Raw genomic sequence first — 143,517 nt, 5'->3', positions numbered from 1 at the left:
ATAATGCATTTTTGGGTAAATAAAATATGAGCAGAGATTGCTAAAGCATGCGGCAATAAATGCTGTTTTTCGCTGTGCTCTAACTGTAACCCTGTCAATGCATGCATCCACTGAACTTTCCATGCCTTCTTTATTTTCCTAAGCACTTGCAGGTCTATGAATTATTAAATTTTCTTTTCTACCAATTGGCCACGAAGGAATGCTATTTCTCACATAAAATTATTGAAGTCAACAACCATAAATAAGAGTAACCTTCCAAAAGCTGCTTCAACACCTCTCAGAGGTTTCATCAAATTATCAAAATATACTTCTTGCTTCACAACCATTCAAATCATGCACTTTTCTTGTTCTGGATTGATATCTCCTCTTTCTAGGCAACCTCTTGCTCCTTCTACCGTATGTAGCTGAACTACGTACGCAAATTAGTTCTTATAGAGACTTTAGCTTCTTTCTCATAGGATATCCTAGCTGTCATCATGTTGTTGGAATAACTTGCCCTGTCACCAAGAGGCTCGTGAGTTAGTATGTTTGACACCTAAAGTTTATAAATGATCTTTCAATTTACCGAACAGTCTCTTTGGTGATTTTCATTACCTTGTATCTGTTTAAACAGCACTATGCCACTAACTGTTAATGCAAGGTTATGACAATTTATTTTTTTTATTTTTTTCTTTTTTTGAGAGAGAAGTTTGTTTCCTTGATATAGAAAGGCACACTATGATACCTAGAAAATATTAGTTACCCTAATTTTGATTGCACACTCAGACTCAAAGCAACTAATAAAGTCATAGAGAGTCATAGATTGACCTTGAAGAGAATAGTAGCAAGTAGCAAACCAATTTCACATATGCTGCAAGTAAAGCCAATATATAAGTGTTAAAGACATCAAGCCATGCTCCCGAGGCCGGCTAGTGACCTTTAATTGGACATTTGGGTGGTTGTAGATTAAAATTTTAAGAAATCGAACCAAGTTGTTGATGAAACAGGTTTTCTTAATACATTTGTGCATATAGGAATTTTTTGACCTCTGTCCTATGTTTCATCTGCAAGATAAGGCAAAGTTGAGGATGATGTAAGCAACAAATACATTAATTTCCAGCCTGGTCATTGCTCTGCTTCAGTTTAATGGTAGGATTCAAAGCTGATATGAGAAGGTCCTAACATTGGACTCTGTTTCAATTAGCATTCAGCGGCTCTTTGCTTCGATGCTACTTCAGAGCATACCTGAAGGGGGGGCTCCATGCAGTTTTTTATCTTCTCAGAGTGAGGGTAAGAAGAAGGAATGGGATCTTGGATGAAATAGACAAGGAACATGGACTTCTTTTTCCCTGGAGAACAAAGCTTGGCAAAAGTTTGAACAGGATCAAATTAGAATGCAATCTCTGTCTTTCTCTCTCTCATGTTATTGACTAATTTTCATATAAAATATGGTTTCAGACCATTTGTAACTTTGCCAACAAATATAGATGGAAACACGATGGAGTTTCAGGAGAACCTAATGGGAGATTGAATTCTGCTGCAGACATGCTAGAGATGGAAGATTTCAATCTTGAAGCAACATTTGAGGTTGACATAAACATAGAGGATTTTCTGGTGCCAATGGAAACTGAAGGGAACGATGCATCTGGGCAGCAGGACCCTGGACACTCGTCATTTGGGCCAAGCGCACTGCATGGTGAGCTTCAGCACTCGACACCCAGTTCATCTCCACTAGCCTCCTTGTCCGGAGAGCAGCAGCATGCAGAGTGCTCGATGCCTGGGTCAATCTCAAAATCTGGTGAATGTCCACACTCAGCATCCAAGACCGATGAACCGTCGTCTGGTTCGCAGCAGCACTCAGTGCACTCGGAACCCGGGCCAAGATCCCAGTCTGGTCGGCAGCAGCCCTTGCCTCCGCCGTCCTCAGTTGGTGAGCAGCAGCACTTGGACCCAGCAGCTGCGGGAGGTTCATTGCCCACCGAGCATCAAAACTCCGGCAATTCCAGGAAATCGTCTTTTAGGCCTACTGGAGAGCCTGGCAAGTGGATATTGGATGCCTGTTTGGGATGGGTGCCAATGCCTTTCCCAGAGGACTTGTTGCCTGCGGAGGTCTCACGGCCTCAAATGCAGCGGCAGAGATCGAGCTCACAGCCTGTTGATCGGCGGCATCCGGTGGCGCATAGCTCACAGCCTGCTGATCGGCGGCACCCGGTGGCGTGTAGCTCACAGTCTGGTGATCGGCGGCGGCAACCAGTGACGGATAGCTCACAACCTGGTGATCGGCGGCGGCAACCAGTGACGGATAGCTCACAACCTGGTGATCGGCGGCGGCACCCAGTGGCGTTTAGCTCACAGCACCCTGGACACTCGAAATTTGGGCCAAGCGACTGCATGGTGAGCTTTAGCACTCGACACCCGGTAGATTTCTACAGAATAAAAATAGTGCAAAAATTTTCTACAGAATAAAAATATGTGTAGAAAATTACTGCAGCTTTAAAGCCGTGCAGATTTTCTACACAGTAAATTTTGTGCAATCTTTTTTTTTTGCGATCTTTAATTTCTGTACAGAATTTTTTGTACCTTTAAAATCTATACAAAAGACTCTTGTATTTTTAAAACATGTGCAAAAATTATTGTTGCTTTAAAAAATGTACATATTATTAGTGGTTTCAAAACATATATTGCTACGTTGAAAACATGCAGAAATTATAAAGTTACATTACTTGTTATATTTCTTGGTATGATTATTTAATTTTATTAATATTATTTTACTTTATTATATTAATTTAAAACCTAAAATCTAACTCAAAACTTTATGAATCAAAAGAGTACTAATAAAAAGATAAATTGGCATATCCGAATTCGTCATAGATTTGTAAGGCAACTCAAAAAGAATAATGTCATTTTTTTGAAATTTGTCAAGTTTGAGAAAAACTTTATAGATTATTTAACCAAAGAGTTGTCTAGGAGTGGAGTCCTAGATTCATCTAAGAGGATGGGGCTTAAGCTCACTATTTAGTCACCGACAGTTGATACCCGACCTCTATGATTGAAGATCCATTAAGGAGGTTCAATATGATAGAAATGAAGCTGATTGAGTGATCGTATCAGAGCATATTTTTCGGAGTATATCTCCTTCCATCCCTATGATGAGTATTTTTATCAGTGACATAAATATATATTAGAAATGTTGAGTTATACTCTTAATAAGTTCAAGATAGAAAATCTGCAGGGTATTATGTCATAAATACCCTTGGAGGACTTACCTATGTGAGAAGTGTCGTATAGGCTGCGACTAGGGGTTTGGGTTAACCCTAATAAACTTTTCATGAAAAATCAAGATACTAAGCGCAAGGCCTTTGAATGACATTGACTATATAATGATCCAATTAATCCGTACTGTATGTGTGATAAGTAGAAGTCTTACTCAAAAGGACCTAGTTCAAGTCCTAATCCACTATAGTTTCTTTAGATAGATACTATCGATATTAAGCAAGTTTCAAGTCCGTGAGACACCTCACCCATTGCATAGTATAAGTTGCCCAAATATTCTACTATATGATTTTAAAAAAAAAATTAAATCTTTTGTGGGAGATTGTTAGAGTTTTAATTAAAAAAATAATTTTTTTTAATCCCATAACCTTTAGTTGTTTTAAATGTTTTAAATTATCCTTTTTTGAGACGCCTCTTTCAGAAGTGTTGTGACTCTTCGAAAAAGAACGTTGATTTCCAAAAATATATGGTGTTTCCGAAATATTACGTATCTTCAGAACCATCGCGTCTCTTCGGTATTCTGATAGAGTCTATAAATAGACTCCTCTGGGATTAATCCTTATCGAATCCAAGCTCACTAATGCTCTGTCTTCCGAAAATTTCTTCCACAAACAGAGTTCTTCCACTCTTCAACCTTTTGCTTTCTATCTTTTCTTTTTTTCTGGACATCTGAAGGAGTCGGTCAGGTCAAGCCTTTCCAGCCATCGTGCTCGTTAGAGGAGAATCGGGCTGAGACGGATTGTTGTATCTTAGAGACGAGATCGCTGCAAAGCTGCACGTAATGGGTGAATCGCAGTTTTAGGGCAGTGCATATCACATGCCTTGATTCAGGCAAAATTTTTTCAATCTTAATTTATTTTAGTAAATTATTCTTTTATAATATTATTATAAAGTAACAATATAGCAATTTTTAGATAATAATTTTTCCAACAATTTTTTTCCCACGGTGCTCTGATCCTGGATCGTCTCTTCTAAACCACTCCCACTACCCTCGGCGTGGGCTCCTTTGCTAAGGTGAAACTGGCTGAGCATGTTCTCACGGGGCATAAGGTCGATCGCCATCAAGATCCTCAATCGCCCTGTGAGTGCGACATGAAAGAAAGAACAAGGCTCTCTCTCTCTCCTCTTCTAAAAAGAAATAGAATGAATATGTGTTTATCTGCTTCATGAGTCAATAAAAGGATCTTTTCCACGTCAATAAAAGGGAGACTCCTGAAATTAGCATGGGTGAACCAACGGTAGTTGTTGCCTTGTTGGTATCCGAGAGCTCGCTTTTTTTTCGGTTTATTTTTCTTCCTGATTAGTCCCATATCGACTGTGAATATGAAATTGGCTATATTAACCTTAGATGCCTTACCAAGCCTCATCGCCGAGCTCGGTAGCGTGGGCTTGTTACCCAAGCGGGGGTATTAAGGTGGTTGAACTGTGTATGTGGTTATTAGTAGGTCAGGTGCTGCATGGCGCACCACAAAAATGTTCTTGTGTAATTATTCCCCCGTCTCCTTCTTATTCTCCCGAACCTTTCTTCTCTTGCTCCTTGTCCTTAACCCTGTTGTTGCTGACTTGCTGTAGAATTTCCCCTTCTCCTCAACCCTGCACAGAACCGCCACCTTTTTTTTAATGCGTTGTTGGGTTTTACAGTCTTACCTTTTTTTTTAATGCCTTGTTGGGGTTTACGGACTTGCCTAGAAATCTTATTTGTTATGGTAAAGACGTTTGCATTCCTCGGCTCCCTATTAAATACGCCATTCTTTTAGCCCCCCCCCCCTTTTTTTTTTCAGTTGAGCGTTAATGTAGTAAACAAAGATAGCGTGGTAGATCGTGCATTCCCTTCCATGCCGCATGCAAAAGGAGCGATAAATAAAAAGACCATATTATTATGGTCGATTTTTTTATTTGATTTTGGATTTGGATACGGACCTAATATATATTTTTCATTTGGGTTTACAATTAAGGTAAAACAGGATACTGGTTCTACATATTAGGTAATAGATATAATTATCCTTGAGATCCTGTAATTTGGGTTTACAATTAAGGTAAAAATCCTACTTGCTATTAAAGTTTTCTTATTCCTGGCTTATGGTGTGGTATAAAAGAATTGGGTTCAGAATTAAGATAAAAAAGATACTAATTCCATATATATTACATAATAGAAACTCAAAATAGAGAGAAAAAAATCCTAGCTTTTAGCTACTGCAGTTTTCTTATTGTTGGCTTAGTGGTATAAGAGATTTGGTATTTTGGAGTGCCGCCAACACCATCAAAAGTTCCAACAATCCTCTTTTACCCTATGTTCACCCAACAATACATAGGAATATTTTGATAAAATAACTGATCCATAACCATCGAATAAAAGAACTGTTCCGTAACCACTAAATATAGATTTAGATAGTACCACCTCTTACCATTTTATATGAGGGAACTGTTCCATTACCACTAAATAATTTTTTTATTTCAGCCCCTATTATATCACATACCGAGGATTTATGATTTTAGAAATTTTAAATTTTAAATTTTTGATGTATGATTTGATATGGAGTTGGGATAAAGATACTGCTAATAATATCAATATTAAAGATGTACTTTTGTCTTCACCATCAAGATTCTTTTTGAATAAAAAACTAAAATAAACAATTCAACTATCATGGAACTCCACGTAAATAACCTTGACCAAATAATTAAATGATAGGTACCAAACGTAGGCCCGGACATTATTTAAAAATTCCAAACATGCACACTATTTTTTAATCCTAGCAGGTTGATTTCTAATGATGTAGATAGGATTCCGGGCCCGATGCTTTTACACTAATTTATGTCATCCAGGGAATCCCTCGCTACTTGGACCCAGTTCGCATATTAATTTGAATCTTTTAGTGGATCAGCCATGTCCTTTTATCCAATATCACTAACCTATTGGTTATTGACATGACTTAGCACCCACTTATTACGAATAAGAAAGGAATATAAATAATTCTTTTAATACAAATAGAATTACACATTCAAATATATTATAACTACATAATTGTTGGCCGACTGAAGATGGTGTCATTCTTGTCCAGATCCCATTTGATTGAAATGGGGTAATTGGGTAAACAAGTTCTGAAATTTTGAAGATGTCTTCCCAGTGGAAATGTTGGACTTTCCTTAGACTCCTATGATTCTTGTACTCTCCGAAGAATAAAGAGAGGAAGACGAGGACCCACAATGGAGCCTCTATCACTTGCATGATGGAGGGAGACATTAAATTAAATAATTTGACAACCAAATAAATAATATTGGACATTGGACATACTCTATTAATTAGATGATATTGTAGCAATTCATCGAAAATTGTACCTCTACATGGTTTACCAAGCATGCAACTACTATCAATAGCTAAAAATTTCATTTCATTTTTTTTTTTGGCAGTTGAATCGACACTTGGGACATGGGTGGCATGGGATGAGCTTTAACATGGTATGAAGTTTTTTTAGGCTTACCTTGACATTGCTCTTTCTTGAAAGCAAGCAATTAAGAGTGAAATTAAGTTTTCCAACTATCTCTACTATAAAAGGTGTACAAGCACATGCGAGTCCCGTATTACGCTAAACTGCTATAAGTGGAAATGCGGGATATAGTAAGCCACATGGCCGCTTTCTACGTATAAATGAATGAAGGAGAACCAAGTTGGGAATGGGGATGGGGTGAAAAGGTCAGCGGCTTTCAAGGACTCTTCCTCTCTCTTCTCCGGACTTGGATGGGCCCCGTGTTGATGGCTGCCCTGAAGATTCTGATTCCGAGATTTTCTCACTTTCCGAGAGAATCCACGCCGCAAGTTTCTCATGCCAGTTGGACCCATCGCAACCCTCGCCCGTCGACAACGATTTGCGCGTTGCAGTTGAAGCGGGTCATGCCCCGGGCTTTAAGTCGTTGATTTTTTTTTTGTTATGGCAAGCGATCGTGCAATCTTTCCGGCTAAGTATATATTTAAAAAGATTAATAGAATCATGAATTGGATGGCTTCATATGTGGATAGTTATTTTGGGTCATCATATGAATTGGAGAAGAAGAGTTGTCTAAGTTTATTGTTTTTCAATTTTATTGAATATATTTGTACTAAAAATATATAAAAAAATATAATGCATTTATTGTCCGAAAATCCCAAAGCGATCGTTGAAATAATCGAATGGTTAATTCATGAGAGGGAAGTCAAATCCTTCTTTTGTGCAAAAGATGCACCCTTGGCCCTGTAGTATTAACACGGTTCTCTAAGAATAACCAATAATTTATGTACTGTTTGTTTTTTAATTGCACCAATTTCCAAATGCTGTGCATGGCTAGGAAATCATATGGGGATATATATAGTTTTCAGAACTATCACACGCTTTTTCTTTTTACTTTTGTTCGACTCCATTACATAGATTCAGTCCTCGAGATAAGTTTATTAATTCGAAGAAAAAAAAATCCTACCAACCAAGCTAGGGTCGCACCTACATGGAAAAGTTTCGATGCATACTACAAAGTTTAGCGCAGCCTAGCATGTAGCACTTAAATTGTGTTAATCAGCACCGAGCATGCATCTAATAAGATTACATTTACTTCATTAGATATATTGAGGAAATTATGTTTTTAAATTGACAGCTAAGTGTTGAGATGTGCAATTACTATTAATGTGTACATCACATTCTTGCATTTTGAGAACTAAACTCCAGTTTCCCATGACTCAAACAATGTTTATATTAATCAGAATTTAAAACATTTTTGAGACACAAACTTCTTGTCTGGTGCAACAACTTCATCTTATTTGATAGGTTTTTGGTTATCGATACACGTATCATGCAAATCAAATGCCAGACTAACGAGTCTTGGACAAGAGTGTCATTCTATAATCATGGGTGCACGTAATTCTTTCTGTGTCTTCCAACCCCAGGGTCCCTATGAATGTTCTTTCCCAAGAGGACATGGATTGCGCCATTAAAATGTCCTTCTCGTTAGGGTTGGAACGACCTATAAAACCTGTTGTGGTTCAAATTTGGCCCGAAGGTGATCACGCTGGGAGAGTCGAAGGAGCTGCCAGCTAGTGCTGAGAAAGGAGAGCCACATCCCGTGCGCCGACGTACCTGCACAAAGCCTCACTGGTAGTTCCGATGAGGGCACTCCGACACTCAAATTAGAATGGATCTTAGTTGGTCTTCCAAAAGTTTTCTAGGCATTACCTGAGAGGGTTATTTATAGTTTCCATAGAGGTGTCTAAATGGCGGAGGTATGACCCGTTCTCATCATGAAAGGAAATGTCTTTTAGCCAAATGGCGCGCAGTTAGAGCTTGCTTGAAGTACAAGATCCTTTGTCCTAAACAGGACGATCCATTTTACCCTCCATCAGAACCTGAAAATATTTAAAAAGATGTATGCCACGAAACATCCAAGGGCATCTTATATTATTATTGAGGAGGACATCTTGATGGTGGCTATCTACCATCAAGTAAAACCTGCTACAAAAACTAGATTCCATTGTCTGATACAAGATTGCTGGAAAATAGGTGCTCTACTTTAGTATAAGATGATATATACAAAACGTCAGCACCAATGCATTAACAACAATAATTCTACCAAAATAGGTAAACATCATCAAGTACCCCATATCCAATACCATAACTACTGTACTCTTATCGCACAAAACAAGTCTAGGCAATTTTACTAGTAAACCTAAAACAAGAGGCCATGTTAGTCTCATAAATGCGTACGTAGGGGGTGTCCTAGGAATAAAAAAAATAGGGCCAATTTATTGAATGATGGGAAACCAATTTATTTATCTCCGAGTTGGGTAAGTATGTCAGCCTATTTCATATGTAAATGTTGCACATAAGAAATTAATATAACAATGTTTCTTTTTTAAGAAGAGCATAAGAACATGAGTAAGTTAGTTAACTAAAAAAGTTGACCAACTTTTTCACATTTGATTCACGCCAGTTTATAATTAGTTTGTGATTTAAAAAAAAAATAGGTAACTTCTATTTATGCACATCTGAAAATATATATAAGGCGCACTTGGTTCACAACCATAATTGGAATAGAAATAGAGTCAAAGTAACCCTATTGCTCGATGTGTTTGGATCATGACCCAAAACCAATTACAAAGAAAGATATTTTTGGAAACTCAATTAAAACGAGAAGTATTTTTTAAAAAAATTAATTTTTTAGGATAAAGATAGTGGACTGATTTGGAAAACCAGAAGTGTAACAAGATATCACACAACCGTAGTATATTTTTAGGGATTCAAATTTTCGTTGGTCAAGTATATCTCAAGTTGCTATATATATGCCGAGTAAAAATAACTACAGATTCATTGGATGTTCAAATCCTAAAATCCGGTCTACATTCAGAATACAGAAACTGAATGGTATCTATCCTCGCTTTTGATTTTTGTAACAGCTCGGAAAAAGAAAACAACCAATATTTCCCTTCCAATAATAGCGGGAGTTCCAGGTAATATACAACTAAGCTGTCCTTCCAAACGAACGGCCGCAGAGCTTTCCACCAAAAAAAAAAAACGCGGAAAGAGAGGGGCACGATCGTAAAATCCAGTCCACGCGAGATTCTCTACGAGATTCTCAACTCCCCTGCGTCCATAATTCTATTCCTCCACGCTCCTGGCTCCTCCTATAACTATAACGACCGGCCCCGAGTCCGAGTACGCCACCAATACCTCCACAAATTCCTCCCCCAATCCGGCGGAGACGATCTAAAGAGAAGAAGAGGGATGGATAAACGAGAAGGAGAGCGAGAGGCGGCGACGAAGGCGTCGATGGACGTGGAAGCTATCCCCGGGGCCGGCGTGGAGGATGAGGAGAACTCGCCGATCGAGCAGGTGCGGTTGACGGTGTTGACGACGGACGACCCGACGCTCCCGGTGTGGACGTTCCGGATGTGGTTCATCGGGATCCTGTCGTGCTCGCTGATGGCGTTCTTGAACCAGTTCTTCTCCTACCGGACGGAGCCCCTCATCATCGGCCAGATCACGATCCAGGTGGCGTCGCTGCCGGTGGGGCGTTTCCTGGCGAGGGTTCTGCCGGCGACGAAGTTCCGGCTGCCGGGATTCGGGGATCGGAAGTTCAGCCTGAACCCGGGGCCCTTCAACATGAAGGAGCACGTGCTGATCTCGATCTTCGCGAACGCCGGGTGCGCGTTCGGGAGCGGGTCGGCGTACGCCGTCGGGATCGTCGACATCATCAGGGCCTTCTACAAGAGGAGCATCTCCTTCATCGCCAGCTGGCTTCTCATCGTCACCACTCAGGTTACCTTCCCCCCATCGTCTTCCTTCGTTTCAAATTTGTTTCATTGGGTTGGGGATCATGCTAGCATGCGCCGGGGAACGAAGAAGAAAGAGAGAAAAAAAAATAGACGGGATTTGGGACGGGGGCTGGTGCTAACGTGAGCGTGGGTGGGATGGATGCAGGTTTTGGGTTACGGGTGGGCGGGCCTGTTGAGGAAGTACGTGGTGGAGCCGGCGCACATGTGGTGGCCGGGCACGCTCGTGCAGGTCTCTCTCTTCCGGTACGTTTTCTTGCTATGTATCTCTTTGATTGCTTTAAGCTTGCGCTCCTCCGGTCTCAATACAGCCCCTTTTACCGCATATCATGCGTTAATATAGCGAATTCTCCCTTTTCAATATCATCGTAGCTATTTAGAAGGCTACGATGTGGATTCTCCCGTGTAATATTTATGCAGACCTCAGAGATTTCAATCTCTTTTCTTTTTCTTATTAAACAGTCAATTGTATGATGGGGAAGCATGACTATTACATGAAGGTTTCAATTTTTATAGTGTAGCTTTATTTATCTAATTATTAAAATTTTGTATGTTTATATAATATATCTTAGAAACAATAATTAGTTGTACAAGCCTAAGTATCCAATTAATACATCCAATAAATTTGTATTGCAATGTTTTCTAGTTTATATAATTCATAAATTAGATCCACCTTGATACAATTTTTAAGAAGAGCCTGACTCAAAAAGGCTAATAAGAATGAGACTAAATATACAAGGCCCTCATAATACATTCTAGTGTAGTTGTAGAATACTAATAATAGGAAGGTTTGCAAGGTTTCGCATCACAATAAATATGGATTTCATTAATTTTTTCAGAAAACTTCCGTCGGATGGTTGTCACATAGATGAGTCAGTACAATGTCGATTTATAGCAAAGGTCCGCATTGGCGGGTAGCCCACAATTTGGTGAATCCACCTCGCACATCACATCATCGACCCCTCGATGTATCCACCTCCTAAACGCCGTTATCCTACTTTATAAGTTGGCCTGTGCTCACACGTTGTTTTGGTGCGCTTGGGAGACTGCTAATTGGAATTGGACGATGCTGGGTCACGGCTAATGGACCCATGCTGCCACAAGGCCATTACTTTATGCAATCCTTTTTGATGCAATAAATCCTTACGGCCCAAAATAATAATTTCAAGTATGTTTTTATGTTTAAGGTTTTGTTTATCTATCTTGCTAATAATGTTAATAATGTTAAATTAATGTAAACCACAGTCAGATGATTTTTTTTAAAAAAAAATCAGGCAATGCTGCACATAAATACCACAGTTTTAAAATAAATCATTAAATGATATGCTGTAGGCCGATTTACTTGACATATATGACCAAAAAACAAATTAAATACAGTACAGAGTGAAAATTAATAATTTTCTTACTTCCCCTAATTGCAAATATACTTTTTAAGATTATGGCACTTCATACCACACTATAAGATTTTCCATATCAATAATTTGCTTGTCAATAAACTTATCATTATATAGTAAGAAGGTAATCTTATGGTCCTGTTAGCGGACAGGCGGAAAATAGCACCTGTGTTCCTCGTATTTATGAACTGTTGTAAGCCATTTCACACTAATGTTCATTTCTGGCAGCAGAGAAATCTAGTTGTTTGAACTCATTTAATAATAAAACATATTGTTCAATATTCATAAACACCACCGAGTAACCTAAAAAACACAATTTTGAATCCGCAGGGCACTGCATGAAAAGGAAGATAGCCGCATGTCAAGAGCCAAGTTTTTTGTCATCGCACTCGCCTGCAGCTTCTTATGGTATGCGGTTCCAGGGTTCTTGTTCCCGACCCTCACCAGCATTTCATGGCTGTGCTGGGTCTTCTCCAAGTCTGTCACAGCCCAGCAGCTTGGGTCTGGCATGAGGGGCCTGGGCATTGGGGCATTCACCCTAGACTGGTCGGCGGTTTCCTCTTTTCTCTTCAGCCCACTGGTTTCCCCCTTCTTTGCCATCGTCAACGTATTTTTCGGCTATGTCCTCATCGTCTACATTGTCACCCCGGTGGCTTATTGGGGTCTAGACTTGTACCACGCCAAGACATTCCCCATCTTCTCCTCACATTTATTCACCTCCGCCGGCCAAAATTATGATGTCCATGCCATTGTCAATAACAAGTTTGAAATTGACGTGCAAGCGTATGAGAAGCAGGGAAAGATCAGTCTGAGTATTTTCTTTGCTCTGAGTTATGGTCTTGGATTTGCTACTATTGCTGCTACAGTTACACATGTGGCATTTTTCTATGGAAGGTACGTACGTCTCCATATGTACGAGATTACAATACGACTTGCTCTGCTGTTTCTTTATGTGTTTGAATGGTTCTTGCATCGCTCACCATTTAACTGCTCCATGGAGGCAAACATCCTATGCATGCTTGTGAGTTCTAAAGCATCATATAATTATACGACTGCTATTGATCATGCATTCATCTGTAGGAAGGCATGAAATGTTAGATGCACATAATTGTTAAGTCATTTGCCATTCTCTAATCTTCGAATCACAATTTTATGGTGTGGTGGCTCTATTTAAGTGAAAGTATTTTACTTCACTACCGAATTGGATAAATTTGCAGGGAGATTTATGACCGGTTTCGCGCTTCATATAAAAAGAAGGCTGATATTCACACCAAGTTGATGAGGAATTACGAGGAGATACCCGGCTGGTGGTTTTACTCCCTGCTAATAGTGACATTTGTGATTTCTCTAATCCTATGCACTGTGTTGAAGGACCAGGTTCAGCTGCCATGGTGGGGGCTTCTCTTTGCCTGCGCTATGGCCTTCCTCTTCACTCTCCCCACCAGCATCATAACTGCAACTACAAACCAGGTACAAACTAATGCCTCACAAACTTTTCTAATGCTGCACGCGCGATAAATGCATGGCTGAAAGAATCATCCAAATGATACCTCTTTTTATGAGCAAAACTCCAAATGATACCTCCACGACTCCAGTGCTCACTGTTTCTTGTTTTGCTCTGTTTTAAAAAGACCCCGGGTCTCAACATTATTACAGAATACGTCATGGGTCTGATTCAACCGGGGAAGCCAATTTCCAACGTGTGCTTCAAAGTTTATGGCTACATGAGCATGGCTCAAGCTATCTCCTTCCTCGCTGACTTTAAGCTCGGCCATTACATGAAGATTCCACCCAAATCAATGTTCATAGTTCAGGTACACTCATTAGAACCCAATACGTATCTGACCGTTTTATCATCTTTATTGGCTCAGCAGCAGCTACCTCCAAAACAATTCTATATCCTCCCGACTCACTCTTCTCGACAGTTTGTTGGAACCATCATCGCAGGAACGATCAATCTTGCTGTCGCATGGTGGCTGCTAGGTTCTGTCGAGAATATTTGCAACGATCAACTCCTTCCGGCAAACAGCCCTTGGACATGCCCAGGCGATCGGGTCTTCTTCGACGCTTCGGTCATTTGGGGTTTGGTCGGACCCAGGCGTATCTTTGGGCCGCTGGGCAACTATGGAGCGCTCAATTGGTTCTTCGTCGGTGGAGCTCTAGGTCCCATTATCGTGTGGATCTTTCACAAGATATTCCCAGGCCAAACTTGGATCCCCTTGATTAACCTTCCAGTCTTGCTTGGAGCCACAGCTGCTATGCCTCCAGCCACATCAGTGAACTACAATTCTTGGATTGTAGTTGGAACTGTGTTCAACTTCTTCGTCTATCGGTACCGAAAGAAGTGGTGGGAGAGGTATAATTACATTCTCTCCGCTGCACTGGATGCTGGCGTTGCATTCATGGGGGTGGTCTTGTACTTCGCATTGAGCCTAGAGAACGTAAGTATTGACTGGTGGGGAACTGCCGGGGAGCATTGTCCTCTTGCAACTTGTCCCACGGCCAGAGGGGTGCAAGTAGATGGCTGTCCCGTCTTCTAATCCGCTCTGCTACATTTCATCTTTCTTTTATCCTTCTCTGTGATCAAAGTATGAGGTCCTCTGCTGAAACTCTGTTTATTTTACTCGGTTCATATTGTACCCATTCATACAAATGATTCCTTAGAATGCTTAAAAGTACTTTGGTCGTTGATTCTTCTCAATCAAAACCAACAATTCCGAAATCAAACAAATTTTTTGGTTTGTTAGTTCTTGCCAACCAAAACCAACACTTCCAATATCAAATAAATTTCCTGGATTTATTCAAGGAAGTTGCAAAATCTGAGTTTTCTGAAGACAATTCAGCAAAGCGATTGACCACTAGAACTGCAATTACTGCATCCACTACATTTCATGTAAGTTAAATGCATCATATTCAACTATTAGAAGGTATCTGTAGGTTTCTGCTCCTTCCACATGGCAGCACACTAACAAAAACAGCAGAGAAGTCAATCTTGAAAAGAACAGGAGCCGAAGCAAACTCCAGGATGGAGGCCAGAGATTCTAGAACTCCAGTCAGCCACCCTGCGATACTGGAAAAAGAGAAAATGGTCAGCATCTGTAATCTCTCCTCGATCCTGGAAAAATCACACAATGTTCCATTTGCTGGATGATTGCATGCACGCACACAAAAATTAAGTTCCCATAGCAACTACCTTTGTATACCTGATCAGAGAATCACGCTGCACCGCCTTTATTAAAGGCTATGGAGACATACGAAAAAGGAACATTTGCACCTAGCAGCCTCATCCATCTCACTTAAGTGTACATATGCAAATATGTTGAGCAGCAAAAATGAAGCCAGGTGACCATGTCCTCCAGCCATTTGCAGCAGACTAACCAATTAGTTGCATATAGGAGAACAACAGACTACTTGAAATATTTTTGGATAGATTCTCTTCACCGAATAGTTTATTTGGCATTAGATTCTTCATAGAACGGTCATTGAAACACCATATAATCATTACATAAACACGATCGAAATTCATTAGCAATTACAGCTCTTCTCAAACAAGCACCAGGATTCCATCACACCTTGCTGCGCACATCCAGGTCGTCACATTGAATATTGAATGAGACAATATTAGATGACATTAAACATTCTTTCTAGTTAAAGAATCAGATACCGCTACCATCCATGAAATTAAGGATCTGAAAAAGAGTTCCATGCCCCTACATTTCCTCCCTCAGGTACCCTTCTCCGAGCAGCCTGCGGCAATCTGCAATCATCACACCCCTATACACTGCCATCTGAAGCATCAGCTACCGATCTTTTACACGACTCGACACGTCCTAAATCATGTAGTCTAGCTCCTTCGAGCAGCTTTAAGACAATCTGCAATTGTTTTGCCCCTGCACATAGCCATCTTAAGTGACAACCAAATTTATAATCTTTTCTACGCATGACTCTCATCTGTCGAGCACATTTAAATAGTTTTTTTTTGAAAAAAAGAAAACATACATATTTATCACAGGACAAACTGAGCTAAGTTCTTAGTGATGCTTATTCATACTATTTCTCATTAATAAAGAAGAAAATGGTGTAACAATTTCCTTAAGGTGTCAAAAAGGTCGACAATTCTATGTTTGTATGTGCATATACATAAACAAAATTGGATTAAGTTTAACTCAAACGATTCTGTGCTTATCTATTCTCTCACCATTTTTGAAAGTATGTTTAATGTACTTCCACTACAACAAATATGAGCTTTGCCGACTCTTTTATCCCGACGCTAGGGGAAAGCGTCGGGAAAGTTTGGCTTAGATCCAGCCTTTGCCGACGCTTTCTCTAGCGTCGGGAAAGGTTTACATACAACGACGCTTAAAAGCGTCGGGAAAAGATAAAAAAAACGACGACGCATAAAAGCGTCGTTATAAAACCGTTCGCCCAACCCCCTCTCCTCCATCGAGAGCCGACTTCCCACCCACCTCCATCGAGAGCCGACTTCCCACCTCCGTCGAGAGCCGGTGCTTCCCCGATGCCCGCTGCCGTCTTCCTCCTTCCGTTCGCCCAGCCCCCTCTAAAATTTGGTCGATGCCCTACTTGTGCGCGCGCCGACTTCCCACCTCCATCGCGAGCCGGTGCTTCCCCGCTGCCGTCTTCCTCCTTCTCCTCTGAGGTAAGCCTCCTCCTCCTCCTCCTCCTCCTCCTGCTGCTGCTGCTCGTCCTCCTCCTCCTCCTCCTCCTCCTGCTGCTGAGCAGATCAAATGATTGCGACCAAGAGATCGTTGCAATGGATGCTGGGAAGGGCGATTGGGGCGAGGAGCATGTGCGCCCTTCCCCACAAATCCGCCCCCTCCTCTTCCGAGGAACTGATGAGAATGGAACACCAGTATAGCGCTCATAAGTAAGCTATGTTGTTGTACCCCACACCACTCCCCTTCTTAGATCTCAAATTCTTGCGGCCTTGATCTAATGCTTTCCTCACTTAGATCCTCTGTTATTTATGTAGATTTATTATATTTGGTTTTGTTGGATGTCGATGCTACCAGGTCTCTGACTCGGTCGATCTTGGTTTTGTTGGGAAGGAAGAAATGTTTGTCAATGTTTCTGTGTTTTGTTTATGGGTTTATCTATGGTTTTGACAAGTCTGGTTGGTGCATGATGATATGCTGATTGAAATTGGAGGGTTGCCATGGCTTTTAAGAGTTAGTGATGCTGATTTTCAGCTGATGCTAATTTTTGATACGATGAGAGTTGGTGCTATTCTTTCTTTGTTGTTTGGCTTTTTGCTCAGTAAACTTGGAATTTTTGGGCTTGGTTTGATCTGCTGCTGTAGTTTGTGGTAGTCGTATAAACCGGTGATGAATCAAGGCTTTGCTCTTGTATACAGCAGTACTAATGTTGGAGCTTCTAATACACTTGATACCTGTTTAGAAGCAACAAAATACTTAGTTGGCTTTTTTCTGATCAACTTCATGCTCTGATATGTTGGCTGTCTCTATAGTGGTCGTCTTCTGCTTGTGCGCTTTTAATAGTCCACGCTGCATTGCAAGTTCTAACTTTGTCTCATGAAAAACCATGAAATTAGGTTTACATATAAGGACATTGAAACATGTGTAACTATATATTGAAGAGATTGTAGGAGTCTGTTGATGATAGTGCTGATTCTGCTGAAGAACATTTCCACATTTGATACGCTTGTGAGGAGACAGAGACTTGGATGGATGTTGAAGGGTTAGGGTAGTGGATTCATGGACTTTATATAACGTACATGGAAGTTGTGGAAAGGAATAGAGATGGACTTTATATAACGTACATGGATGTTGTGCACGCTAGATGACTTCTTTCCTTGTTTCTTTCACTCTTTAAACATTAAGGGTTCTGCTTCACTACAACTGCACTTGCTCTCAGTTCAGGCTAGTTAGCTTTCAAGGCATTTTGTATTTTGAGCTACAAGTTTATCATGGTTCCAATTGAAGGCTTAATTTTAAAGGGTAGCCATTGGTTGGTCCTTAAATCATGTGTCTTCTTTAAAGTGCGCAACACAAGTTTGTTTCATGTTTGACTGTTTATATATATGAGCTCAGGGGAGATCATGCACCTGGATATCTGATATCTGGTCATTACGCTATTGATTAACTTCAAATCAATTTTTCCTGCAGGTACTAGGGCCTAACATCTTTTGTTGGTTATGCCCTGTATCAAAGTTCAAAGGCTCTGGTCTCCGATTTCCCACTGCATTTGACCTTCCAATATCTACAACACTAACTTGACGTATCAGGTGGCAAAGATAAGAGTAATTTGTCTATAGAAGATGGAAACCATGTAAATTTTTGTGGTTGAGCCTCGCTTGGGAGTGGCACTTACAATCGTGAAGTGCTTGCCCTACGTTTTTGGTCTGACACGAGGGCTTCAAGTTACTTCTGTGGGCTGCTTATAAACTACAGGAAGGGTAAGCAGATGGAGTGCCCTTTGCAGGGGGGGTATCCTAGGGTCTGTAAGTCCCACCATAATAGTCCGGTGAAATCTATTGGGAAGTTATGTGCCTGCCTTCAGGTGATTTATTTTGATATGGAACCTCATAAGCCTTTGACATGTGCTCGATGTTTCCTGTGTTCCACCTGGTGTAGGTTCTGAGAGGCCTTTGCTTCCTTTTGACAAGGTAGAGGAGCAGGAAGACAGGAAGAAGGATGAGGCTAAGCCTGTCTCCTATCCATATTCCTTCTTCCACCTCATTTTCTCCCTTGCCAGCATGTATGCCAAATGTTGGAATCAGACCGAAGTTGGAATATCAATTCCATTCTAGCCTTTATTATTCCAAACAAACATTGCATTAGGCTTACAAAATATCTATTACAGATCTTGTGCTACTTGGTGGATAAGTATTTTATAAACTCAAAATGAGCATAAGGTGCTCTTGTAGGTGCTCTTGTATGCATTTTGAATTCCGTCATATTAACTTTGGCATCTGTATCCAACACTTTGTTGTGGAAAAGAAATAGATAAGCTAAACAATTGTTATTTTTTTTTCCAGATCCAAATACACATATATTATGGATAGAGAATGCAAATGCAAAATTGAAGGCTATCCATGACATCGAAGCAGGTCTGTTAAGGCACAATTTTTGTTCCAGTTACCTTATGAACTATTTGCATTATACTATCCTTTTCTTTTCTACTATGAATGGAAGCTAATTGTCTTGATAATTAATTAATATTTTAACTGGTTTAGGTGAGGAACTGCGGATCTGCTATATTGATGTTAGCATGGGTTATGAGGCTCGGCAGAAAATTCTTGCTGAAGGTTTTGGTTTCAAGTGTAGCTGTCTTCGGTGCTTATCTGGCGAATAACAAGCATTTTTCTTATATTTTAATAGGGATGATCTTACACTCCAAGAGGATTAAAAGTACTGAAGGCGGCTAACAGCAAAGCCCAGGACTCCTGAAGGTAACTAACAGCAAATCCTATTTCAGGGCAGCAGATGGCCCTGCCTCCATTTACACTATGCTGTTGGTAGAGATGCCAACTGGCATTGAAACCAACAAGACTGATGCCAATTCAGTTGTTTCAACCATCATGCAGGGATCACTGGATCAAACAGAGCATGCATTTTCTTTATCTCCAATAGCTCTTTTTTGTTAATGCTTCTCGGAAGCCTTGGACTCTTAACCAGCCCAGTTTTCATGCTCACGTGTTTCTAAGGTTAGTTTTCATGATTATGCTTTTATATGTTCACCTTTGGTTGTAGTTAATTGTGCTCATGTATTAATTCTTTATTGTTGGTCAAACAGGGTGGTACAGTGCAAGTTAGGTTTCAGCCTTACATTGGACAGTATTTAGCAGCAGCAGCGGAAAATGTGGTGACTATTTTTGATGTTGAGACTGACAGAAAGATATACACAGCAGAAAATGATGGGGGCTTCTACTCGGCCATCATTAAAGTTAATTGTTTAATGTGCAATAGAATTATTGAAGCCTTCTGTTTGTTATAATTATTATATTGCTATATTGTATTTGAAGAATAGTTGGAAGAAGGAACAAAAATTGTACCTTATGCATCATGCAGGTTATATACTAGTATTAACTTTAAAATATAGCCCCCATATCGTAGATTGTGTACTTAGGAATTTGAGATGTATATTTTTAGAATGTTTTTGAAGTACAATGTAATCAAATATTATAATATGAATGTAATCAAAGTTCTTGTTTGTGACGTGTATTTTGTTATATATGTGATTTAGTGTATTTGTTTTGTTAGAATATAATGTGTACAGGGTATTAAAAATTACTTTTATAATTTTTTTTTTAAAAAAAATCATTTGCCGACGCTTTTAAGCGTCGGCAAAAGCCTGGCACGCCTTTGAAGTTTGCCGACGCTCAAAAGCGTCGGCACAACACTGGGTATCTGCACGCCTTTGAAGTTTGCCGACGCTTAAAAGCGTCGGCATATGCCACCTATTTAACGACGCTTAAAAGCGTCGGCATAGCCGACGCTTAAAAGCGTCGGCATAGACCGCCGACGCTTTCTTCACGCGTCGGCCTAAACCGGCCCCACGCCCACCTGCCCGACGTGGGAGCCACGCTTTGGGGAGCGTGGGTGAGAAATTCGCCGACGCTTAAAAGCGTCGGTATAGGCCAAATATAGCGCCGGGAGAGATCAATTATTTTGTAGTGTTCCTACAACCACCGAATAAATTGTGCATTTTGTTTTTTTCTTTTATATTTTTGGACAAAAAAGTACTGCTTCTTTCTTGTTTTGGTACGACAGCTACTGTCTCTCTCACACACATAAATATGCTTTTGCACCCTCACACATTTCACAGTGTTAAAGTGTCATCAATTGGATTATGAAGTTCACCTTCCTTTGTAAGAAGAGGAACAAGTTTTTATAATCTTTAAGGAGAGTACTGTGAGAACAAGGGAAATAATAGGGTGATGTCATTAATATATACTCGACTTCCAGTCTCTATGGACTTGTCTGGTCATCTTACAACATATGCAAGGTTTGGAATCCATAATTTTGATAAAAAAACACTAACACTTATTCTTTCCAAATGTTAGTCCCTTCCTAAAAATTCGAGTGCTGTTTATTTCAGGATAAAGAATATGGTTTCTTTCAGGTTATTCTGCCTTGTGCCCTATTTCATCCCACGGGCAAAAGTGGTATTAGAAAAACTAAACTGCCACTTTTTTCCTACCTAGACGAGCTAAACCGGGATTAGGCTAAAGGAAGGATAACTTTTTTCCAGGTTAAAGTTGGTTAACGTAGTTTTTCTGAACTAACTCATTCATCATGTGTCTAGTGAATCACCACCAAACAGGATCTAGAGGTGCACAACACTTCAAAACTAAATTTTTAGAATTCAACAAATAATGTAGCTCTATTAATTTGGAATATCAAGATGAATGTCTCTCCATTGGTGGGCACCTGAATTGTCCAATGAGCAACAAATGACCAGCCCTCTCAGATCAACATGCTGAGATGAGAGCTCTTTTGTTGGCTCCATATGATTCGGTATCTCTGAGATTTCTAAACTCAGTGCAAACAGATAGCATAATCTTCATAGATGAACTTCATGACCTGAGAAAATCCCCATGAGTGCACCATGTGATCACTGATTACATAATTAAAAGTTACAAAATTCCTTGAGTCAAAAAGAGCATCCTTCAGTTTTAGAATTATGGAGCCCAACGTGAGCCAGTTCAAGACTAATTCAATTCCTAACACGCATTCCCTACCTACTGTCCCCAGGGACATGTCATCGGCGCCACTGGCATTAGTTCTTGCAACTATATAATTGTTCTTCTAATACTAAGCTCCTTGAAGCATATGCCTCCATTAAGAGCATGTGTATTAGAATTCCTCATTGTTTCTTGATATCCATATTTGATAATACATATTTTTTTTAAGAGATGCATATCCTTTAGTCTACGACTCTTCAAAAAATGGAAGTGAGTTCAACTTATTAAAGGAAAGATGTATTTATAAGTGCGAAACTGTATACTAAATGAACGTTCAGTGGGAACTATCCTTCGCTAACACAGGTAACATGACTTTATCAATTCTCTTCTTAAGGCACATATTAATCTTATTACATGTATTAACTATCATAAACATGATGGTTGCTCCATTCTGGCTCTCTTTTCTTGTAGACCTATGCGTCACTTACCAATTGCCATCAACAATCAACTACCTTATTAGGTTCAAAGCGAAGTCCTTTGAAGTTCAAATCTTTAAATCAGACTTCTCAAGTAAGGATATTCATAATGCCACCGTCTGCGATGCTTAAAATCCACCAACCATAACATGCTACATATCGAATCCTAATTACCTTAGAGGTTACTCCTTAGTCCTTACAATGTAGAGTGAATGAAAATAAGATCTAAAGAGAGAATCATAATGCAAGAGAGAATGAATGGAAACTCTTTGGATCAAAAAGGTAGATTACAGTGTCATATACAGGAAAAGAAAGGAAATATAAGAGAGAAAAAAAAAAAAATTCCTTCCGCCTAGTTTAATATCCTCCATGCACGAGATGAAGACTTTCTGTTTTATCCAATATCCTTCCGCAGAAAGCCTATTCTGATTGCCTTAGAAACAAGTCGACCACTATAATGTTGTAGTCACCAGATGGACCAAATCTATAGGCTGGAAAAACTTAAATTAGAACTAGGTTGGAAAAACTTAAATTAGAACCCAGAAAACATATTGAGCAGACCTAAGAACGCTACCTGCATGTGAAATGATAGAATCAAAGTCCAACACATTAGTCCTATTTATCCAAGGACCATGATCATGAGAATGTAACCTCGGCTAACTTCAGGCATGGGTTTGTGTCATTCATCTCGCATTGCATTGAATTACTGCTAGATCAATACCATGAAAGAGAAAAAGATTGAAACCACTATTTCCAGAAATCTTGACAAAGAAAAAAAGTGAAATTGTTCGCATAGACTAGGGCTGGAAGTGGGCTCGGGCCGGCCCGAAGCCCATCGGGCCGGGCTGCCTGCGGGCCGGGCTATGGGTTAAAAACTTAAGCCCAATTCTATTTCGGGCTGGGCTCGGGCTGAAATCTTAAGCCCAATTCTATTTCGGGCCGGGCTCGGGTTTTCCATTGGCCCGGCCCGGGCCCAGCCCGAGCCCGGGCCCAATGCGAGCCCGAACGAGATCGAAGACGGGCAGACGGCCCGAGCCAGTCGCGAGTCGCGACTTAGGGGGATTTTTGGGGTTTTGTAACTTTGTTTGACGAGTCGTGAACTCGTGATTTGCAGAGGCGAGAGCGGAGAGCCGCGAGACCGAGACGCGGAGAGCCGGAGACGGTGGTCCAGTGGAGGCGTGGAGGCTCGTCGTCATCTAGGGTTTCTCACCAGTCGTCGTCGTCGGCAGCGGCTTGTCGAGTGCAGAGGCGAGACGAGAGCGGTGGAGGCTCGTCGTCGTCGGCTAGGGTTTCTCCGCTCCCTTCTCGGATCGTCGTCGTCGCCGACTCACCGAGTGCCAATCGTCTCGGATCGTCGCCCTTATCTCCCTTCTCCTCCAGGCTCCACCCCCTCACCGCCAAAATTGATCGTCACTTGAGGTGCATCGGCTCTAGTCGGCTCTCAGATTAGGGTTTTTTGGACAATCTATTCTCTCTTGCCTCTTGGTGCTTTACCTTGTTCTATTCTCTCTTGAGTCTTGGTGCTTCACCGGCCCCGATCCTCTTCTCCTCCTTCCTCTGTGGCGCTGACCGACCTGCCGAGAAAGAGGTAATTACTTATCCTCTTCTCCTCCTTCCTCTGTGGACTGTGGTGCCTAAAATATTATTTTTTTACTAATCTATTGCTTGCTCCCCTTCTCGAAAACAAAAGGGGGAGGCTTTAAAAGTTAGTAGAGCTCATTTCATCTGCCAAATATCACAAATAAGAGGATCATGTGCTTTTGAGGTGGTTGTGCTGCCATAAATCCACAAGTTGTGTTTAGTGCATTTTAGACATTTACTGTTATTTCTACAATTCTACTAAGTTTGTGGTTTTAATTAGGTTTGTGGTTTTGAATAGGTAATTAAAAGTGTGATGTGTAATGCCTGATGCTATTGGCTTGCTTTTCTTGTTGTTTGCCTCAGACACACTGAACTCAATCTTAATTTGTTGATCAGTGATCACTGATCCATAGTCTCGCTGATTCCTTTCCTCTTTATTTTCTCCTCTCTTTATCTGATTTGAAGGTTTCAGAAAGTCCTTGTTATCTTTCCAACCTTAACAACCTGTAAGCCTAGGAACTAAATAATATATCTTCCATTCCAGAAGCTGCTCATATCTCATCTGTTTATAAGACTGTAACAAACAGGGGATGATTCATTGAGATAGTAATGACATGACTATATCTCCAACTTTGTCAATAACAAGAGTTTTAAATTTTCGTACATATCTGATGCTATAGGTTAAATTTGTGATATTTATTTTGTTATTTGGGCAGATTATTTTTACTAATGTCTCATTCTAAAGTTGGTGAAAATGAGACTGTTGAAGATTTAAGGAATGAGGATGATAGAAATGAAGATACTGCTGAAAATATTTGTGACAATTCTTCTAAAAAAAGATCTTGGGTATGGAATCACTTTATCGAGGAAAAAAATTCTGAAGGGTCAATAGCTAAGTGCAAATATTGTAAAAAAGTTTTAAGTGGGAGCACTAAAGGAGGAACGAGTCATCTAAAACGCCATCTTGAAAATGTTTGCAAGAGGTATCAAAAGAATTCGACTAATCAGTTGCTCTTACTACCAAGTTCAAAAGATCCGATAAAGTGTTTCAAATTCAATCAAGAAGAGAGTAGAAAATTTCTTGCAAAATTTATCATATGTGCTGAGCTTCCATTTCGTATTGTTGAGCACACTGTTTTTCTGGATTTTATGAGATCTCTTCAGCCATTATTCAAAATTATGGGTCGTAAGACTGTAAAACATGATTGTATGGCTTTGTATCAAGAAGAGAGGAAAAAATTGCATGATGTATTCAAGAACCTAAGTTCTCGAGTTAGTTTCACTACTGATATTTGGACATCAAATCAGAAAATCGGTTACATTTCTTTCACAGCACATTATATTGATTCTAACTTTACTCTGCATAAGAAGATTATTAGTTTCAAGAAACTTCCATACCCTCACACCAGCTTTGCAATTGAAGATGCTGTAAAAAAATGTCTTGTTGAATGGGAATTGGATTATAAAATATGTGCTATTACTTTGGATAATTGCAGCACAAATGATGCTGTAATGAGAAGGCTCCGAGATCACTTTTGTGCTTCAATGTTGTTTAGTGGGGAGTACAGTCATATTAGATGTTGTGCACATATATTAAATATTATGGTTCAGGATGGAATGAAAATCATTCATGAAGCTATTGAATGTATAAGAGAAATTGTTAGATATGTCTCTGCATCCCCATCTCGAATGCAAGCATTTAATGAAATTCTACAGCATATGAGACTTCCTGCTAGAAAAGGACTCACTTTGGATGTTCCTACAAGATGGAATTCTACTTATGAAATGTTGCATGATGCACTTGGTTACAAAGATGCTCTTATTAGATATGCAACTGAGCATTCATGTGTATGCCCCACCAATGATGAATGGAAAAAGGCTTCTATAATTCTTAAATTTTTAGAAGCCTTTCTTGATGCCACTAAAGTATTTTCTGGTTGTAAGTATCCCACATCCAATTTATACCTAAAAGAAGTTTGGGGAATTAGGGCTTTGTTGATGGATGAAAGTATCGATACTGATGAAACAGTGAAGCAATTAACAAATGAGATGCTAAAGAAGTTTAACAAATATTGGTCTCAGTGCAATAATTTGTTGGTAATTGCTTCTATTTTGGATCCCAGATCAAAGTTGATATTTGTAGAATTTTGTTATCAAAAGGCATTTGAGTTGGAGGAGTGCAAGAAAAAGATTGATGATATTCGTGCTTGTCTTTTTAAATTGTATAATGAGTATGTAGATGCAACAAGAATGCACCCCTCTATGAGTTCAAGTGAGCGAACATCTAATTTTGGTGGACAAGGTGATATAAGTTCAGTTTCTTCCAAAAAAAAATTTGGTATGGACTTTGCTCAATTTAGAAGTCAGAGTTCTTCAAAACGCCCTAAGAGATCCGAGTTGGATAGTTATTTGGATGATGATGTACTTCCTGATTTGGAGAATAAAGAGTTTGACATCTTGGCTTGGTGGAAGAGCAATGCAGCAGTCTATCCTATACTATCAAGAATGGCTCGAGATGTTCTAGCTATTCCAGTCTCCACTGTTTCATCTGAGTCAGCATTCAGCACTGGTGGTAGAGTTGTGGATCAGTATCGAAGCTCTTTGAGCCCTTCTACCGTAGAAGCCTTAGTGTGTACCCAAGATTGGCTTCGTGAACAATATGATGAAGGTATATAAATCTTTTAAATTTATCTAATATTTTTTATTTGCTTATTGTACTTATAATTTAAACATTTATGATTGATTTGTGTGTTAACAGTTGTAAATTGCTCGAGTTCTGTAACGTTGAATGTAGATGACGACACCCTGGACTCCTGGAGTGGGCAATTTGGGAGAACTGAATGACGATACCCTCATCAGATCTAGTTCATACCTAAAGTATCAAGTATGAAGTATGTTTGTGGATGGAGTATTTTCATGTGGATCATGGTTATTTGTTGCAAAATTTTATGAGAGTTGTATGTTTTTGAACTGCAGGCTTGAAGCTGACTTCAGGGGGTTTCTCTATTACATGGATATGATGAATATATTATTGTGCAGGGAACAACGACTTCAGGCCGATGATTTTTTTTATCCTCCTGTTTTTGATGGAATCCTTTTGTTTGGTTTCAGTTGTATCGTTGCAGTTGGTTGCATGGAATGAATTTTTTTGCAAGTTATCTTCAAACTATCAGATGCTATTTTGTTAATGATCTGTCTGATTGCCTACTTGGTCCATCTTATATTTGATTTAAGTTGAATAGGTTGTTTGCTTGTCGACATTTTTGCTTGTATGTTTACAAGAGCAGCATATGGAACCACTCAGGGGAATGACATTATAAAGCTGAATTTTGATCCGTATATCTACTGTTTCTTTGTGGTTCTTTAAAGGTAAGTGCACTATTATGCATTGCTGGGTTGCTTCAGTGACTTTATGATGAACCATGGAACCACTCAAGAGTCTCACTTTGTAGAGCTATCATGGTAAGCAGGTAGCCAGGTAGAGATATCAGGGTCGGCTTGTTATTTATTTTCTTCCTTGCTTTGCAGGCTGTATTGCTTATTGCATCGTACCTTGATGTTCCTCTACGATATCCTTTGCGCTTGGGAGGCTCACGTTCATATATTCATGACTATGCTCCTTCAGTTGAGTCTATATCATCAGATTACAAAGCCGTCTGAATTCTATCAATTGATATTTTTCCTTATTCAATTAAGGTTCCATGATAAAAGAGTATTTCAAGATTACATTTTCATATATGCTTCATCTTTCTAACTGATTCATGCATAATAAAATCTGGTGGCCAAGTGGCACTTATGGTTCAGTACTAAGATGGTACAATTTTCATCAGAAGTTAATTTTTATTTCCCTACCTCTCCTATCCCTCTTCCTCTACTCAATTTTCTGATAGGGTATTATTGGTTAAGCAGTTGAAATCGAAGGTTGGTGAAGTGATGTCCTCTCCTGCCATCACTCTGTCACCTGACAAGACAGTTTTAGGTAAGTTTGTAACTGAACCTTCTTTCTTTATGAACATAATTGCGTATGTGATTCCATAAAATTTGGGAAATACTCTTGTTTCTTGGCTGCAATATCGTGCAGATGCTGCAGCTTTGATGCTTAAGATGAAGATCCATAGGGTACCAATCGTAAATGAAAAACAGCAAGTTGTAGGTAAGAGATATATACATAAAGACTAAACTGTTCTCTGGGGATCTTGTCAATGAATATTTACTGATATGATCTGAAATGTGTTTAAACAGAATGGTTTCTCGAACAGACATATTCCAGGCACTGGAAACCCAGGTGGTATAAGCTCTCTGCTTCATAAGAATGCTTATCTGCTGTGTAAATATGAAAATAAGTGTAAATATGAAAAATAAGTTAAAGAAGCACATAAAACAGGGCAGCTATGACTTTGTGACTCCTAATTGCATATTGTATGATATATTCTCTTCATTTCTTTGTGCGGCTTTTAAGCATAAAGCATCTGATATTTTATATGCATTTGTATTTTGCCAATCACATTTTGTTTTCGTTTGGTAGGATTTAGAGCAGCTTTTAAACTACATTGGAGCTGACCCAAACGGGCTGGCCGGGCTCGGGATCGGGCCGGGCTGGGGATCGGGCCGGGCTCGGGATCGGGCTGGCCCAAACGAGCTGGCCCAAACGGGCCGGCCCAGGTTAGGGCCCAATTGGGCCGGCCCAAATGGGCTCGGGCCGGGCTCGGGCCGGGCTCGGGCCTTGTTCCTTAAAAATTTTTCGGGCTCCGGCCCGGCCCGAAGCCCGGAAAAAAAATTCGGGCCGGGCTTGGGTAGGGGTTTGGCCCAACCCGGCCCGGCCCACTTCCAGCCCTAGCATAGACACATGCAGTTAGATACTTCCAGAAAAAATAGTCAACTCGTTATATTTTCATTCATCAAACCAGTGAAAACATTTAAATAATTATTTAAAATCCCCTTGCACAAACTCGGTATGTCTGATTTCGACTTTCCTCTAATACTTAGATCCCAATCCAGACTATCAACTTCTTAGGTTGGATCAAGTCTCTTTTTTCTAAGATCCAATTTAATCCACTTCAATCTAATCAAATTAACTCCACAATTCCCCAACCCAATCGACTAGAATTTGAACCTTAATTCAAAAGGTTTACGACAAAGATATGAAATAATATTCCTGCAATAAAAATTCCATGATTATGTTTTACAAATAATGTATGATATCGACGGGCAAATTATTGCTCATCAAGAATATCTATACAGACCCAACCAGTTTCTTTCTCTTTCATGATCAGTTCATTGCTGAGCTACTATAAGGCACTGCATCATGCCTTCTTCATGCTCCTTTACTGTTTCGTAGTGTACCCCGCGACTAGATCTTTTGAAGGTGCACTTTGATGGTAGGGCTCATTAGGATCAGGTCTAGGTGCCGGTTTTGAAGGCCAAGGTTTGGTGTTTTACTTCCTTCTCTGTCCCAAACGCTATGCTTCGAGGTGCATGGAAAGGTTTCTTATATGTTGTTCATTGGTTGCATAGATCAAAATTTTTGAATTGGAAGTGATTCAACCATGTCATTTTCATGGGTAAATGCAGCTCTTAATACTAGAAATGCAATTCCTTATCATCAAGTGCTCAAAGATATTTGAAATCTCATGTCGGTTAATGTCTCTATTCATGCAAGATGCACATTAATTCTCAGAGAAGGAAACAAAGTTGCTGGTTGGCTGGCCAAAGCCATGCTCTTTCATTGGAGAGTAGCTTTTGTTGGACTGCTGATTACCCTTCGAAGCTCATAGATCTTTTGTTTGCTGATTCTGTTGGTGTTTTCTTATATATAAGTTCAGGCTTCCCCGAAGTTTACCAGAAAAATAATAAAAAAAAAATAACATAATGTTAAAATACGTGATTTTTAATCTTTGTTCATCGATACTGACAAGGGACACAAACATGCAATTTGTCGTCCATTTTTCCTCCTCAGCACATAACGAAATTGGCAAGGCCTGTACATATTCTATAGAATTTGTAAATTAGGCTGCTAAATATTTATTTTGGTACCTCAAAATGTTCCATTTCCCCTGGGCATATTCCAAACTGGAAGAATTTCCTGACTTCATATTGGTACCTTAGGGACCTGTTGATAATTCCCACCTTAGCAACGCATACCAACTTACATCGCACTTGTAACTTAGGGATCGCTCATAATAAGTTTAAGTTAACGTGTTTACTTAGGGATATAAGTAATTTTCCCTTCCCAACCGATTATTTCCGTAAATTAGTTTGCAGTCATTTTATGAAACTTGTAACTCAAGGATTTGCAGGTAACCTATATAATTTTCCTACTATTTAACACCTGTTTGGTTCCAGCAAGAATAATCCTTGGTCTCCCGTCTCCCACGTTCCGCCTTTCTCCGCTTCTTCTCGGCTTCGAACCAGTGATCTTTGTCGAAACCTGGTGCCGTCTCTACCAACTCCGTCCCTTCCCCAAACCCTAGACCATCCACCAGCGATTACACTGCTCCCTTCCATTCACAGAATCCATAAGCACACAAACACGCGCGGGCGCACGCGTAGAGACGCCCGCACACACACACACAGAGAGAGAGAGAGAGAGAGAGAGAGTTGCCGTGTACAGTCTTTGATCCGATTCTCCCCGGGACCAGACCAGGCCATCAATTCTTTCCCTTGATCGAAGGTCATCTCTCTTTGCAAAGCCCGAGGGGAGGAAGCGAAGGAAGAGAAACCATTAATGACCCAAGATAAATGGTCATAATAATCCCCGAAGCATTAAAAACCCCAGCTACCAATCCAACTTGACATAAATGAAGCAACTGGAACCAGCCAAAATAGTTACAGCAAACCAAACTAGAAAGCAAGGTACAGAGGCTGACAAGAAAAAGAAGTCAATTCCCGAACCAACACCCTCGTTCCCCGGTGAGACCAGACCCCACGATTGAAGTCTTGGACCTCATCAGAGAACAAGGGTCACGGCTGGTGCGCTCTTGACTCCCCTCCACCACCTCTCTTCTACTACGACTCAAAATATCCCCTACTGAAACTAGCCAAACTCCTTGTTTTTTCGCTTATTACAGACTCCTGCATCCAATGTTCTCATGGAAGCTTTCTTCCTTGCCCTAAACTAGTGGGGATCACCCAAGCCCTGCCATTTCACACTGGAAAGACCAAAATGCCCTTATGCAATAACTAAACTATTGTCTGCAGGTGAAAAATTTGAAAAAACCCACAAGTTTAAGAAAATATGCCTAAAATGATCGGAATGCCCTCAAGATATCAAGGGTATTCTGGTCATTTTAAGACGTTACGACAGTCAGAATTGCTTCTGTTCGGGGGTTTTGTCAAATCCTCACTCGACCCTGAAAACCTTAAAAACAAGAAAGAAAAGAAAATTCACTACAACGTTAACCTTCAGAGATCAGCAGAAGAAACTAAAGGGCAGATTGGTAATTTCAAGTGCGGCCGGCAGGGATCAGGTAACTGGAGCCATGGTCCTTTCCATGACTACTGTTCCAGCGAGGCGATGACCGTATCGACCTTGGCCCCGGCACCGAGAGCGGCGGTGATCTGGTGCACAGCGTTACCGAGGTGGTTGTTGATGGCGGTGACGCTCGACAAATTAAGCTTTGCAGACGGGACCGCGCTCGCCAGAACCTGCATTCCGACTGTAAGGAGACAACCGATGGCGGACCCATCGCCGGTGGCACCGACTTCAGTCGTAGGAGGGGGTGCATTGGTGACGCCGGTGGCCGGTGGGCTGGGAGGTGAGATGACAAAGCCGGTAGGGAGGAGGGGGATGAAGGATGGGTCTTCTCCACTCATTGCAACTTGGACGGCATCGACATCGATGGTAGCATACACCACGAGGCTGCCGCCGGAAGGATGGGTGCTGCTCTCTTGCAGCAGGAGCTCCACGTTCTGGGATGAGTTGCTTGCAGCCTAACGTCCATGCGAACCCGTGCATGCAAAAATACGATTAGGAAAGCATAAGGTTTAGATTAGTATATCTCAAATGAAAGTTTTGACTAAGCATGAAAGGTGTGCGCGCGAGTAAATATGGTGCCGGCTTGCAGGAGCCTTTGATCACTCGGACACGCACACCACAGAGAGAGAGAGAGAGCACACTGAATGTTGTTTTAATTTAAACGCATGCGTGTCAACGTAACAAGGGAGAAATGTATAAACTGATGCTTCTTTTCTGACACAAACGGAGTAACGTACTTTTCAGGAAAGAAGAACGTAACAGTCTCAAGTAATAGAAACAAAATAAGATTAATAAAGACCAGAATCAAAAGATAACTAAGTTTCATTTCTTCGCTGAAAGAATAAAGGAAAATGTTTTTTGTTTTATGTTTTGCTTGAGGATGGAAGCAGAAAGGTTTATGGGCAACAAGATCAGGAAGTTGAAAATTAGCTAGATGGCTAGCGCTTTCAGAACTCATTCAACGAGGCATCATTGACAGCTCATGCTGCCACAGCCTTCTGTCCATCATTATGGGGTAAACAATAAATGCCACAGTAAAAGCTATTTAAAATACATGTAGCTTTTTGTTTTGGATATCATGACCACTTCTCAATTCGAATAAATGAGGTGAACAAGGCTATCGCCCCAACAGTGTCACAGAAGTAAATTTAATTATTCTATTTCAAAACAACGGTTATATATGTATGTACGTATTAATCTCAATATATGTATTCTTTTTAACAACCACAATTTTTGGATCTGTTTAAGTTTGCTTCTCTGCACTCCATATAATAAAAATCATAGAAGGTAACTTCAGAGATGTTTCAAGGAAAAGAAAAAAAAATCAAGGAAAAAGAATATGATGTTCTTTTCTTCATGAGGTATAAAGGATGATTGGTTGAGGCATGAAAGATTTCATGTGTTTGAAGCAACTTTGATAAAACCCTAATCAATTATATGCATCCAAGAATTTTACAAACTTGGTATATCAAAGGAAAAGGAAGAAAAAAAAAGGAAAAAAAGGGGATATATAAAAGAAAATAAGAAAAAAAAAAACATGATGCCTTCTTTTTTTAATTTTGAATATAAATATTTATGCTCCTAAGGGACTTAAATTTTTATGTTTGGCATTTTTCAGTGACATATTGACGCGGGCATGAGCCAGTCTCAACGTAAGTTACTTAGCTTTCTGTAAGAGTATTAAAGAAAAGTAGGGTTTAACTTTTCAACTTCATATTTTCACACTGAAGTTTAGCACTTCAAGTTCCTTGTAGGGATCACAAGAATATAAATTTCTTTGTATACTATTTATCCTCGAAGGATGCAGCACGTGATACTTATGTAAAATTACCATTAAATTAGCAAAACTATGTATTGTCAAGGAGATCATGAAGAATGTGCATGCACACTCTCTTTTTTCCGCTTCTTAGACCAAGGAAAAACATAACAGTATACATAACTCCAAAAAAAAAAAAAACTGAACTAGCATCCGATCTTATTACAAGTTACTGGTTTTCAGGCCTTAAGCATGGTAGAATCCAAGTAGAACTGATTTAAAAAGATGTAGCAAGAATTGGACTTGAATACTATAAAAGATTTGAAGGAAACATTAGGATGTTTAAGTAGGACCAATATTTTCATCCTCATTTTATGGAATAATGATTAGGCAATTGTCTTAGTTTATGTTCTATGAAGCCTTTTTTGTTAGTAAAATGATATATTTCCAATCACAACATGTTGCATGAGGGATGTGCAAACTCACATTTATGCGCAGAAGAGAGACACAATTTCTTGGATGAGAGCCATTTGCAATGTGAGCCACCTCATGGTACGAGTTTCCATTGGAAAGAACGTCAAGCTGCAAAGCGAACTCTTGCCTTATAACTGTTACGAATGTAAAGTAAATAATTTAAGTCGAAAGCAAACCATGGAGATTATTATCGTATACCTGAGATCTGCGCCGCTCATCCGTTAAAAGATCAAAGACCTGCTGATGAGAAAATGGAAGCCATGTTGTAGAAACTGCAGTAAGAATTACACCATTTGGCTGGCCTGGTTCTGTGTTCTTTCTAGTGGTTACCCTAATTGTGTCATCAGAAGAATCAGACAATGCTGTCCAAGATTGGACTCCAGTGGTACTGATGTTAGCACACAAGGTTCTTATCATTCTCTGTGATAGCTTCATCATATTCTTTCTTGCCTCTGGGGAGGGAATAACTGAATCCAGGACATACAAGAGATTATTGTACTATAGTTTATCATAAAACACCAGCAGATGAATATGTCAACATGTACTAAATACAGATTTAATCAGAGTGTAAGCCTTAAAGGATAAGCACCTCCAAGATCAGAGATGTTTCTTGCCATGAGGCTTGCAAGCCGCTCGCATTGTCGTTGCAAGATTGAGACCCAGCGTGTTGCTCCGAATGCCATCCCACTGCTAACAAATTGATCAAAAATCCGATGCAGTGGCTTGTCCTCTACCTCTGCATGTTCTACCCATATCACCTGTACAATCAAGTTGGAATAAGCAAACAGGGTTGCGAGAGATACTTCTCAATAGCTCTTATCTTTTTGTAATGTCTTATAGGTACAAAAAAAACATTAGGGTTCTATTACTCAAAAAACATAAATAACATTAGGGTTGGTACTTTTTGTCTGGGATTCCCCTCCCTCCTTTATATAAGAAAAAAAGCCATAAGGGTTGATATAATCAAAGATATCAAGCGTTTGTATTGTACTCCAGTTTCATATATACTACGCATATCCAATTCTTTAGGTTAAAAGAAATGGTAAACATGAGTAACAAATACAAAATAGTGTAAAAAGAATCAAAGACAAGGTAGATCATGTTTCATGATTCAATTGTGTCAAAAATCTTGTGGACTATTATGTTTTGATCCAAATTATGCAGGTGGCAGTTAACTAAAGAACAACTATACAGTTCTTTCCCCCAAGCTTTAGACTTTATGTGGCATGACTTGGGAAATTTTGAACTAATTTCTCTTTCGATGTGATCTAAATAACGGTAACAGCGATATAAATGGTTTGCATTTATTTCTAATTCTCTAAAATTTAGTAAGATCTTCTGAAGGAAAAAAGAAAGCTTTACCTGATACACCAATGGTCAACAGAACTAGACCTTTTCATACATGTGTAATATAAAAAACAATTGCCAGTCTAGGTGAAAAGCTTTCATACCAGTAAGTCACCCATCTCTTTTACAAGTTATTGATACGATTTTTGATTCCTTAAAACCAACCTGGCATAGTCATCGCCATAAACGGAAAGCCCACTGTTATTTCAGAGATTTTTTTTGGGTACAATATTACAGAGATTTAAAAGCGGTCTTCTAACTAAGTAGATGATGTGCTTGTAAACAATCTTTCTCCAATTATGGCGACCAACACTGTTTAGCTCAATGAAACGAAAATGGGAAATCCTACCTGTGGATGATTTTTAATATCAAAGATCTAGGGTCTTCAGTTATTTCCATTTATAATTGCTGATGACATGTTTACTTCAACTTCAATTGAACTGAGTGATGTATGCATGCATGGAACTGTGGTTGATTTAATTATTTATTTATTCTTTGTTGGGGTTTGGTTGGGATGGTGTGGGTGGGGAGGGGACCTAGTTTCTATCAAAATTAATATGACAGCATATCTTTTTTTGTACATATAAGGACACTTTTTCACTCAGATGATTGCAATGAAATTTGATTTCTTATTTGACGATGGAAACTAGTCATACCAAAGACTTCATCCTGAGAATACTAGATATTTGCACTAGCTAACCATAGGCTCAGGCAACCATAAGCGTAGCTTTTTATCATCACTGATGTGAATATTAATTTACCGAAGATCAAGTAATGTATCCCCTTTCATATGATATAAGTACCTCATAGATAGTTAGACATGGCCATATCATGATTGTGACAAGATTATATGGGAAAAATTGCCTGTGCTCCATTTGCAACATTGCATGTACTTCTTTTCAAGTATTATTGCACGCATGTCTGCTTTATACTTGGTATAAAAATGTATGCACCAAAAGCACCACAGTTTTGAGTAACCACATACTTCACATGTGAATGAACACTATCACTGTCTACTTTCTATAGCAAAATCAAATATTTCAATCTTGTGAACACATAGATATAAGGCTTTCAGTTGACCACAAATTCTTTCACATGTATACTGTCTTAGGCCTTAATTCTGCAAGTTTATAGAGTACAAAGTTCTTATGATCGCCTATCTAAAGATGGAAGCTGCAAGACATACCTTAGAGTACCCATTGGGCATATCTTGGATGACGCAGCCAGAGGGCCGTCTCCTGTACCGCGGGAATGGCACATCAAGGCTATCATGGAAGCCATCGACAGGGAAATCAACAATCACCCACGTCCCCTCCTCTGAATTCTGATGGCAATACCGGAAGAAGTATGCTTCGCGTGAAGCCACCAAGGGAGAAGGGAAATGCAGCTCTGCTTGCATCTGCCCATGAGTACAAGATGCATGAACATCGAAAGATAATTAGCCCAGAAGGCTTATTGCGAAGTATAAATCCATCAAGGCCGTAATGGGTGCCTACCAGATGGAGGGATCCATTGCCATGGCCAGAGATTCCGGCAGTTATAATCTGAACAGTTCTAGCCTTAGAAACGATCGAAGGAAATAGTTCCATCCATTTGTTCTAAAAAACATCATGCAGCATGGAAAATTAGACATCATTACACATGAACCAAGATATATCCCAAAGAAGAAGAAGAGAAGAAGAAGAACAACAATGAAAAGAACACTAGTGTATGTTAAACTTACAGCATCTAAGAAGGCATCCACCAATGTGATGCTATTCATTATGACTAATGCAGAATCCCGGGTAGCTTCAGTCCTAAAGTGGCCATTCTGGTGTTGCTTCAAATCCATTGGCCAATGAAACGTCCTCGTGTATTCTTCCAAGTCTAGGACCTCCTTAGCAATGCTGCCATTTCGAACCCAGAGCGGCTCATTGGTGTGGCACATTCTAAGGAGCTGGTCCGCGGCAGTCATTGTTAGATCGAGCGCCGATGGCTTGTCCTGGTCCATGATGAGTGTGCCGGAGAAAGGCTGGTGGCCATCAGAGATAGGAGGCACAGGGATCATGTCACAGCAACTCACAATGGGGGGCTCGTTGAAGTGCCTCGAGTATATGCCCATGTCAAGGTCCAGAGACGGAAGCAGGAGCGGCGCCGGCCCCAATGGCTGCACTGGCCGGCTGCCATATCGTGATGTGATGCAAGATAAACGCTCCAGCTGCAGATGGAAGCGAACAAACCTATCATCTACGAAATATATGATCATATGTACTTCACGAACTCATTATCCATGGATATTCGGACCTTTTGGGGTTTTAGGATTTAGAAACTTAGAATTGATCGGTAGTTAGCACAAAACACAACGGATTATAATAGAGTACTGAAGAATAAGTGGTAAAGGATTGATGGTGCTAAGATCATCACTATCACTCCTTTCTCTCTCTCTCTCTATCCATCCATCCATCCATCTATCTATCTATCTATCTATCTATCTATCTATCTATCTATCTATCTACCGGTTTTAAGGTCAAATGAAAACAGATTAAACAGCAGAGAATAGGTAAGTTATGTGCTGCTTATAGAAGTAAAAGAGCAGGAGATAAATAAAGGAGAAAACCCTCTGGTCAAACACATCACTGTTTAACGTTGACAGCTGACGGCATCCAACGACTCCAGAGACCAAACATGAGACCTGGATCCTCTCAAGTTGGTGAACTGGAAAGTCAAGTTGGGCAATCATGACCGTCCGTATATTGTGCGACGGCCATGACGCAGTGGGACCGTGAACTGCACGGGTCTCCCACCCCGGCACATCGGTCGACTCCACCATGCAGCCGGAGCACATGCACGTGCACGAGCAGCGCGGAAGGAAGCTCCAATGTTGACCAGAAAAGCCTTGGCACACGTGTCAGAGCAAGCCGCACGTGTTTTAGAATAGGATAGGATATGCGATTTGGGAGGGGACGGATTCCAGGGGTCTGGTATTACCTCGTCCTTGAGGCGGGCATTCTCGATCCGGAGGTGCTGCTCATCGAAGGACATCTCGCCGAGGATGGCCGGGCCACCGCAGTTGGGGCAGACGACGTTCCGGATCGCCGCCTGGAGACGAAAATTCTCGTTCTTTAGGCTCTCGTTCTCGGCCCGGAGAAGCACATTGTCCTGCCGATCTTGGTGCGCCTTTCGTTTTGCACACCACCACCACCCACATACCACCACCATCAGTGACCAAAACAATAATTAAACTTCTCCTTATGTCACACGTATGGGACACACGTGTTACGATAATTTTAAATATACATATGTATATGTGTGTGTGTATATATATATATATATATATATATTTATGTGTGTGTATATATATATATATGAAATAAAAAAAAAGGCGTGTGATAAATAATGGTGGGTGGAGGCGTTGCTAAGTTAAGTACCTTCATCTGGGTCCGGCGGTTTTGGAACCAGAATTTGACTTGGCGGGGTTTAAGGCCAAGTTCCTGGCTTAGTTTCAGCCGCTGCTTGTCGTCTGGGTGCGGACATTCCTTAAATAACCTATGTTTAACATTATTCCAAATCTTGAGAAACGGAAAATTAAAAAATAACCGCAGTTCTTCTTTTGTTTTGGAAGGAAAAAAACTTTCTAAAATCTGTGAGAAAAAAGAGGGGGGAAATGGAAATGGTGGTGGAAATCTCACGCTTCCATTGTTTGAATCTGACGAGAGGTGTGACGGTGGTAACGCTTCTTCTTCGCCGGCGGTTGCAGCTGCTGCTGCTGCTCATTATCTTGCTCCTCGCCGCAGCTGATTCCGTCCACGTGTCCACTCCCCGACCCGCTCTCCATCTCCTCTTCCTTGCCTCCTCCTCTTCCCATCACCATCGCCCCCTCCTCCTTCTGCAGTACAGCGGAAACCGCCATGCTTACACTCCTCCCTCGCGACGACTTACCGTTTTAGAAGATTATGGAATAGGAAGGAAGAGTAACTCACCGGGACTATGGCAGGGAAGGAGTGGAAGGGCATGTTGCTCATGAAACTGAAGCTAGGGTTTTGGATCGGCGATGAAAAGAGCGAATCGGGGGAGACAGCGTTCGCTCCGCCGCCTCCTCCCACCATCGACGACAGCACCTGGCAATCTCCATACATCCTTACTTCCCTCCTACCAGATCCCAACTCCTCTTCCCCCCTAAAAAAAAATGACCCAGAATATTAATCTTCCCTTATGTTACACTAACAATATTCTTCCCATCGCCGCCGCTGTCTCGTCCGGAACTTGACCCGAATCAGACAAAGAACACAGAGAGGAAGAGATAGTGAAATAAGACCAAGAGAGAAAGAAAAAAAAAGAGAGAGATCTGGGATGCGCTTCCAAGAGAAAGAAATATAAAATAGAAGGGAAACAAAAGGGAAAGAGAGAGAAGGGGAAGGAGTGACGAGTGGAAAAAATAAATACCGCGGTGGTGTTTTTCGGGAAATGGGGTACCGGAGGGGAAGCCCTTATTCTTCCTCTACTTCTCCCTCGGTCGCCTGCTTTCTTTCTTGCAGACCGACGACCCTTTGGTTTCTTTCTGTCTTCTCTCTCCCTCCTCTATATTTCCTTCTTCTCAAAGGCAAACGCAAAGGCAAAGGCAAAGGCAAAGACAAAGGCAATGGCAAAGGCAAAGGCAAAGGCAAAGGCAAAGGCAAAGGCAGTCCCCTTTCTTTCTCTCTCTCTATATTCCTTCTCTATTTCTCTCTTCCTCTCCCTCAGTTTGCCATCACATTTACTAGGTAATTACTAGTTTTTACCGTACCGGGTAAATGCGACTTTAACTAGGCGGGGACAGGAAACGATCCTCCGCCGGAGAATCCGCCCCCGAGAGAAACCGCCACGTGGCAGTGGGCGGGGGAAGGTTTATTCGGGTGACCGCCACCACCGCCAGTGCCCAAAGTCAAACCCCCTCGGCTTCTTTCCGGCTTTGCTCTCAAAGACTTCCTTTCTCATGGTCTTCTTCTACGCCATCCTAGAGAGAGAAAAGGTCCATTGATTGAACGGGCAGGATTGTTCGACTGGCTCGAGAGCCCTGGTTTAGTAGAGAGAGAAACCATCAAGGTGGAGATCCATGGAGGGTGTCTTCTAATATAAACGGCTCAACTGAGTTAAAATGTCAGCTTTAAGTTCCCAAGTATAACTGTTTGGTGGAACTTTTTTTTTTTTATTTTTCTTGGGTTTGAAATGGACAGACGTTATCTTTGGATCTTTGACCGCTGAAAAAACATGTAACCGATTGGCTGCTAATTTGTCGGTTTATCATCGTGATCACGTAGAATATGCCCCTTTCTCTTTTTTTTTTTTACCTTTTTTTTTTCAAACCTGGACAGCCGCATGTTTGAGAGCAAAAGGCGATTAATCTAAAAATTTATCAATCCCAATCTAAGTTATTTATTAAACAGATTAAAAATTTAGGTTTGATTTATTATTAAACAGATAATCTGGTTGGATCCGCATAATCTATTTATTAAATAAGTCAAGTCTAATTAAATAGACTGGACAGATTAAATGAGTTTTTATCAAATTAAATATATTTAAATATGTTAAAAAATTTAAATAGATCGGATTAAATAAAATAATAATAATGTAAATATATTATAAATAGATTAAATAGATCGAATCATAATTTGATCAAATTATTAAATAGATTAAAGATCTAAATTTGGATCTCACCTATCTAATAAAAAAAGTATAAATAAGTTGCCTCATTTATGATCTAAATTTATTTATGTCAAATTCAAAACTACTTAAATAGTTCTTTACAAATCAGATCATAAATTGCCTCCTGGAGTTCCAATTAAGATCTATCTATTTCCATCATATAATATTATATTGGAATTTACAAGATGTCAGTATTGAATTTTCTTCTCGACAAAAAAAATCTCGCCATAACAAATTCAGAAACTAGGGTGCAGTGAAGGAAGATGTTGGTACATCATTTAATATGACAAGTCTAGTAGAATAGCGAATTTGTTGCACCTCTTCATCATATCTACATTTATTGAATTCTTTTTAAACCAAATTGATATCATGTCTATGAAAAGAAAAGTATATATTGGTCGGTTTATAAAGCTTATCACATAAAATGATCCACCTAACAATACCATGTGATGAAATATACTTTACGAGAATAATTATGCCAATAAATTCCCATCAAGTTGTTCTGCAAAAACACTAAAACAACTAACTTGAACAATATTATCATATTAATGGATGTAGTTCCATGTAATATTATGTCAGGTGGCATTAATCCAACTAGACAAAAGCTTCTAAATGCTCCTAGACAATTCCGCGGGCTCCACTCCTTTTTGTGGTCTACACTCCTCTAATATAAGTTTAACTTAAAACCTTTTATACCTCGATTCTTCTAACCTTCTCCTTTTTTGAGAACTCTAACGGTGGAACTTAATTTGGAACAAAGAACAACATTTGGGAGCGAACTTTCAATACCAAAAATAGATTTTACTAGTATTATGTCGGGCTCATCCATCCATCTCATGGTAGGAACATACATTGTAAAGCCTAGCAAAGAAAATATGAACCAGACTTGGTCCATTGATCGGCCTGGAATGGCCTGAAGGCCCGTGTAGGATCCGAATAGGACAGAGCCCTCCTCGAACAAAGAAAAGAGGACTCCTCCTCCTCCTTAGATTCTGCCAAAGATTAAGGAACCCTAGTCTCCGCTCTATGTAAGGGCTTTCCACCTCACATTCGAGCACCACCGACGATCACTGACCACCGTCGTCCCTTTCCTTCCCTTTTTGCTCTTTTTTTTTGGTGAATCGGCTTCTCACTACATACGACGATGAGAGAGCCCAGAACTATCGCAAAGTAAACACAATCTAATGCCTGTGGCATATGATCGGAAGGACTCTAAGATACAAAATCAGAGTGATGGGCTGCATAGGAAGCGATCTAGTCCGCAGCCCTGTTTGTCTCTCGAAGCACATGTGAAATCCGAAGCAAATCTAACTCCTCCCCCATGCTTCAGAAGTTCCGGAGTAGTAGGTGCAAGTCCAACCTAGCCTGTCGGCAGCGGATCCAGTCCACCACTATGGTCAAGTCACCCTCTAGGAATATCCGCGGGGCTTCCAAGTGGACTCTAGCATATACAAGACCCTCTCTTGATGGGTCTTTTTTTGCTCTTGATCACTGGTTTACTCTCGCTGTGCCCGCCAGAAATCAAGGCTAAAAAATGCCACTAGAGCTACGGTAAAGCCACGACCTTTCTTCCCTTTACTTTCTCTCCTCTCAACGGCCTCAAACCATCGTCACTAGCGAAGAAATTCTCGAAAAATCAGCTGAACTCCACTTCCCTTATTTTTTCGATTTATTTTTCTTTTTTTCAGGCATCTCCACGGCTGGTATTCATTGTCGAGGCCTTCACTCCCTTCTCTACATTGGCCCCTAGTTAACACCGAAACCCGAGCCGCCGCCAAGTAGACTAGAGCCCGAATTTAATCATACCAAAGAACCCCCTGTTCATCCCTTGGTGGCATGGCCGTAATGTCTCAGATTTAAGAAATGGCATGCATAACTAATATATAAAAAAATAACATAAACTCTTGATCCTACTTGTCAATTTTTTTATGTTGAGAATATCTCTCTTATTTAGCTTAAAAGTACATTACTTCACTAATTTTATTACCGCAAACTAGAGGCGCGGCACCTCCTCCTTTTCTAATTAGATCGAATCTTTTTTGTGAAATTCCTAAATAAATTAGACTTTATATATTCCTCTAATTCGACTTCCAAACCGCTATTATATTTGGCCCTTAAGTACATTGTGCTCTATTACTTGTTCTTCTTTTTCTTTCCATTAATTTGTATTGCACGTGCCCAATAGTTAATAAATGGAAGAGTATCCCTTAAAAATGGTGTATGCTCTCATGCGCTCCCGCAAGGTTTCACTTCCCTTTAAAAAAAACACTCTCCTTTTACTAAAACATTCCAAATACTCATAGTTGATGGAAATCACAATCATTCTTGAGAAACCCTTCCTCTTAAGTCTTAAATAAAACACATGTTTTGCATATTAATTTGCATGTATAGAGAACTGTTAGATTTTTAATCATACTGTCATTTAGAAAACTATAAGAATTCTCTTGAGCTCTTCAACCTTTTTTCTTGGATCACTTTGAAATTCTTTTCATGAACGATAGTTGTTAGCCTTTAGGACATTATCATACATTTTCCCCTAGCGTGCCTGCAAGCACAAAGAAATCCCGTATGATGAGAGTTTAAAATACGTATTAAAAGTTGATTTCCACCCCCCTCCTCTCTCTCTCTCTCTCTCTCAAGTTCCCACCAGCCAATTCTGTCCTAATTTTTCTTAATATACTGAATTAAATACATTATCTGATTTCTAAATCTATAACAAGTGTTGCCACGCCATGGCTGAATCTTCAGAAATCAAGGTACAAATAAGCAAGTTTAAAAACATGTGTTACAATGAACTAAGACTTGTACCAGTAGTTGCACCTTTCTTCTCAGCAAAGCTAAAGATTCTAGGTTCAGTTTTTTTTAAAAATAAAATAGTGGGAAAAATCACTCCTTTATTAAAATTTAAACGAAAATGCAAATAGCTGAAGCTTAAGAAAGCTTTAGCAGAGAAAAACGAAAGGAAAAAAAAAAATAAAATGGAAAGAGCCAAAGCCAAAGAAAGCTTCGACAGGAAAGAGGAAAGAAAAGAACAAAATAAAATCAATTCTCGATGGTGGATCCTGAAACTCTAGACCTGGTTAATTATAGTATAGATGGGTCCCCATCCTATCTCTCTATATTACAAAAAAAACAAAGGCCTTATGTATTTTCCTGCCCTTTCCTCCATTTCATTTATGGTATAGATTCATATTCTAGAAGCTCATTAAATCATCGAGCAGATTTTAATCTACTTTAATCTTTCTGTGGGAATGGCCATATTTTCCTTTATTGCTTGATGTACTTATGTTGTGGAGCTATGATATTTGTCCAAAGGCTTGGGATGCAGACAATTAGTCTCCACATTGAATCCCTAACTAGATAATTTATGTCCAACATTATTACCTGGTTAGTCATATGTAGGTTATAAAAGCAGATATGCAAATCTATTCTATATTTAAGTTTCAGCAAATTATATAGATTGGTGTAGAATTAAGTGATCATCCAAATCATGGTTGTCGCATGATTAAGACTTTAAGATCCCCACAACAGTACCAGTTATACATGAAGACTTGAAAAAACTGAATTATAGCCAGCTAAACAATAGTCCTTGATAGCATACCTTCAATAACAGCAAGTCAGGTCGAATCTATGGATGTTGGTATTGCCGTCCTTGCAACTGTGACATAAATCTATACCCTTAGCTCTTTGCTCTGGTAAGTTTCTAAAACCTTGCTTATCAGAAGATGCCATTGGGTCATTGTCATAACCTATTTTTTTGGGCTTGTGGGTCGGCCCGAAGAGGCCATATGCAAGCCAATTGCACCCAACCTAGTTTCCATGGGCTTGTGGGCCGGCCTGAAGAGGCTAGGTCCAGCCCGACTATGCACAGTGGCGGAGGAGAGATTCCGGTGGGAATCTTCTTCTGCCCCCAATTCCGGCGGACAGAGACTCCCCGAAGGTAATCTGAGTTCGACTCAAACTCTAGGATCTCGCCTATTTAACTCTCCTCCTTCACCACCTTTGATTTCCACCACCAAAATCGCCGAGAATCGCTGCCGATTCCAAGTCTTCTTCTCCGAGTCTCCACTTTGATTCCTCGTTAGAAACATCGCTGGACTGAGGTAAGTGTTGTCTGCTTTACTCTTCTTCTTTTTCTAGGTTTATAGCCGCTATTCATGGTCTTTTGGGATGGCAAATCGCCAGATTTTCATCCGAAACAGGGTGCCTTGTTTTGGCTTCTTCTTCCGAGTTCCACCTCCACCGGCCGCCAGGATTAGCCAAGCTTCACCACCTTCCAAAAGCTCTGAGATCATGTGGCCATCGGTCAGGGAGATCGACTGTGATCGAGGCCGAGTTCTCCCATGATTTTCTTGGTTCTTCCTCTTTTCTTCCTTGCATTGGCCAACTACCATCACCGGTTGTTTGCGGCTGAAGGCCGCCCACGAAAGCCATCGCCGAGGCTAGGCCGCCTTGGCCTCTCAGCCCTATTTCGAGAAGGAAGGGAGAGAATGGTTCTCCCCTATTTTGGAGAAGAAAAGAGTCTTCTCTCTCTTCTTTCTCTCTCCTTGCTCTCTTGATTTCTCTCTTTGTTTCACTCTTTTTGCATGATTCTATGGACCGAGTTGGAGGGTCCTAAATATTTTTATTGTGGATCTATGTTGACCCCACTAGAGGATTTTGGACCAGTGTCGCTGCGACTATCCATTGCATTAGCCTTACCCCAACCATTGCCAAACACTGCTAGACTCTAACATTATTTGTTCTTATTGTGTTATCTGTACCATAGTCTGATTCTTATTTTATGATTTGACTGGTTGGATTGGCCAGAGCAGGCCGACTCGGATCGTCAGACACTGCTATCTAGTCGACCTTGTCCATCCTACACCCGACCGTTGTCAGCTACTATTGGACCCATAATTAATAATTCCTGTTCTATTACCTTTTTCTTGATTGAATATATGTTTCTTAATCAAATGGATTGAGTTACGCTGTGATGATCGATTCGAACAATTGGGCACTGTCATCTAGCAAGCCGACTCGGATCATCGGATGCTGCTACCTAATCGACCCTCTCATCCTGCACTCGACCATTGTCAACTACCATTGGATCCATAATTGATAACCCCGATCTATTACCTTTTTCTTGACTGGATATATATTTCTTGATCTGATGGATTGAGTTACGTTGTGCTGACCAATTTGAACAATTGGGCATTGTCATCTAGCTGGCCTCGATTATGTTCCTATATAAACTATTTTTATAATCAACCTTGGTTTTGTATGGGGCTACAATCGTCTGAAAAGAAAAAAACTCAAAAAGATTCTACACTCTAGTTTCTAAATTTAGGTTAAGGCGTTGACCCTTTATTTTAATTAAAAGAGAATAAAGAATATGGGTAATTCAAATATTAGAACTCTAAAATTAGGTAATTACTGAATAATTGATTTATTGATATGGCAAGTGATTGATAAGGGATAGGTTAGTGTTATATTGATATTAAATTGATTGAACATATTAGGTGTGGATTGGTAGCATTGTAGTTGTGTTGGATTGCGATAGAGGTAAGAATCTTTATACTCGGACACCATATATATGTGTGTGTGTGTGTGTGTGTGTGTTTTGTATTTATTAGTTTATACCGCTAGATTTGCATCGTGAGATTTGCATCGATAGATTTAGTTTAGCATGTGATGATTTATTTCCAATACAAATATATTCATATGGTTATTATATATATTAGATATTAAGAACATGATTATGTGAACAAAGATATCTTAAATTTGAGAGAAATTTATTGTATAAGTGGTAACTAATTTGACAAAAGTAATATATAAATTAAATACACAAGATATGGTTTGGACTAATCTCGTCATGGGATAGCGCCTTTGGACTAACGTACTAGGATAGCCTCCACGAGCTTATGCGTAGGATAGCCTTCATAGACTTAAGCATGGTATAGCGCCCATAGGCTAACGCATGGGGATAACCTCCACGAGTATAAGTATGGTATAGCGCCAATAGACTAACGCATGGGGATAGCCTCTACGGGCTTACGCGTGAAATTTTGTAAATCTTAGACCGAGTTATAATTTTGGTTAGTCCAAAGCCGGAAGTTAATCAATGAGAAATATAGAAATCAAATTAATGAGAAACAGATGAAATGACATAAAAAATTATTATTGAACAAATGGTTATATATATATATATGTATGTATGTATATATGTATGTATGTATGTATGCATGTATATATGTATGTATGTATGTATGCATGCATGCATGTAATATGCTTTTTTGAAAATATGATAATGAGAACTTATATGAAGATTATTTGTACGAGATTTTCAAGTATTGATATGATATTTATTTTATCTTGTATTGCTAATTAATTATTTTTCAATTATTTATGGTGTAGAGGTGTACTGGGTAGTAAAGCTCACAACCCCTTTTTTTTTTTTTTTTTAAGAGTTGCAGGTTGCAAGTGGCTTAATACTTGGCTATGGTTGCTTGGATATGGTTGAGATCATATGAAAAATGAATGAATGGATAGAGCATCACTGATCCTGGTTGAATGGTTAAATTTTGTAATTGGACCAGTTTTGTTGTTCATTATAACTTGAGGTCATCATTGTTTAATAATTTTGAGATTGTGATGAATTTTTGAGGCCTAACATATTCTCTAGAGCCCTGCCCTAGAAAGTGTACGGCTGTGTTACGTGCCCAGAATTGGATGTTGGGTTAGAGGCGTGACAATCATCACATGATTAAATATTCTTAATTTATAATGCAAGAGAGCTCAAAATGGATGGAGATGATCATTTGGGGAAGCAAGGTCATATTAGCTGTATTATAAGACAAACATGCTTTCCTTGATGATAAATGCCATAGCTTTCATGCCTGTGATCTCTAATTCTCTAACACCACCTACCTTACTTAATGTTTCAGATAGTAACTCCATGTTCTGAATCTGGATATGGTGGTGGTTGATTAATGTATGCAATATTCATGAATAGTCCGGCCTGCGTATTATTTATTAAACCGCGTTGCATTCTCTTTCATACATGTTACTCACAAAGTCCACTGCACTGGGGTTCGTGGGCCATTCTACATTGCTTCACAGAATCCGACATAAAAATGGTGAACAGTGCGGTTCCAATTTTTGAAGATTTCGTCATATGATGCGGTGTATTAATTTCTTTGACATTTTTCTTACTATTTGGCAACCAGCAGCTTTCAGCTGCAGTAGACCAGTTGCTGATTAGTGTGAGGAGACCACCTCTGTGGAGCATGTTGAGAAAGACGACGTTGGGTGCGTTAGCAAAAATGCCTATTAATTCGAATTAAATAGGACCAATGAAATGTTTTCCATAAGATTAGCTGAAATGCTTTTCATGATACTAATGATAGCCGCCCCCGCCCACTCTAGCATTGCTCATGGTCTGAGGAGCATAATTTTCATGATATTTTACAAAAAAAACAGAAGGAAGAACAAAGGCTGACCTGTACCATCATGAGAGGGGCCAGACATACTGATTTGGGAGTCGATGGGCAGGTCGAGAGTTCGTGCCAGAGATCTTCATGCATGGATTGGCAGAGAGCTAGGCAGACAGATCGATGCGGGTTGGATATGGAAGATGAGGGTGCATCCTCGTGTGGCGCTCTTCCTTTGGAAGGTAGCTTGGGGCTGTATTCCGACCAGGAGCGGGTTAGACGGGTGGCGAGAATAACCCAGTATTGCGAGGTATGCCCGGCTATCGAGGAGTCCATATGTCATGTCTTACTTCACTGTCCTAAGTCTGTATAGATTTAGAGTTGTTTATCTACGCCTTTACCCTCGAGGTGGGAGTCAGTGGAGGACTTGTTACTGTTCGTGAGGGACTCCTCTCGGAGGCCTAGCACAGCCGAGCTGGGGGTAGTGGTGGCCTATCTAGGTTATCATATATGGCTGAATAGAAATGGTCGCCTGTTTGAGGGGAGAGGGTCGCTCCTTAGGATTGTGATGGACAGAGCCGTGTCTCAAGTTGCGGAGGTCTCTTCGGTGACATCATTGACTTCATCGAGGTTGGCCAGGGATATCTAAGGTACCTGTTCTACTTTGCAACGTCCATATATGCTTCTCTTTCTTAGGTACCCCCATCCCCTGGTTATCTTAATGTGAATTTTGATGGCGGTATGGCGATGGATAGAGTATCCGGTGGAGTGGGCTTTGTTGTCAGGGACCATTATGGTAGATTGATTGCAGCTGGTAGATGGAGCACACTAGGCTAGACTGCTGTAGGGGCGGAGCTACGAGCAGCCTGAGATGGCATCCTGTATGCGAAATGTGTGCTAGGTGTCGACAGATTGTGTATTGAAGGAGATTCTGCCACAGTGATTGATTGGATACGGGGAGCGGATAGGTATGCCGATGGTCATCCGCTGATTCGGGATACTCGCAGATTGATACAAGAGTTGTTCGTTACCCAGATTGTCCATGTATATCAAGAGGCGAAGAGAGCAGCGGACTGGGTCGCCTCATATAAGGCACGTCATTGTGGGGACGTCATCTGGACGAGTTTAGTAGGTATTCCCCATCTGTTGCACTACTTACTTTCTTTTGATTTGGCAGGAGGTACTCAAACTTGAGTTATTGAAAATGAAACGCCATTTTGACCGCCAAAAAAAACAAAAAAAAAAAAGGCTTTTGTATCAAGGGAGCTTTGGTTATGAACGAACAAGGGGTTCCAAGGGGGTACAACGTCATGCAAGTATTATTAAAGGTAGATGTTCTAATCCTCTCCAAATCCACAAGACTGGAAAGACCGAAAGAGCAAGGTTGAAGAGAGAGGCAACCTGATTTGTAATCTATATGCTATTGTGCGCCAACCCAATGACGACCATTGTGTTTAATCTGGGCAATTATGCTATCCATGGGTAAACCATCCAATTCATTTTATGTGCTCCATTTACCTGCGCCTTTATTTTGGTGCACCTGTGAAGCCATTAATGGAATGTGTTTTAGAAGCATCATTTAATGGTATCTAGAAATCAAAGCATAGGATTCTCGATTTCTCGTGGGGTCCATCTTGAACTAAGTTCACCCATGGGCATTGGTTGATGCCTCAAGAATTTGTAATGCGATCTTATCGCATGAACTTAACCATGCAAGTAAGTTCAGCAATTATGATGGCTCCCCAAAAAATTATGATGATCACAGTAGGCATTAATGGTACTCTATACTTACGTCCATAATATTGCCAGCCAGCCAGCCAGCCAGCCAGTACCATGGCGCATGAATAACAGCCATAAAGCTTGTGCCATGCCCACTTACTTTCAAGCTGTTCGTTTCGCTATTCTTTTTATATATATGGCGTTATAATGATATCACCTGTACATGATTTTATTTAAGGATAGAACATCTGAACATATCATACCACCACTGTAGGTTTTCCTTATTTTAAAAGCTAAACACAATTGCTACAACAAAATAGTATCAAAACTCGTAGATTTAGGGCAATCATTAAACGTGAAATTTCTAACAAAGCGATAGAGAAATAATTCAGCGAAGGTAGCATGGAACTGGTCACGTACCGAAGCTGCTGATCCTTTTTGGCTATTTGACACAAACTTCTACAACAACGTCGAGCTGAACGAGCCATGGAAGGCTGAATGGGAGGAAGTCCACTCGTTCATCATCTCGGGCTGACACGTGCTAACTGTGGGTGTGGATTCCGAGGCAGTTGACAAGAGAATGGGCTCCCATTGACAGCGCCATGAAAGCGCGTACCAAACTGGCATTCGCTGGATAAGTTGCAATTTTATTTTTGACATCAAAATGATGCTAAAATAATTGGCACGTGCCATTGACCGCATGGGGTGCTTGCACGTGCTGCCTTCAATGCCTTGTTCTCACGCCCGAAACCGCAAGGTGTTTACAGGGCAGCCCACCTAGAAGGCAAAAGAAAATGCCGTGCACTCCGAACGCATATCTTAGCACGTAACATGATTGGATTTTGCCGGACTGCCGCCATAAATAAGATATTAAGGCTATCTTTGGACATTCGTATAAAATTGGACTAAAAATTATGTAGGATTCTTTAAGTAGACCCTCCATTTAAGTATATCTCCATCAACTAAATATCTTCCAACCCAATTTTGTGAAAACAAAAAAAAAAGGAAAAGATCTTCACGGATCTTTTTTATTTGCTCAGCCCAAAAAACTGGGATATAGACAGGTCCTTAAAATATGTGAGCTAGATAGACCAACAGATTTGATTTTTATAGAATTTTCTAGCCCCATCCTGTAAAAATATCTAAATGGGCCCTAAAAGTTCTGAATGGACCTGCCCTCCTAATATATGCTAGATATTCATGATTGTGCCCAAAAAGTCACTCTCCTCTATTTAGCAGGCAACAATTATAGAGTTGATTCTTGGATGATTCAGATCCATCTAATATAACCTGAGTTCCAGTAAATCTCTCCTACTTTTTGTTAACACTTCTCTCTATCTAGCAGTCGTTCAAGTCTTAGATGATACACTGCCAAATATTTAGATCTAAAAAAATTGCATAGATGTGTCTCCTTTTTTGATCTCTCGCATAAAAAAAGGGTGGAAATACTCACCACTATCATGAATATTATTTCCATTGATGGCACATTAGGGTGGAAAACACTCACCACTAACGGAGAAGTGTGATTCCATGGCATCACTAAATTTCACCCCAAAACTCAGAAACCACATGAGAAGCTAACTTCTTCACAGGCATGCCCATAGACACACCACAATAGGATACTGCAAGCATGAAATAGAACAGTTCTGCAGCTTTCTACAGTATATGGGCATCCCTTTTTACTTCAGCTTGCATGAGAGCTATCCAGCTGAGAGTTACCTGTCAGCACCTTTGAAAGCAATTCGAGACTTCTAGTGCTGGCATGAGTGGTCTAATAGAATATCTTAAATTCATCATGTGAAGACGGACCCGGACCATATTTTATCAGTTAGGCACTGCACAGAGGGACCATAACCAGGTAGACTGTATTGACCATAGTAGGCTAAGCTTCCTTGATGGGACCATCTTTGATCATTGTTAAGTCATTCATAGTTTGGGATCTGCTGTTGTGAGATCCCCCTCCTAAAACAGAGATGGAAAATGGTCTTCTTCATGGATAAAATGGAAGGCGTCGTCCAAGTAGGATGAACATATCCCAGTGCTGGCATCTGAACATTAATTACAGTTGCATTCAACAGTGTCAAAAGTGAAATGACCAGTATACCAACTAAATTTTCTCATCAGGTAATTAATTCAATACAGTGCACAGCAGAGACGAAGTTGCGAGAAGCATAACTATCAAGGCTCCAGTGTAGCTGATCAAATTAGAAAGTAACAGCCCAAAACTACATGCCTGTGCCACAAGGAAACACCATGCACAAAAAGACCCCCAGTTATAACTGTGACCGATGGAATGAACAATATCCAGTGATGCATAAGAATGCTATCAACTTGAAAGAGAGAACAGCAAATGTCTTGCTTTGGCATCCAATTCGCACATATCCAGTATTTTGACATGCTGGAATTATCTCAGCCCATTAGTATCCATATGTAAATCTGCAGTTCCATATACAGCAGAGGGTTGAGAGTGCTATATTCAAGTTTAAAATATCCCCCAAAAAAACGGCTTTTATAAGTAAACATGGCATGTGAATTATCATAAAAGTAGAAAGATTAAGAACCAAAGTAAATGAGAATGTGATGTTCGTATGGCACTTTCTGAAGGGATGCAATGTTCATGTCAATGATGATTGTTCACTTTGCTCTTATACCAACATTTCAGAGATCACATACCCAAAGAAAATATCGGCATTAAAATAGAATGAATTGGATCGTAAGAAAGTAACACTTGCAAAATTAGGGTGACAAAGTAATTGCACTGAGCTCGACCATCTTCAACAAAGCAAACTGAGTTCAAATCATGGATTGTTCCATTTCCAAATGGTACTCCAATTCTTGCTTACTCTATTCTCTGATGGAAAGCATCAAGGACGTAATGTTTAGCTGTTCTTCAAAGGTCTTGGTAGAGAACTTCTGTTTGACATGGTTCCATGCCTCCTTACCCATCCTTACTGCCATCTCAGGATCAGTGACAAGCCTGGACATAGCCTGCAAGAATTCCAGTGGGGTGGGATCGTAAGAAACCCAGTTAACTCCATGTTTAATTGTCTCTACAGGCCCCCCGCTCTTGCATGCAATTACAGGCTTCTGTGCTGCCATTGCTTCCAGTTGAACAATGCAAAGTGTTAATCCTGCATAAGTATAAAGAAAAGGCCAACTTCTATTTTAAGGATTTGATGTTTTAAGGATTGAACAGCAAAGTTTAGGGCTTATACAAGAAATACAACGTAAGAGGAAACGTAATTCTAGATTGTCATAAATTATCCCTAAAGAAATCCATCAGTTCAACAGGCCACAGCCCAAGAATTAAATGGCCAAATATTATTGTCTGATCAATGGACTTCTTCTGGGTTGTCATAGAGAGAAGCCTAATTGTTAAATATTAACAAAATTGACTCATTAAGTTGAAGTTCCTGCTAATTGGTGGTCCTTTGATCAAGTGATGTCCCAATGAGCAAGTGAACCAAAAGGAAGTGAAGGATTCATCTTAAATAAGTTGCCTTTTTAGTAAGGCTAACATTATATACCTGCTACCAGGCAACTTCAAATATATTAGTAACAAGTTCATTGACATCTGGGAAAAACATAGCAGCAGAAAATTCATATGTAGTGAAAGACCGATTTCAATCCATGACGACAGGGGGTTGGGATATGGTACCACAGAACGTGACCCTAATGAATCAAGACACTCTCCCAAACATAGAAGAGCTTCCCAACAAAGGATAAAATAAAATTGTAAATGCAGTGATAATCTAATGTAAATTGTTTTTTGCCGGCAATCACTAACAACAACAAAAACAATAATGATGATCATGATGAGGATGATAGCAGCAGCAGCAGCAGCAGTGTGATGTGATTATGAGAATACTTTTCCCAGTACTGAGTAAATGGGTAGTGTGATGTGATAGACAGACCACAATAGGATACTGCAAGCATGAAATAGAACAATTTTGCAGCTTTCTACAGTAAATGGGCATGCCTTTCTACTGCAGCTTGCATGTGAGCTATCCAACAGAGAGTTACTTCTCAGCACCTTCACCTACTATTTGAATAGAAAGCAATAAGCTACTCTTTGTGCTGGCATGAGTTGTCTAATAGAATATCTTAAATTCATCATGTGAAGACTGACCCGGACCATTTTTATCAGTTAGGCACTGCACAGAGGGACCATAACCAAGTGGACTGCATTGATCATAGTAGGCTAAGCTTCCTTGGGACCATCGTTGATCATTGTTAAGTCATTCATAGTTTGGGATCTTCTGTTGTGAGATCCCCTCCTAATACAGAGATTGAAGATGATCTTCTTTATGGATTAAATGGACGAAGGCGTCCAAGTTGGATGAACAAGTCCCAGTGCTGGCATCTGAACATTAATTACAGTTGCATTCAACAGTGTCAAAAGTGAAATGACCAGTATACCAACTAAATTTTCTCATCAGGTAATTAATTCAATACAGTGCACCGCAGAGACAAAGTTGCGAGAAGCATAACCATCAAGGCTCCAGTGTAGCTGATCAAATTAGAAAGCAACAGCCCAAAACTACATGCCTGTGCCACAAGGAAACACCATGCACAAAAAGACCCCCAATTATAACTGTGACTGATGGAATGAACAATATCCAGTGATGCATAAGAATGCTATCAACTTGAAAGAAAGAACAGCAAATGTCTTGCTTTGGCATTCAATTCGCACATATCCCGTATTTTGACATGCTGGAATTATCTCAGCCCATCAGTATCCATATGTAAATCTGCAGTTCCATATGCAGCAGAGGGTTGAGAGTGCTATATTCAAGTTTAAAATATCCCAAAAAAATTCGGCTTTTATAAGTAAACATGGCATGTGAATTATCATAAAAGTAGAAAGATTAGGAACCAAAGTAAATGAGAATGTGATGTTCGTATAGCACTTTCTGAAGGGACGCAATGTTCATGTCAATGATGATTGTTCACTTTGCCCTTATTCGAACATTTCAGAGATCACATACCCAAAGAAAATATCAGCATTAAAATCGTATGAATTGGATCGCAAGAAAGTAACACTAGCGAAATTAGGGTGACAAAGTAATTGCACTGAGCTGGACCATCTTCAACAAAGCAAACTGAGTTCAAATCATGGATGGTTCCATTTCCAAATGGTACTCCAATTCTTGCTTACTCTATTCTCTGATGCAAAGCATCAAGGACGTAATGTTTAGCTGTTCTCCAAAGGTCTTGGTAGAGAACTTCTATTTGACATGGTTCCATGCCTCCTTACTCATCCTTACTGCCATCTCAGGAACAGTGACAAGCCTGGACATAGCCCGCAAGAATTCCAGGTGGAATCGCAGAGAACTCAGTAACTCCATGTTTAATTGTCTCTACAGGCCCCCTGCTGTTGCATGCAATTACAGGCTGCCATTGCTTCCAGTGGGACAATGCCAAAATGTTAATCCTGCATAAACATAAAGAAAAACCAACTTCAATTTTAAGAATATGATGTTTTAAGGATAGTCAACAAAGTTTAGGGCTTATACAAGAAATACAACGTAAGATGAAACATAATTCTAGATTGTTATACACTATCCCTAAAGCAATCCATGTTTTAAGGATTGATTAACAAAGTTTAGGGCTTATACAAGAAATACAATGTAAGAGGAAACATGATTCTAAATTGTTATACATTATCCCTAAATCAATCCATTGGTTCAACAGGCCACAGCCCAAGAATTAGATGATCAATATAATTTTCTGATCAATGGACTTCTGCTGGATCATCATAGAGGGAAGCCTGATTGTTAAATGTCAACAACATTGACTCATTAAGTTGAAGCCCCTGTTAACTGGAGGTCCTTTGATTAAATGATTTCCCAATGAGCAAGTGAACCAAAAGGAAATGAAGGATTCATCTTAAATAAGTCGCCTTTTTAGCAGGCCCTGCATTCTATGCCTGCTACCAAGTAACTTCAAATATATTAGTAACAAGTTCAAACATGTTGGTGGCAAGTTGACATCTGGGAAAAATATAGCAGCAGAAAATTCATATGTAGTGAAAGACCGATTTCAAACCATGACGAAAGGGGGTTGAGATATGATACCACGGAATGTGACCCTAAAGAATCAAGACACTCTCCCAGATATAGCAGATCTTCCCAACACAGGGAGCAGTAAGAGACAAGCTGGAATCCTCGGTGCTGAAGTTCGGTCTGAGTGAGTGACTTAGCCATAAGAACCTTCTAAGCAGTGAAAGCATGTCTCGGGATTCGATCCTTGTGCCAAATCAAGTTCCACAAAGGATAGAATGAAATAGTAAATACAGTGATAACCTAATGTGAATTGTTTTTTGCCAACAATCACTAATAATATAACAACAACAACAACAATATGATGATGACGACATGATGAGGATGATGATGATAGTAACAGTAGTGTGATGTGATTATGCGAATACACTTTCGGTGTAAGAAAGTTGCATTGAAGACTGCATAGCCAGAATTACCTTAGGGGTATACAGAACACAGATACATTATGTCTAAATATATTATGCTTGAAAAAATGGTTTTTGCATGTTTGATTAATTATCGGAAAGCGACACATTTCAAAATGGCTTATGTTTGGTTGAGCATTAACTTTTTTTTGGAAAGTTGTGTAAAATATTTATAATCTAGAAAAAGAACTTATCTTATTTTACTTAAAAAGCATAAGAGCATTTTTAAAAAGAAAAAAATATCCCAAGAGAAAACTATTGGGCTTTCCCAATGTGCTATATGAGTTTTTCTTCTATAAATATAAAAATTTTATTTTCAAAAAAAAACTACTTTTCCATTTCTTTCTATTGAAAACTTCAACTAAATATAAATACGAGGCATTTCTTAAATTTTTCTCGTTGACCATATTTTCTTTCCTCCTATTCTTGCTAACCAAACGAGATCAGAAACTCGGGTAGAATAATTTTTTAGTAAAGTTGGTTTCCACGATCATTATTATCTCCATTCTATCGTCATATTCATTACCAAACAAGTTTGAAGTTTTCAATTTTTGCCAAAATAATAATAATAATAAATTTTATTTTTTTTAAAAAAAAGAAAGCTAGAGATAGGAAACCATGCCAAATGCTGCCCTAAATAATTTCACGAACATCGAGCAAACATCAGCCATGACAACTATTATAGGTGTCAAAATAATTGTTTTGGTAGAGATCTATAATTAGATCATTATAATTAATTCTCATCTCTACAAAGTGCATGCATCGTCAAACATGGCTTCTAAGAAGGCAGCATGGATCACAAAGCCACAGTACAACAAATCATCATTGCCACTCATCTAATCGTCTGTGGCTTCAATTATTGCCACGAGAAGCTTTCTGGATCTAGTCATAAGAACCTCTCGATCATCTTTCACCTATACAGGAAAACCATAATTAGATCATTATAATTAATTTTGTCACAGGGAAGTTCAGAGCAAAGCTTATTTAGTTCATCATATTTGGCCATGGAGATGGCGTGATCTCTCGGGCAGCGAGGCACTGGACGATGAGTGCAGATGTCTCTACTGCAACCAATGGCCTCTGATCTTATTTGGAAAATGGGGATAGGGTTTGGGTTCGATGATACACAACCAGGTAGCTTGAGGAGTATAATTAGCCACTAGCCCAAGTACAAGTCATTCTGTGTGAGCCATGAGGGACCTTTGCCTAGGAGCCATCTATTACATTTGTTGACTTTGAGGTATGTATGCTTGGCTTGCAAGGTCGTAACATGTAAAGTGGGGATTGAACTACTATCATCAATTGTAACATATTTTTGATTTCTCAATTATAACTGCTCCGCCAAAATCCGACCGATTGAACTGAATGCGCGGATGAATGGTGACTAGCTAGTTCTACTTAGGGTATTCAGACTAGTTTGCTTGGATTAACATATCTGCTTGGAGCTGTCATTCTGACCTAAAAATAGACAAAAAAAAAAACACCGAAGATTGCCGGATTTTGTTTGGCGGGAATCCACCGATGCCTAAGTCAGAAAAATATTTTGGAAAACAAGTGAGGCTTGAGAGAAAGTAAGAGAGTGTAAAAATATTTGTACCTCAAGATACCCCTAGAAAGATGAACTGTAACATGGAGTCTTTAATGGAGGCCACATGGCAAGCTTCCATCGGCCCGTTAGATTAGCAAAGGTCGGATTCAAGGCATATCCATAACCTTTATAACATTTTACCCATTGAGTGGATTTAATAAACCAAATCCCAACGGGTGCTATTATTCAAATTGGAACAATTAAGTTAGGGCATGAGCTGGTTCTTGTATTCTTGCGAACAAGCACGCTTGGTGCATGCTGGAGGGAGTTGTAGATGAGATAGTATTCAACTATGTCTTGTATAGACATCAAATTGGCTCATGTTGATCAATAGATCCAAAATGCAATCCATCAGTTAAGTTACAAATAACATATTAATAGTTGTTAATGAAGCTCTATCAAGATTCTAGTGTAGATACTGCAACCACATGTTTCAATTTACAGCCAATGATATGGGACACCCAAGTAGTCCACAAGTTCCATTGAATCAGTTTTTTAACAAATACGCAAACCTGATAAACCGAGCAGTTGGTTGAATGCTAGTCAATGGGGCTTAAAGATTGACCTGTGGAGATTGGAGAAAGAAGAGGGTGGACCAAAACTTTTAGATCCACCTAACTTTACCTTATGATTTTCCTCAAGTTATGAACAAAAGTTGATTTTTTAATTAACCTAGAAAAAACAAGAGAAAAAAAGTTCATTTAATTAAGATTTGGATTGAGTTAGATCAAGTCTCACTGGCTAAGGTTGGGTTCAATTTTGGGCAAACCCAACGTTTTGGCTTTGACCTATCTAGAAAATTCATGTTTAACTATTTTAATCATTAGATGAGTCTATACAAAGATCTTGGGGGAAAAAAAAAGGTGTAGGTCTCAGAATTTATATACCCAGCATGCTTAAAATATTAAAAATATTCACACAAACTTTCATCATGGTTTGAGTGTCCTTCACCATGTTCAATCGAATTGTTGATGCCTAGGTTATATAAAACTTGCATTCTTCAGAATTCAACAATAAATGTGGTCATTAACCTAGTGTTCTCAATTAAGTTCAATGGCCGATTATTGGAGTTTATATACAATGGTGTATCTAAACATGATTAGGGAACTGCAGAGGAACATACTGTCAAATTTTCATCTGTCCTATTTCATGTAGTGATGCTAAATTAATTTTGCAATCTGAAAACAGAAACTAAATTTAAAAATCATTAATGAACTAAAAGAGGACTTACTGTAAAACTTTTGTTTCCTAAATCTTCATAGTAACCGTTGAACCATGTTGCAATCACCGTATGCAAAATCAAAAAACATATATTTTTATAGGGAGTTGAATTTGGCTATACTCAAGCAGATCTCTACTCGGATTCGATCAAATCTAAATCGAACAATGAAAATCTCATATCAATAATCCAAGCTATTGGATATGATCTACTACCTTGAAACTACTTACCCAAAATCATATGATTTGGAGATCCCTAGCATATGCATCAAGTAATCAAATATATATATATATATATTGATATTATTCAGACTATCCAATTTTTCAACCATCTAATGCATTGACTAGGGATCTCCAAATTATATGATTTTTTGTATGTAAGTAATTTAGAAGTAATAGATCTGATCTACTAGTTTAGATCATCAATGTGGGACTTTCACATATATATTATCCCTTGCAAGACTAACCACATATATGCTCGCCCATTGAAGATTGCTAATGCCTTGATTACCATCTGATTCTCCTTCCTGTATTTTAGATGATGGTTCTTCTCATGCCAATAACCATGAAAGCTCACATCCATGCCTTCAAAAAGTAGAGGTTCCGTTTCTCTGCTTGATAACGGCTATAGCTCAACGAGGATTTAGTCGGAAAAAACAACGCACATATAACACTAAATAAGTATATCATGCATTTCAAAGGAGCAAGACAAAAACATAGTCAATTGTTTAAAACAATGCATACAATCATTGTTAATTAGCTAACAAACATATAACACATTATCGTGGAAACATTCATTTCATACAAGATATAATCAACTCTCCATCCCACTCAGATGCCCAAGGGTTCTAAGTTTTCTAAACCTAGAGTTCTCGGCAATCTTTGTGAATGCTCGAGAAAGAAATGGACCAAGGTTACGAATTTTTTTGGTTGAAAAATAGATTGGAGTCTATAAAAGAAGCTTGAGATATTTTGAGATCTTGTTCAATATTCTAGGAAGATAATAAAATATCCACAAACATAGTGACCTCAAATTTAATTACTATATAAAAATAACATTTAAATATTTATTAATTAAAAAATATTTTGAAATTTAAAAGTAATTAATTAGAAATTCATAACACATTTGTCAGAATTTTGAATGATATTAGATTATATAAGAAGATAATAAGGATCGAAGTATTGATTATACTCTATTTATTAATATTTGATATCATGGCTCAGATGAAAAGTTTGTATGATGCTGACATGTTATGGCTCATCTTAGCAACAATGATATTGATCTTCTCACTATATCAAAAGAGCAATCTAGCCTTCTCATCTTAGCCTGCATCTTGTCCACCACGATCAGGTTTTGGAATCTTCAGATTTTCCTACATATAAATGCGGGAAGATACATAGATCGAGGACCAGGTTTGGATGGCTAAGAACATAAGATTGTTTGAGAGTGCAGCGGAGGGCCCCTTGGTGGTTGTGATGAGAGCCATGATTGATGCTTCATATTTCATCTGGGTCGCCAGTTTGGAGAGGATCTTGATAGGTGGGAAAATCTGGGGTCCAAAACCTATAACTTCCTCTGGGTTAACTTCGGTGAGGGGCTGCCTATTGTATGACACGTCTAGGCTACTCATCGAGCTAAGAGTCGCATGGGACGGCCTTACTCATGCCATTGTAGTTTTGTGGGCCGATGGCATAGTTTTGGAAAGGGATTCTAGAACAATCGCTTCATGGATCAGAGCAGGGATGGAGTATCGGGATTCAGGATACATCCTTTCACTATTGGCAGATATCTAGAGACTTATATCGAGTTGCATCTCATGTGTGATTAGACATATGTATAGGGAGGGCAACAATGTAGCCGATTGTATGGCATCCTTTGTGGCCAGTCACATCGGATTGGTGCTATGGGAGACATCGGCATCGTTGCTTTAGAGATTGCAAGATATTTGTATGATTGATGCTAGAGGATGTGTATACTCAAGGGCCGTACAAAATAGCCACTCTAAGAAAAAAAAGAGCGAGCTAGCAGATTACTAAGTGACTAGGAATCTATAGCGTTACTCTCCATGCTTTAATTCTTTGCTCCATGTGTCTTGGTTATGCATGTTTGTATAGACGACATATCATTCATCTTGAAAATGGATGGTTGTTACTTATTATATTTTCATGCCAAACATGATGAATTGAGAGATGACGACAAACATCTATTTTCGATGGGGGAACATGCATGGCCTTTTGCGGTGTAAGTTTGCTCCTCCAATAATTTTATTATTTATTTATTGAATGAAAACATATGAGAGCATGACCTAAACTGACTCAAAACGCTTATGTTAAGGCTGAAATCGGATCAAATATGGATCAAATACCAATATATAAATATCCATATTTCTTATATTAGATGAATATAAATATAGATACAGATGTTAGTCGAATGAAAAAAATTATATTTGTATTTAGATGAATATAAATATAGATACAGATGCAGTTCCAGGATCCTGATTTGGAAAGAATTTTCTGCCTACCAACAGGGCTTGTGTCCAGCAAGTTAAAATAATAATAATAATAATTTAAGGCATATGGAAACAGATGCACCACACAAGAAAACCACTTGAATAGAAAATACCAGATAGTTGGTAAAATTGCTTTCTGCATATCATTCTACTGGTCTATTCCATCCCACAATCAAGTTAAATAAATGCCTACTGACAGCAACACCTGATGGAATGTTGACATTCGAGCATGTATTATGTAATTACTACAATTAATACATGTGGAGGACATGTTTAGACAGTCAAATTATCTAATCTGGAAATTGCCAATGATATTTTGTTGGCAGTTTAAATGACATGCAATGTCCAGAGCCAACAAAATTGGTAACTAGCACAAAATCTAAAAATGTTAATATCACTTAAACCAGATTATTTAAGTATGTAAGAAGGGAAAACAGAAAAGAGCATTAACTATCAAGCTGAGAATTGCTGAAGTTGCAATCCTATGTCAGAGAACAGGCTACCAAAGCCACTAAGATAAGAGAGACTAAAAAAGAAATATATTGACTTAAAGAAACTGATAACAAAACATAAAAGGACATGAAAGCAATAGGCAAATATACACATCAAGAAAAATGAATAAATTGAAAATCAAAATGAAAAAATAAATAAAATTTGAAATCTTCAATAAACAAAAAAAGAATCAAGTTATGTAAAGAAAAATCAAGTATAAGGAATGAAGGTATTAAAAGAAAACGAAAGAAACCACCTGATAGAAATGAAATGCACACTCTAGGCAAAGGAAATGGTTTGATAATTCAGTAAAGCAAATTTAAGGAGAAGGAATCAATCCCACAATAAGAAGATTTTAAAAGAAAACCTAGATGTATAAGATTTTATTAAAAAAAACTAAAAATAAGGGAAAAACACTTTTATGGGATTGAAAAAGCAAAATCATTTGAAAATAAAACTTAGAAAATGGAACATGATTTAAAATTCAATAAAGCGCATCTATGAAGAGAAAAATCAAGCAAAAAAGGAAAAAGACACTCAAATAGAAGGAAAAAAACCAAAGAGATAAATCAACAAAATTAAAGTAATCATAAAGTAAAAAAAACACAAAAGGAAAAATACATACAATTCCAAACGAATATTAAAATAAGAATATCAACAAAATTTGAAATCTTTTTTTATAGTCAATGAAATCTTCAATTAAAAAAATAAAGATGTACAGTGAATGAAGCTAGAAGTAAGATGAGGGAGAAAAAGATGAGAACCACTTTATGAGAAATGAAGAAGAAGATTTACTACACATCAAGCACACAAAAAAATGAATATGAAAAATTGAAACTATCATTATAATTTCAAACATTCAATATACAAACGATCCTAGAGAAATTCAAAGAAAGAAGCTCACTTATCAAGTCTAAATCATTTGGAAATAAATTATACACACTCAACTAAGAAGGATGATCTAATAATTAAGCCAAAAAAAAGGAGCAATCAACAATAAAAATAATCAAATAAGAAAAAAATAACCAACGAAATTAATGAACTCAAAACCAATTGAAGAGAAAATGTAAAAGAACATAAAGCAAAACATACACACAATGAAAAAATAAACAGATAAACATTAAGAATTTATATAATAGCTGATAGTTAAATTACAAAAAAAATAAAGAAAGACAAAACTATCACCAAAAGGTATTGGAACTCATAAGAAAACTGTAAATATAAACATAATAACATTAAAATACATAGTTATTGAAAAATAAGATGTTAAATATTTGATCACATTAATAACAATGCAATTCAGCTGTTATAAGTTTGCAAGAAGTCAAGTCTTAAAAAACAAATTCAACAATCAAGTTAAGAACAGTCAACATGCAGTCCTACTTCAAGGACAAGCTATCATGGATAATCTTGACCCTTATGCTTGTTTCCATGCTCACGTGAGTTTAGAATTATAGATTTATTCTCAGTCCATCTCTTAGTCACTAGTTGATTAGCCACTAGAAATAATTTTCTCATGTATTGATATTATGCCTTGTGTACATGTTTCTCTACAAAATATATGCAAACATAAATGTTTTAATATTTCAACCAACATAACTCCAGACACTTTAAGAACACCTTCTTTTAAAGGTGTTTAACCATATTGAAAATGTTCTACAGAAACCCTCAAATAATCAAATAGCAGTAATGGCTGCTCAACCTTCCTACTAGTTAAGGCGTGCTAGGAACTAAAAAAAGATGGAAGCAAAGATTTGAAGTTAATGTCAGAAACATATAGATGGGAACAGGCTAATACCTGGTTGAAGACTTGCAATCACAATTGCCCAGAATGTCAAACTGACTATAGAACATTGCTATGAGATTACAATTAGAAAAGAAAGACTATAGAACGTTAGTTCAAAACAGAAACTACGTTTATTTCAAATTTTCTTTTTTTGTGTGGAGAAAATAGGTTTTTTCCAACTTCAAAAGAAAGGATATGATAACTAATCGTTAAAACTGAGTACCATGGTTATACCCTGAACGGATCTCAGATATCTCACATCTAGCAAAATCGAAGAAAAAGATATGGTTTTCTAGGATCTGAACCCCGGTATCTCGCATCTTGATGCAAAGAAGACTTACGTCTGGCTTTCTGACGTTGAAACCAGAAAGAATCTCAAAAACCTCTCAGATTTTCTCATGCTATAACCATCCCAGGCAAATCCAAGGAAAAGAAGGAAAGAAGAAAGAGAGCCCATACCAAGAATCATTCATCGGTAGCTTGCTCCTACATGAGGTGACACCGATAAGGCTTCTTTGCTCAGGAGTCTTGGATCTCTCGAAGAAAGGGAAGAAACCGTGGAAAGAAAAGGAAAATGATTTTATGAGCGTGGAACCCGAACCGATCTCAGAATTATGAAACAGTTCGCAAGAACCGTAGACTAGATCAAGAATAAAAACAAAACAAAAGAAGAGAAAAAGAGGAAATAGGAGATCAAGAAGGAGTTTACCGTCGTTCTTGCACCGTTCACCCGTAGATGAGGCCTCAAAGAAGATGAACAAGAACCCAATCTTTCCGTAAGACGCAAGAAATGGAGACCTCTTTCTGGCGACGAAATCAAGACCTTTCAAGAAAGAGATCAGTCGACCTAGAAAAGAAGGGAGCATAAGGATCGAAGCTTACTTACCTTGGCGGGACAACGGGGGCATCTGCTGAACCCTAGCGAGGACTTCTACCATGAGGGGAAGAGCGGGCATAGGAGACAGGTCGGAGAGATTTCAAGAGGGCAGAGCGGGCCATCGTCGTCGTGGGGAGATGGATACTTATAGCTGGCTTAAGGCGGTGACCTAACATGATACCGTTAAAACGCTTTCGGGCCTCGAAAAAGCTATATTTTATTTTCATATTTTATATAAAAATTTTTTTCATGAAAAACATAAAAAAATTATTTCCTATGAGACGGAAATCATTCTATTTTATTTTTTCCCAAAAAAATCCTTCAGCATTAAAAAGGCATTAAATACCTAATTTTTATTAAGAGTATAGTAGGAATTATACATAATTTTTTCAGAAAAGTGGATCGTTAACCAAACATAAGTACTTTGTAAATCTGTCACTTTCTCATGGTCAACCAAACATGCCAAAAGTACTTTCCTACGCATTCTCTTCCTAGAAATCTACTTCGCAGGAATTATATTTCTATTAGGAAAAATGCTTCCCGCGAACCAAACGAACCCCCTATGTATAGTAACTGGAAAAGATAACAACCGTTACTATGGATTAATTAGTATTGTAGGGGCTCGCAATGACACAAATAATACTTGTTATTTGCATTTGCACTGTTTATCAATAAAATAGTTTTTCTTCAAAATTCAATTTTTAAAATATTTTCTAGAAAATAAAGATGGTACCATCACAAATTTATTAAATAATTATTTTTTGGATAATAATATCATTATATTTTTATTAACCAATATAACAAGATTATGATAGCCACTATAGGTTTATAACTTCTTATTATTTCAATATTAGTCCTGCCTTTGTTTCCAATTTTTAGGATTCTCTTGGGAGTATAGAAGGTTCGTTTAGTTCGCGGAAAGAATTTTTTCTCACCGAAAAAAACTGATGTCTAGATAAATTATGTTTAAAAAAATAGTTTTCGCATGTTTGGTTAATTATCGGAAAGCAACACATTTCAAAATAGCTTATATTTGGTTGATCATTAACCTTTTTTCTTTTTGGAAAGTTTGTATAAAATATTTATATCTAGAAAAAAAATTTCTTATTTTATTTAAAGGCTTAAGAGCATTTTTTTTAAAAAAAAATACCCCAAGAGAGAATTATTGAACTTTCCCAATGTCCTATATGAGTTCTTCTTTCCTCCAAGGCATTTCTCAAATTTTTATGTTCGACCATATTTTCTTGCCTCCTCTTCTTGCGAACCAAACAATATCAAAAACTTAGATAGAATAAGTTTTTAGTAAAGTTGGTTTCCACAATCATTATTATCTCCATCCTATAGTCAAACAAGTTTGAAGTTTTCAGTTTTTGCCAAAATAATAATAATAATAAATTTAATTTTAAAAAAAGAAAAAAAGCTAGAGAACGGCAACCATGACAAATGCTGCCCTAAATAATTTCACGAATATTGAACAAACATCAGCCATTACAACTGTTATAAGAGTCAATAAATTTTTTGGTAGAAATCTATAATTAGATCATTATAATTAATTCTTATCTCTACAAAGTGCATGCATCGTCAAACATGGCTTCTAAGAAGGCAGCATACATCACAAAGCCCCGGTACAACAAATCATCATTGCCACTCATCTAAGCATCTGTGGCTTCAATTATTGCCACGAGAAGATTTTTGAATCTAGTCATAAGAACCTCTCTGCTGCAGCCAATGGCCTCTGATCTTATTTGGAAAATGGGGATAGGGTTTGGGTTGGATGATACACAACCAGGTAGCTCGAGGAGTATAATTAACTACTAGTCCAAGCACAATTCATTCTATGTGAGTCGGGACCTTTGCCTAGGAGCCATCTATTACATTTATTGACCTTGAGGTATGTATGCTTGTTGCAAGGTCGTAACATGTAAAGTGGGGATTGAACCATTATCATCAATTGTAACATAACCAATTGAACTGAATGCGTGGACGAATGATGACTAACTAGTTCTACTTAGGATATTCAGACTGGTTTGCTTGGATTTGCATATCTGCTTGGAGCTATCAGTCCGATCTGAAAATAGACAAAAAAACACCGAAGACGGCAGATTTTGTTCAGCGGAGATCCTTCGATGCCTAAGTCAGACAAATATTTTGGAAAACAAGTGAGACTTGAAAGAAAGAAAGAGAGTGTAAAGAGGGACCTGGATAAACGTTAACTGGGGAGGCCTCTTCCTTACACTCCGAATCAGCTGGTCCAACGCTTAGATCTTGTAAAGTTATTTCATGCAGTTCCTTCTTTGCCCCTCGATTCACAAATGTTCGTACCTCAAGATCCTCTGAGTGTTGTTTATATAGGGTGATGGAGGCCACATGGCAAGCTTCCATTGGCCCGTTAGATTAGCAAAGGTCGGATTCAAGGCATATCCATAACCTTTATAACATTTTACCCATTGAGTGGATTTAATAAACCAAATCCCAACGGGTGCTATTATTCAAATCGGAACAATTAAGATTAGGGCATGAGCTGGTTCTTGTATTCTTGTGAACAAGCACGCTTGGTGCATGCTGGAGGGAGTTGTAGACGAGATAGTATTCAACTGTCTTGTATAGATATCATCAAATTGGCTCATGTTGATCTATAGATCCAAAATGCAATCCATCAGTTAAGTTTCAAATAACATATTAATAGTTGTTAATGAAGCTTTATCAAGATTCTAGTGTAGATACTGCAACCACATGTTTCAATTTACAGCCAATGATATGGGACACCCAACTAGTCCACAAGTTCCATTGAATCAGTTTTTTAACAAATACACAAACCTGATAAACCAAGCAGTTGGTTGAATGCTAGTCAATGGGGCTCGAAGATTGGCCTGTGGAGATTGGAGAAAGAAGAGGGTGGACCAAAACTTTTAGATCCACCTAACTTTACCTTATGATTTTCCTCAAGTAATGAGCAAAAGTTGATTTTTTAATTAACCTAGAAAAAAAAAGAAAAAAAAAGTTCATTTAATTAAGATCTGGATTGAGTTAGATCAAGTCTCACTGGCTAAGGTTGGGTTCAATTTTGGGCAAACCCAACGTTCTGGCCTTGACCTATCTAGAAAATTCATGTTTAACTATTTTAATCATTAGATGAGTCTATACAAAGATCTTGGGGGAAAAAAAGGTGTAGGTCTCAGAATTTATATACCCAGCATGCTTAAAATATTAAAAATATGCACACAAACTTTCATCATGGTTTGAGTGTCCTTCACCATGTTCAATCGAATTGTTGATGCCTAGGTTATATAAAACTTGCATTCTTCAGAATTCAACAATAAATGTGGTCATTAACCTAGTATTCTCAATTAAGTTCAATGGCCGATTATTGGAGTTTATATACAATGGTGTATCTAAACATAATTAGGGAACTACAGAGGAACATACTGTCAAATTTTCATCTGTCCTGTTTCATATAGTGATGCTAGGATAATTTTGCAATCTGAAAACAGAAACTAAATTTAAAAATAATTAATGAACTAAAAGAGGACTTATTGCAAAACTTTTGTTTCCTAAATCTACATACTAACCGTTGAACCATGCTGCAATCACCGTACGCAAAATCAAAAGATATATATATTTATAGGGAGCTGAATTTGGCTATACCCAAACAGATCTCCACTCGGATTCGATCAAATCTAAATCAAACAATGGAAGTCTCATATCGATAATCCAAGCCATTAGATATGATCTATTATCTCGAAACTACTTACATACCAAAAATTATATGATAGACCCTATCATATGCATCAAGTAATTAAATATATAATATATATATATATATATAATTTGATATTATTCAGACTATCCAATTTGTCGAGTATCTGATGCATCGGTTAAGGATCTCCATATTATATGATTTTTTATATGTAAGTAATTTAGAGATAATAGATCTGATCTACTAGTTTAGATCATCGATGTGGGACTTTCATGGTCCAATACAAATATGACATGATCTGGGTGGAGATCCACTCAAGTGTAGCCAATCTAGCTATTTTTATAGATTCTAAATTGGACCATTAATTATTTTTATATATATTATCCCTTGCAAGACTAACCACATATATGGTCGCCCATTGAAGGTTGCTAATGCCTTAATTACCATCTAATTCTCCTTTCTGTTTTTTAGATGATGGTTCTTCTCATGCCAATAACCATGAAAGCTCACCTCCATGCCTTCAAAAAGTAGAGGTTCTGTTTTTCGGCTTGATAGCGGCTATAGCTTAGTGATGATCTAGTCGGAAAAAAATGCACATATAACACTAAACAAGTATATCATGCATTTCAAAGGAGCAAGTCAAAAAAGATAGTCAATTGCCTAAAACAATGCATACAATCATTGTTAATTAGCTAACAAATATATAACACATTATCATGGATACATTCATTTCATACAAGTTATAATCAACTCTCCGTCCCACTCAGATGCCCAAGGGTTCCAAGTTTTCTAAACCTAGAGTTCTCGGCAATCTTTGTGAATGCTTGAGGCAGAGAGAGACCAAGATTACGGATTTTTTTGGTTGAAAAATAGATTGGCGTCTATAAAAGAAGCTTGAGATATTTCGAGATCTTGTTCAATATTCTAGGAAGATAATAAAATATCAGCAAACATAGTGACCTCAAATTTAATTACTATATAAAAATAACATTTTTAAATATTTATTAATTATAAATATTTTGAAATTTAAAAGTAATTAATTAGAAATTCATAATACATTTGTCAGAATTTTATGATATTAGATTATAAGAAGATAATAAGGATCAAAATATTGATTATAATCTATTTATTAATATTTGATATCATGGTCCATATGAAAAGTTTGCATGATGCTGACATGTTATGGCTCATCTTAGCAACAATGATATTGATCCTCTTTCACTATGTCAAAAGAGCAATCTAGCCTTCCCATCTTAGCCTACATCTTGTCCACCACGATCAGGCCTTGGAATCTTCAGATTTTCCTACATATAAATGAGGGAGGATATACAGATCGAGGGCCAGTTTTTTTGTGTTATACTGACTACCATATTTGGATGGCTAAAAACAGAAGATTGTTTGAGAGTGCGGCGGAGGGCCCCTTGGTGGTTGCGATGAGAGCCATGATTGATGCTTCATATTTCATTTGGGTCGCCTGTTTGGAGAGGATCTTGATAGGTGGGAAAATCTAGGGTCCAAAACCTATAGCTTATGCGCATCGTATGGTTCATTTCGCTTGGGATCTTCCACTCTCTAGCTTCCTCCGAGTTAACTTCGGTGAGAGGCCGCCTATTGTATGACACGTCTATGCTACTCATTGAGCTAAGAGTTGCATGGGAGGGCCTCACTCATACCATTGCAGTTTTGTGGGCCGACAACATAGTTCTGAAAAAGGATTCTAGAACAATCGCTTCATGGATCAGAGCTGGGATGGAGTATCGGGATTCAAGATACATCCTTTCACTATTGGCAGCTATCTAGAGACCTGTATCGAGTTGCATCTCATGTGTGATTAGACATACGTATGGGGAGGGCAACAATGTAGCCGATTGTATGGCATCCTTTGTGGCCAGTCACATCGGCATCGTTGCTATCGAGATTGCAAGATATTTGTATGATTGATGCTAGAGGATGTGTATACTCAAGGGCCATACAAAATAGCCACTCTAAGAAAAAAAAGAGAGCGAGCTAGCAGATTACTAAGTGACTAGGAATCTATGGCGTTACTCTCCATGCTTTAATTCTTTGCTCCATGTGTTTTGGTTATGCATGTTTGTATAGACGACATATCATTCATCTTGACAATAGATGGTTGTTACTTATTATATTTTCATGCCAAACATGATGAATTGAGAGATGACGACAAACATCTATTTTCGATGGGGGAACATGCATGGCCTTTTGCGGTGAAAGTTTTCTCCTCCAATAAATTTTTTATTTATTTATTAAATGAAAACATATGAGAGCATGACCTAAACTGACTCAAAACGCTTATGTTAAGGCTGAAATCGGATCAAATATGGATCGAATACCAATATATAAATATCCATATTTCTTATATTAGATGAATATAGATATAGATACAGATGTTAGTCGAATGAAATTTTTTTTTTTATATTTATTTTAAACGGATATAGATATAGATATATATTGAATAATAGAAGCATGGATATAAATATGGATATTAGTTTAATAGTTAAATTTTATGACCATAAATTTAAAAGAAATGCTAAGTAAAAGATAAATTAAGTTAATAGCATGTTATCATTTATTTGTTTAAAAAAATCATGATTACTATATAAAATTAAATAAAATTATAAATACATTTAGATATTTAGATAATAATTATTTATCTATATTTATATTTATTTTTTATTTAAAAATATAAAGTAATATAGATATTAGCTGCATGCTTAAATTAATATCTTAATAGATATATTCGGATAATGGATCGGGGCGGATCATCCGTTCACTTTCATCCGTTCTGTTTTTTTCAAGAGATTTTTTTTGGTCCCGTAACTAACTAGCGCCGCAGAGCTTGCTCCCTCCCGACGGGCTACCACAATGTCTGGTCTTCTCGCTTCCTCTCACCCCTACCTCTTCTCTCTAAACCCTAAACCCCTCTATCGCCTCCTCTCTCTCCGCTCCCCATCCCCCTCCGTTCCCTTCTCTTTCGCCTCGCGGAACCCTCGCATCATCTGCTTCTCCTCCCCCTCCGCCGTCCCCGGCGAAGGTCGCGGCCGACGTCGGAGAAGAATCTCCATCTCTAACTCGTCGAATGACGAAGACCGCTCCCCCGAGCCGGCGGGAATCTCCGATGAGTGGGGGGAGAAGGCCGAGCCGGAGGCCGAGCCGCCCTCGGAGGCGGATCCGCCCAAGGACGAGGATGAATGGGGGAGAGAGCAAGGGAAGGCTGGCGCGGCGGCCCGAATCGTAGACGAGTGGGGGGAGGAGGCGGAGCCGGAGCCGGAGCCGCTGTCGGACGCCGATACCCCCATGGACGAGGACGAGTGGGGGAAAGAGCCGGGATCAGGAGGAATGGGGTATATATCGGGGAATGGCAGTCCGGTGCCGTCCGACAAGCTTGGCGACTTGAAGCGGTGCCTGGTTGATACTTTATACGGGACAGATTTTGGTTTGAGGGCGTCGGCGGAGGTCCGGGCCGAGATCTTGGAGCTGGTCAACCAACTGGAAGCGGAGAATCCAACTCGAGCACCGACTACGTCACCGGAGCTTCTTGATGGAAACTGGATCCTGCTGTGAGTTGTTTGACATTATTACTGTTATATTTTTGCTCTGTTTTAAAGAAACCTAGGTACTATAATTTGTTTTTTTTTTCCTCCAAAGTATGGTTATATTGGTGCTAATTTTTAGAGTTTTGATATATAGAAAAGTAAGGAACGTTTGATAGTGTGCAATCCTTTGGGACATACAACTGTTACTAATCACAAATCCGTATGTAACATACCTGTAGATACAGTGCTGAACTATTTTCAGCAAGAATGTGGATGAAATCAACAACAGTTTACAATCATGGCATGTACGCTACGGCATGGTATGGGAAGGGTCAAACATTTGCAGCCTTACTCTTGTGTGCGGAGAGGCTGATTCTATGTTTCATTACTATCACACCTAGGTCATAATGGAGAAACCTTACTGTTGCAACAAGGCTCGGCCTCTGATAATATGAGAAATATAATTTAATATTTAGGAAAATGTATTTGTTACATTGTAAAATTGGAACATGTTCTCATGCAACTGGATGTGTCTTTTGTACATAATGTTTGTAGGAGATTTACTAACCTGATGATACTAGAGCGTCAATCTTTCATTGCTTGATGAGGATATCCAAAGAATTCATTCCCTGGATGAGGTGGTGACAGTCATTGACACATGAAGTGACTATTCGATACTTGAAGGCAGTCTTTTGGGAATTATTGACATGGTGTTATAGTCTCATTGTAAGGGAAGGCATCCACATATTTGAATCATTCAATGCATAAATAACTAGGATGAGGAAATTGCATACTGGTGTGGGATCAAGGCAAAGTAACATTTCTTTTTTGATTGTCTTGCACTTTGACTGCAACCTTGCATGACACAACGTGTTTATTCAGAGTGATGCTAATGATAAGAGGTTAGTTCTGTCAAACCATCTTATTAAGGAATTCTTATGATTTTCCAAGATGTCATATAGTGCAGGTCTCGGCAAAATAATATAGGCACCATATACAAGGTTATCATTAAGATGTTTGGACTGTTACAAAACTTTTGGAAAGGCAAATGAGAATATTCAAGTTTACAAGCAAGTCTACAAGGTGGAAAAAAGAAAGTTCTGTTGAAAATAAGGTCATTCCTATTTCTTTTTTTGGTAACTTTTGCAAGATTGATCCCAAAGATGGCAAGTTTTTCTTTAATGAAAAAAGAGAAATTAAGGGATAAGCTGATATTAGAATGTAAACAATGACTCTGCATAAAAGTGTTATTATTCAAAACAAAAGTGTAGGAGTTAAAAAGAGAGAGCTAGGACATTATGAAATGGCAAGTGGGGAATTTGATTGCTAAGATTTGGTTTAGGTAGCACAGGAGTTAAATTTTGCTTCTTAAGCTAGATTCGAAGACTATCTCATTTTACCCTTCATAAAGTCACCTTGTTACCCATCGAGTCCAGATGCCAACCTGAACTTGACTCAAATGGATTGGGTTCAAGTCAACCAGAATTTCATTGGATTGTCAAAAGAATAACCCTACACAGTTTTTGGCTGATGGACTGGGCCAAATTTTGCCACCACAAGGAAAAGCTAGAGCAGAAGCGCAGAATGTAATGAATCAAATTAGAGATGTTATATTATTTGAAAATGAAGTATTTAAGGAAGTTGGAAACACCTTTCAGATTATTTTAGTCATCCAGGGGATAAAAACCCAAAGGCCTTGCAGCTGAAGGGATTGACTAGATATTAAATTGGAAGCGACTATATTCAATGAGGAAGAAGTGAAAGAGGCAATCTCTAAGCAGAGTGGTGGAGAGCCATATTGCTAGATATTTTCTCAATTTACTATCTGAATGGTACTATGGCAAAATGGAAGTTCATCTAATTATTTGATCAGCAATAAAGATTGAGATTTAAATTAGGGTGTTGTATAGAACATAACTCTTAATTAATAGTTACATGCATTTCTTTTGAGTTCTAAGGTGAGAAAAATATTGAAAAGCAGAGTTTGAGATATGGTTGTTGAAGTTAACAATTATCAGGTTTTTAAGTAAGCTTTGCATCTATAATTCTGGATGCATGACCGACAATGTTTTAATTTATACTATCACTTAAGTTGCATATGTGTAATCCAGAACTAGAATTTCCATTATACATGTTTAGAATTCAAACCTAACTGCTTTGCATTGGAGCCAAATAAAATTCAGGCCACATATTAGATACGAACGAATATAGTTCTATAAAGCATTCTTGAAGACGAGAAATGAAGATGGAAAGGTGGAACAAGTGGTAGTAGATGAGCAATTGAAAGTGAGGATTTTTAAGGAAAAAGGTGACAGGGAAATAGAAGAAAAATATGCTGCATGCTAGACAAGAATGGAGAAGAGGAAGAGAGGGGTGGGTACTTATGGGGGGAGAAATGAGAGAAGAGAGGAGAAGAGAACAAAAGGGGAGCTGAAGGAGGGGAGAACGCTTTTTTTTTTAATTATAATATATCTATGATATTTGAATTGGTGTTGATAAAAATCAACTAATGACTTCTTAGTGTTGCTAAAGACATGCCTGTGGTGCAACCTTAGCCCCTCTGTTATCTCAAGGTGAGGTGACTTCATCAAGGTGCTCAAAAAGCATGCTCTACACATCCCATGCTTAGGAACTAGGGCAAAAAAGATGTCTCTTCATTGCCATATGTTGTGTGCATATATGATCGTAGGCATTGTTGCATGTATGCAAATACGAGAATTAGATTTGAATGCGTATCCAAGTGCCTGATTTGGTAGGATGGGAAAAAGAGTTATGAGGATATATAGAATAAATTATTAATTTAACTAAATTATATATTTGTACTTCTAATGTTCTTTATTTCATAATTAAAATTAATATTAAGAAGATACTATTTGTCAAGATCCTTAAGTATATATATTTCTCATTCAAACTTCTCATCTAACTTAAGAATATAAAAAAAAAAAAAAATTCAAAGCAAGGATGGCTGAATCGTGCCGAACCGGCCAGTTCGGGTGTATTGAACTAGATTAGTCAGCGACCAGCACGGTTCAACCTAGATTTTTGAGATGGCCAGCATTCGTTACTTGAACGGTTAAATCCCCTCCCCCCTCACGTGGTTCGAGTCCCCCCTCCCTCCCCGCTCGCGATGTTTGAGTTCTCCCTCTCCTCCTTGCTCGCGAACACCCTTGCCCCTCCCCTCCGGCGGTTAGTCACAATGGTCCAAGATGAGGGCTTCCAGCAAGTCCTCCCTCCCTCCCTTCCTCTCACTCCAAGGGTTAGGGTTTCTCTTGGCCCTCACCCTCCCTCTCTCTCTAGCTATGAGGGTTAGGGTTAGGATTTTGCTCGGCCCTCCCCCCTTCCTCTCTCCCTTCCTCCCTCCCTCTCGCCCTCTCCCTTATCCTCTTTCTTTTGTTCGCTTGCTTTGAGGATTAGGGTTAGGGTTTCTTTTAGCCCTCCCTCTTCCTCCCCCCCTTCCTCTCCCTGTTTTTTAGTATGCCCTGGAATGGTACAATATGGACCCGTATCATATCGAACCGATCACCGGCCGGTACAACCGATACTGGTTCAACAAATCTTGTTTTCAAAGTTATTTTACTACCTACATTCTTGGTGAATCATTAAAAGGAAAGAATACTCACTTTTAGTATGAAAATGGAAGGTCGAAGTCATTGCTGAAGAGTTCAAATCTTGGCCAATTCTTAAAAGTAGCATCTGTAGAATCTCATAAGTATCCAAGTATAGCATCTATAAAATCTCATAAGTATCCAAGTATCTGATGTATATTACACATATGGCATGGCTTTTTAGAGTTGGATGCAAGCGTCTAGGTAACACAAATAGTAGGTGGTTGAGAATGTGCATGCTTGCGTGCTTGCTTTGATGACTGTGAGTTTCTGTCTTTATCTGCGGGCATGGCTAAATTTATTTAGGTGCTTCTATATGTTTATTGTGTTTTAGTTTGCTATTACATATGCATACATCAATACATATTAATACTACAAATAAATATATACACTCTTTGTATGTGTTTTTACATGTAGACACCCATATACATATGTAGAAATACGTACATACATAGCAGGTAGGCATACGTGCATACATATATATATATATATTTATATATATATATATATATGCATACACACATTATATGCTTATACACGTTTATATGTCATATAAATAAATATATACATATGTTTCTACCCCAAGTCTACATAAAAAAAAAAAAATTCAGCTGCCTAAAATATAGTCCCTAAATTAATTTCAAGGACTATCATACTCACTCTTCATTCCTCACATTCTAGGAGTAAATTCCCATTCAAAATATCCCTTTGTCTTACTTATTTTTTTCCTTTTGACTAAGTCTTTCTTACTTGGATACGAAATGAAGTGAGGGTTTGGAATGGATTCACCAAATGGAAATTTCTCCAGTTTCAAAAGAAAGATAACCTCTAACCATTTACAAGTTCTCCCTTTGCTAAGACAAGTGGCAAACAAGGACATTCATCTTTTATCTTAAATAAAGACTGCAAACTAGTCCTTTAGACAAGTGATTCTTGTCTCAGTAGATAATACACTGACTATTGATGATTGTTCATTGATTCAAATCTTTTCAAGCACTCAAGTTCAAATTTGGAATGCGAATAGATAAATATGCAATACTGGTAATGTTACTAATTAAAATTCTCCTAAATAAACTATCTGTGCTAGATAACTTATTATAGGTAAACCATTTTGAAATAAAGCGGTAATTGAACGAATGAAGTAACAATTCTATGCTAGTTTTAAAAAATTTGTTTTCATGTAGGTGGTTTGAAATGCATAAGTATTTATGTTGTCTTTAAAACTTTCTTGCCCACCATCATGTTGTCAGCTCTACTTAAAACTAGCTAAGTTTGGTTTGAAGAACCTAGAGAACGTGGGGAAATGAGTCTAAGAAAGAAAATTAAATGCTTTGTAGGCCTTTTGGGCTTTGGAGAGTCAACTAGATTGCTCAGAATTAGAAATTTCTAGTCACTAGAAAGCAAGGATATCATGGTAGGCCTTTTAGTTAGGCTTTGGTATATTGAGATATATGAAAACGGGGCTTGAAAGATGATGGGTTACTGATCTACCTTAGGTGTGTGACATGGTGATAGACAGGGGACTTACATGAGGCCTGTGATATATGTTTTTGGGCCCTAAACCATTGGCAAAGAATTGCTCATTCTAGCAACTCATCAGCTTGAAGTGCATTGGCTGCTTGATTTTTAACTCAGCCAATCAAGTTTTAGTGTATAGTATGCATGCCTGCGAGACTCCTATCTATAGACTAGACTTCGTACACAAACAACATGAGCCCTAGGTATCAGGCGTATCCAGCAATTCAAATAACCAGCCACATGACTGAGCCAAAGAATAGAAGGAAGAACTTGTCATATGCTTGTTTTCATGTGTAGGGGTTTCTTGTACTCGTCTTGGGAATCCACAGCCTTGAAATGGCTTATTCACTTGTTAGTATCTCAATGTTCTGCCTGCATGTGTTCCACCAATGAAGCCACCTACCCTACACAAGTTAACCCTTTTACCATTGGTAACTAAATTAGCTTGCCTAGAGATGTTTGACAAACTTGAGCTTATTCACATATATGGTTGGTTACACACATAGCTCTAGCCTTCATGTATGATCTAAGATTCTACACTCATGTTTGACCAATATAATGGAGTTTATGTGCATAAATTATTTTCCCCTTGCTTCAAACAAGGCCCCTCTTGAACACATCTACTGTGCAATGTCATTTCATATATGCCCTATTCATGTCTAGTCCAAGCCAGGACAGGCTGAGCATGAAGCTTGCTTTGTGCCAGGTCTTGCATCTAGGCTGCATATGACATGCCTCAGAAAGGTGCCATGATGTCATGGTGAAGTGTGAAATGCATGGTGCACCTAATGCTTTCATGTGTAGCACCAAATCTCTTAGGGCCCTTTCAGATGGCCAAGTATTTTATCCGGTGATAAGATCTGCTTGAGGCCCTTGTGTATTTCTCGGTGAACAATGACCATGCAGAGGAGGTTACAGGCTGCGGTGGAGAATGGAGAGTCCTGATCCCACTATTTCTGGACAATCCATTCCATTGAAAAGGTGTTTTATCTTATCCATATGTTTTATAGATTGTGGATTCAATGGACTCTCAGTGATCTTTAAATTTTCTTTAACCATTGCTTCTTTCTCGGTGTTATTTCCCACAGAGCATTGATACGTTATCACCAGAAAATAGGATCTGGCATCCAAATAGGCCCTTACGAATTACCAAATGTTCTGTGTTCTAAAACAAGCTTTGAATAATTACAATGCCAGGTGACTGAGTTTACTCTCGTTGGCTTGGTCTGAACTATCTCAAATCAGTTCTTGTTGAGCATGCACCCTGTCCTGTGCCACAACACTGTGTGAATGTAGGCTTCCATCTTTCCTATGTCCTTCCCCTCTTTGCCCTATCACTAGTGGTTACTCCCGATTGGAAGCACCCCTTTTTCCTTTCATAGAGAGTTCCAATCGTCAAAATCAATAAATAGGCTATCATGGATCAAGATCCAAACAGATCAATCATGTTGGGAGGTACTGCCCTAAGGAGAAGAAAAGGTGACTACGAGATCTGGGATAATAAATAAAATAGGAACTGGTTAAAAGATTTTGGGCACAATATATTTTAGGCCAAAGATCATTGTTTGGCTTTCATCATCATATGCACCTAGGATGCACCACATCTGTCTCAAAGAGGTGCCTTTTTGAGTCAATGATGAAGTTCAAATGCACAGTTATGCACTGGTGTACGTGTGCAAGTACAGGTTTTGACAAGTGTGATTGGAAATTACTGCTGATGCACCACCAATGGTTTTGGCATGCTCATTTCTTTGTTGAATTAAAAAAAATATTGTGTAGACCAAACACAACTTTTAATTTCAAATTCAACATTATAAGATGAGTTCTCTTATGTGGAACTAGTTCATCTTCCAGTCTGTACATAGTCTCTTCATTCTTTCAATCCAAATGGAAGATGGAATGTGCTAAGCACCATTTTCTATTCATAATTGGCTGATGAGTTGAAACATAGAAAGCCATGTAGTGTCATAGACATGCACATGCACTGTTTCATATTTCACTTGATATTTATTCAATACAAAGAACTAGGTATCATATTGGCTGCCTCTCCCATGTTAAATTTCTTGACCTTTTGTTTCTCCCCTGACCCATTCTTTACTGAATACTTTCTATTGCATTATTGCTATTTAAGAGATCAGATGGCATTATCTTTTCTACATAGCTGATTATGGTTGGCTTTGGTTCAGGTACACAGCATTTTCTGAGCTTTTACCTCTTCTAGCAGTCGGGGCAACACCATTATTGAAAATTAAGAAGATATCTCAGGCAATTGACACTAAAAATATGACTATAGTCAATGCCACAATGCTCTCCAGCCCATTTGCCACTTTCTCCTTTAGTGCATCAGCTTCATTTGAAGTTCGGAGCCCATCAAGGATACAGGTATCCAACATTGTAGTAATATTCATGCGGGAAGGCTTTTCGGGTGGATCTTTATATTTGAATGTTTTATTTGTGACCAATTGCTTGTGCGTCTGTGAGTTGATATCAATTATCTGGTTTATTGCTTCTATGATTACTGGCCTTTCCTCGTTAACAGAAATAAACACTAATGCAGAAATGGATAATCGGCATATGTCTTGAGTGGATATTCTCAATACTCAAGTAAATAACATTTTTACCTACATAATTTGTTTCGATGCTAGTTCATCTATCAGCTATAACATAATATAGGATAGGCATAAGCGATTGGTAATTAGGACTTTTGAATGATTATAACTCTTTCATATGTGATTCAAATTTCTGAAGCTTTCTTCATGAGTGAATTTGGCTCGTTATTCCCCAGGCACATAGGCTGTGGTATCTATCTGGATGTGTAGCTGAGACAATGCAAGACTGGATGGATGCTTCATGCCTTATCTGTCTCATTTGGTGAAACCTGGAAACTGTTCTCATTTCATAAAAAAATATAAATGTAAATATTTCTCATTTTAAGGATACATGCAGCATTTAAAATGAAATAATTGGTTGCTGTTGTTACAGGAATGTGAACTTCAAAAGCAAAAAAAATAATATAAAACCCATGATTGATCAAAATAAGAGTTTGAGACTTATGCAATCGACTTCTTTTGTTTCTGGTTTGGTTAACTCAATAAGCCAAAGAACAACAGTAATATTTAGAAAAGCTACATAAATGATTGAGCTTGTGCAAACATAATAGGATTATGTACAGTGAGGTGGTTTTGTTAGCATCACTATCATCATTCTCACAATCCAAGCCATTCACTATCAAAAAGTAATCAGCTATAGTGCACAACTTTGGTTAAGAAGGTGGGAGAATTTAGTACTTATCAACCAGATGCCAACCTTCAAAAATGGGTGCCATGGCCAAGTTAGCTTTAGACAGGATAGAATTTTACCCGAGGATGTTGGTTGGCAACTCGGGGGATTGACTTTATGGGCTGCTGTTTAAGTTCATGAAAGCAAGAGTTACTAAGATCTGAAAAGAGTTTAGACTGACATGGTTTATGGCAATGTTTGATGTGAAGGATTATGTTCATCTTAATTGCAATCTTAATCAGTAATGTTGCTTTTGTTCAATTTTTCTATCCAAAAACATTAATAATATTTTATTTTTTTACTTATTTAATATTCAAAATGTGAGAAGCAAACATAAAGAGGACAGCAAGGATGCAAATTACAATTACTAGCAATTTTCTTAATAAAAATGCGTGCTAATATCCCACTCACATATTTGTGCAATTAAATGAAAATAATGAAAAAGAGAAAAAGAAGAAACATATGAAACCTAACCAGGGAGATTACCTAAATCATTCACTTTTTTTCCTTATGGCTGGCAATGTTTGGCCTGACACAATTGGCCCAAAGACTTGGTCTGGAAAAGTTTGGGCTCTAGCTTGGTCTCAGGCTCTGTAGTTGTCCTTGCACCAGGCCTAAGCCCAAGTAGCTCTGTAGTTGTTCAAGCCAGTCTTGGGCTGAGGACTCTAAAAAATCTAGTTAGCCCTGCTTCTTAGTTTGGCCTGGTTTGGCAAAATGTATAAACTTTGGCTAAAGTGCACTTGGAATATTTGGGCTGGTTTCAAACAGGAACCAATGTGGTACTGGTGGTTTTAGCTGCAGTGTAGAGCTAATCATGGGCCGGGCCTCGGGCGTAAACTATGTTCATTTTTAGTCAAGCTTCGGGCCAGGTTTATTTAAATTTTGACGTTTTCTATGCCCAAGCCTGGCCAATGATCAGCTCTACTCTAGTGCAGTTTGGACGTGGGTATATCTCTACTGATTTGAAATGTGGCTCAGGCATGGTCTTGATGGGTTTAGCACTGGGCTAACATGGGATCTCGGACCAGGTTGTACCTGGCCCTTTTACACAATACTGCAAAATAATGTACTTCATTGTTATCGTACTCTTTGTCGATAAGAATGATTGGAAGTACATTTTTATAAATTTCAAAACGGTGTGTGATCAGTTTGATAATAGCAACCTATACCGACCTTTTGCTTTTCATCTAGTTATGCTAAATGGAGGAATCAAATCAGTTGATAAACAGTGCTATGTATACTTGCAGCAAAAGAGGGTGATATTTTAGACACCATATACAAATCTTCTGTGATTTTATACCTGCATTAGTCCAAAATTTCTTTCTGATTTGTACCTGAATATTTTTTTAACATACATGCACAAACTGACACGAGTCGTCAGTGTTTATGAAATTGCATGAATGTGAAATTTTGCTTTTAAGAGCTTATGGTGTGTATTTATTGCTAGCCCAGTGAATATTGTTTACTCTGACTATTTGGTCTTCAAATTCTCCGTATGTCTTTTCCTTGTTTAACATCATGCTTGGTCCTTACACATTTCTGGTCATCGCTCAGCTCAGGTATACCTATGAATCTCTACCTGAAAGTCTGTCATCCTTTGACAGGTCCAGTTCAAGGAAGGAACTTTTCAACCTCCGGAGATATCATCAACTGTGGATCTACCTGAAAAAGTAAATATTTTTGGGCAGTTGATTGACCTGAAACCTGTTCAACAGACGTTGAACCCTGTACAAGAAAACATTGCAAACATTACACGTGCTATCTCTGGCCAGCCACCTCTTAAAGTCCCACTTCCTGGAAACAGTGCTCAGTCCTGGCTTCTAACAACTTACCTTGATCAAGATTTTAGAATTTCAAGAGGCGACGGGGGTTTGTTTGTTCTGGCAAAAGAAGGGAGCCCTCTGCTGGATCAGCTGTCATGAAAGTTATTTGGAAGATGATTTTGTTGCTTCACATCATTCATGCATCAATCCAGTTTGAGGCCTACCATCCTGCTTTCTTTAACATGTTTTATTGTCATGAAGCAAATATTAGGGATTCTCTCATAAAATGATTTTTTAGCTAATTATATGGGATCTGTCAATACTGAATACTGATGGAGTCCTCAGCTCCATGTATAGTTGCCTTAACACTCAAATGATCATATCATGAACTGTTCAATTTTGATTCATCTTGGAAGTGCCATCAGAAATAACCACAGCTCTTCAGAGTACCCTTATTATACAAGGATAGCATTGTCGTCTGCAATCAGTTTTTTAATCTCTCTTGAACAAAATAAGGTTCTTATCATGTTGAAAACAATCTGCCATCATATAATGCAACATATCTACCTACTTGGGGATATGCCACATTACCACCCAAGTCTTGAACCCAGGTTGCGAGGTAGAAGGTTATGACCACTGGGAGAAGCCCCATTCCATTATTACCTGTAGCTTTTTGAAATCATCAAATAAATCTCTCATTTCATAATGCGCACTACATGATTTAGGTGTCTAGATTTCTTCGTGATGAAAAAAAAGTCTTAAATGGTGTGATATTTTTAATTATTTTTGTTCCTTGATGATGTGATGATCCTATTTCAAGAAGGAAAAAGCCTTTTTAATTATTTTGTATGACATCGTGAAAGCCTGAGCCTAGCGGTTAGCGGTTCATTTGGATTTGGTACAGTCTATGTTGATTCGTGTTTGGTGGTTTGATGTCGCTAAACCATGCTCCTCCACTGATCAGTGGGCTCCACCGCTACAATAAAGGGGCTTCACGATTTGATTTTTAGATACAATAATAAAGATTTAGTCCCACATCGGATAGCAAAACAAGCCTCCAAAGGCTGCAAGACGTTATAGCGAGTGGGCTGCACGGTGAGCAAAACACGCAGCTGCGTGGCGGGCACAGAGCGAACTATTCTTTCGCCTTTTACTAAAGAATACCGTGTGCTCGCCACATTAAGCAGCATACGCCAATTTTTGGAGGGCTACTTCTCTATCTGGGGAGGGGCCCTAACAAATATTCTTTAAATATTTTATTATTGAATACTTAATTATTGGTGAATTCAACTCTTTATAACAGTGAAATACTGAAAGAGAAAAGAATTGAGTTTGGATGAAATTGTCCCTACCAGCAGTTTTAATATTCCAAGATATCCTACCTGGAAGGTTATTTGGCAGGTTAAGAGTATGTTTGGAAAATTTTCTAAAGGTCTGTTCATATTCTTCTAAAGCTCATATTCTTCTAAATATCCATTCTAATTTTAGCTTAAATTCCATGTTTGTACATATGCTCGATTGTAGAAAAGGTTTTTTTTTTTTCCTTCCATAGAAATGGAGCTGAGAGATGTATTTATATGAGTCTTATCCAAATGAATTGCCTACTTCATGAATCTAATAAGAAATTCAGTCTAATTTTACTGAATTTTTCAAACAAATTCTAAATAATTTTTTTTTTTTTAAGAGCACCAAATAGAACTTGAGTACCTTATTGTATTTTTTTATAAGACAATATTAGCAAAATTTAGTAACCAACTAGAACTCGAATACCTCATTTTCTGGATCTAGTTTATTGATTCTTAATTTGGGAAATGCTTGCATGATTATTTATCTACGATAATGGCAACTTTCTTGTTTACTCCATCTCTGAACTTTACTTATTTTAATATTTTTTTGTTAATACGAGTTTACTGCATCATCTTTTTCAGATATTGCAGGCCCTATGTTCTACTAATATTTTAATCCATTTTTTTTTTCAAGAGGTAGTTTTTTCTCTCTGGTAACAAGAGCCATGATTGACTAATTTCATGTGTAGTTTCCTTTTATCTAGCAATTCCCTCTCTTTCAGAAAAAAAGAGAGAATTTCCGCTTTATTTGCTGTAATTCTCATGCTTTTTTTTATTTGTTTGAAAAAAACCCATAATCCATAGTCTTTAAAATCACTTGCTAGTATATACAAAAATCTAGGAATAATATAGGGATTTTATTAAATCTTCATGAATTGTCCTCTTGCCATATGTTATAAATTAGCTGGTGCTCTAATAAGATTTATTACCTTGCATGGGTTTAGTTAATTATAGAACCAATTAAATTTCTGGATCCGATGAATTTATTATGTGCCCATAATGAGCATCCCCGGATGATTTCCATTTTTATGGCACCAAAATCCTTCAAGGCTTTTACCTCCATCTTTTTCCTTTTTTTTTGATAGCAAATTATTTTATGAATCTACAATATACAATGATGAGGATCCAGGGGAAGAGATTTATGTCGCATCCGCGGGTCCACCCCCCTTCCCCCACTCTCTCGCACCTCCGGCTCTAACCTCCTCCTTTGCCCCTGCCTCCCCCTCTCCAGCCTCCAGCCTGACTCCGATAATCGCCTCCAGCCTATTGAGAGAAATGAATGAGGTTCTTAAATCAAATTCAGATATAAAAATTAGATAAAGCGGGTCCAGCCAAAACTAGTTTCCTACCCTGATAGGGCTTTGAGACCATGGCAGGTGCTAGAGATCTCAATCTAATGGGTCCCGAATCTTTTTAGAAAAATGCCCAAGAATGTTTTCAAGTTGGAAACAGACCTCCATAACAGAACCCAAAAAAATGTACGAAGTTTGAGAAAATCAGAAAGAATGGAAGCCCTTGTGACTGAAAGAGGAAGAACCGGGGAAAAAGTATTATAATTTATTGTTTCATTTTTCAGAAAATATGTCTGGTCTAATTGTTGATCTAATCATTGAACCAGTGAGCCACTACAGTGGATTCCTGGCTGAATCAGTGCCCAGTCTGATTCTAATGACTATGCTTGCTAAAGGCAGGATGCTTACAAATATGGACCAAGTTTAGTGTCTATGGTATTGAAATGGCAGCCAAATATTGTTTTGGAGATTCATTTTATATTTAAGTGTTAGCACACCTGCTGTGAAATTAAAATTCTTCACAATTGTATTATAATGAATTAGCCATCTTATAATATCTTGATTCAGCCGAAATAATAAAGCCCAATATTTTGCATATGTTTTATTGATGAGCATCTAATGCGGATTAAGACTGAAGGAGCAATATTGGTTTCGAACTCTAACCAAGGTCTCCATGAGTTAAAGCATATACCACTAAAGCATATTGAAACCAGCAATGCTGACATAAAATTTCTTGTCCAAGCTATAGAAATCATAAGTTACCTTGAGAAACCTCCCTCGCAGCCTTTCTTAAATTATATTTAAATATCCATTTCTTAACTAACACTCCCTTAGATATTGATAATAATATTCTGGTATTACAACTGAGTATTTAAGTGCAAGAAAAAAAGTAAATTGCAAAAATACACCCGATGCCCAATTAAATTACAATAGCTCTTTTGAGGGTGCCAATTTGTAAAGACGGTAAAATCTCTCTTTGTGTTTGGTAGGAATACAAGACCTGGAACAGGCTCCTATATACCAGAAAATGAGCAATCTTATACTTGTTTTTAGGCATAGAGTATCCTATACCATCTTGGAATTGCCTTATGCTGAAACTTTATACCAATTTCATGCCTTTTTATTTTACCCCTGATTTTAATTGTATATTCTCATTTATATTATATAGATATTATAATATAACAATAAATATTATAATTACAATACAATATATCACATAGTACTACTAATATAAAATATTATTATTCTTTTACTACTATAATAAATTGTTCTAATATTACTATATTATGTTATGATAAATAATATCTTTGATATATCATCACATGTTCTATTAATGATAATGCAATAATATTACTATCATCATATTATATTACTTACAATATAAAATCTTGTTATTTCGATATTGGTAAGTAAATTACTATCATAGTACACAATTTACAAGTAAAAAAATTTATTATAACAATAATATTTATTATTCTAACATGGTCTCCAGTTGCCTAATATCCCTTAACTGTCGAACCTTCCATGATGACCCACTATATCTAAATCCACTAGGCTGATCATTATTGCATGCAAATTCCTCTTCAACTTCCGCCCCCTTTCTCCTGAACAATTTAGAATTCAGACTAACTGATTCGCCCAATAACCCATCTATCATTTCATTTAGCATACAAACTGCAACACTTGTCTGATGCAGTAACTTTCCTGAACCATTTTGAGAATACTAACTTTGCCAACCTTCTATATTATATTCCCTTATTTAAAGCACTGAAATCAACTTGTAAAAATAATCTACTTTCAGTAAACTTGCTTGCAAGAGAACAAAAAAGAGGAGGGAAGAAATGCAACTGACTGCAGCAAACACAGAATTTTTTTTTTTTTGAAGAGAACAAACAAAACTACTTAAGAGTACCTGCAGTCATGGACAGACCTACAAGTCTTGAGTATACCAAGAGCAAGATTCAGTTTGTGACCACCAATATGTAAAAACCAAGGAGGCATATGAGGAATTCATAGTTGTTTGCATTTTTTACAGGATTCTGAAAATCCTTATCTTGCACTAGAAATCTCTTCAAGTTGATAGAAGCAGCAGCATTGTCAATACTATAACTTGCACCACTCGAGAGAGTGCCAGCTTTTAAATCAGCAACTGATAGCAGGTATCCAGCTGACAGTGGTTTTGATGAGATAAGCTTATCAACAGAACCAGCAAATTGTGAATTATGGCTCAAGGATAAGTTTAAACAATCAAGGAAACATGCAGCTTTGATCTGCTAATTGCAATTAAATTAGGGAATTAGCAATTAATTTTTCAGTCCCAGAAACATGAGCCTAGTAGCTAAATTTGCATTTCAGATATGATTAGAAAAATATGAGATAAGATTAGAGAAACATTTCCTTCCTCGTTAAGAGAATGAAAGACATCAGCAGCATTTACTCCCAAAGTATACTCATTCATCAAACTGATAGAAAGCAACCAAATAAATGATTTGGGTGGACAAAATGAGGTGGAAGAGGCACAGCAAATTGATAACTACTATGAAGGATAAAACAGAAATAGAAGGCTAACTAATGAATGAACTAATCCAATATCACCATACAGAAATTTATTGTTGGGGTCTTATGAATCTAAGCACATGAATATTTTTGTACACAGTATATTATAATCATGCGTAACACATGGTAAAAAATCAGGAAGTTTTCTGTCAGTCTATGGCTAGCCTGCTATTATTATATTTTGTCATAAGTGAGAAGCATATAGCATACTTAAGAAACATAAAATTCAAATTTAAGAACATAAATGATCTCGAAGTAGTCTCCAAGTGGATTTTATAAATAAATGGATCAATTGTGCATGCCCCTTTCCCTAGTTAACAATCCTAACGGTTACTTTAGGTCAAAGTCCATCATCATGTCCAGTGATAAAATGACACCATACTAGAATATACACCATCACCTTGTCATCATGACTTCATAAAGGTGAACAAGGATCATCTTCACTTCTTTAATCTCAAAAACACCTCCTCGCATTAATCTTCCATAATCGTATTCTATGTTTATGTTTTCCACAATGTTTTACAATTTAGCCACCTTAGTGCACACCTTAAGGTTGAAACATCATGTTTGAGTACAGAAAATGAGACCGATTTATCAATTACTATTACGTGTTGCCAAGTTGTACTTCCCCACCAACTTACTAAATCTTGCACTGTTAGACATGTTATGCTTCAGTATTTGGACTCTATAATCATTATAAAGTTCTCCTTATTTCTATTGCCTTTTCCAAGTTTTCTTTTTTGGGCATCCTTGGTCTCTAAGCATCTTCCTCACCACCTAAAATCTAAAGATGTTTCAAAATAAATATGTTTCAACTAGCTAGAGCACTATATCTCATGTATCCAAATTGCAGATTTCAAAAGATATAAATAGAACTGTCCAAAATGTACGCAATGATTTCTTTGGGGTGTAAAGATGCATAACTGCATGCCACATTTTTGGTTTATGAAGGATACTATCCTTTAGATGAACTTTCAAAATAACAAGGATATAAAAAAAAAAAAATCATGCATCTACCCAAACCTAAGTAAAATAGTCAAGAAGAGAGAGTAAAAAGGTTATGATGATAATCTACTCAAGGTCATGACTCTTGCATCAGGTTGATAAGTCAAGAAATTGAGTCTTGCCCATATGTAGGACTACTAGAAATAGAAAAGGGTCGAATATGCATGAAAATATTTCAGATAAAGTGAGGATCGAAGGTGGGTCTTTTTGCGAACCCATTCAGCAACTATGTTATTCAAAATGAAAATTCTAATGTCAAAAACAGCAAGGCTTCATTTAGACTCAAGATGCCCAAGGACTGAACTGTATCCATGTTGTTCATGATTTTTTTTCTAATTTATAGTTAGATTATATTTCAGTTCTCTCATATTTGAAAACCAAATCTATGTTCTAGTCTTGAACTGATATGTTTTGATATAGAGTCCTAGCCATACATACTCTAATCAAGAATTTAAGTTATAAGCATAAAAGTGATATGTCTACCATAAATGAGCACAATTACTGAGATAAAATTATTCATGCGTATGATGTTCTACTCCTAGGTTTCAAAATCATCGTGGTTGCACTGGAATCTGGATTCATCTTTTCATCCACAAAATAGTTTGGGAATATCAGGATTGTCCAGTAACTCTGTTAGCATACTCAATGATTAATAGCAAATTCTCGAGGAGAGAACAATGCTCCAAACAAATAAAAATTTATTGCTTCAGTGCCATGATCAAATTATATGAAAATTTTGGAAAAAATTATAATAATACAACAAAAACAACATCGATAACTTCAAGAAAACTAACACTCGGAGGATATTATATTGGGGACGGTGGTCCAAAAGAGCAATTTCATGGACATGAGGCAAGATGAAAGATTATCATGCGTACTAGTAGGATATGTTCCTTCAAAGGATAAACATTCTAACAAAATAATCTACACCCACAGGAGGACGAAAAAGGTGATTTATTACGAGCTGGGGACCTGCAAAATACAGTAAAGCAAGAAGTCTCCAGGCAACAGTGAAACTGTCTGCTCAATTGCAAGAAGCACTTGTGGAAGCCTTGCAACAAGTTGTTTTAAGAATAAGAGTTAGATTTTCTCCAGCAGGAATGGAGTAACTGCTATCTAACAAACTAATGAAAGCACAGACCTTGTAAATATCCCAGAAATCTCATTTTCTGTGAAAAATTTCTCACGCAACATGAACAAAGATTCAAGGGACTCTTGTGCAGCTACAGACAACACCACTGAATCATCACAAACTAGCACACAAACACTCCAGAAATTATTACAACCAAATACAAGAAGTAACCAAAAATCAGCACCAGTACATCTGAACCACCAACACACTTGATAAGAAGCAATCTTAGAAGTGACAATTGTAACAATACACAAGTCAGCTAGGCCACGGCATTAATGTTATAAATGAAGATTGACTTTACTGTTTTAATATCCATGGAGTAAATCTACAGAACAAATCCATTCAAGCAAAAAGGAAGATCTGAACGAGGAATGCTAAAGAAAAAGGAATAGAAAATGAATAAGTTAGTGTACTGTAACCAATTGCAACTGTTTAACTGAACTGTAGGTATGGCATATCCAAGTTGGACAAAAATATTACTATAATCTTAAATAATCAACTAATTATTTTGCAAATTACCTCATTGGAGTTGCATGTTTTCTTCTCAATCAGTATCATCATGTATTACAAGAGTTCAGTGTTGTATGTCTAGGAGGTAGGGCAGCTATTAGAAGATTCAATTTATTCATAGCTGGACAAAATACTCTGTCAGGTTGAATTATAAGTTTAACATACTCAGATTTCAGATTTAAACAAACAATCAAAAAGAAAAGTATATGTAATAGTCATGAGAAATTATCTCAGCCTTCTCTCATCAGTAGTAAAAGCTTACAAACAATATAGACAAAAATGGAAAAGAAAAGGAACTCACATGATGAAAACATAAGATGGCAGAAGCAATCAATGCAGTATACAACAGGAAACAGAATTAAGTGTAACTAGCTATACTACAACATGAAACAGAATTAAGTGTAACTAGATATACTAAAACATGTAAGGCCCAAATTGCTAACAAATGATGAAAGCAATTCTTAAAAGAAGATTATACAAATGCAATTACCAAAGTATTAAAGGAATGAGGCCTTCGCTAAAATTGGTATCTAACAATTTGCCAAAAGTAGTATGTAATAGTAACGCATTTCATATAGATTGTGCAGACTGGATGCAGTGGGGACAGTAAAAGTGCATTGTGATTGCTGCATGCACATTAAGTTGAGGAAAACTTTTGGACAACAAAAGGATGCAATGTTCTTGAGCACATCTGGAGAAGCTAACAAGTTGAACCAGCAGAGAACAAAGTGAGGACGGACATTATATGAAATTGTAAAATTGCAATGTACTATAGAGACTAAACAAACATGTTTAAGAAGAAGGTTCAAGAGTTCTAAGAAGCCTAGGTGGAAGTTTCAAAGAAGGATGTATAAGCCCATAACAGAAAAAAGCAAATGGTAGCTAAGGCCATAATTGGAGCTAACAGCAAAGTTCATCTCGAATAGACATGAATAAAGAATGTTTAAAACATTAAGTATATTAAAGAAATAAACTAACAAGATTATGAATTACACCTACCCTAACAAACTTTTTATGTACAATGTTGAGCCGGAAACTCCATAGTCTACCTTCAAAATCATTCCTATTCTAGCTTACAGGCGCGATAAGAATGTTTCCCATTCAGAGAGAAGTTAGGAGAGACGGGTTTGGGGGGAATGGAGTCCTGTTCTCTGGCTTGTGAGGAAGGTGGATACCTATGAGTTTGTGGCAAGCTCTCCCATAGTATTTATTTTACAATAAAAGGCTTATCTAATTAGCCATTTATGAGTAATGCACATTGCTAACAAAATTTCTTTCATACGCTAAAGAAAGAAATATGCATAAAGTTCAAAGTTTGACCAAATTATTATATAAAACAAAAAGCAGGATTGACGTGAGAAAAACTAATGCGCCAAACATGCTAATACCAAAGGATCAATAAGTAAAAGACAGAGTTCTGAAACACACTAAACACATGAACTTGCTCTTGTTCCGGGTCTAACTGCAATTTGACAATAGCCCTGCTATACCATCCACAAGTGCCATGCTGACTTTATCTGCAGGGTGAACAGAAAGCTGAAAAACAACAAACCACATTGTCAGGGAGACATATTGATGATCAGATTATATATAATGTCTTTGTTCGAGACTCAAAAGTTTACAGTAATGCAACAAATGGCCTGGCAAGCATAGAAACACACGAGGAAATGTAGCAGACCTTTATCAACATTTGCAAAAGTTTCATCCATCTGCTCCTTTGGATGTTGCACATATAAAAATCTTGTGCCATGCCCATAATGATTTCTCTTTTCATTATGTTCATTTTTGGAAGAAAAGACTGTGATTGATTAGACAACTCTCCAGCTAGTTGATTGATTTTGAGAACTGACTGGTAAATGATGAAAGACCTCCAGTGCAGATTGGGCAGAGCTACTTTCCTTAAGGCAGAACCCAGAAATATCATTTATCGACATCTCAAGGCCATAGAGATTTGCCTCATCATCCAAAACTAGTATCAAGAACTCAGTTAACCCACGAACTGCATGCTCAATGCTACCCATGCTTCCAGCAGCAACTTTATCATGCTCCTTGATACATACAGAGCTTTTGCACAGCAGCTGACAATGCCGGGTAGAAAAAAGGCGAGTACATCAGCAGTACCAACCTAAAGGAACATAAAATGAAAAATAAAAATGTAACTAAAAAAAACAATTGAGGATGAAAGATATATCCAACATTTACTAGCTTGAGGGCTATAATAGAATAGGAACTTCCAAATCGGATTAACCATGCCCAACCTTCAAATGATCTACCATGTTTAAACAACTGAACAAGCTTAGAGAGTTAAATAAAGAAAATATTTCAGCAAACACAAGACAACCAATTAACATATAATTCTTACTCGGATAAGATGTTTTTGGCATTTCACTCCGATAATGTAATTGTCATATAGATTTCAAGTGTATTGAAGTGGAAAAAATGAAATATCAACACCAGGAACTAAATCCCGAAAATATCTCAAATTATCTATGAGATATGAAATATACTGCATAACATGATTATACCATTGTATAGGATTTTACTTCTAGTTAGTTTGCAAATGCTTGAAAAACAGTTAATTATCTTCTGCTGTTTAATGATTTCTCAACTGGATATCATTGGTTTTCACTTCAGCACCTCATGATTTGTTAACCATCAACCCATTTATCCCAAAGTCATCATGGTACATATCAGTGCTAAATTCATCCATCACTAACTTGCTAAAAGCTTAAAGCATGACCAAGTTCTTTGAGAGCATGTTATGTGTTGCTTCTGCTCCGCACCCCCCCACCCTCCACAACGCAATAATTTTTTTTTTTTTTTTTTGCTACAATGACTAACACTACTCTAGTATGAATACATCCAAAAAAATCAGAAAACACCAGACATCCAGCAAAGCCCTCGGCAATTGTGCCTCTCCCGTCCGAAGCACCCTAACAGAAAGGTCCGCCATAAAGAAGGCCATCCAGTCAGCGGCACCATTCGCCTCCCTGTAGATGTGCCTGGCCCCAAAGGAGATGCGCATCCTCTTGCCAAGCTCTAGATATCCTGAAGTAGGGAATAGATCTGAACTTCCCTCACATGCCCCTGTATGCAACCAACCACTATAGCCGAGTCACCTTCCAATAAAATGGCGTTAGCTCTCATACACACCAGGCATGGCAGAGGTCGGCCCAAACAACTCTCAACTCCGCTCCAAAAATTGAGGAAAAAATATCCTTTTCATAAAACACTTACATAACTTTATAGGCTACTTGGGTTGCAATAGGATAATACATTCCACTTGCAAAATATCTGCTCTTAAGTGATGCAAACTCAGTATTTTAATGGTAATGAAGTCGGTGGTCAAAATAAACATAAGAGAAAAGCTACTTTTTCTAGCTTCTCCTAAAAGCAGCTTGTTGATTTCTACTTACACAGGAAGCAATTTTTTATTGATGATATTTTTTTTGCCCCCTGACAATGTTTTTTTCGTTACCTTAAAATCCGAAAAAGTGCTTTTCAAGTAATGAGATGCTCATCCCAAAAAGTCTAATAGCTAATGGCGCATTGCATATTCTTAAGAAGACATTATAAATGCTACAGACAGACTACTGAATCAGTAGAGGTAGGTAAAAGTTTGCCAGCTTCCAAGATTAACTTCAAACAAACTACTGAATCATTGGCATCAGCATGAACTGCTGGTTCAATCCTTAATGATAACTTCAAAAGCTACAATTAAGCCGTCTGCCTCCTTAAAGATATTATACCAAATATCTAAAACAACTATTATGTTCCAGTCAGCACTTTATTACATCACTGGTTTGACTAAGAATTTTCCACTGTAAATCCATCATAATTCTCATAGAGGTCCAAATCCTCAAATCAATGTTAAAGAGTTCTACCACAAGTTGAGACTGTATCAAGATTCTGCATACAATTTAGCACATTACATCCTATAGTCTACAATTGAAATTGCACCTAACTATTCTCACCCAGGTTTAGAATAATGCCGTGTTAAACAAAGAATGAAAAACAGAAAAGACCACTAAAAGTGAGGATAAAAAGTTCCTTTCACAAGTTGAAACCATATCAAGATTTCGACATGATTTAGCAAATTACATACTATAGTCTCCACAATTGAACTTGCACCTAAGTATTCTCACCCAGGTTTAGAAACGCACGGTGTTTAGCACCATTATAAACAACAGGAAAAACAAAAACACTAAGCAACAAAGAAAATAGTATATCAAGAACGCTTAAAAAAAACAAAAGAATATGTTATGAAGCACATACCTGATTCACAGACCCCATATGGCATTTCTTTAGAAGTTTCTCAACGCATATTAGAACACCTTACGCCACACTATCACTGATCTCAAGACCTCCCAATGAGGCACCGGTGTTCCCCAAGCACCCATCTGAATCGCAAAAGAAGAAACCGAAACAATGTATAGCTGAGAAAAAGAAAAGACCACACTTAGATGTTAAATCAATCGAGATCGAGTCTCCAACTTTGAAATCTTGGACTCAAAATCTAGACTAAGCTACTAGCCCAGAAATAGCTACTTCATAAAGATATTGCTGAGAAAACGGAGAGACGACCCAGATGTCAAAATCGATCAAGAACGAGTCTTTAACTTCGAAATCTTGGATTCAACACCTAGAAATAGCTAATTTACAGAGGAATTACTGATAAAGGAGAGCAGAAAGAGACGTCGGATGTCAAAAACCGATCAAGAACGAGACTTTAGCTTCAAAATCTTGGACCCAAGCCGCACAAATAGCTAGTTTGCAAAAAAGAGAATTGAAAGAGACGCCTCAGATATGAAAATCGATCAAGAACGGATCTGTATAACGTGGAAACCTTCAATTGGAGATGGCTATTGATAAGGAAGAAAGATTCTTGGAATGGTCGTCAAGTGGAGGCATATGAGGGTTCTTGGAGGGAGAAGAGGCAGAGCTTAGTCGAGACAGGCTGCAATGCGTTGGTCGGCGCGCGGCGGAGGAAGTCGGCCATCACCGGAAGGAAGGAGCCGTCATTCTTAGGGTTCCGGACGAGGTCGAGGAGATACACGTAGTAGGGCTTGAGGCGAGAGAAGACTCTCCCCACGGTTTCGCCGTCGTGGGCTCTGCTCTCCTCTCGGAGATGTGCCATAGTTTCTTCCTATTTCTTTGGGGTTTTGGGTTTTCGGGCGCAGGGGAAAATAAAATAGTACGCCTAAGGTTTAATATAGCGGCCAAGAGAGAGAGAGAGAGAGGCCGGTGCTCTCCTGGTCCGTGGATTAGCTGGCGGCCTTGAGTTGGGTTCACACTTTAATGTAGATGGCCGGCCCGTGGGCCGAATTTTATTAGTGAAGCCATGGCTTGAGTTTGTTGAAAATTTAAGAGTAAATTACAAATGCGTAAGAATAAATTTAAATTACACTAACATCTTATAATTTGAAAAATATATAGTTACTCCTCTGAGATTTATTTTTATTCAATATTTTAATATATAACTTCACAGAATATTAATCAAATCGTTAACCTTAAATGGAACCTCGATGGCACATAAGAAAAGATTTCAAAAATGACCATCAAATCTTAAGTAACATAACAGCCACCTAAGGACAAAAGAAAACATGTATTTTCCTTCTCACTCAAGGATAATTTTGATTTTTCACATGAGTGTAATAGTTTCACTAATGTCGTTAATTTAATTGGGTGTAAGTATACGTTTTACAAACTATTGTATGTAAATATAAAAAACGTAATATTTTTCATAAAATTTTATCCTCTGCTCTCCTCGGGTCTTTTTGTATCTTATCTTCTGCATGTCATAAAGCTTATAGTCCTCTCTACTGCTAAGCTAAGTTTAGAGGAAAGAGAAAGCAATCCAAAATTCAGAAATGTAAAAATATTTAAATTCAAAAATTGAGAATCTAAAATTCTAAATCTAAGTGCGTATCACAAAATATTAGCCAGATCTAGGCAATTTTGACCCTATCTGCCATTTTTTTTATAAGGCCATGGTGGGATGGGTCAAAGCTTAACCAGATTTGGATCATGAGAATATAATTCTATTTAAATGGAGACTGTCCAAGTTGAGTTGAGTCAGGACCTTAGGTAACAAATCTTGAGTGGTTTTTTTTCTTTGATCATTATAGCTGTTTCAATCAACTTTGAAATCAAGTCATTGAGAGTTAGGTTAGGTTGAAGGATATTGAGTTAGATTATACCGGATCATAGGTTTTGGCTCATGATTGGGTATTGGTTGAAGGATATTGAGTTAGGCTATAGGTAAAAGTTTTGTGCGCTGTTCTAACTTGAGCCAACAAGTTGCTATCCCTTATTCTAATTCCTTCTACATGATTGGCAATAACTTGATGTTGCTGTAAATTATTTACTCTCACCTTTTTCCTTGCCATAATATTTTACCACCGGTCCAGGCGTCCAAGTGGCAATCTTCCTTGATGTGCAGAAATTTTGCTACATGATTGAACTTTAGCAATGAAAAAGCAATTAATAGAGTTTCGCTGTCCCATAATTTAGCTTTGTTCAATTACAAAATGCTTGTAAACTTTGAGAATGCATGTAATGATCGTGGTTAGTGTATGTGTTTCGCATAGGTTCTGAGAGGGTAACTCAATCTGATTGGTGGCCTGTGAAGCTGAACATTATATGATTTCCTTACTTCTAACTCTAGAGGCTGGTTCTATACCAGATATATGTAAAAGGGCAACCTTTGTTGCCAAATAAAAGAAAAAGGGAAAGGATTGGTTTGAAGACAGGAGGCCCTTGATGTTACTAGAGGATTCATTTAGCTTGTGGAAAGGGGCTTGGATACAGAGGAAGATATCTAGCTAGTTTTGTCACCAATATTGGAGAAAGCTGAGTCAAGCCCATGTCAAATGGATGTGGATGGTACAAGAGATGCAACGAGTACGTTTGAAGGTTTCATACGAGTAGTAAAAGTTGATACTTCATGTTGTTTTTGCTTTCTAAATGATAATGATGGAAGCATCACCATGAATCCATATAAACAATGAAAGAACTATACATGTCATACACCCAAAACAGGTTGCAACCTTTAGTTGATAGGTTTATACAGGCTCTATGTACGAGCCCCTGACGTAGCAATCAGAAAAATTTACTCTTATTTTCAAAAGATGAGAAACCTCAATCATGCCTATGGAGATGGAGGGGGAGGGGGTGGGGGGCGGTTGGTGGTCTCCCATAAAGTTTAAGAGGTCTTTGAGGTTATAAATTTATAATTCTTGGAGTTTTAATTTATTAAAAAAATTAAATTTTTAAAATAAAAACCAATCTTATCTTCCATTTGTTATTTCAAATGCTTTAAAATTCTTTCCTCTTTTAGTCTTCTATCAGATATGTGAAACAAATTTTTTTTCTTAAATGGAAATTCTTTCCCTGAAAGTTTAAGTTGGACTCTGAGGAAAGTGGGCTAGTGACTACACACGGGCGCTTGCGCACTCAGCTTGGTGTGGTCGGCAATGCTGTGCAAATGCGTGGGGGGGGGGGAGAGGGGGAAGGCGCTTCTACACTTTCAACTTTTCTTCTTCCATTTTTTTCCTCCACCTTTTCTTCTTCTTTCTTTTCCAAGCAACTAGAGAAGTCTTTGGAGTCAAACCTCCAAACGATCGTGCTCGTTAGAGCATGATCGACTAGAGTTGGGTTGCTGTACCTTGAAGATAAAATGCTACAGACCTGCATATATGAAACGAATCACATTTTTAGGACAGTGTTCTCGCACACCTTAATCCATGTAAGTTTTCAACCAATTGATTTTTAACTTTTTATAGATAATTATTTTTTTAATTTATTTTATTATTCAAGTAAAATAGCAACTTCTAAGTATATTCCTTCAAACAATAATGACTTTTGTGACAATTTTGAGAGTGTTCATTCCCTTGCCACACACACAAAATAAAATGACCCTAGTTTTTTTGCATTATTCATTAATTATGTATAGCTTATAACCATATTTATTTATTTTTCTATATTGTTCCTTGGAATAAAATAATATTTTAGAATTAAAATCTCTATGCTAGATTGCAAATTAATAAAAGCAATTTTTAATTTGATGAATAGAAGTTTAAGCCAAAAATATAAAATGATAGCCATTATAATAATCATTATTTATTTTCCGTACATTTATAATCTAGCAGATTGGGACAAATAATTATAGTTGTTTCTATTATAATGATGAATAATGATAATAAAAAGAGTCTATTTTCTGGAATTATTTTTTTTTTAATGAGAGAAAAAGATAGGACCAATTATTCAAATTCAAATAATTGGGGACATACTATTCTTTAAGTTCTGAAATATGTAGTTGCTAGATAAAGAGATATGACCACAAAGCCAAACCCTAGTAGTCCTAGTTTTATATTAGATTTTTTTTTTTTAGAAAAATAATGATGGAAGCATTGCACACCATTCCAACAAAAAAAAAAAGGCAAAAATCTATGGACCTCGGTTTAGGAAAATCCATCTTCCAAGCAAAGAAGGAAGAAGGGAACCCGTTCAAAGCAGTTAATTAATACTTCACATAATAAAAATCCACACTTCACAATGTTGCATCATTAGACCAAATCTTTTTAAAATCAAGCAGACAAACATCCTTGAAGAAACAGAGGATCGCAAGATTTTCAGGCTTCTAATGTACCACTCTCCGTTCCCTCAAATAACCGTTCGCCCCATCAGCTTAGCTTTTTTATATTGCTTAAGGGAACATTTAGCTTAGCATGTTGTTCAAGCAAACAGTATATGATCCCAAGCATGCAAAAATTTCCCAAATGTTCATCCCATCCAACACCATGAATTTGATTTAAATGTTTATGTTGAAATCGTCACTATTGAGATTCAAATCTTTCAAACATGACGTTCTCTGCAGATAAACAAAATGAAAGCTAAATTTATTCAACCAGAGCGTGTACTTGCACATGCTAAACCAAAGGCTTAAGACTACTTAGTTCTGTACTTCAACATGCAGGATCTATGAAGAGGCTCAACGTTCTCTATATATTCAGAAAGGCCGAACTGAAAAAAGAGTGCCGCACTACAAAAAAATTAGGCATTATCGGCATTATTGATGCTTTTTATTATATATATTGATGCTTATAAGCATCGTTAATTTTATTCTTGATGCTTTATAAATCATCGCAAAAGTGTTGTGAGCGTTGAAAATTAATTTACCGACAATTGTACTGATGTGGTACAGCACCAAGATGACAATTGCCGTGATGCACGGAGCAAATGGCTCCAAAGAACACTTCACCTGGACTGTTCAGAATCTTTTCAACTTGCACACAAGGTGGGAGGAACTTGGCATATTATTTTTTGCTTACTCTCCTGGCTTCTTGGGTCCTTCCCTGACTGGTATTCCGCTACCATTGCTGCCTTTTTTTAAAAAAAAAAAAAAAATTTATCATAGATTCTTTAATTGATGCACATATTCTCCCAAGAGTTCTTTGTGCTTCACGTAGATTCCAAATTAGGTTGGCTTCCATGCCCATAGGAATAAAATTTTCACCGTCTATGGATTCCAGCCAACCCGCATGGAGTTCCAAATTAGATGCGCATTATTTAGACATTCATGATCATGGCTATGAGTTCGCACCTTGCAAAGCCTTAGATTAATTACCATTTAACACAAAAATATCAAAACCATGAAAGAAAAAAAAGAGATAAAGTTGGGGAGAAGGCTTCCTTCCTTGAATTTCCATCACAAAAGAAAACAAATAAATTTGGTGATGCATCAAGGTTTCAAGCATAATTCACAACGAAGCAGGTTTGTTCGTGAATTGAAAGGCTAGATTTTATTTTCTTATTTTTTTAATAAACTAACTAAATTAAACTAATTTAAAATAAATACACGTACGAAAATCAGAAAATCAAAGATTCAAAAACCGAGCTGCAAGATCAACTGTAGAGTTCCACTGAAAGGCTTCATTTTCTTTGAAGCATGCAGTACTCAGAGAAATAGACTATGATGCTCATATTTACAAAAGCTATTCGGTCATCATGAAACCATAGCAATTAATATTTTAAATAGATCGCGAGCATGGAATTATTGAGTTCATGATGTTGATTCAATTATTTTTATGGGACGCATTTTCTTAATTAGCAATCATGCACACGTACTGTTAGCAGCCTGCTGTGTGGGAAAGGAAAAAAGAAGAGAAAAATGATTCAAAACTGACGGCACGATGATAAAAGAACAAGCACGACAAGGATGACATGTAACATGAGTCACATCCTCATAGTATTAAAGCATTAATTTAAGCACCTACCACTTTGACTCTCTAATGAAAGGTTAGGGATGCGTCCAGCAGCCATGGCCTCCTAAATATACACCTTTGTGTGGGATCTAACCTACCTATGGACTCATAACAATGCATCAGGACACTTTCAGGTCATGAAGATCTACAGGAGAGGAGGAAGAGGGGCCCTTCTGAAAATAACAGGTCACAGGATCTCCCTCCATCTCTGCCCAGGGACCCATGGGGGACTCCTGGTTGTCATCACTTGCTCCCCACAAGCCAAGCTCCTTCTCCAAGTATTCCACCCAGATTCTGCTCCCTTCTCCTCTGCTTGGCTCATCATCTAAGCTTTCTGGATTCCCATGAACTCCAAGCTCCACCATGGCCCCCACTCCTTGACTAAACAACCCGGCATCGCCGTCCTGGATCATGTCCCAGAGCTCCGGTTCGATAGCTACATCAGGCAACTCCAAAGGATCCTTCTCAGCCTCCCTCGGGTGGTCATGAATGTCGTCAAGCGCTTGTCCTCTTCCTGATCCACTGCTACTGCCATTGGTTGCCGAGGAATCCGACAAGGAATTTTGCTCGAGATGCAGCTCCGGCATGTTCTTGTCCTCGGTGTCGGATTTTCGAGGCGAGCTCGGGAGAGCATCCTCCAGCATGACCCACATGTCCATGCCGAGCTCGGTGGGAATCTCAATCTTATCCTCCGAGGGATTGGTGGAGTCTACGCTTGGATCGGTGTGCTCGCTGTCGCTCCTGCCTTCGACTTGATCGGAGCACGAGTGGGAGGTCGTGGAGGAAGACAAGCTCGGCGTCTCTTCGAGCTTGTCGGTCTTCTGGCTTCGCTCTTTGGACAGGAGCCTCTTCTTCAAGTGCGTGTTCCACACGTTCTTAATCTCGTTGTCAGTTCTTCCTGGGAGACAAGACGCTATTTTCGACCATCTAAAAACAACATTGGATCAAGTTAGCTAAGCCTTCAAAAGCAAAATGAGAGGCCTACATCGAAACTACTATTTAGAAAGCAAGTGATTGGGTTAAGATTGACATCATACTTGTTTCCAAGCAAGCCATGTAGCTTAATTATGGTTTCCTCTTCTTCCTTGCTGAAGTTTCCGCGCTTGATGTCGGGCCGAAGGTAGTTCATCCACCTCAGACGGCAGCTCTTCCCGCATCGCAGCAAGCCTTTCAAAACTCAAAACAAAGACCAGAGTCAGTCCCCCCCCCTCCCCCCCATGCCACTGTTCTATTGTCTGTAAAAATTCTGCTCGGTTTTGAAGAATTAACCAAAGATTAAGGCTTGCATCCTTATTGCTGCATACAAGATCAATGTTGAAATCAATAGAAATGGAGAAGAAGAGACACCTGCTCGTTTGGGAAGAGCACGCCAATTCCCATGACCATACTTCTGAATGTAGGCCATGAGTCTCACGTCCTCCTCTGGCGTCCATGACCCCTTGTTCAGCCCAACCTTCTCGCAGCATGGTGCTCTCCCTCGACCCATCTCTCTCTCTTGCAATTTCTTGTCTACAACTTCCCTAGCCACTAGTTGCAAAGAAAGAGTTGGCAAGTATTTATATAAAGCTGGGGGAGTTCAAGATAGTGATGATAAGAGCTGTTTTACCAATAGCCAGGCCTAGCACTCCAGATTCTTTCCTTACCAAACCCTATTACATAAAGATACATGAAAAGGCCATCTATAAGACTTTTATGTAACTTCGATATAAAACATTCTACCATGTTTTAATGCTTACATTTCAACAAATGCTGCTACACACACACACATATATATATATATATGTAGAACTTAGTGGATGGAAATAGGATCACCACACTTTTTTTCCCCCCCGGGCTGCAAGAAAAGGGCTATGATCAGCAAAAGGGCACCCATTTGATTCAGGAGCAGTCCCATCAGGATTGGGTGGTCGTTAGGCACAGGCCCACAAGCCTAAGATGGAGATGGTGCAACCAGGTTGCACCGTGGGACTAACATGATGCCGACGCTGTCCGATGGACATTGGATGGCTGATGGAGACTGCACACTAATTTTCCTTCTGCTGTCTTACTTATGTAATATTACTCTTTAAATATATCATTCATTTGTCATTAACCAAGAAGCATGACAAGATAAAGCGTTGCTTTTGTGGTTGGGGGAAGGAGAGAGAAAGGGAGAGATCGGAGAAAGTCTTAGATGAAGGTAGGAGAGGTTATATAAAGTTATTTATAAAAGGCTAACTAATCTCCTTTTCATGACCCGTCTATATCATTTTAGGAAGCTGTTATTGGGCTCAAGGAATTAGGCTTCGGAGATTGGCTCTTAATTAGGCTTCCATTGAATAGCTTGGGCTGGCCTTTGGGCGTTAATCCCCAAGACTAAATTATATAAATATTATCAACTTAAGATCCTATTTTCTACTGCAAATACAAAAGAGAAAGATCTCATATTATGGGCCTCCCATTTTGAGTCTGACCTAGGCCACTCAATAGGTGGGCTTGGATTTTTTTTTTTTTTAATGAAGGGAAAAAAAAGCTAAAAATAAAGGTCCAAGATGAAGTTTTTTCTTATTTTCTTCCTAACTAAAAACAATCTTTTCTTTTTTACTTTTATGACAAAAGTTGTGGCACAACGTGCCTATTGGAAAAGTCAAATTGTTCGCTAATAGAAAAGTCAAACTGTTCACTATTTTGCTCTTTCGCAGTTTTACAAATTTTTCTCTAGCTTATCTTCTATCGAAGATTAAATAATTTTATTTTGAAGGAAATAGTTAATCACAATCCTCTCCTCCGTACTTCTTGATATATAAATGTCAAAGTTGTATCTATTTGTCCATCGCCGAGGGACATCCACACTTGCTCCAAAGAAAGGTTAACTTCGTGATTTAAAAATGTTTTAGGTGGAACGATGATAGGGCTAAACAGGAGAAAGCTCTTGAAAGCATCCAAAGTTAGGAGTCAGAGAAAGAAAAACTTTTTTGTAACACCAAAAATCTTCGGAAGTAAGCATGTGTACGTATTTGTCAATTTCTAGAAGACATTCGTATATTTTCCAAATAGAAGAAGGAAATTATTAGATTGACAAAAAGGTAGTTAAGAAGTCAGCTTTGTTTTCACGCAGACCAACTTGCCTTTGTCTGCATGAAGTTAAGCGACAGTATTTTTGGTTTAGACCCTGTAGCAGATCTATTAATATGCTTAGAACCACAGCAAACTAAGCGAAATAGAAACTATACATATTCTTTCTTAATAAGTTTTGGTCTTGGTAACATGTCCATGAAATCCTTGTCTTTTTTTTTTTTTTTTTTTTTTTTTTTGTGGCTGCTAAGGGAGCATGTGACCAAACGTTGTACGAAAACTCCAAAAAGGAACTGTAGAAATTCTTCGGTGCTGAGGTTGATTCTGGTCAAATGTCCAATAAAATCTAGGTGTCCTTTAATAATCGAGAGATTACACCTTGGACCACATCGCGGTGCACCACGCCAATCACACATCCCAGTTTTTATAGGTCTCATGCATCATGTCCTCATCTCATATTGCCGCCTTGCATATTTCGTCTCGGTTTACTTCTGTGGTACACCGCTGATATAGTGCGCATAGTGCAGGCTATAATTTTTCTCTTTAAACTTTAATCTTTTTTCTAAAATCAAGAGGAGAAATCTGACCAAATACTGCTATGCAAACGACCGTGACCATGTCAGCGCTTGCCTGATGTTTTAGGTCGCCAGCCCTCCCAAAATTTCAGTTGAGATCATCTTAGAAAAGAAGAAATCACCACTCATGGCCAAACCCCATCTCCTTCAACAACCCCTAACCTCCCCTTTAAATACAGTATCTCCATCCTAGACTTCAAATTAGGGGAACCAACATTTAGTGCCCTGTTACCTTACCAATACCTAACTTTGGACATCTTGATCTGGGGGACTTTGGGGTACCTAAAACCTCTCTGGTTTGAATTGTTTGGGTCTAAAATTTGACTCTCTATTTAGATTTCTACCTATTGGTCACTGACAGTTTAGCTACCCCTTTTGTCTTTTTTGTGCTGCGTCACTTGGAAAAAAAAAAAAAGTTAAAGAGACTAACAATACACAATATATATCATGTCTTACCCAATCCCTGATCTTGTGTGAACGTGACTGGTGGCAATATTTATCGCTGTAAGATGACGGAAAGAATCAGCAAAAAGAAAAGATAATGTCAATGGACTCTGTACACTGGTGTTCTAAAGTCTTGACCACTAATTATTTCAATAGTCGAGTTACAATTTGTACTTGAGTGAGTTTGGTGGAGGAGAAGATCCCGTTTCGTGGAGTTCTGCTCAACTCTTCTCAACTGTGGGGAAACCACCGTCACATTTCATACGGGTTGAAATGGGACGATATAAAACGAAGAAATAAAGAGGAATGGGGGCAGAGGACTGAGGACGGATACCAGAACGTCAAGACCTCAAAACAATGTCAAGCCGCCTCAGCTCTCCCCCGTCACAGAAACAAAAGAACGAGGAAAGAACAGAGAGAAGATAAATACAATGAAAAAGAATTTTATTATTAATTCACCAGCATTGCAAGGAGGCCTAGGCCAGGGCTTGTTGGTGCACATCTCTAATTTTTAATATATATTTAGTCCCGTATCAGCTATACACCGAGTAGATCTTGAATATCTATACAGAGCCAGCGAATACAAATAATGCTTTTTGGCTATTTTTTTTGAATGAGATTTTCGGTTGTTACAAATGATATTAGAGCAAGTCCATACTATGGCTTACGTGGACTAGAAAACAATGCAGCACTAGTCCATTTGGACTTATCATGATTTAAACCAATAGGTATATATTTAGTCCCATATCGGCTATGTATTAGGTAAATCTTAAGTACTTATACAGAATCGAGAATTCAAATAATACTTTCAAATTGATTTTTTTTTTTTGAATGAGATCTTACAATCAATAAAGACAAATAGATATAATTACATAAACAACATGCAATGCTTAAGTCACATGCTCAAAAAAAATAGCTTTTGGCATGTGTAATGCTAAGTCAATGGCAACTCCAAAAACAAGCAATGCTTAAGTCACATGCTTATTAAAAAAGAAAAAAAAAAGCTTTTGGCATGTGTAATGCTAAATCAATGGCAACTTCAAAAACAAGCAATGCTTAAAAAATATGTGACAAGTGATTAGAACAATAATCGAGCCACAGGTGTCCGAGCCCCCTGGTGACCTAAATGACTATAGGGCTCTCTAGGATCAATTGTTTTTTTTTCTTACCTGATGAAATCTCTTGGACCAATTGTTATCAGATTCTCATAGCCATGGGCGAAGGGAAGGCTTTTTTTTTTCTTCTAACTTTCCTCGTAATATCACATCTCCAATATTTCTTGACCTTGATAGGCTGAGGAGATTCTGTAAGTTAGGAAGAGGAAATTAGATAGAGCGCTCCGAGATTTACTGTTTTTTGACTTTTTTTTTAGATATATCTATACTAGAATGATATAAATCATTCGTTGTAGCAAAAAAAGAAAAAAAAAAAAGTTAAGCCCGTAATTATATAAATCCGAAGAAATGTGGAAATACCTTAGTCTAAGAGTAGGATGGCCCAAGCGTGCCGTCTCAAACTATAAAGTATGTCCCAGTCACATGTTAACTGCCGAGCCAAAGGCCATGCCCATGAGGTTTGGCCATGACTTCGTTGGCCTTTGCTAGTAGCTTGTACCTAAATCACACTACACATAACATACCTAATTAGGTGCTGCCGTATGGCGCCCAAATGCCATTGTGTCCATGGCTCAGAATCTAATGCAAAACTCAGGAACAGTTCATTTTCATTCTTAAAAGAAGAAACTATCTAATAGCAATGATTAAAATAATAGCCATTAGAATGCTATAGTTGTTGTTATATTAAAAAGGCTGTCCATCACTAAAATTTATTGCTCGATGTATAATGGATATTAATGATAACAGTATTAATGTACTTAGCTATCATTAAAAATTATTTTTTTATTAATGTGCAATAGAAGTTTGATTATTGAAACTACTATTTATTATAATGTGTTATGTTGATATATGACATTCAAAAATAATTGAAAAAAATGGAGGAAAAGAAATCGTATCTCATGCACCACCGTAGTCGGTATTAATAATAAAAATTTCTATACAGAGGCTTAGCTTATACAACATTCTCTATTTACTATGGAAATGCTAGTATTCATAACCGGAGTTCCTACTCGGCCACTCGACTTATGCAAAATTATTCATTTATCATATGAACACTGATATTAGCCATCATTAAAATTTTTTGCTTAAGTATAATAGAAATTTGGCTATGGAAGCCTTCTTTTTATTATAATTTATTGCATTGTTATATTATATTTTAAAAGCAGTTGAAAAAAAATACTATATATATTGTGTAGAGCCGATATTAATGATATCAATATCAATGGCAAGAGATACTACATAGAAGCTCAGCTTGTGTAAATATTCTCCATTCATTATGTAAAAGCCAATATTGATTATGCTAATATTGATGATGGAACTTTCTACTTGGCTATCATTACAAATCATTGCTTAATAAGCAACAAAAATTTAGCAATTGAAACCTTTTATTTATTATAATTTGTTAAATTGCCATTTAAAAAAGAGGGAAAAAATTTTTAATGCACACATCACGTGAGTTATATGCCGGTATATATGATGATGGAGAAACAAAATGTCCATTATAATGGGTTATATACTATTAGAACAATCCATCGGAACAAAAATAACAGCCATTATTTTTCATTCATCTTGTTTCTATAAATAAAAATAATATCTTTTCAAAATTTAAATTGTTGTAGAAGTTTTTATCCAAATTGAACTTTTATCAACTTTAAAAAAAATAAAAGATAAGAAGTAAAAAATGATTTGTAAAGTAATGCTAGTTATTCTTGAATATTTATTGCCTATTCCTTCCATTATAATGTTTTTATAATAATTATTATCTTAATACTAAAATTTTGAAATCATGCATTGTTGGGCAAATGGCAACCAAGTTATAATTGTTAAAATATAGAGCAAAACAAGAGAGAAAAAGAGAAAAAAATAATTTTATTTTTTTATTCCATCGCATTCAGTACATCTCAAGAATTATATACATTCGTGTACAAACTCTATATAAGAAAAATAATATAGGCTGATATATGATCATACTAACCAAAAAAAATATTATGCTAATTAAGAAAAATAATATAGGTTGATACAACATCATGCTAATAAAGAAAAATATTACAGGTGATGTAGGTTGTTTCATGATTTCTAAAATTATTCTAACAATAATTAGTATAATTATTAATAACAATTTCGATGGAGTCAAGGAAAATGCCTTTGTTGAAAACTTCTCTGATTGAGTTATTAAACATGGAAGGAAAACATTTTAACCCCTTAAAAGTCAGGTCAGGTCCCACAGTATATGCAGAGCACACACTGAATTTTTCCTCCTTTCACACTCTTGACGCTTACAACCAGGCGATTAATCCGTACAGCTAGAAAAAATCGTCATACGGTTAGTTGATGCTCCCCCGAGGTCAAGAGAGGGTTAGATCATTAGCTTTGACAAGAGAAGATTACCCAATCAAAAAGACAAAAGAAGACTAAGAAGACTGTCAAAAAGGATGTAAACTCATGCACCAAATAAAAAAAAAAGAATGGTGGGTGGGGGTGGATGGGTGGGGAAGTGTAGGGTTAGCTTGGACGTAGTGATATGTTGGAACTTGTTTAATATGTTTGTGCGTGTGCTTGTTTGCTTGTGCAATAGGTAGCTTTAGAAAAGAATGTGTTCATTAATTGAAAAAAAAAATGCCTTGCTGCTTGGGTTAGGTTAGGGTTCTTAATTTGTAATTGAAACTTTATGGAAAACCGTTCCCATAAAGGAGTAGGGTAAATTATTGCTTAGTTTGTTTGCATTTTGATGGTACAGTTTGAGTAGACTAATGACAAATTTCACAAAGATTAGGAATGTTGAAGTTAGAATTAGAAGGCATGATTTGACGACTACGATTCCGCTAAAGAATTTTGATAGGAAAGCAATTTTGACTCTTTAAAACAATGGAGTAATTCTCACTTCTTTGAGTATGGACTAATTGATCACAATCATAGGTACGAGCACATAAGGGTTGTTAGGTCACAAACAATCAGAGGAACAAACGTGGGAAATGCATCAGCTGACGAAACTATGATTTAAACTCACTCTTTATTTTCTCTTTTTTTTGGTAAATAAGATAAATTAAACCAATCAAGTGTAAATACATCCATAGAAATCGGCAAACAAAATATTAAAAAATAAATCAAAAAAATTTATCGTAGAACTTATAGCGTAGTTCCAGTGTGATTGGTCATATAAGACAATATTCAGTTAGTTGCCCTATTTGCTTTTGTGTATGTATGAGAAATCTCAATAAGAAGTAATATATGCATCAATTGTCGGCAATCTTGCAAAGAGGATGGAATCTGATATTAGCAGATGGTGAGTTTGAAAGCCATCTAATTAGGAAATCTCCCTCCAAGCAAGTATGGGTCGCCCTAAGTGTCTGAATAGCATAGGTAAGCCCTTTCCATGCTGAACGATCGTATCAAATATTCCGACACCACCTAAAGCTACTAAAGCACTACTAGCAGTCCTAATAATAAAGTTTGCCCCACCAAAAACACCTCTTTCCCGTATGCTACCATCAAAGTAAGTTACTATAAGGGAGGAAAAATCAGTACTTTTCCCATCATCAAAAAGTTGATTTGCACCAATGTTCTTACACTTTGGCCCGAGCCAAAATATCACCCATACTTTATAAGGCTATTCTTAGTTATCTTCTTGAGGAAATAAAATCAAGATACATCTGTAGCCGGACTCATCTGTTTCAGTATCAAATCACCCATTAGTCTGGGCCCAATCTGTGAAAACCGCAAATATGCCAACCCATACTGTGTAGTGTACGAACCTAGACAAGCCCGGCCCACCAAAATCCCCATTTAACCGATCCTTTTCTTTCCCAAGGAATCCATTTCAGGCTATAATTTAGTAATTGACGCATGTTTGCCACTACTGATATGACCACTCTGAGAGCTGCCATTTGTGAAAGGTGTTTTAAGACAGATTACAAATCGCCAAGATTCGCTTCTCGGATAAACGAGGGCTGTCTTGTCTCCAAACACAAAGCAACTGTCTTTATTGAGGAAAGGAGTCGGAGATCGAGGCCCCAGTATTAACTTTAGTTGGTGAAGGAAGGACATCAAGTTTCTAGGAAAAGAGTGGCATCCAATTGGCATCATTAACTGACCTCTCTCATAAACCGTCCGTTGCCCACCAGGAACATTGGATTCACAACTTAAATGGTGTATTTCCTTCTGAAAACTTATAAGCCACTAGATTAGAGAAAAAAAAGTTCTTCATTGGAGAAGGCTTCTCCATCATCGGACAAAAGGGCAAACCATATACTAGGTGTGGATGGTCAGGTTTTTATGAGATCTCTTAAAGGGGCAATGGTTTCAGACTTTCAATGGTGTGCTTTCTTTTTTCTTGAGCGTAGCTATCATTGGCTTTAGGTAGGTTTGAACTCGTTTAGTCCAACATTTCCATCATTGTTGGGTGTTCGGTAGGATTTGCTGTCAGGTGAGTTAGTTGATTGTATGACATAATAGTGGTGTAAGCCCAACGTAAGGCTGCAAACATCGATCTCAAAGCATGCGAGGATACCAATTATTTTCTTTCTTCTCTCAACAAAGTTATCTCAAAGGTAAAGCAGGAACTATTATTGTCAAAAAAATATATTTATACCGGGAACGCCAATAATGTTATTATTGAGATGAATTATTGTTTCGTCCCTTCAGAGATATCCGATAAAACTGAAACAGCACAGAATATTAGGTTGATCGGGTGGGCGTCCATCTGTATTTGTATAGCTAGTGGGTCGGGCAAGGGCCCAAGAATAGTAATTGTTTGTTGTCGAAAAGAAAAATAAGCGGTTCTTGTCTCATGCTCGGGGCATTATACAGTTGATAAAAATGAACCATGTGTGATAGGAGATTAATTATTGATAAAATAGCTTTAGGCATGTACCTCTATGCATGTGAGTGTTGTCAAGTGAGGGGAAGCATATATAATAACTATGGTTCTTGTATAAGTGTACTCTCACTTATAGTTGATGCACATCCATTATTTATCTCCTTTAAATTGTATATTAATTTGATAAAAAAGTATATTTATGTATGTATGTATATAAATCATGATTAATGGTAGTGCGCAATGTGACTAATGAGAACCGTGGATGAAGGTTTTTGTGTTGTGCAGGCATAAAAAGAGTTTTGGAGCTAAAGGGACTAAAAATTGTAATTGGCAGTACAAGTAGATTGCCTAATAAACAAAAAGCATATGAGATACAACAAAATGAAGATATCATGTATAAAAAGGAAAAAAAATTACGAAAAGTTTCAACTACAATGCAGGATTTGTATGACTATTCACTTTGGCAAATACTTTCCATGTGTTGGATGAATCATAAAATCCTTTCTTAACATGTGGAACCATGTATATTTAGTGCTGGCTCATTTGTAAGTTCTTGTTATTGTTCTAGAAAAAAAAATTTGTTGCTAAAGTAATATCATGCCATCCTACTCCAATCCCTGGATGGCATTGATACAATAGTCAAATCTTCCTCACATTTTACATGTACCATGGAAGGCCAGTTTTCCAATCATGGCCATCCATGATTCGGACAATGGTGGGCCATCCAATCACCATCATCACGTCGATCGTGAAAGATCATCGTGAGAAACTAGCCCTCATAAAATTGAATCTCAATCTTTTCCAATTTCATGTTCTTCTTCATCTTCATTGTAATGTCTTATTTAAGCTGTTCTTGTTTATAGATGAATGTGCCCTATCATTCAAATCCTAACTCTAGTAGCTATGGTCCTCAAATAGTAGACTCCTATTGTAGGATATAAAACTTTATAGATTTTGTGCGTTTGAAAACGCGACCTCCTCTAAAGAGAAACCAGGTACCAACCACCACCAACTACCAACCGCTCGCTCGGGCCCCACCTGGTATGCGATAAGACTATTTAAGTGGGCCTGGATGGACGGGGAAGACGACAGCCCAGCTCGCCCCATACCAGGCTGATCCAAGCAGGGCCCTAACAATAGCCACAGTTGAAGCCTACCAAACTGGAATACTTTTTGTTCCAAGTCTTTCATTCCACTGCCTTCTCAAATAGACCATCTTGAGTGACGCCGCTGTTTTTAGAAAACTTTGTGATTTTTTTTTTTGGGAGAAGACTGCGCCATGCCACTGTTTCCACCAAGTGCATGCCATATAATGTGCTTCATTATACTTGGTCTGTCTCTCTACATGGTCTTGTCCTGCTTGTCGATCTTAATACATCTCATCTTCAAGTGCTCTTGGAACCGGCCTTAAAATGAGTTCAACATAGGGTGCATATCTTTTTCTTCTTTGCTCTTTTAGTGGTGAGAAAGGCAGAAAGACTTGAGTTCTCTTTGGTAACTCAATGGCCAGAACAACTTAATACTCAAATCATGGAGCAGAATTCTCTCTTTTGACTCCGAGAGAAATCCGGGACCCAGCTGAAGGTCTTTTTTAGGTCACCATTCCGTTTTCCAGTCCACGAGCATGCTATGGAGGTGGGCTCCTATTAGCAGGTAGGTTGGCACCCTTCAGCAGCGATGCAAATGGGTCGGGCCAAGCTCCACTTTAACAACATCTTGCACCCCTGGGCCAGCCTCTACATGTGAGGCAAGATTGCAACCTACCCCTTTTTTTTCTTTTCTTCTTCTGAAGAAGAAGAAAGTAAAGAACTAGAATTCTACCAAGAATCATTGTCAGAAGATCTTAGTAGATGCCAGGAGCTGCAGGTATTTTCACTAGATAATTGCACACATCTTGCAAACCGGTCAGCCGAAACAGCTTCGGTGTCTCGAGATGCATATCAATTTCTGCACAAAGCTTGAATCGAAAACATTCCTACCCTTTCAGGATTTGGACTGCATTGTTCAATTATTTGGGTACGATGTTCGTAAAAATACTATCCACACCACATCAGCATTATCCATGCACAAAACCACTCCTGACAGCTTTACTTCCTTTCATTCTATAAAGCATGCTGGCTAGGGCGCACAAGCTCAACTTTTACTGCCAATTATCCCTTTACGAACTGAATCATTATTCATCTAGAATGTAAGGTAACAGTAGGTTCTTTAAAATGTAATCCAAATGTTCGTTTAGAAATCCTTTAAAGGGGTGCTTTGTAAACAAATATTACTATAATTTGAACGTAGAACCTCTCTTCTGGAGGAGGGGTGCAACCAGCACGAGCTATAGTCCAAAAGTGCAACCATCAATATAATAAGACCAAGATTATCTCCATCGAGCGACACTTCAAAGCCAGTCGTTGAAATTATCGTCCTGTAACATTTCAAGTAGGGCAACGATATGCTGTTCCAAATTTTGATGGTACAACTTTCAATGGAAAATGAGCAATTTACCCCTTGTTTTCTCTCTCCTGTTTGGACAATGAGAAACCACAAAGAAAACAATTGAAGAACAGCAAGCCCCTTATTTTCCATTCATCTCCTTATAATGTGCGGCCTGCTATTTTCCTCAAGTAGAAACTAGAAAGCTATTATGTACTGTAGGAGGCGTCGATGCTAATAAACTAAGGCAGTGCATGCTTGCAAACACTGTTGAAAGCCCAGCAAGAAAACCCTCCTTTGAAATATTCACAGCTGGATGTTCGTGAATTCATGTCCCTACATTCACATTCAGATTTACTCACAGGACTTTAGGACTCCACATGGAGGAGATTCCATGTGAAGGGTTTTTTTTTTTCCTCTTGTTAAAAAGATGCTTGAGTTCCTCAAACTATGGTGTTAGATGTTGTACCTGAGCATTAGCACAGTCCTCGCTTTCAAAGAGAGGTCAGGGGGTCAACCTTCAAGTGTCAATATCTTCGACTATCCCTGACCTATGACCTCCCCAACTATTTGAAAAATGAAGAGAAAAACACAGCTAGATGCTCAAGTGTTCAGCTTCTCACTAGCTTTCATATTTGTGCAGCATGCCTCGGGCATAAATCTTCCATGGTGAGACTTCAAAACAGATTGGTTCTGATAAGCTGCCTTGTTTCTACCAATGTTTCTTTGCCCATGTCCTCATTCCTCAGTGAAGCTTACTATCTTTGGTTTCTATCTTTGGTGCCGATGAACATTCCACCAGCATAAGATTTGCGTTGCTTAAAATGTTCTCTGAAATGCGTTTAAATTACCGATAAAATCCTGACCAATTTCAGAGTGTTTGTTGTACCTTCTATAAGAGAAAGATCTGTAAACATTTCTTGTCCATTTTAAATAAATTGTACATCCAATGAAATGCAAATAATACATGCAACTAGGCTTTTAATTTTGAATGCAGCATTACAATCATGCATCTTTTGCGAGATAAGATTTGTGGCTTTTAATGGCATCATTCAAATTTAGGATCAGGAAAATACTATAAGGGGGTGAGCCTTGATGCATCAGCTCCATTATAAATGGAGGTCACAGATTCGAAACATGAAAACAGCTTTCACACAAGTGGAATTAAGGCTGCATGTATTAATCATTCCCAAATTCTGCAATTGTGGGAGCCTCGATGGGCTGCTTAGGAACAGAAAAACTATTAGATTTTAGTCCGTGAAACCAGCTGTGTTATAATATGCACGGAGGAAATGAAAAGATGAGAACACTAAGATATCTAAATCTTCTCACAACAAAGTAACCTGTTTGGGAGTATACTATTTATATCCGAATTGGAGAATGGTGCAAAGAAGTCACAGAAAAATGACCGAATTTGTCAAACGACAATCAATAATTTGAATGGATTCATGGTGAAAAGGGTACAAGCATGAACAGATAGAGTAATATTAAATGAGCACCAAGGCATTTCTATATAACATCTAAATGTCAGGAGGCTAGCTAAAGTAGGAAAAGAATCTCCTGGCTTAGCATGTCACAGATAAATCCCTCACAGTCAGCTCTGTTACAGAAAAAAGGACACCCAAACTATGAGCATATCAAAGCGAGAGCTTTGGACTTCAACTAGGGTGTGACATTAACTTTACAACTATTTCAATACCAACCATTACAGCATAGATCTTATAAAATTTATAATTAGTATATTTCTTAATATACCAAAAAATATACTAAAAAATATTTAGAATAGGAAATATATTTTCTAATATATGTTTAATTCAATATTTGAAATGATTCATATTGATATCTTTCATGTAAGTGGGCCATAAACAGCCAACAAATGAATTTTAAGAAAATACCATTACTTGAATTGTTTATTCAAAAGTATTGCTAAAAATTTGCTAATATTTCTATATAAAATTATGTTCAACAAAAACTAGTAATATTTCTCTAGTATCATTTTTTGGAGTAATTTTTCACTAACCAAATACTATATATTTTTTTTTTTTTTACAATCATTTTTCCGAACTTTCAGGATTTGTGAGATTAAGGGTAACCAACCCTATTTTTTTTTTCTTCCACCTATTGGCAAGAAATAGACAGACCCACCCGCAACAAAGCAATCACATGCTAATTTTGATGACAGACAGATCTGCACCTGTCAATTAAGCTCCCTAGACCCGTAAAAGCATTCCAATTACATCGTAAATATTGCATGCCAACTCAAAATTTTCTATAGTTCTGCTAATCTGCTCTTTCAGATTATTTTTCATTCTCACAAACTGGAAATCAAAACCCCAAATCACAAGCATTTGCATGAAAGATGCAATCTTTTCAAATGTAAAAATCTGAAAGAATTAAGAAAAAAAAATGCCCGTCTCCATATACACCAGGTCGGAGCAATTCAACACCACTGGCCATCCTCACAGATTTCACTCCAAAATTCTCATTCAACAACCACGCAATCGAACTCCGTTTTCCATGCATACATAGAGAGGAAAAGCGAAACAGAGCATGAACGATCTAGAGGCGAGGAGGCCTGCCGGAAGAAGAAGTTAGAGGATCAAGCCCACGAATTGTCAAAGGCGGCGGAGATGATGGCCTGGGAGAACTCCTGGAAGCTGATCCGGCCGTCGCCGTCGGTGTCGGCCTCCTTTATCATCCCGGTGAGCTCCTCGGCCGTCAGGGCGTGGCCGAGTTTGGCCATGGAGTGGGCGAGCTCGGCGGCGGTGATGAAGCCGTTGCCGTCCCGGTCGAACATCTTGAAAAGCTGGCGGAGCTGCTCCTCCGTGTAGGGGGACTTGGCCCGGAGAAGCTCCGGCGCGACGAGAGCCACGAACTCGGAGAACTCCACCAGGCCATTGTTGTTGGTGTCCGCCTTCTGGATCAAAGCCTCCAGCTGATCGGGGCTGGGCTTGAGACCCAGAGACCGGAGAAGGGAGCCGAGCTCCAGCTGGGTGACGCTGCCGTCGTTGTTCCGGTCGAACGACCGGAAGATCTCCCGAAGCTCCGCCAGCTGCTCGTCGTCCAGCTTCACCGCATCCTCTTTGCCGCCGCTCATCTTGGATAGAATTGGGCTTCGACCTCCTCCTCTTCCTTGTCTCCGATTCTTGAACCGCGTTTTCTCAGATCGCCTCTCAGAGGAGCCGAAACTGAGAAATTCTACTCATTCTTCTCCTAACTCTCAATACAAATGAATCGAATTCCTGATCTTCTCGCACTCGATAGGAATCGATATCTTTAAGAAATCGACCGCATTTGCTTTTGCGGCCTACCAAGATTCGATTTTCTTTGGATCTGGGATCCAATCAGATGATCGAAATCCAGTGGATTTCGTCCGAATTTTGAGTGGACAGGGATGCTGATCGGGTCCGCCTCGGCTCCCGATCTCTCTTCCCCGCCTTCGGGAATCCGCGCCCCTTTTGGCGGATCTGGAGTGGGAGCCCGAGGTCTCTGGATCTCGCGCCGGATTGCGAGCGCCTCGTGGAGGAGGGGATCGGATCGAAGGGAAGCACAAGAAAACTTGGGTTTGGTTTGGGATTCGGCCTCCTTTCCCTTTCAATGGAATCGGTCGGCATCAGCCTCCTCAAGTATAGAACCAAAAAAAAAAAAAGAACGAAAATCGGGAAAAATAAATCAGTCCTCCCAACTCATCTCTCTAATTAATAATTTCTTTTTCTAAAAAAAAAGGTACGGCGAAAGAAAGAGCGGCGCGTCGCCACCGCCACGGTGGACTCCATCATCCGCTATGGAGAACTCCGCAATCCTCGCCGCCCTGAGCTGCGCTGGCCGGCGGCTCGGCTGTTCCCAGCCGTCCGATCTCGGGGAATCGCTTGATGTTTCAAGATTGAGTTATGGTCTACATCCCGGATGGTAAGTGGGTAACTGCACGGCTGGCAGTCTCCAACAGGAAAGAGCAAATTGGGATAAGATGTCCAAGATTCAAAATTTTTATCTGGGAGCCAAATTTGGATCTTCCTGCATTGGCTGGAGCTGGATGACCATTTCAATGAAACGTGGTAAGAACGGTGATGGCATTACTGAGATACCATATATACACAGGTAGGAGCAGAGAGGTTAATTATAGCACTCAATCAACAGAGATTCCTTTTATTTTTTCTCCTTTTTTTAAATAATCAATGCAATGGAGTTTATAAATAGCATTCTAATATATGGAGGAAAAAAATTCATTGGTGCATGCACGGGAGAATATTGTATGGGGTAAGCTCCCTATCTTGCCATATTTTCTTTAGCGCCATCTTAAAGAGAAAATCCAAACATTAAATTACAATAAAATTCTTTCTGCTTATGGAATCTGTCAGCCTTGTGATTTAAAAAAAAAAAAAAAAAAGGAAAGAAATCACACATGAAGAAAGTTGTATTCTCTCTTCTTCTTTGCAAGGTTTTTCTCCCCATCTCCAAGCTTTTTGCCCTCCTGTGAATCTTCTTTTTCATGAAGGCATCTAGAATACAGTATTCACCAACGCACAATACATGGTTAGGTAATATACACATAGCAAAATAGTCATCAAGCATCCTAATATATACCTGCAAGTAAATGGATGTATAGTTTCCAAAACAATGTTTACTAGTACACACTATATAGCTAAGTGATGCGTACCTAGCAGAAAAATTATCCAGCATGTCAATACACATATTTGGATAAATCGGTATATGATTTTCATAATATGATGTTCATTAGTATACACTACATGACCTGATAATACAAACTTAACAAAATAGTCATCCAACATCCTAATACACATATTTAGATAAATCGACTAGTCATTCAGAACATGATGTTCACTAGTACACAGTATATAATCAAGTGACATATTCATCGGCTTCCAAATATATATCGTTTCCTTGATACACACCCAACAGTTGCCCAATATATAGCTCTAGGTAAATTGATATATAGTTTCTGTTACGGGGGAACTTAGCCACCATGCCCCACGTGACCGGCACGCGCGCCCAGGAAGACTACGGCAGCTCCTTGATCCAGCAATCCGACCCCGAGTCGGACATCTTCGGCTCCGCAGCCCGACCCCGAGTCGGCAGCCCCTTGATCCAGCAATCCGACCCCGAGTCGGACATCTTCGGCTCCGCAGCCCGACCCCGAGTCGGCTGCCCCTTGATCCAGCAATCCGACCCCGAGTCGGACATCTTCGGCTCCGCAGCCCGACCCCGAGTCGGCAGCCCCTTGATCCAGCAATCCGACCCCGAGTCGGACATCTTCGGCTCCGCAGCCCGACCCCGAGTCGGCTGCCCCTTGATCCAGCAATCCGACCCCGAGTCGGACATCTTCATCTCCGCAGCCCGACCCCGAGTCGGACATCTCTCGACAACGACAGGCTATTCCCCAGAGGCACGCCGCAGCCTCCTGCTCCACTACTCCCTGCAACGGTTGTATCTGGCGCTGCTCCACGATCCCCTGTAACAGCCGTACAAGGCGGAGCTCCACTACGCCCTGTCATGGCCGTACCCAGCGCTGCCCCACGACGCCCTGTAACGGCCGTGTCAGTGGCAGCTCCATCGTGCCCCACGATGACGAACCCCCCTGAAAGACCCCCCAGCCTGGTATATATGCGGCTGGGGGGAGGAGGGGGGGTAAGCGAGAACTTCTAGAGCATTCTCTTACTTGCTACTATTATCTCTCCTTCTCCTCCAATCTCCTCTGACTTGATCGTCGGAGGGCCCCCACTGCCCCAGTGGTGGTGCGAGGCTTGCTTGCAGGTTTCCCGGTGGAAGGTGGAGCGCAATCAACACCAACCAAGGCAACTCAAACGGAACCCCGTTCACACCGCTGTGCCAATCGTTCTCGGTTTGGACCACCAGAAACAGTTTCCAAAACACAATGTTCACTAGTATATAGTACATGGCTAAATGATACACACCCATCCAAATAGTCATTCAAATAGAGCTGATCACGGGCCTTCTGGCCCGCCCAACCCGCCCAGCCCGGCCCGAAATTTTTCGGACTTGGGCATTAAAAAAAAAGCCCAAGGGTCGGGCCTAGGCAGAAAAAGCAGCCCGACCAAAAAATCGAGCCAGGCCTGGGAACTTTTTAAATTACGAGACTGACAGATCCTGTTAGTAGTTGGATTTTTTTTTAAGATGGACACTAGAAAAAAAAATGGCCAAATAGAAAGTTTGACGCATACAATATTTTCTAATGCGTGCACCAGAGGACTCTTGTTCCTAGAAGCATAGTAAGTTTTAATTTCTTATTACTATTATTGCCAACAAGAAGACCATACAAAAAATAGAACTCGCAAAGTTTATTTCTACGCAGGGAAAAACAAAACAAGTCTTTGTACAACCCAATGGTAGCCAGACTCCCGAATGAGTTTCTAGTTTCAAATTTATTGCCTGCCAGTGCCAACCACCAAATTAAGTTCCCATCTTGACTTGTTTGAAAATATTATAGCTAAAATTCAAGTTCCTCCGCATGGTAGAACAACATGGTAAGCAAAACAAACATTTGGTGCTAAGCATTAGCTCACAAGTCTTCCATGAGATTTCATCCTAGGTCAGCCTCAAAACACTCTTTTAGCCATTAGAAAGAAGCCAAAGTGCAGAGAGTGCAGCCATGAGGTGATGGCAAGCTGTCCATATTTACTATAAGAAAAGCACGCAGAGAATTAAAGTTTATAGATACAAGGTCTACCAACAGCCATGGAAGTCTACAGCATTACAGACCAACCATCTCCGTAACGAATCACATATCTTTGCGAGATGGCCTATTTGTGGCATCAATTTAAACGGATGTCCTAAAACAACCATCCAAAGACTTCCTAGATTCAAAAGTTGTATTCAGGTTCTTCAAACTGCATGAATTAAATGATCATGCAGGCTATCCAGACTTTCAGCATTATCCATCAGAGATCTTCCAGTATTACAAAAATATTTCATATTTAGAATAACTCGAACATCTGATCAGAGGAGATATAGATATAACAACAAAGTAGATAATTGGCAGCAAAACCTGTAGCTGCACATTTAGTTACGCAGCATCCACTGGGCAATATCCTTGCGGAAAATGCTCTGAACTCGATCTATTCTGTAGTCCAATGCTGATGAGCTAGGCATATAATGAGATGCATGCCTATACTGGCCATTCATGCCAGCAGGTCGCAGAGGCTGCATCATCATGGCTATAGTTGGGAAGGATCTAAGGTGAATGTTCCAAGGGGCGAAAAAAGAACGGACTTTCCTCTCCTGATATTTACTGTGAAATATGGGCCTCTGGTATCTAAAAGCATGGCCAGAGCTTGCTACATTCTTGGGGATGTGGTTACTACAGGTTAGTAGCCTTGTTGGTTGGGCACGGATCTGCGCTGATGATTTCACACGGTCTAGCCACCGTAGAATCCAGTTCCCAAAATTCCTTCCAACTTCTATGGGTCTGTGCTGTGTGCTTTGGTGAACTCTGACTGCCACATCAAAAACACTGCGTGTGCGCCTGCACAAAGGTAAGATGATATGGAAGCTTGTAAGCAGCTTAGAGGAATGAAAATTTGTAGGTCAAAGTCACCTAATATCAGCATAATACTATAGCAGATTGACTGACCCAATCATAGCAAATGGCAGCTTATTTTACCACTAATGCATCCATTATCTTTACATGTTTCATACACAATCAAGCCAGCAAATAAGAAAGATTCTTTACAGAAAAGCTTCATGATTCAGTTTGTTGCAAAGAACTTGGTTCAAGGCATTTAGTGACAACGAAAAACAGAAATATCAAGTCCAAGGGAAAAGAAAGGGGAAAAAAATATAATGAATGGTAGCACTGCCTGTTTTCTTTGAAAAATGACTTATTACTAAAAGCAAATTTTGTTGGTTGAGGGGAACCTATTCTTGAGAAAACCATTCCCATTAGTTTTCTCAAACTGGTCAGTTCTCCAAGCTTAGTAGCTTTATTTATGCAAATATATTATGCAAAACATTTAGTTTGATGCCAGAAATGACATTGGGCGTATCAATACAAAAACCTCAAGCTACTGATGGAACATCATAGGAAAAAAGACATAAAAATGTTATTTTATGTCTATCTGTGTTTATCATGCACAATATGAAGATTGATTTGTTTTGATAATTCATTAGTATATTTGACGCATGCATCTAATGTTGCTACTTAAAACTTGTCTTGTGCACATGTTATATGAGTTGGAGTCAGACTACTCGATAAGCACAATATCATCCAATAGGACAAGGCAATAAAACAGGTGAGATAACAAATAATGTACAAAGGCTTTGCCTCCTCCAGTACTTTATCTATAAATTATTGACACATGAATAATAGGAAAAACTAATTTGGGATAGTATTCCTTGGAGATGTATCATTGACGTAGTTTGACAAAATTTAACCTTTTAACTTAAGAGAGAGTGCCCCTGAGAGTTGATGTCATATTGTATTTTGAGGCATGTGCAATTCATGTGGATGGAGTAATAAACATACTCAATATATGTGAAGATCTATTCACAAGGTTATGTGGCTAACAAATACGGAGATATATCACTCTTGAAGATCAAACAAATGGAAAACCAACCAGGACCAACTAGAACACGAGCCAGACTAGTAGGCCCACCTAAATATGAAATTTTGCAGTAGCAATCTACTTAATAACTACCAAGACATAACTAAAGTTTGTTAGGAAAACACATCTTACTTAGTGGGTATGACTTGCAATTCTTGTAGACAATACAAAATGATCTGAAGAAAATCGGCTAACATACAACCATTTTATATTTCCAACAAAAGGTACTCTACATGGTAAAGTCTACATGTAAATTATGTAGAAGGACAATTATGATAAGTTATATATCCATTTTGAAGAGGGAAAGCACATTTTTCCGCTTGATGATTAATGAGCCAACTTAGGGCCTGTTTGGATGATTAGGCTGAAAATCTTATGAATATAACAAATCCACACATGCCCTTATTCTTAATTAAAACTCAATCCTGCCTCCTCTTGCTTTTTTTTTAATAAATTGGCTGATGGGTTCTAACCGCTCTTTTATGGCGAAAAAACCCAATGCTTAGAAGACTTTGTCTGAATGAATTAGATGGAGGGTAGCAGTTGCCCAGCATGCAAATGGAATACATATAAAATCAATTTTTTTTTAAAAAAAAGGAGGATGGGGAGGAGAGTAGGAGCGCTTCAAAAAAAGATAGTAAAATTGGCCAACCATAGGCCAAGATGAACATCAAGGGAGAGAGAATACAAGCAGTTAGAAGCTAAGGTAATTAGCTCCAAGTAAGAAGCCCAAGGGAGGGAGATATTTAAGGGGAAACATGTGGTGAAGGACAAAGAAGAAAATTAGTATAGGCATCCTTAAGGGTAATTGGATATGACAAACAAAACAATTATAGAAGTAGAATGAGTTCTAAAAATATTATCTATCTCTTCGTGTGCCCCAACTAGTTTCAAGAAATAAGGAAATGTTTTGATATATATGTTATTATGATAAATTATTTGAAGATGATATTGTATTGGTAAGATGCTAAGTGAATAAATTAAGATGCTAAGTGAATAAATTAAGGACTAGGCTGAAACATGAAGGAAAGTTATAGAAGATAAGTTTTGTTAAAAAATGTATATTACAATAATTACACATTGTGATGCTAACAATAATTAAAAAACAAGGGGCTCGGCCATATTTAATGACTTATTTCTTCTATGTATCTAAAATGAAGGCTAAGCTTATGCAAAGCTCTCCATTTTTCATATGAATGTTGGTATTAATGATGGAAATATTAATGTGATCGGCCATTATTAAAATTCCTTGCTTAATATGCAACAGATATTAATGGTCGTATTAATGTGCTCGGCCATCATCAAAGTTTATTATACAATAGAAATTTGGCTATTGAAGCTTTTTATGCATTATAATTTATTGCATTGCCATATTACATTTCATAAATAGTTGGAACAAGGGAGAAAGGAACCATACTCCATCCCATGAGAGCCAATATTGATGATTGTGATATTAATGACGGGAGTCTTAGCATGCAAGCTTAGTTTATGCAAAATTCTCTATTCATCATATGGACACCAATATTAATAACACTGCTATTAATGACGGGAGTTTCTGCTCGGTAGTCATTAAAGTTCATTACTTAATATGTAACAAAAATTTGGCTATTAAAACCTTCTTTTTAATATAACTCATTATATCATTACATTACATTTCAACAATAGTTGGAAAAAAAAGAGGAGAAGAACCATACGCATGATGTATCGTGAAAGGGCTGATATTGATGATTGCAATATTAATGATAGGAGTTCTTGCATGCAAGTTGTGCTAAGTTCTTCTCCATTGTCATTTGGATGCCTGTATTAATGACAACGCTAATAATGATGAAAGATTTTGCTCGACAATCATTGAAGTTTATTATGTAATGTGACACAAAAAATCAGCTATTAAAGCCTTCTATTTATTATAATTTGTTGCATTGTTGTATTGCATTTCAACAACAGTTGGAAGAAAAGAAAAAAATTGTACCAGCACATTGTGCAGGTTATATGCTAGTACAGATTATTGCAGAGGAAAGGAACAAGACATTTCTTTCTAGGATGTAGTGTATTATTGCATGCCTCTGAAATATAAGAGAAGGTATATAAAATTATAATGGCTAGTAAGACCATTTTTCATATTCCTATAAAGGGATGCAACCTCTATCAGTGTCAATTCCTCCATATTCTGTTTGCAGATTCTCCCACCCCACCCCTTCTCTCTTTTTTCCCCTTGAAATGCAAAAATGAGTAAGTTCCTTATCAAGAACAATCCTTGTTTTACCATTTATTCATCTATAATTCCTCATCTTTGTAAGTTTCATCTTATCTTCTCTAAGCTTCTATTGCCAAAACTTCCACCAAATGTGAATTTAAGACTCCATGGTGCAACCATCACCTACCACAAATCAGCTATCTAGTTTGAGATCTGTTAGTTCATTATTAGAATTCTGGATTGTTTGAAGACAGGGAGTTTGGATTTGCTATGAAGAATGAAGAAACGAATTCTTGTTCACAAAGCTAATCAACCTTAAAAGTGATTATTAACCAACTTACGACATCCTCGAAAGATAGCTCCGTCCCTTTTAATGAACTATTGCGCCAAGCATATTTCCTCCATCATCTCTCAAGATGGCAACAAGAACTCATCTTCTTGAAGATAATGATCCATCTACCTCAATTAACCCAACCATAACCCATATCTTTCCCCTTGAATATGTTCCCAAAGCCCCGCTACGTTTGGTTGAGTAAAAGATCAACTTAATGCAATAAAGATTATATCAAAGCTACTATACCACATCGATCGCGTCGCACATCAGAAGCGAAGTTTGTAATGGTGATTGGGGGAAAAGAAAACAACGAGTGGCCTCAAGAATATTCTTTTGTTATTTAGGGTATTAACCAAATAAGTGATTTCAACAAAAAAAAAACGACCAGAAAAAATCCGAGAGAAGCTATGGTGATGGAATCTCACTTTTACGAACATGAAGCCATGAGATTCTAACAACAATGCCACTACCATCCGTGGTTGACAAAAACAAGTATATACAAGAAAGAAACCAAGACGATAACACAAGAGAAGACGGATCGAAGGGAGAAGAGGCGGGGGGTTACCTGTGAAGGAATTGGCGGATCTTGGGGTGATTGGGGCCGACGATGCGCCGCTGAATCCTAAGGGCAAGCTTGTAGGTTCGCCTCAGCCCTAAGAAATAGGCGGTTCCCAGCGTTATCTCCCACAAAACCATCTTCCCCTCCCTCTTTCGCTCGCTCCCACTCGGCTCCTTCTTCCTGTCCGTTAGATTAATAAGGATTATTAGAGAGAGCTCTTTTCTTGGAGCGGAAGCCGGGAGCTGGCGGCGATGGACCGACACGAGCCGAGGCGAAGAAGGATTCACTTTCCTTCCCGTGAAGGGACCGTTGGATCGCGTCATAGTCACTTTTGAGATGCCGAGATGTGATCCAACGGGCGACGCCGTGAAAGAATATAAATTATTCTTTTGCGTGAAAGATGCAACCCGAACATGAAGAAAGGTAGGATTTTGTTGATTAGTAGAAGAGTAGAGGGCTCGTTTGGTTCGCGGGAAGCATTTTTCCTTCTAGAAATATGATTTCTGAAAAACAAAGTCTTAAGAAGAGGATGCCTACGAAAGTACTTTTGGCATGTTTGGTTGACCATAGAAAAGTGATAAAATTTTAAAGTGCTTATGTTTGGTTGATCCTCCACTTTCCTAAGAAAGTTATGCATAATTTCTATTATGCCCTTAATAAAAATTAGATTTTTAATGCCTCTTTAATGCTTCTTTAATGCTGAAGGGCTTTTTTGAGAAAAAATAAAAATTGAGTGATTCCTGCCAAAACATGGGAAAGTTACTTTCCCATGAAATATGGGAATTATATTTCCATAAGAATACAACTTTTTTGTCTCTCTCCTTTGAAAACTCCAACCAAACAAGAGGAATCTCATTACTTTTCCATTGACCACATTTTTTCCTCCTTCTTTTCCCACGAACCAAATGGGCCAGAATGTAAAACCAGCAGCGCAACATGGGATTATCTTCTTGTATTTTGTGGGCACTGGGAGTTTTAGAAAGGTCTCCTGCTCGGGACATGGTGCTTGGAATTATGGAGGTGATCCAACGTCGGGCCGGGCCGGGCTCTACAGTAAAAATTAAGTCCGATTCTTATGTCCAAGACTAGCCTGGCCGGGACATCGGGTCTATAATATTTTATCCAGGCTTGGTCCAACCCTGAACATGTAGTCATTTGGTGCCGGGCTGAGCCGGTCCAGACTATTTGTTAATATTTCCAGGCTTGGCCTCATTTTCAGATTGGGCATGTTATATTTTTGCTCAGGCCCATCCATGAGCCTATTTTTAGTTTTTTTGTATCAGGGCATGTATTGTAAACTTTTGTGATTGGTTACATTGAAAAAGAAAAATGAGAGAAGAGAATTGTATTTCTATCTATCAATTACAATGTACAGAAATAGCCTTTATATAGTACTAGGAGGCTGACGAAGTTTGGCACAATCAATCATAAATCAATCAAGATAAAGTTTGATAAGACCGACTAAGTTTGGCATAATCAATCAATCAATCAATGGATTCTAATAGGCTAACTCATTTGAACTTGGAGCAACAGCAATATTGAGGCATGTATTTCAGGCTTGGGTAATTTTTAATCCCAAGCAAAGCTTAGTTACGAATGTTCAGATTTATAATCATGATATTGAATATGACAAGTTGTTTCCAAGTTGATTTTCAGCCCTTGCTTACTTTTGGCAACCCAAAGTCTCGGTCTTGGCATATTTTATGAGTCAAGCTTTTGAATGGGTTTCCATATTGACACTTGTAACAGCTCAAGTAAACCTATTTATGAGCCAAGCTAAATCTATTTGGCTATAACTAGGTTCATCTATTGTCCATTCCTTTGCGGCAGATCCATATATTTTTCTAGGTATCCATGGCAGGATGATGGGGAGGTGTAAGATATGGGCATCTACAATTTAACGGTTTGCTTGGTTCACAAACGGATGCATGGCGATATATTGTTTGAAAATTACTTCTATATAAAAATATTTGACATACTCATATTTTTTCTGTAGTGCCTTCATCAATTAGACATGGTGCTAGGTCTTTGGCTTTTAAAATTTGCAGAGACTCCTTGTTCCTTCTTGAACTAGTGGATCATATGGTTAAGTTTCATTCTTATGAGCCATATATTTATAATTGGTCATTCCTAAAATGTTTCATACTATATGACAATATTGGCAAGAGCCTACTGCTGGTGTTTGTTTAACTCAAACTTGACTCAAACCCGGTCCTAAAATCAATTGCTTTGGTTTCTATACTCAATCCCCCAAACTCCCTTCTTAGATCGATTAGCACTCTTTATTTTCTGAGGTAACAAGCATAGTGTGAAATTTGAAGTCAATTGATAACGTCACTTTTCGCTCAATCCCCCAAACTCCCTTCTTAGATCGATTAGCACTCTTTATTTTCTGAGGTAACAAGCATAGTGTGAAATTTGAAGTCAATTGATAACGTCACTTTTCGCTCGATAAGTTATGTTTATGGCACTTGCACCTATAGTTAATTTTCTCACTTGGTGTTAGGATTGGTATTCTAGTTTAGGTAACTCCTGGAATTTTGTTGGTTTAATTCATAGAGAACTCTTTGCTTCGTACTTCATTTTCTTGCTTAATGCAAACACCTAATTTGACGTCGCAACTCACAAATCAATTTTATATTTAAAATTTAATTACAGTAAGCTTCCAGTTATTAGGGATCATGTAAGCTATATTGCAGTGGTGCATATGAATCAAATTTAAGCCAGTACTTGGATTTCTAATTTAATTTAGTCTAGTAAAGTATTGATAAGCTTAGCTGAATTTTTCCAAGTAGTATGATCATTAAGGTGTGAAAAAAATCGATAACAACCAGATCTTGATTGATATTAATAATGACTGTAGAGGCCATTTTTTAATAGTTGTCCTAAGATTTTGCCAAACATATATGTGATTATTTTTTTTTATTCGTATTATTTTATAGATATACTATTGTTTTTATCAATTCAATACTCTTATTTCTCTCCCTAGAAAAACAAAGTAAAAGAAATATTAAAAGAAGTGTTTTTATGTCAAAGTAAAGATTTACCATGCGGAGAGCCGAGCTGCAAAAAGATTTTACGGGCCTATGAATTTTGGACGAAGTGATAGAAAAAAGTTATCATTATAAGAATATGTGCGTCAACCATATCAATAGGTGTTAGGCAACAATCGCATGGATATGAGCCCAACCATATTAAAATTATATATTGGATTTTGCCTATCCCATTAATTCCAAACTAAATCTCCACAAAACATTATCAAGTCTTATGGAATGGTTAAGAGCCCTATGGAGGGGCATGTGCAGAAAATTGTAGATTAGAATGAGTTATTGTAGGATTTTCGACATATCATGGCCCTATGCTGATGTTGGATTCACAGCTTTTCATATCGGTCTCCATTTAAATCTTTCAAAGGAACAAAAGCCAATATTCATGACCTACTAGATTTTCCTAAAATTAGCTCTGATGATCTATTGCACCTATGTCTCAAGTGACATAAGTTATTAATTTACAAACAGCTGATTGTAAGTATATAATCAAATATATTTCTTATGTTAGTGTAAATAAAATCTTTATAATAGTATTCATGGTCAGATGATGGCTTATAGTAATATTGTGACAGCTTTTTTTCAGATTGATAAATGAAAATTACAGCGGGGTGACAGCATATGTGGCTAACCACTCCGAAGGAACCCTAAGGGTGGAAAAGAGGGCGATGCCCGGGGCACTTCGTGACTTATTTGCTGATTTCATTGAGTGTCTCCGTACTTGTGATGTATGAAATACCTATTTTAGTAAAAAAAAAAAAAACAATGGAATCAAGGATTACTACTGCTAGTCTCCGGACAATGCTTTCATTCAACCAATAGAAATGCCAAACAAAAGGGAGGCACAACCATGTGGACTTGGTCCTTTTCGTTAGTATATTCAGATGGATCTACCCCAAGTTGGATTTGGATCCCCCCCCCCCCCAGCCAACAAGCTTGATTGACCAACTAAAGCTTTGCTGCTCTTCTTTTATTTCATTTCATTTTATTTTTTTGGCATATATAGACCTTTGGAAACATAATTTATTGGATATTCCTTGTTTGACTGACAATGTTGATAAACAATCATTTTAAGTACCATTTAACATTGTTAATCTTCTACATTAATACGGCGGAAAATTTCAATACTAAATTTATATTGAGAAGCTATATTTTTTATGAATTTTATATTCAAAACTATCAATGCTATTAGGCAAAGATCTGGAAGTGTGCAATTTTCTAGGTAAATAAGGCCATGGTCAAGAGGAGATAGAAATCACCCATCCACCAAGTGTGAAATATAAGAAAAAGGAAAGCACTCTTGGTGACCCATACTAATCACCAAACACAGCCATCACCTTTCAGTTTGCAAATTTTATTTTACTATTCTATACTCCTTGAAATAAACCAGGTGTTAACAGCATGCTTTCATACTCAGCTGCATCCTATTGAAGAACAAGCCTTCTTTTTTGTTCTCTAAGAGATGAACAATTTTCTTGGATGTTGGAAATTAAACAGTGGTTGACTTGTTCCAACCAATGAAAGTGCAGTCAACTTTTACCAAACAATAGAAGAACACTGTATACTCAACGATACCATAAACGGGTTATTTATCATGGATACATAGGCCTCGTGCATTTGACCAAGATCTAATCACCAACCTCCCCCCTCACCTCAAAAAAAAAGAAGTATTTACAAGAAAAAAAAAAAGGCATTGACCAAAAATGATGGGATTGATAAAAGGATTTAAATAAAAATAGAGAAGACAATGATTCAAATTCAATACCTTGCTCATCGTTTGCACTAAATTTTTGAAATAATTTATGATGGTTTGTAATATTTTAGGAGTCATGCTAGGGAGTGGTTGCTTTGTCATGAAAAGTTTCAGAAATTATTGTTGATTCTAAATTGTCGCACCTAAACCACGTAGGCCCAAAAAATTTCAAGTAACTGATACAGTGGAATACCTAATAGCTCTTCTCATTTTTTTAGTAATGTTATGCAAGCAAAATTGAAGTTGGTGCAATGGTTTATCTACTAGTGCGCCTAAAAAGACAGGATCTATCAATACGATATCAACATTTCAGAGGGTGCAATTAGCACCTATCCATGAAATATCCGTGGTAACGCAAATTATATAGCCATCCTAATTGAGTGTTGCATTGTTGAAAGTGATTTTCTTGAAAGATACATTTCTCCCTTTCATCTTCTGTTCTTTTCACGAAACTTAAACTCAATTAGTGGAAATCAACCTTTCACCATAATTAGAGAATTATTTTATAAATTCATCATATTTTTCTTGCCCTTTGTTTGCTTCTCATATATATTTTTCTTTTCCTGCCCTTCCAAAACACATCACTATACTACTTCATGATTCCTCGTGGCTATCTTCTAAATAAGGAAGCTGTGAATCAAAACTTCAATTACAACTTTACAAGGTACACTATGTGAGAACATGGCATGAATGCACACTTTAGATTTGGCTGAGCTAGGTGATGGCACTATTTGCGACGGAACGATGGAGCTAAATGAAATTTTTCGGGTGCTTGGGGATTGCAGAGAGCCCAAAGCAAGAAATAAGAGGCGTGTGCAAACAAGTACACATTGACATTAAAAGGAGGCCCTTCCCACGTAATTAAGCATTGTCCCCACGTCTTTTCTAAAATTTAGCAAAGAATTGATTTCATATATTTCTCCATTTTGGTTTCTTGAGCCTGGTGGATTTCTCTTACGTTTGAGGATATAATGAGTAGCGTGCCATATAAATTATTCACAGGAAACTTCGATTATCCACTTTTGTCTTGGATCATTGGATGATTGAATCATTTTGAGTAGTACAAGGTGTAAAATGAAAGTATAGACCATACTGGGCCAGTTACTCTATAGGCATCATGTGGGTTAGAGAAGGAAAGTTGCTTAAAATACTTTGAAACTTGTTGTCTTCTGATTTTATTAAATGTATCAATACTAAAAATATATGAATCATCCGTTTTAGCAAAAAAAAAATAACATAAACCATACCTTTACTAGAATGTTGTCAATCGATTAAAGTGCTGAGTGTCTCTATTTTGTCCGAGTCATTTTTTAGATTATACTTAAGAGGCTAGTATCTAATTAAAATTTATTAACTAGGTACTTAGTTACTAACAACCATCAAGCAATTGCTAAAGATGGAATCTATTATCCATACACCAAAAAGTTCACTAATCTCCTCTTGCAGTGATAGCGTTACTCTGGTTGCATTGCTGTTGTGTCCCCGGTAGCTAATCCGAGATAATCCCTCCAAAAAGGCATCTGATTCAGGGCATCCTACGGTTGAAATTGCGCTGTCTTCGCCTTAACTTTGGGATAAAGATGGCGTGTGTGTCCTTTTTGGAGAGCGCGATACTTCTTTTCCAAGGCATGATTAATTACCATATCAAACACATCATCACCACCGTCCATCCACCGATCAACGCTCTCTGAGAACGCAAGGAGCACCGTTACGTCGTCTGCGTCATCTCCGAGGCCAGCCGATGACGGCACCCAGTCAAACTCCAATCCACCCCGATCTCTGCCCAAATTAGCAACCATTCGCCAAATTAAACCACAATTATAATTATTACTTAATTAAATAACCATCCCCAAAATTCCAGCTAAGCAATTCCCTTCCCGAGGAAGCCAGCCGTTGTATTTCCCATTTTATTCTTAAAAAAAAGGAATATTAAAAAAAAATCCCCTCCTTTTTAAACCCTTCGTCACCAAGACACGGACCGACACCGCACCAACCCCTCCTCTCTCTCGCTCGCTGTAGTCGGGAGAGAAGCATGCAGCGGCAGTCGCTCGGGTCGCCGGGCGCGAAGCTCCAGATGAGCGGAGCCGCCGGCGGAGGGGACAAGGAGGAGAGGCGAAGGAGCGCTGGTGGAGCGGCGGCGGTGACGGTGCCGGAGGAGGAGCAGATCAAGGCCGAGAAGCTGATCCGATCGAACTCGAGGACGGAGAGATCCATCCACCTCATCCCTCTCCTCACCGTCCTCTGCTTGCTCCTCCTCTACCTCATCTCCCATGACCCCACGCCCATAGGTTTGGTCCTACAGATTTATTCGCAGGGAAAATCTCCTCTCTTCTCTCTCTTTCCCTCACCGCTTTTCGCTATTTTTGCCAGAATTGGAAAAGCTCGGCGGCGACGCCCGTCTTCTGTTCGACAACGGTACAATGCCGGTCCTAGAACCTTCCGATCCTTTCTAGCGGATATCAGTTTCTTCACTTTTTCCTTAATTTCGTCTAACTTTTTTTGTTTAAAAAAATTCTGTCGTTTTGCAGCGGGATCGTCGACGGAGATCGGGCGAAATATCGGGGCCGGGATCGGCGGCGTAACGGCGATTCGGAGTCATCGGGGGCTGAAGGAGGCGAGGAAGCTCCGGCACCGGAAGCTGGGGAGGTTCTCCTAATGGCCGCGCACGTGCGACGGCGTTTGGCTAGGCTCTCCGCACGTGAGTACTCCTGTCTTGACACGTGCCGGACTGTGCTGATCGAAACCAGGGGGTGATTTGCTTTGTTGTATGGGCGTCGGTTGCATTGATTCGCACTTGCGCTGGATTAATTCACTGTCAATACGATAATTTTTCTATTATTTTGAAAAAATAACAAAAAAAATGCCCTTATTTTTTTTTGTAAAACTCTATTTTTTATTTTAGTTTAAATAAATATCGATTTTAGTTTCCGATAGGGGTTCTGCTAACGGGCGTCCCGATGGTGCTTAGTAAAGCGTGCCGCAGGAACTGTGTTCCAGCTGTTATTTGGCTCCCACCGATTAACAGCTGGCGAGCATTATGAGAAGCATGCGGCAACTGTACGGAGCACCAAGGGGAGCCGGCGATCGATTCCGCTTCGCCGCAGGAGCAGCCTACGGGTCGTTATCATCCATTTGCGATGATGGATCGGTCCGTTGGTTGATTTAATCCCAAGTACATTGGATTACGGGGAGGTTTTTTTTTTTTTTTTGGGCACGCCAAAACGATACATGTCAAATATGAATACATTCAAAAAAAAAAAAAAAAAGTCAAAAATAGAAAGTTTCGAAATACACCGGAGATAGAACCTTTTCAGAATAGTTAGTTTTATACAAGCCTGCTCAATTTACTGTTTTGTTGGCTTGACGATATATGTGCTTTGTCTGTAAGGTTATTTCACTACTGATCATGGTTTGAATGTCTCTGAGCAAGTTTGTACTGTTAAATTATTGAAATTGATACGAAACCAACGATGCTATATGAGGCAATTATGTGAAACAATGAGCACAAACACGAGGAACGCCCTCATGTAACATTGTGGTGATATTGGTACATGGAGACCATACAAGAGTTATGTTTTGTAATGGTGGGGCAGGAGAAGGGATGTTTGATGCTTGTGAATTTTAGCTGTACGCGCCAGTGGAGCCTCGCTTTGATTGATTAGGAGTGTGGGGCGTTGGAGCGCCTGGTTCACATGCCGCCATACCTCTGGATCGTTCGTTAGACGTGACATCGCAGGACCGTCCTGGTCCCCATCCATGGCCAATGTGTCCGCTAACGTTAATGAATCCAGATCAAGTGGATGAAGAGAGTTTCCGGCACTTGGATGTTGACTTGGGTGCCGAGGAACCGAGTTTTGCACAAAACGATCCCCACGCAATATTACTTGGCTAGCTTTCATCTCTCTTTTAACCTTTAATTTTTTTTAGTTAAGATAGATGAAAGCATGGATACAAATGATGTGGGGCCGTACTTATAAAAGATAGATGAAAGTATGTTTAATCCTACATAAGTTATTCGCTGGATAGATTTTGGATACTTATAAAAGATTAAAAAATTTAAATAATATCTTCTGGCTAGTTATTTTGAATGAGATCCTGAATTATTATAAATAACAAATGTAGCAAAATTCATAATTTTGGCCACTATTCTACGATTTTGGTCTTCGATGTTCTCCAATGGCCTGGTATTACCATTCAAAGAGGCAACACCGTTGAATTTGATTTTGTCTTATCTTGGTGCTCACGACCTTAGGAGAAAAAAAGCCATGCATATTGCAAGCTCATCTTTCGAACCAACTTCTCCCGTAAAGATAATACTAATTCTCACTTTTTCTAGTTTTCGCTTTTGCTGCAACAACTACATAAATCAATGGGTCATCTGAATTAATACATGGTTGCTTGGTCTTATCATGAAATAGACAACTTAACTCATTAGAAAGAATGGAAAGAAACATTAAATCGGAAAGAAAAGAAAACAAGGGCCATTGGTTTATAATAAACCATTTTCAACGTGTTTCCGCCTATTCCTGGATTGGTGATGCAGGCTACTTCGGATTTGCAAGACAATAAATGGATTAGAGGACTCCTCAAATTAGCTCCAGCAACCGATGCTTAAGCTAAAGAAGATTTCTAGCATGAGACGAGGAAGATAAAATAGGAAGCATAAAGAGCTTAGTAACAATAGCTATAATAATATTAGAGACGCACCTTTCCCATAAAGACTCACAGGCTTATTTATAGCTATATATTCTCGAATTTTTTGTGAATTATATCTTAACAGCTTAGAGTCGTGCTATAACTGTGAGGATCCGTGCAGGCATATGTTTAGTCCCATATCGGTTATCTACTGGGTAGATCTTAGGTGCTTATGCAGAATCATGGAATCCAAATAATACCGTCCGGCTAATTTTTTTGGTGAGATTCTAGGTTGTTACAAAATGGTATCAGAGCGGACATGATCCATAACCTATGTGAGTTAGGAGACACCGCAACGCAGATCCATTGGGATGAGCATAGGTCGATCGTAGTGCTTGCAATTAGATTTGAATAGATTTGAATCCTTGCAATTAGGTCGATCGTAGTGCTTGCAATATGTTTAGAAAAAAATATCTTCTTGAGCTACGGGGCTTCACGTCCGATGGCATGTAACTTCAGAGATTTTTTGATCAACTCATCTCGCTTCTCGACTTGATCCTACTTTCCGACTTGATCGAGATAGACTTGGTTCTGCTCCACTGAGTTCAACCAATCCGATCACATCATATCATCAGATGTACTTTCCACCGCATCACAGGAATTCTTTTCTAATTGTCAGGTGAGAGATATGCATACTAGTAGTTCACTAGTTCCCGAGAAACAAGCGCCTAATTCTTATCATCTTCACCTAATTAAATGCCACGGTAGCTTTCGTTTAAACTTCCTGCGAGCATTGTTTGCTCTCCTCGAATTGGAATTATACAGCAAATACAACGGGTAGAATAGCCCCATCACTGATCGACAAAGACTACCCTTAATTTACTCTACAATACTTTGGCTGGACTTATCTGGGGACTTTATCGTACGTGACCTCCCTTTGTTTGGTTGTCACAAGACAGGAAAGTGACGCTAAATTATTGCGAATGGATCAGAACAGAGCGATCAAGTGGGTCACTTTTCCGGGGCCACCTTTTCTAATCTAATTTATAACGGAGAAGGCGCCAGCCCCAACCACCGCTAGTACTATCAGTTTCTCTGTCAACCAAAAATAAAAAAAGACTAATAAAAGGGGGAGAATATAAAAAGGGAAAAGAGACAGCATTCATGAGTTTTATGATGAGACGGTGCCTTTTTGTTATTTCAGAGAGTTCATGGCTTTGAAGTGGACATGGGAATTTCAATCGTAATGTAATAAATAATAACATTTGGGGATAAGGTGGGAATACTGTAATTTATAATTTGGAGGAACGTATTTGGTTTTATGAAGGTATTTATCAAATTTTCTGCATGCTCAATATCTAAATATTTTCTCCTTCACCGTCTACTTATTGAGTTCATCTTTCACCAGCTAGACATGAGGCTCTTCACACCCTATACAATATCTAACATCAATTTTTTTATTATTTTTAAACTGTCCCAAAAGCTAATATTGGTAACTATATCCCATAAATTTTGTACCACCATCCTTGCTCATTCTAGTACTTATTATGCATTTCATAATTAGCTTTTTCTCATGATCAGATTATATTTAAAGCTCTTCAAGCAACATATATAGTTGGGACTCGATAAAAATTTGCTAAAAAAGTATCATCTTACAAAACATTACTATAAGAGCTTAACAAATTGCAAACATGAGCACAAGAACTTCCTCTGTTTTTTTTTTTAAAAAGCAGATTTGGCAATCAAATTCCTGTTTCATATAACCTTCAAATATATCGAGTGCCAATATTAATTTAATTAACTTCATGAACATCTAGTTAATTACGCTAGGAACCAAATCTTCATGCAATGTGTCTAATGCTAATTTTACATACCAAAGTTAGTTACGAAGATAAAAAAGAAAAACACCTTTTCATCATTGCAATATTTTTGGACCCGTCGATGAGACAGGTGCAAAGTCCACATATTTCGGTAGTTTAACATATGACTCATCGCTTAGCTTTTTTTTTTTTTTTTCTTGATTCTAGTGGCTATATATATATATTTGGTGTCAGAGCCCGGTGTACCAAAAAAATAAAAAAAAATAAAAAAACAGGTGCAAACTCCGTTGCCCTGCCGTCTTAACGATAGGCGTCCCATCGGATTTATAAATATGGCTAAGATTCCTTCATCACGAGTCCTCTTACCTCGTTCCCGGGGCATCACATCTATTCGTCAGAACGGAGCACGGCGTGGTCTCGCCTTTTCCCAATCTAGTAGAAGTTCGCCTTTAGTCCCACATCGGAAATAAAGCAAGAGTTAAAAGTGCCGATGGGTATATGAAAGGCTGATCGCCTGCAGGTACAACCACGCAGCTGCGAGGTGGGCGCAGAGCGAACTATTCTTTCGCCTTTTACTAAAGAATACCGTGTGCCCGCCTCATAAAGCAGCATACGCCAATTTTTGGAGGGCTCCTCCCTTAGTGGGAAGTGGGCCCTAATAGTTCTTAAATAAAATATTGCAAGGGTTTTTTAGTAGATGTGTCGAGTCTGGAGTCAAAAATAATTTTCAATTAGTTCATCTGATATATATGTATGCACAAAAGATTTGTATAATTTATATTTAGTTATTTTTATATTTTAAAATATTAATAATTTTTAATTTTTTAACTTAAAGTAAACATACTATCAAATGAACAGTTTGTGCGTCGAGCCTAATAAGTAATTAAATCTAATAAAAACATCATACCCTTATATGTTATCTTAAAATTTCTATTTAACTTGATTAATGTGGCACCATAAACTTGACCTGATTGATCCAAGTAATAAATGACCCAACCTGGCTTAATCCTGATTTAGTTTAAGATGCGATGAGATCAGAGAAATCTAAAACGGCTCTCAGATTGAGTTGTGTTACAATTGGTAGATTAAAACAATTGTTTCAAATCTGCAGTCTCCAAAGGATTTTTTTTTTTTTTTTTTTTTGACTCCCACTGGTAATTGAAGTCCCCATGAAACCAATTTTTTGTTGCAGCGTAAGGAGCAACGACACAAAATGCAAAATTACTCGATATGATGGGAAGAAAACTTCCACCTCCTATCAGAAAAAGCTGTACTATAGTAAGAATGTAGAACATAAGGTGCAAGATTTCATTACACAGCAACACAACAGATAGGATTAGACGATCACCAGGCTTGCCACCAGATCTGATAGATTATTAAAGCATGTTATTGAAGATACAACTGAATCCATAATTAGACTGTAGAGGGAACATGAGGCCACTTCACATAATTACACTGTAAATCACTAAGCAGTTACCAAGCAACGAGTTCCATAAAATGATATGATGCACAAAATTTAGTTAAACTAATGCATAATTGCCATGGGGCAGAAAAGGCAAGCCTCAGACTCACAAATGGAGTTGAACCAAGTAACATTGCAAAGGCATAATGATAGTAGGGTCGTGAGGGTCTCCCCTCATCCGGCTCTCTGCAGGGGAATCTCTTACAAATCCGAAATGCCTACTAATGCTGGGGGGCTTCAGCCTGTTGAGTAAGAACTTAAAGAACTTCATCACTACCTTGATAGCAAGAACCAAAATGCAAGTCGTCAAGGTAGAAAGGTCAGGGTTTAAAATGATGCATCAGGGAGGAAATACAGAGAGACATATTTGTACCTATGAGCTACCTATTCTTTGCACACGTCTTCGACCTGATGATAATAACAAAGAGCTACACAAGTTATTAAACAACATCAACCAATTCACAGAAGACTGATTCTATGTTCACCACTAGAAACTGAATACACAAAACCATGTCCTTTTCTGTTATACAAAAACTCATAGGATCAATCCTTGAGCAGGTGCAGGCTTGTTAGAATGCTCACCCGTCGCAGCTGGCGGAGTCTCAGAGAGATGAACCTTTGCAAAGTCATTCTCCAAGCTCTCATGTTCTTGCTCAGCAGCAACTTTCTCTTTTGTCTTTGATCCAACATCACTTGCTGCCCTGGCCACCCTGTTGAAAGCACCGGTCACCCATGATGCCCCAGTGAAAACAAACCTGTTCTTCATAATGGCTGACCCAGCACTGCTGACCTTCAGCTCGGCAGCTGCAAAGGCTGACTTTGTCTTCTCAGAAACCTGAAACTTCTTATCCATTTCCCTGACCTTTTCATTGACAGCAGAAGTGCCCATGCTGATTTGCTCGCTCAGCCCAATCTTCTTGTCCAGGGATGAGACTTTGGCACCTGCTGTGGATGTGAACTGGTGCTTCTCATCAAAAGCCTTTGCTTTGTTGAGAGCATCTTGGCCTAGGATAAAGCCCTTAGCAAGCATGGCGCTGATGACGTCTTCAGCTTTTTGAACAGCAGATTCAGCAACCCCGACAGCCTTAGCATCTTTTGACTGCGAAAGTTGAAGAGTTATGGTTAAGTACATTATGGAATGCGCAAGCAGCTAAATACGGGCAGATGAAAACATCAGAAGCATATAACATGCAGTCTACCGCGGGTGGGGATGAAGCAGCGGCAGGCAGTTGGTAGTCTGGGGCTGGCGTAATGATGACCGACATATCAACTATTGTTGCACCCTATGCCACCACAAAGAAGTGAGAACAGAACTTAGAAGAGAAAAATTAAGAAGAGAACTGTGTCATAACAAATTGAAGCAGACACCTACACCTTCCTGTATAAACAACAAAAAAATCTGCCAAGTTGCAATTTGATAGTTAGAAGGATACTAGCAAGACCAGTGGTACCAATCAAGATAATGATCCACTCTGTATTTTCTGATTCATCTAAAGAAAAAGATTTAAACAATGTGCCCGTCATTTTTTTGGGACAAAATAATACCACCCCAACAGAAAAGTAACATGCATACCAGACACTTGTTATCATATACATGAAGTCAAGGTTGAGATCAAATCAGCTGCCACACACAGACATACATATACTAATATACTCTTAAGAGAAGAAAAAAACTATGCATACGTCTATGCAAACAGATATCTCAGTATAGGTAACACATGAAAGATTCGTTTTCTTTCGTCCAAGAAAATGGTTACAAACAGGCTAATGATAAGGGATTCATTGCACCTGACAAAGGCCATGAGAAGTGAATAGGAGACAATAACTGAGTGTTACATATACCTATGTGCATACAGCTAATGCATCACAGAATTCATTTTCGTTTCTCCACCAAGAAAACAGCTACAGACAGGCAAATCATAAGGAATTCATCACATCAAACATGAAACCATGAGAACGCACCGAAAGAAGAAGGGCAGTCTCTGCTCCCTGTGGTTCTTTAAAGGTGACATAAGCAACCTGTGTCCGCTCATCACCACTGTAAAAGGATGGCAACACTAACGTGTACATATCGGAGAAAAATCAAAAGAAAACAGTGAAAATAAAACTACGATAGCAAGTGCAAACACAGACCTTCGCATTTCAACATATTCAATGTTACCAGAAAAGGAAAAGAATTCTTCTATATCTTGCTCAGATGCACCTAGGGAAACATTGCTGACCTTTACTGTCCTTGCCTGCAAAAATGTTAAAAAACATGAACTGGGATCAGAAAATTTTCTTCATAATGGTTATAGATGTATAACAACAGAACTTTGTAGCAGCAAAGCCGCAAGTCTAATTTTATATTTCTTAAACAATGATTGAATAAATATATAATCCTGGGACAAATAAATCTTACATATGCAGGAGACAACATTCATTCATGACTATTCGAACAAGGATCTCATATAATATGGAGCAATAAAGACATATCTTCCAACATTCAGCTACCACACCATTTATTTATACAATATGCTGTTTTGTTGTAAGATTTTTCTAGAAAGCATACAAAACCTAAAATGGATGAATTTTTTTTAGAAAATCTTCTCATTACTTTCTATACAGCCGGTTTGGTAAAAATTGGCAAGTCATAGAACCTGAAAAATAAGCTATATGAAAACAGGTCGCCCCCTGTTTCCGTAAACCCATTTTACAGGAAACCAGAAATCATGATCATCTGTTTTAAGGGCCCAAAGACAACCAGGAGCCCTAAAAGGAAGACTAATACATATGGTGGTTGGAAATCCTTAGACACTCTCAACAGCATAGTGGTTTACTCTGATGCAAAGCCAGATTCTGATAAAGTCATGTCTGAGTAAACAAAAAATTGCCTGCAGAGTTTTGTATTCACCACATTGTAGAGACACACGACAACTTTTATAAGATGACTATCAGACTTCCTACAGAGAAGATACCATGATATTAATATAGCTACTTCAGACAACTGGATGACAGAGAACTCCACAACAAACACTTTCAGGGGAAAACAAGAGTAGTGACATGACTCATTAATATGGCCTGCGCACAACCAAGCTAGACTCTGTATCAGAGAAGATGTGTTTGGACTTTGACACACTAAAGCACTTAATTGAAGAAACAGGAACACCAACACAACCTCATATTTTGACGATAAGCTAGGTTATGATTTAATGGCAGCAAAACACCAGATTGAAATTAAACCTTCCAAACAATTAGTAATTTTCATCAGGTACCAGTCGACCCAACCAATTTTGCTCTCTACTGTCTTACACCTCTTTCTACCTGTTTCTCACACTTTCTTTCATCATTAGAATTTAGAAGTACAGAAACAAATGGTTCAATAACTAAAAGCGGTAAAACCCAAATATAGTTCATAACAGTCCAAGGAATCTATCTGTTGGAACAGTCTGACACTCTGACTAGAGATAGAATGGATCATTTTCTACTGCATGACAACCTTGAAGGTGGCAGGGTTGTCAACCAAGTATCACCAGAAATGGGGGAAAATCCACAAATTAAACATTACATCATCATCCTATGATACGATAATGCCAAGGGAGATTGTTATCCTAGTTTTTCTTACTCTAATGAATATTTGCTCTAGGATTTGTAGATCATGATCAACAATGTGAATTCCAACTTATATATAACCTGTCTCAGTTCCTTTTTCCAGCGATTTCAACTTCCAAACATATAACATGATGGTTATTTCACTGTAATTTCTCCTCAAATAATCCTATAAAACTAAGAAACTAAGGTAGAGTGCAGTTTCTGAAGACGTTCGACTCTTCAGCCATTGCGATCTCCAAGTTTAGAAAGTGACTAGCTGCAATTATGAGTTTCACTATAAATGAACTTTGGGGTCTTTATGATGGAAAGTATGTCACGTTTAGGTAAATAGGGTTTGCACCAAAGCTTTATACACATGCATGCATATATGTGGAAGTATGTATGAGCCTGAGTGGTTATGCATGCAATCCTGCATATATAGAAGGAGATAAACCTTTGGTGCATGGAAATACTTTAAGAACAGGAAATAACCATGGTCTCAGGGAATATGTGTCCGGTGTCCCCCAGTAAAAGAACAGGTCCTTGGGATAAATGTTTCAAAGACCATGTTCCATACTGTATAGTCTTTCTCAGCAATAAAGAGAACAAAGACAACAATATATTAGGGTGATTTGCTCATGTGAAACAAGGGCTTTCTTATCTATTTGTGTATGACCTTCTGCTCTTTCCAGATTAAACAAATCATGTTTTCTTAACTTATTATATAGTAGTCTTACCCACAACATGGTATTAATTCATCAGGAAAGAAATGATATCCTCTAATCATGCATTAGAGCCAGTATCCATGTTGATGTTAGGTATATCATAGGCAAACACTTGTACTTTTAATGTCTATTAGCATATCAAGCAAGTATAAGGCCATGTCAGAACATGTGGTCTAGTAAAAGATTTCATTCTAAGATAGATGTCATGAGTCAAAACACAATACTATTAGCCTAGTTGGTGGGCACCCAACCCTTCATAGGAGAGATCCCGGGTTCAATTCGGTGGCAAAAAACCAACTCATTGCTTTAAAGAGAGATAGAGAGAGCGAGAAAACACATGAATCTAGGTAGTAACCCAAATAACAATTTTCTTTCACCAATCCTTAAAAGCCTATTATCTCAATGAAAAATGAAATCTATGGGACCCTGAGACCCCTAAAAATCTAATTAGATCACTCACTTTAGATGCACTGATGCAATATGCTAGATCTATCAACATCATTGATGAAATTAACTGTAAGGATATTTTTGGTCCAAAATGACATGGATGAGATGTATGATGTGTGAATGCAAAACTTTAGACTGTTCTTTTAGATCTTCCTAAATTGAGGGCTTACTATACGCTTTCAACTCCATATACCAAGCCAAAACGAATAAGCACAAAAACTCAATGCCACAAAACCTATTATCAGTCAAATTCATTGGACTAGGGGTTTGTTAGGTCTAAGTGAAATCTTAAAGTATAACCAAGTCTACCTTCCTGTTATGATGCATTGGTTAAGCAAGCCACAAAGAAGTGATCTACCAGTATGCACATTACCAAGCAGATAAAATATACATGATGCAACGACATTGAAGATGCCTAAGCGTGCTGGACAATGAATATTCATGGATGGTCACTCAACACAATTTTTTGTTATAAATGCACCAAATGAGAATCAGTCCAAATTTGATGCGCTAGATAATTAAGGAGTAGATTGTCCCTTAAGTTTTCTATAAACATGGCTAACCAAAAGTAAGTCTTCTGGTCTCCATATTGAGAAAATTTTGAAGAGTTAACAAGGCAAGCCCATTCCTGAGTTCACAAATTCAGACATGTGTGGAAAAACTTATAAGTTATAAGACTACACTAATAAATGTGACTTTAACAAATCTAGTACCCAAAAAATATGTTCCTAGAAGAAAAAGAAATAAATAAATAAACAATTACGTGCAGGAAGCATGGTTCATCATACCAATGTGTATTGCCCCATATCGGGCATACAACTCCATATAGGGCATACAGTCGTACCAGGCATATCGTATTATACCGGTACTGAACTAAAACTCAATATAGGGGACGTACTAAGTCTCAATATGCTAGCCGATCCTGTGGCAACATACCGACACTGTACCAGCATGGTACTAGTATGAAATATGGTACCAAGATAGCAAATCTTGGCACAAAAATTTCATAGAAAAAATAAATTTGATGAATTTACATGATAGAAGAACCAATAATTATGTAACATTTGTGGGTAGAAAAGGGTAAAATAAAAAAGCACTTAGAGTGCTTAAATATGACTGTATCTAAACCAAGTCATGGCATGCTTGAACTTTTAGATGAGCGAACTAGTGCAAATGGCCACACCTATACCTATACTCTGCTGACTGAAACTGTAAGTGCTTTCAACACAATCCATTAAAAGCGTAATGTTTGAATCCATGTCTTAAAACATAATAAACCACTCAGTTATAACAAAAAGGCACACTACAAAATATATCACAGAGATCACGCGCTTCAATGACTACAAGAATTCCAGATTCTTGTCTCTTGAACACCTAATTACCCTTAAACCCTCAATAAATCCGAGCCAACCCCGAGAATTTCAGAACCACACGATTCAAATAAATCCAACAACCATTTTTTACTTTCATAAGTTTTGTCAAACAGATTCCTACACCGAATAATCACAACAGAAACAGACCATTCATTAAAAAAAAAAAGAAGAAGAAAGAAATAGAACAAATCAAGCAATGCCACTAAGTAAGAAGACAAAACAACAGAATCCAAAACACTACAAGTATCCTTTCCAAGCCAAAAGAGACCCGAAATCAAGGCAAGAGAACCGGTGCTCACCGACATGGCCATCTCACTCACTCGGAAACCCAAACCGCTCAGCAACAAAGGAAAAGAAAACACTGGGAGTTTGGATAGAAGGTCTATGAGTCGTGGATATGGATGAATCGAGGGGATATTTATAGGTCGGTTCTATCGGGGGGCGTGAGACACGTGGCAGCGTCCCGCCGGAGATCCGTTTGAACCGCTTTCTTGCTGCCGTCAGATACCGCCACCTTTTTTTTTTTTTTTTTTTTTAACATTTCCCGATATTACTTGTCTCATTCCTCCTGGTGTTAAGGTTTGGTTTGCGAGTTGGGATCCAAGGCTCGAGCTTGATTTGCCTTCCATGCGAA

The 143,517-nt window shown here is 38.3% G+C and overlaps 10 protein-coding genes, 1 long non-coding RNA gene, 2 other non-coding genes and 1 pseudogene across 46 annotated transcripts; 7 read left to right on the top strand and 7 right to left on the bottom strand.

Annotated features, from left to right (window-relative positions):
- The first annotated feature begins 9,827 nt into the window (after window positions 1-9,827).
- LOC103714570 (oligopeptide transporter 4-like) lies at window positions 9,828-14,678 on the top strand. The gene is made up of 6 exons (XM_008801861.5): window positions 9,828-10,526; window positions 10,689-10,786; window positions 12,265-12,828; window positions 13,152-13,404; window positions 13,566-13,748; window positions 13,860-14,678. The coding sequence occupies exons 1-6, from the start codon at window positions 9,993-9,995 to the stop codon at window positions 14,472-14,474; spliced, it is 2,247 nt and encodes a 748-aa protein (XP_008800083.3). The 5' UTR covers window positions 9,828-9,992; the 3' UTR covers window positions 14,475-14,678.
- A 2,003-nt stretch (window positions 14,679-16,681) lies between these two features.
- Window positions 16,682-20,129, top strand: LOC120105919 (uncharacterized). 4 transcript variants are annotated; one of them, XR_015987561.1, is made up of 6 exons: window positions 18,231-18,367; window positions 18,950-19,021; window positions 19,148-19,219; window positions 19,293-19,363; window positions 19,499-19,618; window positions 19,708-19,847. It is a non-coding gene; the product is annotated as an uncharacterized LOC120105919 (long non-coding RNA). The 4 variants fall into 4 exon arrangements; XR_015987565.2 differs by lacking the exons at window positions 18,231-18,367; window positions 19,148-19,219 and adding an exon at window positions 16,682-16,819 and having other exon boundaries at window positions 19,708-20,129; XR_015987562.2 differs by lacking the exon at window positions 19,148-19,219 and having other exon boundaries at window positions 19,708-20,129.
- A 4,255-nt stretch (window positions 20,130-24,384) lies between these two features.
- LOC120105915 (zinc finger BED domain-containing protein RICESLEEPER 2-like) lies at window positions 24,385-26,331 on the top strand. Its single transcript, XM_089929954.1, has one exon. It carries the CDS (start codon window positions 24,385-24,387, stop codon window positions 26,329-26,331), a length of 1,947 nt encoding a protein of 648 aa, XP_089786080.1.
- A 4,102-nt stretch (window positions 26,332-30,433) lies between these two features.
- On the bottom strand, window positions 30,434-39,421 carry LOC103714572 (homeobox-leucine zipper protein ROC3). Of its 2 annotated transcripts, XM_039118682.3 has the most exons (12): window positions 39,129-39,421; window positions 38,666-38,861; window positions 38,375-38,571; window positions 38,114-38,231; window positions 37,674-37,862; window positions 36,430-36,903; window positions 36,203-36,304; window positions 35,893-36,105; window positions 33,949-34,117; window positions 33,558-33,826; window positions 33,372-33,467; window positions 30,434-31,584 (listed from the first exon to the last, which is right to left on the bottom strand). In XM_039118682.3, the coding sequence occupies exons 2-12, from the start codon at window positions 38,819-38,821 to the stop codon at window positions 31,150-31,152; spliced, it is 2,418 nt and encodes an 805-aa protein (XP_038974610.3). In that variant the 5' UTR covers window positions 38,822-38,861; window positions 39,129-39,421; the 3' UTR covers window positions 30,434-31,149. The 2 variants fall into 2 exon arrangements, with proteins under 2 accessions (XP_038974610.3, XP_026663260.4); XM_026807459.4 differs by having other exon boundaries at window positions 38,666-39,359.
- Window positions 39,422-54,379: 14,958 nt separating this feature from the next.
- On the bottom strand, window positions 54,380-64,688 carry LOC103714574 (uncharacterized). 27 transcript variants are annotated; one of them, XR_015976614.1, is made up of 5 exons: window positions 64,445-64,686; window positions 64,268-64,381; window positions 64,018-64,085; window positions 55,161-56,878; window positions 54,380-54,932 (listed from the first exon to the last, which is right to left on the bottom strand). XR_015976614.1 is itself a non-coding variant. In XM_026807462.2 (4 exons), the coding sequence occupies exons 1-4, from the start codon at window positions 64,512-64,514 to the stop codon at window positions 54,927-54,929; spliced, it is 285 nt and encodes a 94-aa protein (XP_026663263.1). In that variant the 5' UTR covers window positions 64,515-64,627; the 3' UTR covers window positions 54,380-54,926. The 27 variants fall into 27 exon arrangements, 2 of the variants coding, with proteins under 2 accessions (XP_026663263.1, XP_026663261.1); XR_015976619.1 differs by having other exon boundaries at window positions 55,161-55,746; XR_015976620.1 differs by having other exon boundaries at window positions 64,268-64,362.
- Window positions 64,689-70,927: 6,239 nt separating this feature from the next.
- Window positions 70,928-83,092, top strand: LOC103714575 (Plastid-lipid associated protein PAP / fibrillin family protein). Of its 2 annotated transcripts, none has more exons than XM_008801867.4 (3): window positions 70,928-71,710; window positions 78,996-79,191; window positions 81,693-83,092. In XM_008801867.4, the coding sequence occupies exons 1-3, from the start codon at window positions 71,016-71,018 to the stop codon at window positions 82,008-82,010; spliced, it is 1,209 nt and encodes a 402-aa protein (XP_008800089.1). In that variant the 5' UTR covers window positions 70,928-71,015; the 3' UTR covers window positions 82,011-83,092. The 2 variants fall into 2 exon arrangements, with proteins under 2 accessions (XP_008800089.1, XP_008800090.1); XM_008801868.5 differs by having other exon boundaries at window positions 81,643-81,779.
- On the top strand, window positions 82,962-83,081 carry LOC113463209 (U5 spliceosomal RNA). Its single transcript, XR_003387072.1, has one exon. It is a non-coding gene; the product is annotated as a U5 spliceosomal RNA (small nuclear RNA).
- Window positions 83,093-83,507: 415 nt separating the features above from the next.
- Window positions 83,508-91,713, bottom strand: LOC103714576 (uncharacterized; annotated as a pseudogene).
- An 8,199-nt stretch (window positions 91,714-99,912) lies between these two features.
- On the bottom strand, window positions 99,913-101,724 carry LOC103714577 (myb-related protein Zm1-like). The gene is made up of 3 exons (XM_008801869.6): window positions 101,305-101,724; window positions 100,995-101,124; window positions 99,913-100,884 (listed from the first exon to the last, which is right to left on the bottom strand). The coding sequence occupies exons 1-3, from the start codon at window positions 101,441-101,443 to the stop codon at window positions 100,077-100,079; spliced, it is 1,077 nt and encodes a 358-aa protein (XP_008800091.3). The 5' UTR covers window positions 101,444-101,724; the 3' UTR covers window positions 99,913-100,076.
- Window positions 101,725-114,630: 12,906 nt separating this feature from the next.
- Window positions 114,631-116,489, bottom strand: LOC103714578 (putative calcium-binding protein CML18). The gene has a single exon (XM_008801870.6). The coding sequence runs from the start codon at window positions 115,480-115,482 to the stop codon at window positions 114,985-114,987; it is 498 nt and encodes a 165-aa protein (XP_008800092.3). The 5' UTR covers window positions 115,483-116,489; the 3' UTR covers window positions 114,631-114,984.
- A 2,549-nt stretch (window positions 116,490-119,038) lies between these two features.
- Window positions 119,039-124,349, bottom strand: LOC103714579 (envelope glycoprotein). Its single transcript, XM_039118758.3, has 2 exons — window positions 124,058-124,349; window positions 119,039-119,886 (listed from the first exon to the last, which is right to left on the bottom strand). The coding sequence occupies exons 1-2, from the start codon at window positions 124,186-124,188 to the stop codon at window positions 119,424-119,426; spliced, it is 594 nt and encodes a 197-aa protein (XP_038974686.3). The 5' UTR covers window positions 124,189-124,349; the 3' UTR covers window positions 119,039-119,423.
- Window positions 124,350-130,807: 6,458 nt separating this feature from the next.
- Window positions 130,808-131,779, top strand: LOC103714580 (uncharacterized). Its single transcript, XM_008801872.6, has 3 exons — window positions 130,808-131,139; window positions 131,222-131,266; window positions 131,380-131,779. Exons 1-3 carry the CDS (start codon window positions 130,884-130,886, stop codon window positions 131,505-131,507), a joined length of 429 nt encoding a protein of 142 aa, XP_008800094.1. The 5' UTR covers window positions 130,808-130,883; the 3' UTR covers window positions 131,508-131,779.
- Window positions 131,780-135,838: 4,059 nt separating this feature from the next.
- Window positions 135,839-135,956, top strand: LOC113463208 (U5 spliceosomal RNA). The gene has a single exon (XR_003387071.3). It is a non-coding gene; the product is annotated as a U5 spliceosomal RNA (small nuclear RNA).
- A 681-nt stretch (window positions 135,957-136,637) lies between these two features.
- Window positions 136,638-143,275, bottom strand: LOC103714581 (binding partner of ACD11 1). 3 transcript variants are annotated; one of them, XM_088718910.2, is made up of 7 exons: window positions 143,183-143,273; window positions 138,902-139,005; window positions 138,731-138,806; window positions 137,968-138,051; window positions 137,351-137,867; window positions 137,142-137,176; window positions 137,014-137,045 (listed from the first exon to the last, which is right to left on the bottom strand). In XM_088718910.2, exons 1-6 carry the CDS (start codon window positions 143,192-143,194, stop codon window positions 137,142-137,144), a joined length of 828 nt encoding a protein of 275 aa, XP_088575036.2. In that variant the 5' UTR covers window positions 143,195-143,273; the 3' UTR covers window positions 137,014-137,045. The 3 variants fall into 3 exon arrangements, with proteins under 3 accessions (XP_089785885.1, XP_088575036.2, XP_008800095.3); XM_089929759.1 differs by having other exon boundaries at window positions 136,638-137,176; XM_008801873.6 differs by lacking the exons at window positions 137,014-137,045; window positions 137,142-137,176 and having other exon boundaries at window positions 137,178-137,867; window positions 143,183-143,275.
- Between the last annotated feature and the right edge of the window lie 242 nt (window positions 143,276-143,517).

Source organism: Phoenix dactylifera, chromosome 3, assembly GCF_051530095.1.
Source record: "Phoenix dactylifera cultivar Ajwa chromosome 3, Ajwa_hap1_PhDact_Kaust_v1.1, whole genome shotgun sequence".
Taxonomy (NCBI): Eukaryota; Viridiplantae; Streptophyta; class Magnoliopsida; order Arecales; family Arecaceae; genus Phoenix; species Phoenix dactylifera.
The sequence above is the reverse complement of the archived record's forward strand: the minus strand, read 5'-3'. Positions and strand labels throughout refer to the sequence as shown.

Excerpts from the sequence above, each read along its gene's own strand:
- LOC103714570 (XM_008801861.5), top strand. The coding sequence starts at position 9,993 with ATGGATAAACGAGAAGGAGAGCGAGAGGCGGCGACGAAGGCGTCGATG. Across the intron at positions 10,787-12,264 it reads GTGCAGGTCTCTCTCTTCCG|GGCACTGCATGAAAAGGAAG; the intron begins GTACGTTTTCTT and ends TTGAATCCGCAG. Across the intron at positions 13,405-13,565 it reads TAACTGCAACTACAAACCAG|ACCCCGGGTCTCAACATTAT; the intron begins GTACAAACTAAT and ends TGTTTTAAAAAG.
- LOC120105915 (XM_089929954.1), top strand. The coding sequence starts at position 24,385 with ATGTCTCATTCTAAAGTTGGTGAAAATGAGACTGTTGAAGATTTAAGG.
- LOC103714572 (XM_039118682.3), bottom strand. The coding sequence starts at position 38,821 with ATGTATGGAGATTGCCAGGTGCTGTCGTCGATGGTGGGAGGAGGCGGC. Across the intron at positions 38,572-38,665 it reads CCTTCCCTGCCATAGTCCCG|AAGGAGGAGGGGGCGATGGT; the intron begins GTGAGTTACTCT and ends GCTGTACTGCAG. Across the intron at positions 36,305-36,429 it reads TGGATGCCTTCTTAGATGCT|AACAAATGGATGGAACTATT; the intron begins GTAAGTTTAACA and ends GATGTTTTTTAG.
- LOC103714574 (XM_026807460.2), bottom strand. The coding sequence starts at position 64,514 with ATGCCCGCTCTTCCCCTCATGGTAGAAGTCCTCGCTAGGGTTCAGCAG. Across the intron at positions 59,396-64,267 it reads TGAACGGTGCAAGAACGACG|CCGTTATCAAGCAGAGAAAC; the intron begins GTAAACTCCTTC and ends GTTGAGCTATAG. Across the intron at positions 54,933-59,237 it reads AATGGGCGAGCATATATGTG|GATTAACATTTTGGCATTGT; the intron begins GTTAGTCTTGCA and ends ATGTTTATGCAG.
- LOC103714575 (XM_008801867.4), top strand. The coding sequence starts at position 71,016 with ATGTCTGGTCTTCTCGCTTCCTCTCACCCCTACCTCTTCTCTCTAAAC. Across the intron at positions 71,711-78,995 it reads GATGGAAACTGGATCCTGCT|GTACACAGCATTTTCTGAGC; the intron begins GTGAGTTGTTTG and ends GCTTTGGTTCAG. Across the intron at positions 79,192-81,692 it reads GGAGCCCATCAAGGATACAG|GTCCAGTTCAAGGAAGGAAC; the intron begins GTATCCAACATT and ends ATCCTTTGACAG.
- LOC103714577 (XM_008801869.6), bottom strand. The coding sequence starts at position 101,443 with ATGGGTCGAGGGAGAGCACCATGCTGCGAGAAGGTTGGGCTGAACAAG. Across the intron at positions 101,125-101,304 it reads TGCTCTTCCCAAACGAGCAG|GCTTGCTGCGATGCGGGAAG; the intron begins GTGTCTCTTCTT and ends GAGTTTTGAAAG. Across the intron at positions 100,885-100,994 it reads CATGGCTTGCTTGGAAACAA|ATGGTCGAAAATAGCGTCTT; the intron begins GTATGATGTCAA and ends TGTTGTTTTTAG.
- LOC103714578 (XM_008801870.6), bottom strand. The coding sequence starts at position 115,482 with ATGAGCGGCGGCAAAGAGGATGCGGTGAAGCTGGACGACGAGCAGCTG.
- LOC103714579 (XM_039118758.3), bottom strand. The coding sequence starts at position 124,188 with ATGGTTTTGTGGGAGATAACGCTGGGAACCGCCTATTTCTTAGGGCTG. Across the intron at positions 119,887-124,057 it reads ATCCGCCAATTCCTTCACAG|GCGCACACGCAGTGTTTTTG; the intron begins GTAACCCCCCGC and ends ACCTTTGTGCAG.
- LOC103714580 (XM_008801872.6), top strand. The coding sequence starts at position 130,884 with ATGCAGCGGCAGTCGCTCGGGTCGCCGGGCGCGAAGCTCCAGATGAGC. Across the intron at positions 131,140-131,221 it reads CCATGACCCCACGCCCATAG|AATTGGAAAAGCTCGGCGGC; the intron begins GTTTGGTCCTAC and ends TATTTTTGCCAG. Across the intron at positions 131,267-131,379 it reads CCGTCTTCTGTTCGACAACG|CGGGATCGTCGACGGAGATC; the intron begins GTACAATGCCGG and ends GTCGTTTTGCAG.
- LOC103714581 (XM_008801873.6), bottom strand. Across the intron at positions 138,052-138,730 it reads AGACTGCCCTTCTTCTTTCG|GGTGCAACAATAGTTGATAT; the intron begins GTGCGTTCTCAT and ends GTGGTGGCATAG. Across the intron at positions 137,868-137,967 it reads CTGCTTCATCCCCACCCGCG|TCAAAAGATGCTAAGGCTGT; the intron begins GTAGACTGCATG and ends CAACTTTCGCAG.